Below are 143,178 nucleotides of genomic sequence, written 5' to 3'. Positions count from 1 at the left end.
GTTGGAGGGTGTGTCCACAGCAAAAATCGTCTTGTTTCATCAAGGCAGCACAGAGCTACGAAGGTGCAAAAATTGCGTTTTCTTTCTTCCTGTCAATATACTCACGGGTGTTACGCGCCGGCTTCTTGGGCCGCACGACACACTACCGTGTGTCTTGATAATAATAAAGTAACTCTAATAAAGTATTTTATTATTATTACTGCTAAACTGATGAGATTTGAAACATAACTATCATGAGCCTTTTGACATGCTGAGTTTTTTAATTTCCTTACAAACAGACCACTCTATTTCAGACTGAAATGAACAGGCTTTGTTATACAGACGCTTTTTCTTATTAGACAGATGTCTGATAGATGTGGTAATCCAAGGGTGCTTGATGGAGCTGAAGAGTGATTTAGTTGGTATCAAATTCAAACAGGTTTCACATTGTGTCTTAAAATATTCCATAATTCTTGTATGGGAGTATCGATGATGTGGCTTTGTATGAAAGAGTTAGAAAATTGACATTATCTCATTTATATTTTGAAAATTAGCTCTGTTCCACAGATATACTTTATGAGGTTTAGGTTGTACAACTACAGCAGATAAACAGGATTCTACATTGATGATCTTGTGGTCACTCAACCCAGATGTAATACTTAAACATTCAATTAAAGTAGTTGCAAACAAGTACAAAATATTTTGGCCTCGAGTAGGTGTTGTAACTAATTGGGAAAAGCCACCAATACTGAATATGTGACCAGGTCTGCCAAAACAGGGCATGTGTGCACAAACTACACCCCATCACTCTACAGGTCATATCTCAGTACCGGAAAAGTACATTTCCATTCTGTAACTTGCATCATGATGCCAATGAACCACTTACTACGAGCTGAAAATTGCAATGCCATAGCGTAATGGTACAAACTGTTATGAGTGATGAAAGTGTGAAAAAGTAGGCAAAAATCATGTGCCCACATGCCCTATTATCGCAGGCCCGGTCACATATATCAATTAGCATATTACATATATCCAATGGGTATGCGTTACTAGTTACACTGTTCAGATCCCAATTAATATTGGGTAAATTGAAGTCTCCAGTTATCACATCACATCATCTATACACTTGTTGTGAATTTCCTCAATAAATTGACATAGATTATACATATATCTAATCCAAAACAGCCAAGCTGTAAAAAAACAGTGTGGCCATCAAAAAGGCTATGGTGAAAAAAAAAGTGAAATCCAAAGTGGCGGCCAAGAAATGGATGTGATGGTAGGTTAAGCTTGGCTGTTTTGGATTAGTTTTCATTTCTTTTTGTATTTGTATACCCCAATGCCGGCCTATGGCCGGCTTTGGGGCTTTTTTAACCTGTCTTTTTTTCTTTACCACAGGAAGAAGAAAAGATGAAGCAGATGTACTTTAAATATTTCAGTAAATGTACAAATTATATATATAATACATATCAAGACACACGGTAGTGTGTCGTGCGGCCCAAGAAGCCGGCGCGTAACACCCGTGAGTATATTGACAGGAAGAAAGAAAACGCAATTTTCGCACCTCCGTAGCTCTGTGCTGCCTTGATGAAACAGGACGATTTTTGCTGTGGACACTCCCTCCACCTTCAGCACTTCACATTCCAAATTTGAGCGAAATCGCTTCAGGCGTTCCCGAGATATGCGACTTCAAAAATTGGCTTAGTTTCTTCGTTTTTTTTTTCTTCTTATTTTTCTTCCTCTTTTCGCACACTTACAAAAACTGCTATAAAACACGAACGCCATATCCAATCGCCTTGAAACTTGGCACACAGAAGGGGGGTATAAAGGCGCATTTCTGTACCAACTTTGGCTGGAATACGATACACAGGCAAAGAGTTATGAGCGATTATTCACAAAAAATAACACCAATATGTTGTCACGCCTACAGGGTAAACCGCGTATGGGAAGAAGCTGAAACTCGGTGGGTGAATAGGTTAACTATTGAACCTCAAACCTTTTGTGGTTTGAAAGAAATCACGCTAAAAACCAGGAAGATACAACGAAAAAACCAACAGTGTGTAACAATTACGCAATTGAGATTAGCTAATAAAAAACGACTGCTTGCCACGCCTACCAGGTAAACCGGTTGGGATAATGCTTTGAAAATCGCTGTACAGATGGAGTTATCATCTTAGAAAGGCTCTTCAATGGTGTAGAAGAATCAGACTTAAAGCCACGGAGTGATAACACGAAATCCAACTTGGTGTAGCAAGTGCGAGATCGAGATACTCTAATAGAGCAGTCATCCTAATAGAGCAGTCATCCGAAGAGAGTTCAAGAGATCAGTTAGAAACAAGTAACCTGTATACAGATCAGCTACAAACAAGTCACCCTGTAGAGAGATCAGCCACAAACAATTCACCCTGTAGAGAGATCAGCTAGAAGAAATTACCTTGTAGGGAATTCATGCAACTATAGAAAGAGATAATTCAGCTAGAAGAAATCACCTTGTAGAGTTCAGCTACAAAGAAACCACAATGTAGAGAGTTCAGCTACAAACAAATCGCCCTGTAGAGAGATCAGCTAGAAGAAGTTACCTTGTAGAGAGTTCAGCTACAAAGAAACCATCATGTAGAGAGTTCAGCTGCAAACAAATCACCTGTAGAGAGTTCAGTTACAAAGAAACCACCATGTAGAGAATTCATTTACAAACTAGTGACCCTGTAGAGATATCAGCTAGAAGAAGTTACCTTGTAAAGAGTTCAGCTACATAGAAACCATTCTGTGAAGAGTTCAGCTGCAAACAAATCACCTGTACAGAATTCAGCTACAAACAAATCACCCTGTAGAGAGATCAGCTAGAAGAAGTTACCTTGTAGAGAATTCAGCTACAAAGAAACCATCATGTGGAGAGTTCAGCTGCAAACAAATCACCTGTAGAGAGTTCAGCTACAAACAAATCTCCCTGTAGAGAGATCAGCTAGGAGAAGTTTCCTTGTAGAGAGTTCAGTTACAAAGAAACCACCGTGTAGAGAATTCGTTTACAAACTAGTGACCTTGTAGAGACATCAGCTAGAAGAAGTTACCTTGTAAAGAGTTCAGCTACAAAGAAACCATTCTGTAAAGAGCTCAGCTGCAAACAAATCACCTGTACAGAATTCAGCTACAAACAAATCACCCTGTAGAGAAATCAGCTAGAAGAAGTTACCTTGTTGATAGTTCAGCTACAAACAAATCACCCTGTAGAGAGATCAGCTAGAAGAAGTTACCTTGTAGAGAGTTCAGCTACAAAGAAACCATCATGTGGAGAGTTCAGCTGCAAACAAATCAACTGTAGAGAGTTCAGCTACAAACCAATCTCCCTGTAGAGAGATAAGCTAGAAGAAGTTACCTAGTAGAGAGTTCAGTTACAAAGAAACTACCATGTAGCTACAAACTTGTGACCTTGTGGAGACATCAGCTAGAAAAAGCTACCTTGTAGAGAGTTCAGCTACAAAGAAACCATTCTGTAAAGAGCTCAGCTGCAAACAAATCACCTGTACAGAATTCAGCTACAAACAAATCACCCTATAGAAAGATCAGCTAGAAGAAGTTACCTCGTAGAGAGTTCAGTTACAAAGAAACCACCATGTAGAGAATTCATTTACAAACTAGTGGCCCTGTAGAGACATCAGCTAGAAGAAGTTACCTTGTAAAGAGTTCAGCTACATAGAAACCATTCTGTAAAGAGCTCGGCTGCAAACAAATCACCTGTACAGAATTCAGCTAGAAGAAGTTACCTTGTTGATAGTTCAGCTACAAACAAATCACCCTGTAGAGAAATCAGCTAGAAGAAGTTACCTTGTAGAGAGTTCAGCTACAAACAAATCACCCTGTAGAAAGATCAGCTAGAAGAAGTCACCTTGTAGAGAGTTCAGCTAGTAAGAAACCATCATGAAGAGAGTTCAGCTGCAAACAAATCTCCCTGTAGAGAGTTTAGTTAGAATAAGTTATCTTGTAGAGAGTTCAGCTACAAAGAAACCATTCTGTAAAGAGCTCAGCTGCAAACAAATCACCTGTACAGAATTCAGCTACAAACAAATCACCCTGTAGAGAGATCAGCTGGAAGAAGTTACCTTGTAGAGAGTTCAGCTACAAATTTAAAGAAACCATCATGTGGAGAGTTCAGCTGCAAACAAATCACATGTAGAGAGTTCAGCTACAAAGAAACCACCATGTAGGGAGTTCAGCTAGAAGAAGTTACCTTGTAGAGAGTTCAGCTACAAAGAAACCATCATGAAGAGAGTTCAGCTGCAAACAAATCTCCCTGTAGAGAGTTCAGTTAGAAGAAGTTACCTTGTAGAGAGTTCAGCTACAAAGAAACCATTCTGTAAAGAGCTCAGCTGCAAACAAATCACCTGTACAGAATTCAGCTACAAACAAATCACCCTGTAGAAAGATCAGCTAGAAGAATTCACCTTGTAGAGAGTTCAGCTACAAAGAAACCACCATGTAGGGAGTTCAGCTAGAAGAAGTTACCTTGTAGAGAGTTCAGCTACAAAGAAACCATTATGAAGAGAGTTCAGCTGTAAACAAATCTCCCTGTAGAGAGTTCAGTTAGAAGAAGTTACCTTGTAGAGAGTTCAGCTACAAAGAAACCATTCTGTAAAGAGCTCAGCTGCAAACAAATCACCTGTATAGAATTCAGCTACAAACAAATCACCCTGTAGAGAGATCAGCTAGAAGAAATTACCTTGTAGAGAGTTCAGCTACAGTAAAAAGAAACCACCATGTAGAGAGTTCAGCTGCAAAGAAATCACCCTGTAGAAAATTCTGCCACAAACAAATTGCCCTGAGAAAGATCAGTTAGAAGAAGTTATCTTGTAGAGAGTTCAGCTACAAAGAAACCACCATGTAGAGAGTTCAGCTAGAAGAAATTACCTTGTAGAGAGTTCAGCTACAAAGAAACCATCATCTAGATAGTTCAGCTGCAAACTAATCACTTGTAGAGAGTTCAGCTACAAACAAATCTCCCTGTAGAGAGATCAGTTAGAAGAAGTTACCTTGTAGAGAGTTCAGCTACAAAGAAACCATTCTGTAAAGAGCTCAGCAGCAAAAAAATCACCTGTACAGAATCCAGCTACAAATAAATCACCCTGTAGAGAGAACAGCTAGAAGAAGTTACCTTGTTGATAGTTCAGCTACAAACAAATCACCCTGTAGAGAGATCAGCTAGAAGAAGTTGCCTTGAAGAGTGTTCAGTTATACAGAAACCACCATGGACAGTTCTGTAATAAATATATGTATTATATATATATATAATTTGTACATTTACTGATTAAATCAGAAATATTTAAGGTACATCTGCTTCATCTTTTCTTCTTCCTGTGGTAAAGAAAAAAAGGTAGGTTAAAAAAGTCCCAAAGCAGGCCATAGGCCGGCTTTGGGGTATACAAATACAAAAAGAAGTGAAATCTAATCCAAAACAGCCAAGCTGTAAAAAAAGTGTGCGGCCCTCAAAAAGGCTATGGTGAAAAAAGATGTGAAATCCAAGGTAGCGGCCAAGAAATGGCTGTGATGGTAGGTTAATGGTAAAAAATTTTAATAACGACAATTCAGGTGAATTTTGTGCCAATTGACCAAGCGGTACCAAAATTCACCTGAATTGTTATTATTAAAATTTTTACCATTAACCTACCATCACAGCCATTTCTTGGCCGCCACCTTGGATTTCACATCTTTTTTCACCATAGCCTTTTTGAGGGCCGCACACTTTTTTTACAGCTTGGCTGTTTTGGATTAGATATTTATTACAGAACTCTTCATGGTGGTTTCTTTGTAACTGAACACTCTACAAGGTGACTTCTTCTTGCTGCTCTCTCTACAGGGTGAATTGTTTGTAGCTGATCTCTCTACAGGGTGATTTGTTTGTAGCTAAATTCTGTGCAGGTGATTTGTTTGCAGCTGAGCTCTTTACAGAATGGTTTCTTTGTAGCTGAACTCTCTACAAGGTAACTTCTCCTTACTGATCTTTCTACAGGGCAATTTGTTCGCAGCTGAATTTTCTACAGGGTGATTTCTTTGCAGCTGAACACTCTACATGGTGGTTTCTTTGTAACTGAACTCTCTACAAGGTAATTTCTTCTAGCTGATCACTCTACAGGGAGATTTGTTTGTAGCAGAACTCTCTATAGGTGATTTGTTTGCAGCTCAACTCTCTACATGATAGTTCTTTGTAGCTGAACTCTCTACAAGATGACTTCTTCTAGCTGATCTTTCTACAGGGAGATTTGTTTGTAGCTGAACTCTCTACAGGTGATTTATTTGCAGCTGAACTCTCTACATGATGGTTTCTTTGTAGCTGAACTCTCTACAAGGTAACTGATGTCTCTACAAGGTCACTAGTTTGTAGCTGAACTCTCTACATGGTGGTTTCTTTGTAACTGAACTCTCTACAAGGTGACTTCTTCTAACTGATCTTTCTATAGGGTGATTTGTTTGTAGCTGAACTCTCTACAAGGAAACTTCTTCTAGCTGTTCTCTCTACAGGGAGATTTGTTTGTAGCTGAACTCTCTACAGGTGATTTGTTTGCAGCTGAACTCTCTACATGATGGTTTCTTTGTAACTGAACTCTCTACATGGTGGTTTCTTCTAGCTGATCTCTCTACAGCGTGATTTGTTTGTAGCTGAATTCTGTACAGGTGGTTTGTTTGCAGCTGAGCTCTTTACAAAATGGTTTCTTTCTAGCTGAACTCTCTACAAGGTAACTTCTTCTAACTGATCTTTCTACAGGGTGATTTGTTTGTAGCTGAGCTCTCTACAAGGTAACTTCTTCTAGCTGATCTCTCTACAGGGAGATTTATTTGTAGCTGAACTCTCTACTTGATGGTTTCTTTGTAGCTGAACTCTCCACAAGGTAAGTTCTTCTAGCTGATCTTTCTACAGGGAGATTTGTTTGTAGCTGAACTCTCTACAGATGATTTGTTTGCAGCTGAACTCTCTACATGATGGTTTCTTTGTAGCTGAACTCTCCACAAGGTAAGTTCTTCTAGCTGATCTCTCTACAGGGAGATTTGTTTGTAGCTGAACTCTCTACAGGTGATTTGTTTGCAGCTGAACTCTCTACATGATGGTTTCTTTGTAGCTGAACTCTCCACAAGGTAAGTTCTTCTAGCTGATCTCTCTACAGGGAGATTTGTTTGTAGCTGAACTCTCTACAGGTGATTTGTTTGCAGCTGAACTCTCTACATGATGGTTTCTTTGTAGCTGAACTCTCTACAAGGTAATTTCTTCTAGCTGATCTTTCTACAGGGTGATTTGTTTGTAGCTGAACTCTCTACAAGGAACCTTTTCTAGCTGATCTCTGTACAGAGATTTGTTTGTAGCTGAACTCTTTACAGGTGCAGCTGAACTCTCTACATGATGGTTTCTATGTAGCTGAACTCTCTATAAGGTAACTTCTTTTAGCTGATGTCTCTACAAGGTCACTAGTTTGTAGCTGAACTCTCTACATGATGGTTTCTTTGTAACTGAACTACAAGGTTACTTCTTCTAGCTGATCTCTCTACAGGGTGATTTGTTTGTAGCTGAACTCTCTACAAGGAAACTTCTTCTAGCTGATCTCTCTACAGGGAGATTTGTTTGTAGCTGAACTCTCTACAGGTGACTTGTTTGCAGCTGAACTCTCTACATGATGGTTTCTTTGTAGCTGTACTCTCTATAAAGTAACTGATGTCTCTACAAGGTCACTAGTTTGTAGCTGAACTCTCTACAAGGTGACTTCTTCTAGCTGATCTTTCTAGAGGGTGATTTGTTTGTAGCTGAACTCTCTACAAGGAAATTTCTTCTAGCTGATCTCTCTACAGGGAGATTTGTTTGTAGCTGAACTCTCTACAGGTGATTTGTTTGCAGCTGAACTCTCTACATGATGGTTTCTTTGTAGCTGAACTCTCTACAAGGTAATTTCTTTTAGCTGAGATCTCTACAAGGTCACTAGTTTGTAGCTGAACTCTCTACATGGTGGTTTCTTTGTAACTGAACTCTCTACAAGGTGACTCCTTTTAGCTGATCTTTCTACAGTGTGATTTTTTGTAGCTGAACTCTCTACAAGGAAACTTCTTCTAGCTGATCTCTCTACAGGGAGATTTGTTTGTAGCTGAACTCTCTACAAGGTAACTTCTTCTACTGATCTCTCTACAGGGCGATTTGTTTGTAGTTGAACTCTCTACATGGTGGTTTCTTTGTAGCTGAACTCTACAAGGTAATTTCTTCTAGCTGAACTATCTCTTCCCATAGTTGCATGAACTCCCTACAATGTAACTTCTTATAGCTGATCTCTCTACAGGGTGAATTGTTTGTAGCTGATCTCTCTACAAGGTGACTTGTTTCTAGCTGATCTCTATATAGGTTACTTGTTTCTAGCTGATCTCTTGAATTCTCTTCAGGGTGACTGCTCTATTAGGATGACTGCTCTATTAGAGTATCTCGATCTCGCACTTGCTTCACCAAGTTGGATTTTGTGTTATAACTCCGTGGCTTTAAGTCTGATTCTTCTACACCAATCAAGAGCCTTTCTAAGATGATTACTCCATCTATACAGCGATTTTCAAAGCATTACCCCAAGCGGTTTATCTTGTAGGCGTGGCAAGTAGTTGTTTTTTATTAGCTAATCTCGATTGCATAATTTTACACACTGTTGGTTTTTTCGTTGTATCTTCCTGGTTTTTAGCTCGATTTCTTTCAAACCACAAAAGGTTTGAGGTTCAATAGTTAACCTATTCACCCACCGATTTTCAGCTTCTTCCCATATGCAGTTTACCCTGTAGGCGTGACAACATATTGGTGTTATTTTTTGTGAATAATCAATCATAACTATTTTCCTGTTTATCGTATCGTAGCCAAAGTTGGTACAGAGATGCTCCGTTATACTCCCCTTCAGTGTGCCAAATTTCAAGGCAATCGGATATGGTGTTCGCATTTTATAGCAGTTTTTGTAAGTGTGCGAAAAGAGGAAGAAAAATAATAAGAAAAAAAAAACGAAGAAACTAAGCCAATTTTTGAAGTCGCATATCTCGGGAACGCTTTAAGCGATTTCGCTCCAATTTGGAATGTGGAGTGCTGAAGGTGGGGGAGTGTCCACAGCAAAAATCGTCTTGTTTCATCAAGGCAGCACAGAGCTACGGAGGTACGAAAATTGTGTTTTCTTTCTTCCTGTCAATATACTGACGGGTGTTGCGCGCCGGCTTCTTGGGCCGCACGACACACTACCGTGTGTCTTGATTCTCTATCACTGTTGGGAGGTATATATGCTGTAAGAACAATCAGTTTGCCACTCTTAGAAAGGTCAATCTTACAAGCCAATGCTTCACATGGTGTGGAAACATCAATTTGACTACAATAAAAGTAATTAAGGCAGGAAAAATACACCTCCATATCCATCTAATCTGTCCTTACGAAAAATGTGATAATTATTAGGAAAAACTTCATTAGAAAAAACTGAAGAATTTAACTAGGATTCTGTTCCAGCAATAAAATGGAGGGCTTCTTTATTAATAATACACATGAATGATTCAAGCTTTGATTTAATATCCCTAAAATTGGTTGATAATAATTTAAAATATTTGTGACCTGTTTGATTAGTATAATCACTAGAGGGGATATAATTATTAGTGCAGCTAGAGGGAGTTGATGGGCACCTCTTTGCATTATTATTCATGTATTTTCTATCCTCCTTGTTAAGGTTAGCCAACTCTTCTAGTTTTTCTTTTTTTCAGCTGGTGTCAAGTTGGGGGTAATGAAAATCTTCTTAATTTCTTGGGGGTTATTTTCCTTGTACAAGCGAATTTTACTACGGAGTATAGATTTCTTCTCTTGGATAGTATAGCCAATGTGATTATGAGTAGCCACAGCTTAACCCCTTATAGCTTTTTGCCAAGTCTCAGAGCATTTGTGACAGAATATTTTATAGCTAAGTATTTATATATAATAGAGGCAAACTTTTCAAAATCATCTTGGTTTCTAGCGAGAGATGAGTCAGATGAGGATTCTTCAATGTTATGTATGACAACATTCAATTGATACCTCCTTTCTCTTGCTGGTCAGATATCATGGCAGAAGCCAACTGGGTAAGCAATTCTTTAGTAGCTGGTGCTTTATCATATGACGTTCCCACTTCAACCGATAACTGATCCCCTGGTCAAGTGACTGCAATAATTGGTTAACTTTCTTTTGCAACAGTTACATGTTTTTGACTCCCTGTATTTACAGGCCTAGCCTTCTCACAGGTCCCTAGTAGGATAGCACTTAATATAACTGACTGTTCAAAGATGACACACTACTCATGATCAACTTAGCAGTGAAATCAAGTATCTTACGGCTGGTTTTCTCATGAATTCTATTAATAGTTGTTAGGTTGGTTTTTTGATGGTTGTTGATTTGAGACTCTGTGTGGTTTACAATGTGCAACTGATTATTATATTGTTTTACCGCAATGGACAGAGCTCTCAAGCAGGAGGTGCACAAGAATACAATATTAACACTGGCTATATTTGTTATAGTGTTACACTGCTCAGTAGAGAAACTACTACAACTTGTGTGCTGAATTACTTCACACCACGAGCATTCAAAGACACCACCAGTAGCTTCTTTGGCACAGACTAGACACGTCACCGAGGTCTCCTTTCATATATTTGTCTTCTTTATTGGCAGGAGAACTTGCCGGACATTTAAGGTTAGTTCAGCTCTCCAATTTGGTCTAACTAAATAGTTCAGTTGCAAGTAATATGAATATGTAACTAGTTACTTTTACAAAGTAACTTTCCCAACACTGCGAACGGACATGTAATTCTATATAATTCCCAGTACAAAACAGCTAATTAAGTGCCATGCCTGTATCCACGATGACCACAGTGGAAGGATTAGTGACCATGGAGAAAAGCCACTGGACTACTCACTGTTTGTAGCTAGTGCCTCTTTATTTGCTAAGCTGTTTTCAGGTGGCTCAGGGAGTTCCAAGTCACCATGCCAGGTGCCAGTGGAGTTGCTCCACGTGAAGAACAAGATTACTCTGTGAATGCTATTCTATTAGGGACCTGTGAGAAGGCTTAAAGCCTATGAGATTAAGAGTACATTTTCGCTAAGCTGTTTTCAGGTGGCACAGGGAGTTCCATGTCACCATGCCAGGTGCCAGTGGATGTGCTCCACGTGAAGAACAAGATTATTCTGTGAATGCTATTCCACTAGGGACCTGTGAGAAGACTTAAAGCCCATGAGATTAAGAGTATGTTTCATGTTAAAATGATTGTTTGTTTATTGTGTGCTTGTATTATTATTGTGTGCTTCTGTTCATCCTTTACCTGGCTTGCTATAACTGAATTATTTCCATCTTCAGTGATGCCAAAGGTATTGCCATCTTTCACAGTGATCAGCTACATGCAGCTGTTTGTTCTCCGAAATTTAATTTCAACTTGCAGTGTGTCCACGGCGCCATGTGATTATTTTAGGACATACGGTCCACCTCACATTAAAAATAACTCACATAAAAGTTTCCAGTTACAGAACGTTTATCACTAACGTCTGCTCTTGGAACTCCAGCAGCCATGTCTTAATCCAGTATCCTGATTCATCCTCATTAAACATCATTTTAACATGAGGAGAATCATGTGACAAAAATTTCGTAGAGATACTAAACTTTATGGACTGGTTAATGGATGTTTATGCTTCATTGCTTGCAGTCATGAAATTCAATGCCATAGATGTGAGAGTATGCACTTGTACCTCAACTTGAGAAAATCATGTAGGAGAGGCGACAACGCACGATGTGGTTTTCCACGGTAGGGTTATCAAGACAACGTAATAGTAGCAGGCCCTCCGGAGTGTAATTGCGTATATTATCACTTATGTTTACTGTGTGTGCATCTTTTCCACCCACACACACTGTACTGGTCATGCACTGTTTGTACATGCCGACTGTCCCTTTGGTGGTTGTACTTGGTTGTTTGTGCCCTGGGCCTAGTAATAATAATCCCATTTTTATTGTACATTAATGATATAAGTTCTGGAATTACTTCATCTATCTGTTTATTCACTGATGACTGTGTTTCTATACAGAGTTATCAAGACACTTGAAGATCATGATCATTTACAATTAAGACTTGAACACTTTAAGTGGAACAGTGGCATATTGAACCCTGCCAAACGTGTTACTCTTGATCTTTATCACCATCCTTGGCTTCCTATTCTATCAATAATACACTCTTGCAGTCAGTGGAAAAAACATAAATACCTAGGTGTACTACTACATAACTCCATGTCATGGTCTAAACACATTCAAAAGTAATCAATAAGGCAAGCAAGACATTAAATTTTGTGAAACAAACATTACACTAGTGTGAACTATCCGTTAAAGTTGCTACATACACTACATTAGTGAGTCTGATACTGGAATAATATGCAAAATGTCGTATGGGATCCATACCAACAACACTTAATTGTCAGCACTGAAATGGTACGAGGTGGGTCAAAGACTAACAAATAGTATATCTGAAATGATAAATGATCTCCAGTGGTCTACTCTACATGAACGCAGAAACTTCAGCATTTTTACAATTTTTTTACATCAAGACCCACCTGACATAAGTATCCTAGAGCATTACTCACATCATAGATATTATACGTAACATGGATTAGAAACGCGCATAAATAATTTCGTCTATCCTCGTTACGGTGGGCTAGTTTTAAAGATGTAAACAGCCTGTTCACTGGCCTTTTCTCTTGGTTATGTAGTAGTGTAGACGTTAATTTTACATTGTTGGTATGTTATATTGTGTACTGAACAAGAATACGGGTGTGTTTGCTGATATCAGAGGCAAAGCCTGCAGCTTTAGCTGTTATCGAGTTACGCTTGTCTGATGGTATCAGTCAGTCGGTCCGTCAGTAGTGTTGCACCGATAATCGGTTCAATAATCAGTATCGGACCGATATTAGCTACTAGTTGATTAATTGGTTTTGATGAAATCAAACCCAATATTAACCTCCACTGTGCTGTGTGGTATAATGATGTGGGGGAGGCTAGACATAAGTTATTTGGCATTTTAATTAAGTTATGCTTTGATGGTTTAGCAGTGACTACAAGCCATGTCCATAGTAAACTAGGCCATGCCCAAGGTTTTTTAGTATCAGCCACTTGTCTCAACTGTATAGCAGTAGTAAAATGTACTTAAAACCTGTTTACCATGATAAATGATTCATATTAGTGATATAATATTGATATAAAGCTCATTCTAGGCTACAATGTAAAGTTAGATGTATACCACAAGTAAAAGTTACATAATAACGAGGATGAGTGCTAGTGTTATAGTGTATATGGGATTGGTTATAGGTATCGGTTAATTCTGTTGCTTAATACTGAATATCAGAATAATCGACTAATTTGGATATCGGTGCAACACTATCAGTCAGTCAGTAGAAAATTCTGTTAAATAATTAAAAAAAAAAGTTCTGTAGCAACTTGTTGTAAACCTTACGGGTCGATTTGAAGGCTTGTTTGGGTTTAGTTTTACCTAATCAATACTGCCTCACCGTCATCAAGGAAAAGTGAGGCTGGCTTTTGGGTGATGCTTTTTGATCAGCTATATCCACTTCTTTGTGGTTTCTACTATACAGTACGTACTGTGATACCTACATATTTAGATAATTTGCATCTATCAAGGTAAACACACACGCACGCACATATGCATACATACACATACACAAACTGTTCAAACTGAGGTGTTCAATTTCACCCAAGTAGAGATGTTCTACTATACCCAAACCAGGGTGTTCTAATGCACCGATCGTACTATTTGTGATTCTGTGGATACAACCCTTAGACACACAACGTGCTCAATACAATTAATACACGTGTACCATATATATACTAATCATTAGTACACCATTATTGTACTACATATGCTTATACTACATCCCCTTAATTAAGGGTTTGTTACACACAACTACGTACACATTGCCTACTAACTACAAGTTATCTTACAAGCTACATGTTATAACCATAAAACATCATAACAGAAAAGTTAGTTGTTTTCCGGTCTATAGTGCTGCGGACACCTAGAAGTGCGTCCACTCCTACTGCATACTGCATACCATTCCATCACTTGGTGGTACAGAAAGCAAAGATGGTTGTGAAGACTATTTACTTATAATTGGTTGCTTGCTAGCAGATTCATTAGTAGCAAGAGTTCATATATAATATTATGAATTCTTGCTAGTAGGTATGTCTGGGATCATGTCTAATTCAACTTCAGAAGTTGTTAGCGACACAATAAATTGGCAGTGATTTCATCTGAGTGTTCCTTACAACATTTGTACTGCATAAAATCTTGGATCAACTTCAGAGACAACTTTTCCAGTACATTTGTGACCAGATATCCTCACTATTTAAGTTATGGGCCTTATGTCCAATGTCAAAGTTCACTTTCTGCTTTCACTAGTGATATGCGATATGTGACATATATCACAATATCGTGATAATTTTTTTATATCGTGATATGATAAAGAATCTGTATATCGTGATATAAGCCTAGGTATAGATTTTTAGCTTTAATTAGAGAAAAGTATACCCAAATGTCATTGTACACTGTACCACTTTTTTGATAAAAGAGCTTACAATGTTGTATGCTAGATATTATCGTATCGTGATGTGTTGTGTCCAATAATTGTGATAAGAAAACTTCTTATACTGCACACCACTACTTCTTACGCCTTGTTGTTTCTGTCTCCTTGACCTTAGAGTAGGGCTGGGGGATAGTATGTGCATATCGGAATATTGGGATAGTATCACTATAGGTATCGCCTATATCGCTTGAAAAGTTACTATCGGACAGTAATTAACAAGTAAAATACGGAGAAATATCTGCAAAATATTTAAAATAATGACTTTTTGGAACAAGAATCAGCCTAAAAGGCAGTTTAATATCTTATGCAAAATACATGCGTGGGTATATCCCTCCTTACAACTCTCTTTGAAGGCAACTAATAGGAAATAGGTGAATTATCACTATCGTTTTACTATTGTCTATCGTGAACAGTGCCTTGATATCGTTCGGACAGTGAAAATTTCACTATCGCTCAGCCCTACCTTAGAGTAGTCAGGTAATTTTGATCTCAGTTCATGCTCCGTAGTTGGCAATGTGCTTCTTAATTTACGATTCATTAGTAGTTCAGCTGGACTGGAATCATTGGTAGGTAGAGGGGTGTTCTGTATGATAGAAGGGCAAGATACAAATCATCTTCCCTTTTCAGTAACATCTGCACAGTTTGCACCTCTCTTTCTGACTCACTGTTTGACTATGGAAAGTGGGGACTGCTGATTGTTTGTATAAAAGGAGTTTGGCAAACTGACAAAACTCTTTAGAGGAATACTGTGGTCCACTGTCTGTAATTACTTCTTGGGGGATTCCGTGTCTTGCCAAGATAGACTTCAAATGTGTTGTGATGGCATTGGACGTTTTGTGTCAGTTTGGCAACTTCAATATATCACAAAAATTAGTCAATCACGAGTAGGTAGTTAACATATTTGATAGTACACAAATCACTTGTCACTTTCTGCCTTGGTAGCTTTGGAAACACAATGCGGCTATTATGTATTAACAAGCCTTCTGTATGGTAAGCTCAGCTGCAAAAGGAAGGTAAACTTTAAGTGTGCCCTTAACTTAGTGCTTTGAGGGCCAACTTGATTGGCAAAAATGTTTCACCTGCTGACAGGTTTTATCATCTTGTTGTTGCTCCACCAAATGCTGCTCAATGATGATTTTCCAGGATCAAGTTCACATGCATCTCAGTATCCTGATGGAACTAAAGGTCGGCTGGAGATGCCGAGGAGGTGGGTGCCCTAGAGAGAGTGTCAGCAACTGTTAGTTCCTTCCCTGGGAGGTAGGAAATTGTGAACTTGTACCACATCATATGCATGCAGAAGCATTGCAGTCTGGGAGATAAATCCTCAAGGGTTTTCTCTCCGAGCAAATAAGCCAAGGGCTTATGGTCAATTTCTACTTGAAACTGCATCCCCACTAGATATTCCTTCACAGGCCCATATGATCCCCAACACCTCCTTCTCAACTTGAGCGTACATCTCTTTGGTAGGGGTCAATGCTCTGGAAGCATAGGCTACAGGTTTCCATTGTTGGTCCTCCTGTCGCTGAGCTAGTACTACTCCCCTAAAGCCAAACGGACATGTGTCAGCAGAGACTATGGTATCTCTACTGGGATCATACAAAGCTAATCACTGAGCTATTGTTTAATCTGGAGAAAAGCCGTCTGTTGGGTATCACCCCAAACCCACTGATTCTTTTTGCTTAGTAAATCTCTGAGCGGCTTCACTTTTTGGGAGAAATTTTAAGTAAACTTGCCCAGGTAGGTCACCATACCAAGAAATCTACATAGTTCTGTCACTTAAATAGGTGCCTTTAACCACTGTAAACTTTCTCTGGGCCAGGGTATACACCGGCAGTGTCAATGACCTGCCCCAAAAGTTTGACCTTGTTAATAGAAAATCCACACTTGTTAGCATTCAGGGTATAGCACCAGCTTTCTTAATCCTCTCAAGAACAGCCTTCAACTGTTGGTCATGTTCAGCTGGGTTTGACCAAATACCTAGTGACCAGGGACGGAGGAAGTAGTTGATATGAGGGGGGGGGGGGGGGGGGGGGGGCTGGGGGCTGGGCTGACCCAGACTTGGAAATGAGGATGAAGTACTACATTGTCTCTGGTATGGTGGGACCAAAAAAAAAAAAAAGGTCACAACCAGCTGAAAATAGCTACCCACCCTACCAGCTACATATTCATAAACGATAAACTACATAAAAATCCTTACATAGCTCGCTACACACTGCTCTAATACTGTGACTGCTTTATTAAAGTGACTGCTCTATTAGAGTATCTCGATCTTTATCGCGGTTTTCAGCCCTACTCCAAGAAGGATACTTTTGGAGTGGTATCATTCTGAGGGGGGCTACCAGCCCCTTAGCCCCCCCCCCTTTCTGCCACCTATGCTAGTGACCAACTGTTGATCCACTGTCAGTTGCTTTACTGAGTTTACTCTACTCACTAGTTGCAGGGCTGTTATGGCTGGAGAACCACTGGCATAGACCCTTGACGACCTAACTGTCCTGTTTCACTGAGTTGTTTCCATGTGTAAGGGTTCCCTTGAACTGACATCAGACATTCAAAGCTTCTTTACTTAAACAAACTAGAGATTTGGAACATTACTGTAGCATGGGGTCTTAAGCTACTTGTAAAATTTCTCGGTGATAACTGTTACATCTGCTCCAGTGTCAATGTGGAACTATATCAGTAGAGTGTTAAAGGCACTGTAACTTTCCAGGGATGTGACCCTGCTGTGACAGTTGGTATCTGAAGGGTATCGGAGTCTTTAATAGTTCCAATTAATTGATCATAGGTCTGTCCATCATCTGTTGAATCATTGGTGTCTTGAGCATTATTGGAAACTGACTTTGTACTTTGGCACACTGAATAAAACTATCCATGTTTGTGGCACTTCCGACAGGTAGCAGTCTTTGGTGGACACTGTTCTTAGACAATGTAGTTTGCCTCACCACACCTTGAGCACTTATATTTGTCAGCAGAATTTAATTTCTGTGACCTGTGTGTCTTTGCACCTTTGTGCTTGCTATTGAAGCCAACAGCATCAATGTGTGATGAAGTGTCAGCTTATACAACAGGTTGCTGTTTTCTTATGGCCACTTCGGTGGTGTGGCTTCGTACTATTTGTAACTTGGTGGATACAACCCTTAGACACACAATGTGCTTGATGCAATTATATATAAGAATACACGCATATATCCTAATTATTGGTATAGCATTATTACACTACACATAATAATACTACACCGATAGCGTATGCTGTGAATTTTAGGAGTGCTACAGCACAAATGCCAAAACCACAATCGAAATAGACACCATTAGATTATAAACACAAATTGGTAACTTTTAGTGGTAAAGAAGAACAAAATCATTGATGTAGTGTACTGAGTTTATAATTATTGTGTTACATTTCCATTACAGTTTTTTACTTTGATGATTGTGATACCTCAGAGATGTGATAATGCTTGTACCACTAGTGATGCTGCAAAAAACCTTCACAAAGAAATTTTTTTTTTAAGGTGGCGCTGAACTGATTAAGGGCAGCCGCACAAAGTTAATTGTGCAGCATGTTTGTGGTAATGCGTGAACAAACGCGAAAATTCATAGACCACAGCAATGCATCTCTGTTGACTAACAGAACAAACTCTGTCAGACAGCCCAGCTACTTTTGTTAATACAACTAACGTTATTCACACTTATTAGCTTGTCACAACTCTGGTTAATTCACTGGCGAATGGCACCAGCTGCCATCATGTGATTACTGTTATACCTGATTACTGTTAAACGACCGCGCCCTGATTAGCCAGACTGTCTCTTTTCTCGCTAAATAACTTCAAAATTATGCACCACAGACCATCAAAATTTGGTATAGGCATTGGGTAAGCGATACTCTACAATAGTACGCTTCGAATTTTCGCGATTCGGGTTAGATGGAGTTGTTAGCCAATGTTGTAGCCTAAGGGTGTGCGTTTCCACTATTTTCCATGCTGTTATCAGTGAAAAGGGAAGTGTAGAATTCTTCTACAGGGTAAGAAATGGTTGGGACCGAAGTGGCTTAGCGCTACGTTGTTCATTGGCCAAGTTATTTTAAAAATCAGGTTAAAACTTGAGAGTCTTATAGGTGAAAAATGAAGGCGTGTTATTTCATGAAACTTTGTATGCTAAACCAAAGCATCACAGGCTATCACAACAGCTTTTTAGGCGTTGATTAAGTTGTACACTAGCGAAGTTTTGGGCCACCCTAAAATAGCTCATTAAGCGCGTGGGTTGAAACAAAATTGTTTTGTGTGGCTGGACTTAATCGGTTCAGCGCCACCTTAAGTTGAACACATGTTTAGAATGTTGCTGAACACCATAAGGGAGATTTATTACACCCCTGTGGAGTGTAACTAAACACCCCCCTGGGGAGCACCACAATAACAGCAGTTAGAACACCCCTGAAAGTATTGTAGAAAGAAACACCTACGTTTTAACAGTACACACACACACGCACAAATTACCTTCAGAGCTTCTATCACTTTCACCACCTCTTCTGTTAAAGGACGCTCTACTGGTTCATTCTTCAAACACCTCTCTATTAGTGGCTTCAGTACTGCAGTTCCTCCTGTCATCTTATCAAGATAAACCTGGCGTCGCTGTGATTCAGATAAAGCCACAAGCATTTTAGTCTTAGGGTCCTTTTTCACTGCATTAGCAGGAGATGGCCATTCTTCACTGAAAACATGAAGGGAAATTCCAGCAAAAGAGAAGACATCTACAGAAGTGTCATACACTGGGTTGGTTTCGTCAAGTGTCTCTGGTGGCATAAAATGCAGGTTTCCTGGGGCTGTGGTCAACCTGCTCTTTTTCTGCTTGCTGTCAGTACGTATTATTTTAGCCATCCCCAAATCACTTATCTTCGCCACAAGGTGACTGCTCAGCAAAACATTGTTAGACGAGAGGTCACGATGAATCACCGGCGGTTTACGACCATGGAGATGGTTCAAGCCTAGGGATACGTCGTGTAATATGGAGAATTTTGTTTTCAGGGAGATTTTTGATTTGTTGTTGTCCACAAAGGAGTCAAGGCTGGTATCCATCAATTCCATCACCATGATTGGAAGTTCTGACTGAGCAGAGGGGTAATACACGCCCAAAAACTGCACTATATTCGGGTGGCGGATAGCGTTACATCGTATACATTCTTTTATAAAGCCATCCTTGATCACATTCTTCTCTTGCGGAGAGACGTCGAGAAGGAGAGCGTGAATCTCTTTAGCAGCACAAACCAACCCCAAGTGCTTTACAGTAAACACTTTACCATAGGCGCCTCTTCCCAAAACCTTTCCAACCGGTTCAACCCCTTCAAGAGTGAATTCTTTCAACTGGTCAATTGCGCCTCGGGACGCCATTTTGCACCAACAAAAAAAGGGCTACAAATCCCATGTCATTCACACCCACTATATAATAGCTAAGATAATTCCGGACACTCTAGTAAAATCGCTCTAACACTGCAGTGCACTCTGGTAATCGTTTTAAAGCCTATCTCGTGGTGCATTTGCAGGACAAATTTCGTTTATGCAATCAACTGCTGAGGATTCATGAGCCGAAATTTAACAGCGTGTAAAAATGCAGCATGCGCCTAATTCCGGACACTTCGAATAACAAGCAAGTAACGCTTTCAGGCCCGTAGCCAGGGGGGGTTCGGGGGTTCTGAAGAACCGCCCTCTTGGAGAAAAGGTCCACAATTTCAGTAAAAAGGTCCACAATTTTAGCATAAAGGTCCATAATTTAACCAAAAAGATCCACAATTTTAGTATACAAGTCCAAATTTTCAGGAGCAAAAGTCCATTAGCTACAGTTTACTAGATAGCACTAATAAGAAGCTAAATTAAGTGCTCCAAGTAACTTATTCAGTGCTTGTATTATATGCAATGCAAGATCGAGATACTCTAATAGAGCAGTCAACCACTCTAATAGAACAACCACTCTAATAGAACAGTCACGATTACATTTTCTTTAAAAGCTACTTAATTTACATGTATATTGTCTAAACCGAGCTTTCATTAAAATGTAAGATTTTGGTAGAAAAGCCTCTCCATACAGAGCCCACGAATAGCACCCATACTTCAACTCCGTGCAATGTGTAAATTTCATTGTTTAAGACACCCTTTGTTCTGCTCCACTGCCCCTGTTGATCATGGCAGAGTGCTCAATCTTTCCCATTCTTATTCACTGTGACATTCCAATATATTATATTTAGATACATGCATGTGCAGATGGTATACAGTAGCAGTATAGAGATATTTTTCCAGATATCATCCATACAGCTGATCTTCAGCTTACCTAAAAAATTGTTATTTATTGACTGAAATGCCACTAAATTCAACCTTTTAGTACCTATTTTCAAAAAATTTCCTGGGGAGGCATGCTCCCAGACCCCCTAGTTTCAACATGCTGGGTACGCACACCATAATATAATCTGAAACATTTCATATAAAAAGGTCTACTTTTCTTCTAAAAGAGCCTACCCAGATAAAAGTCTCGCTACGGCCCTGCTATTTATTATTTCTATGAAATTTGAAGTACGTATTGTGGCTATAACTACTCCTTTATGACTATATATTGTAATATAGTTAGCCATATGCAGTATAAGTTATATATAGAAAATAGTCAGAAAATGACACCAGTTTCAATCTCCAGACTCCAATTTTCAAAAATTTTCTGGGGGGGGCATGCCCCCAGACCCCCCTAGATTGGGTGTGCTTCGCACACCCAGTCTCAGTACCTTTATTAATCATCATGCAAGTAAAGGTCCACTTTTGGTCAAAAAAGAACCCCCCTTTCAAAATCCCTGGCTACGGGCCTGCGCTTTCCACAGGTTATTGCAATCCTCAAAGTTGAAGTGTGGAGACTAAAGTAGCTACCACTCATCTACAGCTTATAAATCAAGTAGAAAGTTAATACCCTTTGGGAGAAAGCAGCAGTGCGTATTTTTAAATCGATTCGCGAACACTGATTTTCTTTGTATTTCAACTTAGCAGCTGCTGAAAATTTGACTGCCACTCCGCCTGTGCTGCATGGATTCTTATGATTTTTAGTATGCCATTAGCCTAGAGTATGACCTTCATATAAATCTTTGAAAATCGAAAGTATGACATCAACCCTACCTCATTTTTCACTTTGAGTAATACGGATACCACCAGAGGTCACCACCGTAAACTCTTTAAATTTCGATCTCGGCACTCTCAAAGGCCTGCGGCCTAGCTTGACAGTCTTGTACTGCCAAGCAATTTTTGTCCATTAATAATAATAATAATGAGCTTGCACTGCCTGACATTTTCAAAGTTTTTGACCAAAATTACCCGTGATTGCTCTACAAATACGTGTCAAACTTCAAGGTGGAATAACGGATTCGCTTCAATTTTGGTTTGTAGATAGGCCATAGGACACTGCATTAGTGCACCAAATTATAGGTCCAGGGATTCTACCATTGTTGAGAACGATCTAAGTGCCCGGAATTACCCACACTTACCTTATGCGGTTAACCGCAAGTACAGCAACTGTACCGTGTGCGCATTAATGCCAGCTTATTTCGGCTAAGCAATACCAGCCTTTAGCCTACTTCCGTAATTTCAAAATGGCTTTAAGTTTTCGAGACGTCAGAGAGCAGTTAAAAGAGGTTACACTTGAAGGAGTTGTACCGGTTGGAAAAGACTTGGGAGAAGGCTCTTATGGAAAAGTGTTCGCTGTGAAGCACCTGGGTTTGGTTTGTGCAGCTAAAGAAATTCACTCTATTTTCCTCGACGTCGACGAAGCGGAACAGAAGAATGCTATAAAAGATAACTTTGTACGAGAATGTATTCGTTGCAGCGCCATTCGCCATCCAAACATTGTGCAGTTCTTGGGCGTGTATTTTTCCTCCAAGCATTCAGATCTTCCGATAATGGTAATGGAATTGATGAGCACCAGCCTTACTTCCTTCGTGGAGAAAAACCACCGAAGTATTGCTTTGACAACAAAGTTCTCTATATTGCATGATGTATCCCTTGGCTTGAGTCACCTCCATGGGCGAAATCCGCCTGTGATTCATCGTGATCTGTCGTCAAACAATGTCCTACTAAACAGCCATCTTGTAGCAAAGATCAGTGATTTGGGAATGGCCAAACTGATCCGTGTTGACAGCAAGGGGGCGATGAGTAAGCTGACAACTGCACCAGGAACGCTATATTTTATGCCCCCGGAGACACTCGACACTAATCCAGTGTATGGTACTGCTGTAGACATCTTCTCTTTTGCTGGAATAGCTCTCCACATTTTCAGTGAAGAATGGCCAAGTCCAACTAACCAGGTGAAGACAGACCCCATTACAAAGGCGCTTGTGGCTGTTTCTGAAGCACAGCGACGCCAGGCTTATCTTGATAAGATGACAGGAGGAGCTGCTGTACTAAAGCCACTGATAGAAAAATGTTTGGAGAATGAACCAGAAGAGCGACCTTTAATAAAGGAAGTGGTTGTAGTGATTGAACGTGTGAAGGTATTGGATTATATAAGTGTACATGTTAGTGTGTGTGTATATGTGTGGGCATGAATACAAAGAGGGTAGCTATTTTGCCTAATAAAAGCACACCTTAAACAGCACCCTTTGTCTGAAAGCAGCAAGGATGGATGTGTCTATCACAATAGTGATAAATACGTACATTGCAATTTTAGGTATAGGTATCACTTGCGATAAGTCATTTATGTTACTTACACATGAAGGCCGGCTGAGCAAAAACCGGCCGTTTTTGCACATTCCTCGAATTCCATTTTATTGCATCTCTGTAATCTATAGTAACAAAAGAGTGGATAGCCAAAGTATCAGCTTTTGTGATGAATGGTCTTGGAGTAATAGCACTTGTCCGTTGGAACAGTGATCAACTCGATTTGTACAGCAACAATACGGGAAATATATTACAGGCACTTAGATAATCGATTATAATACATGATTGAAACAAGCTACAAAGATGGGATTTGGCTCAATCTGTGCACCATGAACTGGCAAATCAATCAAAGTATAGTACTTTCCCTGTACTCTTCCATGACAAAGAAGAAGATCATTCCAACTAAGGAATGATGACGGTGAAAGCTGTTTTTACTGCATCGTAAATAAGTGCCCATAGCTCACATATCCTTTGCTATGCGAAAGATTTTCGTACTCTTTATGTACAGGTGAATTAATTGGTGTATAGGTTTTATCGATTTGAGCTTAATTTCAGTGCATACAGATTAATTAACCGTTTATTACCGAATGGCCAATGTATTGCCAAAACAATGCGTGTTACGGGTGCCCTTTATGAATGGGCCCATAACTCCTTCATCCTAAGGGCTACAAAGTTGAAATAACCACCAATTTGTTGAGTACACCCAGGCATTTCTAATAAAGTTTAACGCGAAGTGATAAGAACGAGTATGGGGAACTATCAACACTTATAAGCACACAAAAACGCATCAAAAACAATTGTACTTGTTAAATTTTGATAACTTTTGCTCTGAGCATAATGGTGTGTTCTACTAAGAATAAAAATGTTCCACACGTGATAAGGATTCTAAAAATATACAGTATGATGCAACCTGGGATTATAAAAAGATGGCGGCGCCCATATTTCGCTGCCATGGTGAAGAATAGCAATGCGCCTTTCTTAACTTCAAAGTGCGTGAGTTATGTGTTTTCCTGTAAGGTTTTTAGATGTTTGGGTAGAAGGGAGAGAGGGCTTTCATATGGTATATAGCATTCCATGTTAATTAATGAGTGGGGTCCTCACGTATCATGCAAAGATCACACAAGCCATAAAATATAATTTCCTGAGGTTTTTCTGTGGTTTTACAAAATAACTTTAGTAAGAAAGGGTTAAAACGTACATAAATTTTACATGTAGCACAGGTATTTTTACCCAGTGTATTTCAATATGGTTTATGGCAAAATTGAATTATGTGAAAACAGCTGGTTTTCACTCAACGGGTCACATTTAGGGTACTGATGAAAGCCGGAATGGAACGGAATGGAATGCGCCAAGTGTAAAATCGTTTTAAACAGATTGTGCACTGTTTCCAACGGGGGTTTAGAAAACCCGGACCGGACCGGACCAGGTCAACTTCTTCAAGTAAGCCAATTCACACAATAGCTATAACATACAATTCACACAATAGGTAGCTATAACATACACTCTTCACCTTGTAGCCACTCTGCCAAGAAAATAATTAGCTAGCTACGATTGCTCAGACTGCAACAGCGATCGCGCACGAAACTTCATCCACGATAAAACAACCTAACTAAGCTATTAAAATACTTTCTACTACATATCACTACACAATCGCTACAAGTTCTTTCTGCTGTACTCAACTGTTACACACACTAGTGACTGCCCGAATTTATTAGAATCGTGATATACAAAGTGAAAGGAACTAAGATAACAGCAAACCTTCGAACTTATGTAAAGGAATGGCCATAGATGACTGGCTAAACTAAGAAAGGTAAGCTAGTGCCCATGCAGGGTAGCTTTATAGAGATTTCTGGAGTAGTAAGGTTTTGTTCTATTTAAAGCTTACCTTGACATGTAGCAAATACTCCATTACTCATTTATCACTACCGAAATAAATTCAGAGGTTTGCTGTTATCTTAGTTCCTTTCACTTTGTATATCATGATTCTAATGAATTCGGGCGGTTACTAGTGTGTGTAACAGTTGAGTACAGCAGAAAGAGCTTGTAGCTTTGTAGCGATTGTGTAGTGAAATGTAGTAGAAAGTATTTTAATAGCTTAGTGACGCGTTGTTTTATTGTGGATGAAGTTTCGTGCGCGATCGCTGTTGCAGTCTGAGTCATCGTAGCTAGCTAATTATGTCGGTTCTTGGCAGAGTGGCTACAAGGTGAAGAATGTATGTTATAGCTAGCTATTGCGTGAATTGTATGTTACAGCTATTGTGTGAATTGGCTTATTTGAAGAAGTTGACCTGGTCCGGTCCGGGTTTTCTAAACCCCCGTTTCCAACTGTCACAATAACTAGAATTGTGCTAGAATTAGTTTGTTTCTGTTAATAAACATGCTAGTAATCGTTCGCTCTAAAGTTCTATTAAATGCCCACCACGTGGCAAGGTGTGTAAATAAAATCCATCCAGTTTAGTTTAATCCTGATATAGAAGTACTTCCTTACCATTCCAAAAGGTAAACTACAATGGTATTTTCATGTTGTAGCGGTATTCAAGCCATTTTAGTACAAGTGTCGCTGGTTTTCTGAGGCAGCTATAATTCTACCATTATTGGCAGCGATTTACGACAGCTAGCAAACTGCAGTATGTTATATTAACAGTGCTTACAAAAAATAGTTTAACAGCTTAGCTAAATGATCCTGAGACGATTGTACAACGCATTCTTGCAGTGGGCATTAAATAGAGCCATCGAGCAAATGACTTCTAGCATGTCTATAGCAGAAGCAAACTAATTCTAGCACAATTCTAGTTATTGTGTGAAAGTTGGAAATCTGTTTAAAACAATTTTTAACTAGGCGCGCGTCCCTATAGATTCCATTCTGTTCTGTTCCATTCCGGGTTTCATCACTACCTTCACATTTAATATAATTATGTGACCGGATCTGTGAAAACCCTGCACAATCACGTATTTTCAAATTCCTGTTTATTAAATATTTACAATCTACTTAGCCAAGTGCATGCACTGGCAAAATTTCAGCCTCACAATTATCCCAAGAGTTACAGCCCTACAAAGTAGTAATAACAGAAAGATCGATTTGTACAGCAAGTAAATATAATACAGGCACTTACTAACTTATGAGCAAAATGACACACTGAGTTGAAATTTACATTGTCGTGTTCATCATGAGTACTGGAATTGATTAGTTGGTAATTTTTTCCTTGTATCACTTTTCTTCACTACATACAAAGGTGAAATTAGTGACGAAAGATCAGTCATGTATTATTGGTTTGACATGACATAAATAAATACCCAATACTTCTGTATCCTTGAGTCTACTGCAACAAAACAAAGATTTTCGAACTCCTTTTGAGTAGGCGAGGTATCCAAGTTTTTATTGCTAGACCCTTAGAACAAAGTATTCAATAATAATATTTTAATTGACACATTGTATGTATTCAATACTTTATACTGTAAGTTTAGGCTTGCACAATTATGCCAGGATTTTGCAGATCTGGTCATGTATTGTCTTGAGGTCTTCATTTTCTGCTTAGTACAGTAATGAGAGAAGCACCATCATGAAATAATCCAAAACAGCCAAGCTGTAAAAAAGAGTGCGGCCCTCAAAAAGGCTATGGTGAAAAAAGATGTGAAATCCAAGGTGGTGGCCAAGAAATGGCTGTGATGGTAGGTTAATGGTAAAAATTTTAATAACAACAATTCAGGTGAATTTGGTGCCGCTTGGTCTTAGCACAAAATTTACCTGAATCGTCGTTATTAAAATTTTAACCATTAACCTACCATCACAGCCATTTCTTGGCCACCACTTTGGATTTCACATCTTTTTTCACCATAGCCCTTTTGGGGGCTGCACTCTTTTTTTACAATTTGGCTGTTTTGGATTAGATATCACTTCTTTTTGTATTTGTATAACCCAAACCGGCCATAGGCTGGCTTTGGGGCTTTTTAACTTATCTTTTTTTTCTTTACCACAGGAAGAAGAAAAAGATTTAATCATAATCACAATCAAGATTTATAGCAGATTTTTAATACTTTAACTGATTTTGTAATTAATTATTTACATATACCACACCTGTGGTTGAGATCAAAAGCTCCGCGCTGTGATATATAACTGATATACCCACGCTTTGCAGCTACGCTTACCATGTATGTTGTACCTTCACACATTCCACAAAATCCTTATCTAAACGGTAAACAAGTCTGTAATAACAAGCGCCTAAATCAACCAACAATTATTCACTTGAGCAATTTTCCATGAACTCTTGTCTCCTTCACTAATTCTTGTCTCCTTCACTAAACGCGAGTAGATGGGTGTGGCACTGCTAAAGAATCCAGAAAGGTCTGATCCATCAAGGATGTCTACTCAACAGGTGCTGTCGTACTCCCAGTATACGGACAGTTTATCATTGTAGCTAATCTAATTAGGTCTATTTAATTAGTCGATTTTAAAAAGTGAGAGGGTATATACCTATGTTGAAAACTCTAGGTGCCCTTCTTATAACAATGAAAATAAATAAGCTTCTGTGTTGATAGTGTATTTTACTCGTACGGGGGTAGCAGCTGTTGGGCACTCCTCACGTAAACACACACACACAGAAATAAAGTTGCTACAGTAAAATTCTTCCGCCCACGAAATATTGATTGGAGGAGTTCTTGGAATAAAAAGGCTAAAGTAAGTATAAGTTTAGGACAGACTGTAGTAAATAGCACACACGTTCGCACTGCTGGCATCTATTTTGAGTCCCCAACTTGCTAGATCCTGAGGCTTGCCCTCACGTGATTACACTAGTTGCGAAGGCAACCTTTCGGCCTCCAACCGTTGATAACAGTTATTTAAAATCTACGACCCTCATTGGCTATACAATACACTCACCTAGTTACACTTTAAAACTTGCTGATTTAGTTGCTTCCTCTTCCGCTGCGACCACACAGGACCGACTAACTGCGGTAGTGACTGACTTCCGTATTCTCCGTAAAAGGTACAGTAGACAGTAGTTCTAATATAAAGCTTTCCTCCTCTTTAGTACCATCAAATGTTCTTTCGAGACTAATTGAACTTTTGGAAAACTCCTTGGTTAGTCCCACGAAGTAATACTGAATAATGTATGCACGCCGCCATTTAAGTAGCTACGTATTAAAGGTAAAAAAATGTAAATGAATAAAATTAAATTAACAAAACACTTTTTTTTCTGATAATACACAGTATGTCACCAGTTAAGACAAGAAAAAACTTCACTCCAACATTTGCCCACTGCTCTATGCAATCTGTTTCTTATTTTCCACCCTAAGAACGTTGTCACCTGATGAAGCTATAGAAGCAGAAATGCATTGTGACTGCTATAAAGTTCTTAGTTACCTGACTATTGACATTACCATTGTCAGAGTCTACAGGAATTCTAACTGTCTTTACAGACCTAGAGTTCCTCTTTTGTCTTCAATTTACTCTCTGTACCAATATAATAATTATAATATAAACTAGTTTATTTGCATATAAACTAACTTTTGATATTTTATTTCCATAAGTAGAAACTATGAGGACTTGTATGCCTCCAGTCTCCTGGATGAGTTCACCAATATGATCACAAAGACACCATCTAAACTGAAATCTCGACAGTCATTCCCCAAGGATACTGAATATACCTTGGGTCTGTAACCATTTAATCAGGTAGAGTCGATGCCGCTGAACCATATTATTCTAATACTATAATCGCTTCATCTACTGGGGTGTAGAATATCCACTCAAAAACAGCGAAGCTGTAAAAAAAGAGTGCGGCTCTCTGCTGTACATTATTAAAAATTTTTAGCATTAACATCACTGCAGCCATTTCTTGGCTGCCACCTTTGATTTCACAACTTTTTTCACCCAGGATTTTGAGAGCCGCAATCTTTTTTTGAGTGCATTTCACTTCTTTTTGTATTTTCAAAAACCAAATCCTGCACTTTTTTACTAGGATATGATTTCCAGGTTGTTGTATCACAAGTTTTGCTAGCATAGCATTTATTATGATGATTATGATTGGTACGAGTCGATCATACCATAGATTATATATTCCCTACCCATAATCTATGGTCATACTAGTCTGCTTGCAGACCGCCTGGGAGTGAAACTATGTTAATACTACAAATATACCACTGATTGATACAAAAATGGCTCTGATTTGATGAAATAGCTACTAGATTTAGCCTCAAAGTGTTGCAACAATAGTATGGTGCTAATGCTCTACTAGAGTGCACATTTTTGCTTTCGCTGAAATCATCTAATAGAACACACATAGAATGTTCTAGAACAATCTGGATTTTTTATTGGTAGATCAGTTTTACGTATTAAGCTAGAATTTTAATTTATAAGGTAGAAATTAAGTGAAGTGATCAGCCGGGATAGCAGTGGTTCAGTGGTTAAGGATGCAGGCATTAGGTATGGAGGTCCTTGGTTCGAACTCTGGTCATAAGTAGCTCATTTTTTTGACATTTTATTTGACATTTTTTTTTTGCCCCTCAGTGACTGCTCTATTAAAGTATCTCAATCCCGCGATTTAAACACTTGCTCGGGGTTTTACTTTATAACTTAGTCTGTTGCTGTTCTAGCCATCAAAAGGACCTCCTACAATGTTATGTGAATAAACGCTCATAACTCCTTGGATATTTATCAGATTCATAGCAAACTTGGTATGCGAATGTACCTTTATACGCTCTTTACTTGTGCCAAATATTGATACAATAGAGTTACAAGTTTGTGTTTTATAGTAATTTTTGCAAAGTGTGTGAAAAGAAATCGAAGCCCCCGTAGCCCCCTATGGCAAAAAAACAACAACAAAAAACCGAAGAAATTAAAACGAAACTTTGGCCACTCATATCTCCGAAATGTCTAGGAAGATTTCCTTCAAATTTGGTATGTGACGTGGCCTACCTGGCAGGCACCTCTGTAGTGAAACTAGTTCGAATCGGATAAGGGATCATGGAGCTACAAAGGTGTGAAAATTGAGTTTTCTTTCTTCCTGTAAATATACTCACAGTGTGGCATGCCCGCTTCTTGGGCCGCACGACACACTACCATGTGTCTTGATAACAGATTACTCGGGATATGACAAATATAAGCACTCTTGCCTGTGGCGCTCCTGCATATAATTTTGTCATATCTAAGTACCTCCTTTTGGCCACACAGTCTGGCCACTAATTAGTTCAAAGACTTCAAACGAAACCAAACACCAGACCAACACAGGAAGTCACAATGCAAGGCTAATTATGTCCAGGACTGACAAGGGGGTAAATCGCTCTGGAACAAATGAACACACAACACTGCACTTGTCTGAATGAATGGGAAGCAGTACAACTGCTGGGCTGAGCCGGTAATCTACCACATGCTCATTCGCCAATAAATTAAGCTAACCAAGACTATTATAGCGCTGCACCACTCAACAATGAATATCAGACACTTCAGTTACACCCATCTAAATGATTCAGAAGCTGAACAATGGCTGGAATGATTTGGCATCGATGATGGCATGCGTGCTACCAATGAATAAACTAGCTAACAATGAATTAACTAACCATCAAGACAGTAATTAATGAGTAAAATCGTTCCTTGTACACAGCACTCAGCAGTAGCCAATATTAGCTTTGCGTTCATGCTCCTTCCGCGTTACAAATGGGCGCCTTTGATCTGCACACGCCCCATACCATAAATCAGTTAGAACACACCCATTCGGTTTGTATCTGATTTGTAACCACTCCACTCTCGGGCCTGTGGCCCTCGGGTGTCATGTTTACAAATCAGATACAAACCTCATGGGTATGTTGCAACTATTACATATATATACACACGTATATTTAATACATGCCACGCATTTCCTACAGGATAACTTGTTTGCAGCTGATCTCTATGCTGGGTGACTTGAAATGTACATAGCTGAATACTCTACAGGGTGATTTGCGTGTAGCTGAACTCTACAGGATTCTCTCTACAGGGTGATTTGTTTGTAGCTGGACTCTATACAAGATGATTTGTTTCTAGCTGATCTCTCTACAGGGTAACTTGTTTGTAGCGGAACTCTGATGGTTTCTTTGCAGCTGATCTCTCTACAGGGTGACTTGTTTCTAGCTGAACTCGTTACAGGGTGATCTGTTCATAGCTGAACTCTCTCCTGGGTGATTGAACTCTCTACAGGGTGGTTTCTTTGTAGCTGAACTCTCTACAAGGTGACTTGTTTTAGCTGATCTCTCTACAGGGTGACTTGTTTCTAGCTGAACTCTCTATGGGGTGATCTGTTTGTAGCTGACTTTCTGCAGGGTGATTTTTTTTGCAGCTGAACTCTCTACTGGGTGGTTTCTTTGTAGCTGAACTCTCTACAAAGTAACTTCTTCTAGCTGATCTCTCTACAGGATGGCTTGTTTCTAGCTGATCTCTCTACAGGGTGAATTGTTTTTAGTTGAACTCTCTACACGGTGACTTGTTTGTACTACAGAGTGACTTGTTTGTAACTGAACTCTCTACAGAGTGACTTACTTGTAGCTGAACATTAACTTATTTGTAGCTGAACTCTCTACAGAGTGATTTGCTTGTAGCTGAATTGTCTATAATATTAACTGTTTGTAGCAGAACTCCCTACAGAATAACTTGCAATGTACTATAATGGAGTAAGTTATAAACGTAGCTGAATGCTCTATTAGGGTGACTGTTCTATTAGAGTATCTCGATCTTACTTTTGCTACACGTAGTTGGCTTTTGAATCATAACTCAGTGGTTTGTAATCCGATTCTTCTGTACTACTGCAAGTACTTTCTATGATGATTATTCCAGCTACACAGTCATTTTCAGCTCATTGCTTTAAGCGGTTTGCCAGGTAGGCGTGATAACTAAAGGTTTTTTATTCATAAAAATTGATTGCACAATTCTGACACAGGTTGGGTTTTGTGTCATATCTCGATGGCCTTTATTTCGATTCCTTCAAACCACAAAAAGGTACTCTTACAATATTTACTCAATCTGCATAGCAATTTGCAGCTCATTTCTTCAAGTGGTTTACCCTGTGGGCGTGATAGACCTTCGACCTTATTTTACACAAATAATTGGTCATGACTCCATGAATGTTCATTGGATTCCTACCAAACTTGGTACCGAGATCTGCTGTAATGAGCCCTTTAAGTGTACCACATTTCAGCCCAATTGGAGTACCCATTCGTGTTTTATGGCAGATTTTGCGAAGTGTGCAAAATGAAGAAGAAAAATATGAAGAAATTAGAATGAAATTTTGATTGCTCATATCTTGGAAATGTCTGGAGCGATTTTCTTCAACTTTAGTGTGTGGACTCCCCTACCTGGCCAGCACGTCTGTAGCATATTTGGTTCTAATCGGATAAGGGATCACAGAGCTACATAGGTGTGAAAATCGTGTTTTCTTTCTTCCTGTTAATATACTCACAGTGTGGTGTGTCGGCTTCTTGGGCCACATGACACACTACCGTGTGTCTTGATACAAGTTTGAAGGTATAAGAACTGGCTTGAGTCATCATTAAGTGCTGTGGGAAGAAAATGTTCGAAAAATGCCTATGATACACAAGCTCACCGTAATGGGTGCCTCAAACCGGTACCAGGGATTCAGTCATCTGGTTAAAATAACTGGAGTCAGAGGTCAGCTGCTCTAAGCACCGTGTATAGTAACAGCAACAATAGTCACAATGCATATCATTAAATCACATGACGGTTACAAGATGAATACAATTAGTGTGTGTGTGTGCATGGGTCAGTCATACAGTTCCTATATACAACAAACAAACCGAAAAAAAATTATATGCATGTGAGTCCTTTGGCAGTGTGCAATCACAAACATGACCACATAATCCAAAAGCTGCAGCACAAGTTACTGTCAGACAGGCACGGTTTTCACTGATTTCCCTTTAAAAATAATTGATATACTGTAGTTATTTCACTTCAATGACAACCACAATATCTGCCATGTTTATGAACAACTGCAGTGATAGAGGTTTTAAAAACATGTAGTAGCCTTGTACTTTTAGGTTAATAAGCAAGCTTGTAAGTGTTTAGTTACAAGCAGAATCAATTCCTGGAGTTCTAAAACTGCTGAAAGTCCACAAATTGTCTAAGAAATGTATTGATGGACAGTCCATTTACTGCAGTTCCTCAGGCCATGGACCATGCTCCATGCTTGTACAAACTAGTTAGTAACTCTCCTGCCTAGGCTATAACTTAATTCAGTACTAAGAGGATCTGCTATGATTACCACATTGGAGTATCACCTTTTAATCAGTATTCATCTTTATGTACTACCACAACAAATTCAACTCAGAGTATACAATTGATGGGCATTTTACTCTATGCTCTTCAAGTTGCAAGGATTTGGGAATTAACTTTTCTGTCAGCGTATTTTGGAGGCTACATTACCAGAGCATCACCTCCAAAGCTTATGGAACATTTGGCCTATTACATTGAATTTTCAAAGATTACTGTACTGAAACTAGAAATAGCCTATATATGTGACTTGCTGAGCAAAAACCTGACTTGTTTGCACAATTCTGGTTTTGAGATAAATGCCATTGAAATATACATTGGGTAAAATACGTGACTTACAAAACTATTTTAACCATGCTTTAATCACTCCAGTAAACCATTTAGGAAAAAACATATTAAGGTCTTTAATACACTGCTGGATTCACCTTTTCATGGAGAGTAAGAAGATCATTTATTTTGTTTCTCTATGACAAAGCAAATGTGAGTTATGTGTGTTGGGGTAAAACATGACTTAATCGTTGCCATTTCTCAGCTTGAACAGCCTTCTTGTTAGTGAGCTTAGGCCAAAACTATTCCTTGATAAAAACCCCAGTTCATGGTGAATAGAATGACACAATTTCCAAGTCTGCAGTACACTGCACTCAAGACTTATGATTGAGTAAACAAGCATGTATTGTTTTTTCCTGTATAGGCACTGCACAAATCGATTGTTTTGCTCTTCTTGTTGTCTATTGCTATCACTCCAAAAGCACTCACCAGATAGGGTTGAAACTTTAATTTCTGAATAGCTCAGGGCACGCAGTGCCTGCATGCTATTAGGAATTACATGAGGAAGGTGAAGTTGAAATATCAACATGTAATGAGCATAGTTACACACTACCACAGCAATTTAAAGAATTCACGTGACTACAGACAAAAAAAATGATGTCATCTTCCGGTATCCGGACTATATAAACTGCCACATGTCTCTTCTAACTTGGCTCTTTGTAGACTTCAAGCTGCAACTCTACTGGAAGTATGATCCAGAACATCAGTTATACCTATTATGTAGAACAATTGCACATAGCGTTTCCTATAAGTGTATGGGAGGGGGGTGGGAAATGTTGATATTTCTTCCTCATGTAATTCCTAATAGCATGCAGCACTGCATGCCCTGAGCCATTCAGAAATTACATTTCGGAAGGCTCCGTCTCAATATCAACATGTAAGTTTCAAGCTTGGACAGATGACAAAACTGCTGTCCCAAAAGATGATTTGTCAACTGATTCCTTGGCTTGACGAAAGTAAAACTTTTGGACTGTCGTTGCTGATGACCAATCTGCTGCATTCAAGATGTCTGCTGTTGTTACCCCAGCAGTTGCAGCTGTGGAGCTTGAAGCCCCTCTGACTGAATGAGCTTTAAATATGCTAGTATCAATACCTGCTTCCGCCAAGCATGTTTTTAGCCATCTGGCTATAGTACTGCTAGTGACTGGGTCATGCTTCCCAAGATAAGAACAACAAGGATTTCTTCTTCTCTGATGACCACGCTCTAAACTCCTTTGTTCTGGCTTCATATGCCTGCAGTGTTGTCACTGGGCAAATTGTCTGATTTTCTGGATATCTAGGATAAAAGAAGTCTACCAGAGGCTTTGATGGCCTACTCTGCCTAGACAAACGTTGAGCCTTGAAGGTAACACCTGCCTCTGTGAAGGAGCGAGCACAAATATCCAATTTACTGAAGTCTACAGACCTAGCTGGTCTAGTCAAGGCCAACAGCATAACTGATTTCAGTGTAAGCAGGCAGAGTGACAATGTGTCATTCTTACCCAATCCTTTCAAATAGCTTAGTACCACACCTACTTCCCAAAAGGTTGAATATTTTGCCACAGGCGGTCTCTTATTAAACGCGCCTCTAAGCATCCTAGTAATCAAAGGGTGCTGTCCCACCAAGTAGCCATCAACCTTTGAGTGTAGTGCTGAAATTGCTGATCTGTAGGAATTCAGTGATCGGTAGTGATATCCGTCTTTGAATAGTTCAGCTAGAAAGTTTAATGTGTCTTCTACAGGTCCCACAGTGGGATCTCTATTCCTCTGTGATCACCAGTAAGACCATTTCGAAAACAAGGAGTTGTAGTTTGACTGTGTTTTGGGTCTCCATGATGTGAGGAGGGGGGCTGAAGCCTCTGAAGAAATTCCTCGTGATGCAAAGGATTTCCGGATATGGGCCATGCCACTAACTCCGGAACTCCTGACCCGTTGGGAGTATCACTAGATCTTCCCTTGTTGGTAAAATTCTGGGGTAATCCTCTAGCATTTCCAGAATCATTGGGTACCATGGTTGCGATTCCCACAAGGGGATGATTATCACCACTCTTGCCATCTGTCTCTTTATCTGGCTCAGGCAACGTGCTATCAAGCACCACGGGGGGTTGGCGAATCCCCTCGTCTGAGTCCAATCTTGGTTGAAAGCATCTGTTGCAACCGCTTCCGGATCTGGCCTCCAACTGTAGAAGTTTGGTAGTTGCTTCATCAGTTGGGATGCAAACAAGTCTATCTGCAGGCGTCTTCTGTTGTATTTGATTGAAGATCTGGGGATTTAGCATCCAGTCGCAGCGATCCTTCGTTGATCGCGACTCCAGATCTGCTGTTATATTGTCCTTTCCTGGGAGGTGTTCTTACGTCCCTCTGAATGCACCAGTCCCATATCTTCAGTGCATGCTGACAAAGTATCTGGGAGTGTGTTCCCCCTAATTTGTTGATGTATGTCACCGCTGTGACATTGTCCAACTTCATCTGAATTGTAACCCCACTGCTGTGCTTGGCAAAGCACTGTAGTGCTAGAAACGCAGCTAGTAGTTCTAGATAGTTTATATGGTGAGTGGTTTCCTCTAGGGACCATCTTCCACCTGTCTGGTGGTGGTCTTGTCAGGCCCCCCACCCCATGTTGGAGGCATCTGACTCTATGGTCATGGATGACACTCGGGGCAGGAGGGGAGACTGCAGTTGGACTTTCCTGTCCAGAGCACACCACCACTTCAGATCATTCTGGGCCTCCATGTTTAAAACCAGGATGGCACTGAATTTCATTGCCGTGTCCTCGGTCTCCATGGAGTGATTCTCCCAAGACACCGAGTTGGTTGAAAACTGTGGTGCTCTATAGTGAAGGGGAGCTTGCCATACAGCTTGTGTTGATGCTGAGGCCTTCCCAACAAACCTCGCTATGTCCCTCACTGTAACAGTCTGTTGGTGAAGGAGGTGTTGAGCTAGCTGTTTTATTTTCCTCAGCTTCTTGGGTGGGAAGATTAGCTGTAGTCTGACTGTGTCTACCTGAAAACCCAAAAACTCCAGTTTCTGGTCTGGAGTCAGTATCGACTTCTTCTGACTCACGACCAGCCCCAGAGCCTTGAACAGCTGGCAAATCAGTGGAATCAGCTGAACCAGCTCCTCTTTTGACTGGTGTAGCAGTAGAATATCGTCCAGGTATATGACTAGACGAATACCCATATGTCGGAGTACTCCCATCACCGGTTTCATTACTTTGGAGAAAACCCGTGGGGCTGATGTCTACCCGAATGAGAGGCACTGAAACTGGTAGGTTTTGAGTTCCCATTGGAACTGAAGGAGGTGTTGGTGCTCTACCTGGATTGGTATCTGAAGGTAAGCATCCTTCAGATCCAACTTTATCATCCAATCCTCTGGTTGGATGAGGTTGGGAAGGATATGTAGTCCTTCCATTTTGAAATGTTTGTGTTTCACAAACATTTTGAGTACCTTCAGGTTTATCACTGGCCTCTGTCCACCCTCCTTCTTTGCTACCAGGAAGATCTGTGACACAAAGCCTTCCTGGGAAGGGGTGGTCTCTACCATTGCACCCTTGGCCAATAATTCTCTGATCTCTTTGGAGATCATTTCCCTTTGCTCTGTAGAGCAGTTTATTGCTGGCATGGGCCTCAGTTGCCATGGTGTTTGAACCAGTTCTAGTTGGTATCCCCTTATGGCTTGCAGGACCCATCGGTTTTGCATTACTTTCTCCCAGTTTGTTATGAACTGGGCCAGCCTTCCAGCCAACATGGGGCTGGTGTTGGTTAAGTCCATCTGACTCATCAACACCACCAGGTGATGCTTTGGAGAAGCCACCTGTGCTGACAATGTGGTAGGGTTTACAGTTGTATTTAAAATAGTAACATGTGGTGTTGACACAATCAAAGGTTCTAGTCAGGACTTCCCTTGTGTGGTCTTTGTTCCTGCTTCCTTATTTGGCTTGCTTGCAGGGCCATAGTATTTTGGTTTGCCACCCTGGTGGCCCCAGCTGTTTCGTTGAGGGTGGCTTTTCTGAAAACCCTTATGTTTCCCTTTGTCTCCCAGGGGGTTCACAACTTTCTTTAGAGCAGCCGCTACTTCTATCCTTGCCTTGGCCTTTTCTCCAAAGTCCTCTCCGAACAAAAGGGGCTGAGATTCTTTAAAATCCTCATCTTTCATCAGTGTCTGCAGCTGGGGATTCAGATGTTGTATAATAGCTTTCCTTCTCTGGGAAGAGTGATGTTGGGCAACATCTCCTAGCAATTGAATGGCCAACTGTATCATGGGGATGGCTTCCTTGAGGGTGAAGGATTCATCATCCGCGTTCTCCAAGAGAGCTGTAAGCGGAGCAACAGCCTCCATGTACATCTCTTGGGTTCGGGAGGCCAACTTGTTGTCCTTAATGGAGGTATTGGGGAGGGTTGCCGCCACTACCAGAGATATATTGGGACAGGTCGTCCAATTACAATAAGGCTCGCTGTATTTGGGGATCTGGGCCTTCCTGCCTTTATAGTCCAGGCGGGAGTCAAAGGTGGCCTCCAAGAAGGCCTCACCTCCCTCAGAAAGTGGAAACCGGGTGGTATGGGAGCCATCGCTTCCGACCTCCTCAATGTTTTCCTCATCTGAGAGGTCGCCATCGCGATCTATGGTATTGTCACCATCGTGACCAGTGTTTCCCCCACTGCCACCATCGTGGCGACATTTCTGAGGGTAGGTTCTTCCACCATCCTTTGCCTCGAGTACATTAACGTCCTCCGTCAAGGTATTAACTTTGGCGAGCAGTTCCTGTAGTAGTCTCTCAGTAGAGTTGTTGTCGGTGTTTGACATTGTTCGATCAGTACCAAGTAGAAACGAATCGCTGTCACAGCAAATAAAAAGCCGAGTTAGAGGAGACACATGGCAGTTTATATATACCGGAAGATGACATCATTTTTTTGTCTGTAGTCATGTGAACTCTTTAAATCGCTGTGATAGTGCGTAATTATGCTCATTACATGTTGATATTGAGAGAGAGCCTTCCAAAATGTAATGGTTTTTAAACCAGGCGCACGCCCACAGCCAACCAAAGGCCGGCTGTGGGCATGCGCATGCGCCTAGTTTATTGAATTTGTTTTCGTAAAAATGTGTGTGTGTGTGTACTTTGTCTGTACGCACCCAAGTGAGAAAAATCGTTAAATGGTGCAAGCAACTTTTACATAAGAAATAAAAGCAAACTGAAGGCTGTACTAAACCTCCTCACTGATAAACTTTGCTCTGAGGTAGCTTCTTTTCGGCGGTCTGAAATATGGGTGTGGCGAGTCTCCTCAGACTTTGTGAATTGCCTTCCCTTCAGGTTTTATAGGCATTTAACAATTGAGAAACAACTGTGCTAGCCTCGTAGACTACCAGGAATAACCTATCTTTTCGAGTTGAGAAGGGGGTGTATCCCCTATGTACATGAATGAAAATGAAGAGCAGCTTTGCAGCTTTGTCAAGAGAATTTGTGGGGAAAAAAACGTAATAGTCAAACTATAAAACAGTTTAGAAGATACTTCTGTGCATAATATGTTGTTAAAAGCGGTTTGTTTAAGAAGCGCTTCCTTGGCAGTACGTAGCAATGTAATTGGAGAATTACAAAAATTTCATGAATTACAAAATCCAAGAATTACAATAAATTAATTATGTATTATTGTGCATCAAAAACCTATTGGTTAATTCCAGATGAGTTAGGTAGCTGCATGTGTCGCAGATTGAACTGAACTATTATATTAGAGTTGAATGTTGCATTAGGTTTAGAACTTTAGAGTGTGAGATTTTGTACCATTGTTCATTGTGTGTCACGTGAGTAAGTAAGGTGTGATTCCTCCTCGTGGTCCGAGAAACAAGAACCTGTTCACTTATCGCTAGACTCATCACATTGGTGCTGTGATTACTTGTCTGTTCGTTGATCGCCCGCAAGTTACTTTCTAACCAGAAACGCAGAAGCTGTTGTACCGTGGCATCTGTTTGAGAACGGTACCCTCAAAGGTGAGCGAACTATATTCAGAGTGACTGTTTTTGTTTGTTTATCTGTTTTAGAATGGAGGAATTGCAATGTAAGAAGACTTCACGGAAAGGATACAGGTCCCATTTAACGCGCCTCCTTAAGAAGGTGGATGCCATTATGGACTCCGAGAGTACACCAAGTGAGAAAGACTTCGCGACTCTGACTAGTTCCATTGATCAACTCCATGAACGAGCGAAGTTATTACAAGAAGCAGACCAAGAGATTGCAAACACAATCACAGGTGAAGATGAGCTGGAAGCCGAGATTGTTGAGAGTGCAGCCATACAAGAAATGATTTGTGATAAGATAAGCCAAATCAAAAGTATCATACACAAGCTTACTGCCCCTACAACTACTACCACTACAACTCCACCTGTCACGCTGAATGTGTCTGCTACAGAGTTTGTACCACCTCAGCATCCAACAGTGAGAGAGCCACCTTCCCAGTTACTCACTCCTCCACCCACTGTCAGACACCCGTAAGTCGACTGCCCAAATTGAACTTACCTACCTTCTCTGGGAGTCCCCTAGCATGGCAGAGTTTCTGGGACTCGTTTGATGTAGCTGTCAATTCTAACACTGCACCAGATGGCATACAGAAGTTTAATTATCTTCGAGCTCAGATCCAAGGTGAAGCATCACAGGCAATTGCTGGGCTTTCTTTGACAGGTGCAAACTATGATCATGCTGCAGCACTTTTGAAGGTGCGCTTTGGGCAACCCCACAGAATCATCAAAGCCCACATGCAAGCTCTGGTAAACACCCCCAAACCAGTTAACACCTTACCTAGTTTAAGACTCTTCCACGACACAGTGGAAAGCCACATCAGAGGGTTGACAGCTTTAGACAAGCGTGAGGACTCCTACGGAGCCTTGTTAGTACCAATTATTCTTGGAAAGCTCCCTCCAGAGACAAGGAGAAACCTCGCTCGTGCACACACTGACCCAGGGTGGACACTTACTGACTTTATTGGAGATTCAGATACTGGAATCAGGAGTGTCACTAGACTACACTGAATCATCAGACAATGCCGTGTCAACCATGACAGCTTCACTTCTCACAGGAGCCAGCAGCAACTTCAAACAGCGAACACAATCAGCAAAGTCTGCACGTTGCACCTACTGTAACTCAACAAATCACTTGTCATTCGCCTGCAATGTAGTTGTTGACCCAAAGAAAAGAATGGAGATCGTCTGGAAAGCCAACATGTGTTTCAATTGTTTGGCGCGTCATAGAATCTCCCAGTGCAGATCAAAGGCCAGATGTAGGCACTGCAGAGGAAAACATCACTCTAGCCTCTGTGAGATCACTGCTAGCAAGGATCAGGACAATACAGGAAAGAAAGCAACTGCATCCACAGTCAAACAGAACAATTCTCAAGATGACTCAACCGCTTCACTTACAGTCTCAGTTCCATCCAAGCCACCAGGGACTGACCTACTACCTGGCAGTACAGCCTACCTTCTGAAGACTGTTATAGCTGAAGTACGTTCAGGGCGCAATCGTTGCAAAGCACAAATATTATTTGATGAGAGTGTACAAAGATCCTTTATTACTCAGCAACTGGCAGACAGCTTGAAGGTTGACTCGTGCAAACATCAAAGGATATGTATTTCTGCATTTTGGGGAGAAGCTATACCAAGAGAATTGCAATCAACCTCTATTGCAATACAAACTAATGATGGTGGAGAAGTTCCCGTTTCAGTACTGGTTGTACCCAAGGTAGCAGCACCTTTTCAGAATGCCGTACCTCTATCTGGGAACCAGTACCCTCACCTTTACGGCCTTCAGCTTGCTCACCCAGTGGGAAGTGACAACAAATTCGAGATCACCTTGCTAGTAGGTGCAGATTTTTACTGGAACCTTGTCCAAGACAAGATAATTCGTGGCAACGGCCCCACTGCTGTTGAGTCAAAGATAGGGTACCTTCTCTCAGGTCCTCTTTCCCTTTCAGACACCAAGGCCAGTGTCAGCATGTTTCACGCATCAGTCATGCAGTCTAATGAGCCAAAGTTTTGGGACACAGAACAATTGGGCACATCAGTCGATACCCAATCCTTACTAAGCAGTACACAGCAACCCACCTCCTTTATCAACTGCTCAGTCCGTTGAGATTCCGATGGTTCATACATTGTTGGTTTCCCTTGTAAGACTGATCATCCTCCTTTGCCTTCAAATTGTGACATGTGTGAAAAAAGAGCATGGTCTCTTGCACGCAAACTAGCTCAGACACCAGAACTGCTAAAGACGTACGGTGCCATTATTACAGATCAACTTAGCCGAGGATTCATAGACAAAGTCAAGGAAGCTGATGTACCCCAGAACTGCCATTTTATCCCTCACCATGCTGTCAAGAAGGATTCAGTAACTACCCCAGTGAGGATAGTGTATGACTGCAGTTGCCATCTTTCCCCCAACCACCCCAGTTTGAATGATTGTCTTGTGGTTGGGCCTCCATTTTTGATTGACATGGTTACCTTATTACTGAGATTCTGTACCCACAAGTATGCACTCACTACAGACATCGAAAAGGCCTTTCTCCACGTGCAACTGGCTGAAGAGGACCACAGTTACACTCACTTCCTTTGGTTATCAAAGCTAGATAATCCTAACAGTGACCTTACAATTTTTAGATTCCGGGTCGTACGAGTTGGCTCTGTCAGTTCACCTTTTATGCTACACACTGCCTTGAGACATCATCTCACTACTGAAACATCTACAACTTCCTGCGATTTTTTAACTAATCTTTATGTTGACAACGTTGTGTCTGGCTGTACCAGTGAAACGTCTGCTGTGGACTACTACACTGAAGCTTGAGAATTGATGTCAAAGGCCAACTTTAACCTGAGAAGCTGGGCCTCAAACAGTCCAAACCTAATGACAAAGGCAAACCATGATCAAGTTGCCGATACTAATACTGCTGTCAATGTCTTAGGCCTACTGTGGAATACAGCCAGCGACACGCTGAGTCTGATGCCAAAGTCATTACAAACATCCCAGACGACTCAGCCAACGAAGAGAACTGTGTTACAAGATCTGTCAAAAATCTTTGATCCTCTAGGAACACTCACCCCAGTAACCATATCTGCTAAATTATTTATGCAACAATTGTGGCAGCAGAAACTTCGTTGGAATGAGCCCCTGAACTCCACCATGACATCTGAATGGCACTGCATCACAGATGCCAGCATAAAGGCCTATGGTGCAGTGGCCTACATCTGGGATGACACACATTCATCCTTCGCTATAGCTAAGGCTCAAGTTGCTCCACTGAAGAGCCATACTCTACCACGGTTGGAACTGATGGCAGCTGTTACTGGCTCACGTTTGTGTAAGTTTGTTATATCTTCTCTTGACCGTTTTCAGTTCAAAATCACAATGTGGTCAGATAGTCAAATAACACTTTGTTGGATTTCCAGCAAGAAAAAGTTACCACTCTTTGTTGCCAACAGAGTAAACGAGATACATGACTTAGTGCCTACTGCTACTTGGATGTATTGCCCCACCCAGGATAATCCAGGCGACCTAGTTACTAGGGGGATTTCATTAGATTCTTTAAAGGATTCACGGTTATGGCAATATGGACCAACTTGGCTGACATGCAAATCACAGTGGCCTAAATGGGAACACTCAGAGACACTCCACCTACAAGCTGAGGAGGAACCTGTAGAGGAGCCAAGAAAGGTTGATAGTGTTCCCCCACACCAACACGACCTTTGCTCAATCATGGACATTGACCGCTATAGCACTCTACAGAGATTACTTAGAGTGTCAGCTTATGTACTACGCTTCATTCATAACTGTAGGCAGTCCAACCCAAGTCTCAGACGTACTGGTCAGCTCCTTCCAAATGACATTGATGCAGCGTTTAATGCGTGGATCCATTGTGCTCAACGGGTCTCATTTCCTGAGGAATCTCTTGTTCTTCAAACAACCAACAAGATCAGTCGACCTCCCTTAATTCGCCAACTCAAGTTGTTTCTTGAAAAGACTACATCATTTGTTGTGGCGGGAGGATACATAATGCCAAGATTGACAGTGAGACGAAGTTTCCTTGCCTTCTCCCAAAGAAGCATCCCTTAACTGCCTTAGTAGTACATCACACACACAAGATACATCTCCACACAGGAGTCAATGCCACTGTCACATCACTTAGACAAAAGTTTTGGATTCCATCAGCCAGGCAAGTTGTAAGATCTTTGCTACGGAAATGTGTTACTTGTCATCGAGTCAGTGGAAAGTCATACTCCAGACCAGAACCTCCTCCTCTTCCCAGTGTGCGTGTCAAACAGAGCAGACTAAGGTATATGTGTGTCTATTTACATGGTATATGTGTGTCTATTTACATGTGGTGTAAGCAGAGCAGTGCACCTAGAAATTGTTACTGACTTATCTGTTGAGACATTCTTACAGGCACTTCGAAGGTTTGCTGTCCGCAGGTCCTTACCACGTATTATGCTCTCAGATAATACTTCTATCTATGAGGCTGCAGCAGATGAGTTAGGGTATCTCATTAACTCTGACAGGATGGGGAGTCATTATGTGCACTTGGAATCCAGTGGCGATTCATACCCAAGAGAGCCCCTTGGTATGGAGGATTCTGGGAACGTCTGATAGGCCTTACGAAAACCACCTTGAGGAAAGTGTTGGGGAAAGCCCTTGTAACCCTACCCGTGTTACAGACAGTGATCGTGGAAGTCGAAGCCGTACTCAATGACAGGCCACTGACTTATGTATCTGCAGACTTAAGAGACCCAGAACCCCTCACGCCATCTCACCTTCTTTGTGGTCGACGTATCACCTCCTTACCACACACAATCATGGATGATGAGATAAGTGATCCTACATATGGAGTACCTTCAGTCAGGGAAACAGCGAAGAGACAAAGCCAATTGATTCAGCATTTCCAATCCAGCTGGAGGAAAGAGTATTTAACATCCCTTCATGAGTACCACAAGACATCTGGGAAAACCAAACAGGAAATTGAAGTTGGAGATGTGGTTATTATACACAATGACACTCCGAGAACCTCCTGGAAACTAGCTGTTGTGGAGAAGCGGATCACTGGATTAGATGGGATCACCAGAGCTGCTGAGATAAGAACCGCAAATGGAAGGACCAACCGTCCTATAACCAGATTGTTCCCACTGGAGGTCAAGGAGGATGAATCTTCAAATGAAGTTCAGCAAGTTCAACCACCAGAAGCTGATGTCAACACAGAGAATACAATGTTGCGAGATAGACCTACCAGGGAGGCTACTGTTGCAGCACGCAAGAGATTGAAGCAGTGGACAGACATAATTCGTGCGCCCCCGGAGGATGTCACAGATTGAACTGAAGTATTATATTAGAGTTGAATGTTGTATTAGGTTTAGAACTTTAAATTGTGGGTTTTTGTACCATTGTTCATTATGTGTCATGTGAGTAAGTAAGGTGCGATTCCTCCTCGTTGTCCGAGAAACAAGAACCTGTTCACTTACCGCTAGACTCATCACAGCATGGCACCTGGTTTTTAGAAGTAGCACAACATCAACTTGTTTCTCTAGACAACAAAAAAGTCATAAAATGAAGTTCGAGGTTTTTGCTCACCGGAGTTAGGCTATAGGCATTGGTGAAGTTTTCAGGCAACTGATTGCAAAATTTGTCCTTTGCATGGTAAGAAGTGATGTGCTACAGGCAGCAGGCCCACTGCAGTTGTGTGCAGGCCATACTTCTAGATGTGAAGCACTATTAGGGCTATGTTTTTTCCCTGATGCTGAAACTGTTTTACAAGTTGACGGAACTAATGCTTAACTGCTTAATTGACAAGTGGCTTTAAGAAACATCTATGCCGTTTGCACCTCTTTTGCTCAAGTTCTGATTAATATGTACCTATCAAGTTGATTCTTTGCTTTATATTGATGGTGGTTTTATTCTTCCTCAGGAGGGCACAACCCAGGCAGATCCCTTGGCTATACCAGTGTATTCTCTTGGTGTTGTGCTGAAGCGTAAGTTTCACAAAATCTTTTATGACAATGATACCTCTGCAGGTGGAGACCTTCACGGTCTTTGCTGCTGGTGGGATAAGCTGTGGCTACTTACCCAATCCAACTAAAACTTGTCTTATAGTCAAACCGTCCTATGTTCGTCAAAAACTTTCTTTCATGGAACAGATGTAATTATTTCAAATTCAGGAAAACGTCACTTGGGTTCTGCAGTTGGTTCTGAAAATTTTGTGGCTAGTTATGTTAGAAAGAAAGCTGTTAGTTATTGCTGTTGCCCAGCTTTTGCTGCTTTTACACATGTGTTTTTGCATTGCTGGCTTTATATTTCCTGGACTACTCTTTAGTATTTCGAGCCTTTCCAATCTCTTGATGATGTTCTTAGTGCTCATTTGCCTTCCTGCTTTTACTAGTAAGCCAGCCTTTCATCCGTTAGAAAGAGAGTTGTTATCTTTACCTACTCGCCTGAGTGGCTTGGGTATTGTAGTTCCTTGTACCAATTTTTCCTCATTGTTTTCTACTTCCCAGAATATTTCAAGTCCACTTGTTGAACAGCTGCTGAAGTAATGCTTGTCTTGTTCTCTTGATACTTACAACCAAATGTTTAGGTGCAAGCATAAGGCAAGGCCTTCGTGCTGTGATTTCTTGAGTGCCTTAGCTAAGCCTTTCCCTGACTGATTTTCACCTTTTTTACTTTGAGGCTGCTTCTGAATGTGGCACATTGGATTGGTTAACTACCCTCCCCATTGCTGAACATATGCCCAAGGCTTTGTCTATGTTTTGATTGGCAGGTTCTTAGACTTGTGTGTGTGGCAAATCTTTTACTGTACAACATGCATTTGGTTGTTCTTGTGGTGATTCGCCACAATGAATTACCAGCTGAACTACTTAGTGAGGTATGCACTGATGTTGGCAGTGAGCCTGCCTTCCAGATCATGGATGGCGAGCCTCTTCTGTATGCCACTGTTAATCAGGAGGATGGTGCACGACTTGATGCAACAGCCACAAACAAGTCAAGCTGTATAGAGTTTAGCTACACAAATCACCCTGTAGAAAGTTCAGTCACAAACAAGTCACAGAGTTCAGCTACAAACAAATCACCCTCTGGAAGCTTCACCCACAAGCAAATCACCCTGTAGAATGTTCACCTACAAACAAACGACCCTGTGGAGAATTTAGCCACAAACAACTCACCTATAGATTACAGCTATAAGAAAGCACCCAGTAGATAGTTCAGCTACAAACATATCGCCCTGTGGAGATCAACTACAAACAAATCACTGTGTGAAATGTCCTGTAGAGAGTTCTATAAACAGATCACCCTGTGGGGAGTGCAGCCACAAGCAGGTCACCTTGTAGAGATTTTATTCAGCTATATACAAACAAGTCACTGTTCAGCCACAAACAAGTCACCCTACAGAGAGTTCAGCTACAAGTAAAACATCTTGTGGAGAGATCAAGTCACCCTGTGCAGAGTTCATCCACAAAACAAATCAAATGTAGAAGTTTAACTACAAAAGGCCATTCAGTGGAGTGTTTAGCTACAAACAAGTCTACAAAAATGACCTTTTTGTGAACAGTTCAGCTACAAACAAGTTAGCGTAAGTCGCCATTAACCGAACACAATTCGATTACCATTAATAACTTCTCACCACAACAATGTAGAAACATCCGGTTTGATTTGTTAAATAGAACCGTCCATCGTTAATATGGAAACCAATTTTCATAACTGTGACGCATTTGTGCGTCACGCTATTGTCAAAAGAACCAGCCCTGTTGTTCGTCAATTGTCGAACGGCGGTACGAGTTATCGAACAACTGTACATTGTTGTATGACTAATAATCGAATGGTCTACCTCTTTGGGCCCCTGGAATACAGTTGGTTACCTGGATTTGCTTGGAATTTTTGCAGCGTATAGAGTAACAAAGGACTACAGTTTGAAGAAATTTTTTGGATGTTCATTTTCTTTTCCAGATAATAACCTTGCTTTTAATCTTTTTCCTTTTTCTTTTTCAGCTTTCTTAGCCTTCTCTGCTGCTTTTTGAGCCTTCAGTAGTGCTCTCTGTTGTTTCTCTTCTTCTACTTCTTTTTCTTTTCCTCTCTTTCTTTTTTCCTCCTAAGTTTTTCTTCTGCTTTCTTCTGCTTCATTTGTTTTTCTTTTATTATGTCGAGGCACTCTTTGCTAGTTAACACTCTTGCTGTAGTGATCGCACGAGTCGCAGATTTACCTAGTAGTTTAGGATTGACTTGGGTTATCAATTGTTGCAGAATGTTTGATGTTATAGCACTGTTGTTTTTGTTTGCATGCAAATGGTGTTGCAGAGAGGTAGTTGTCACATCTCCAGGAATGTTGCTAGCTGCTGAAGAAGTGTTAGAAGTTGTGATCTCCACATCTGTAACTGCTACAGGACTCAATACAGGAACATCACTGAAATTGTCAATTACTGAATTGTTGGTAGAAATGGAAGCAGTGGAGTGACTGGACACAAGATTGTTTGCTTCAAGCCATTGTTGATATATGGGATCGTCCATGTTATATCCTTCCTCATACCGTCTCTTAAATTTTATGATCATTTCATCTGTGATTTCGTCGTCAGTATCCTCGTTATTTGATGAGTGATTGTGGGACTCTTGATGATCCAACAAGTGATTGTGAAATGAGGAGTTGTTATTGGACAAGCATGGCTGTTCTTTGTCATTGGATACTTGCAGAACTGCCATGGCAACATCATCATAGAGTACCTCTATTGCCTCACGATTAAAGGGGTAGACTCCACACTTCTTAAAACCAGATATTAAATTATTTGGTGAAAAAGACTGTGACCATGCCTTTGCAAAAAATGGGGAGAAACTGTATTTTGTAATAACTGCCCCAGGGTTATCCTGCTGATAAGTATGGCAAACCTCAGTCCAGGCTTTTTTTAGTGGACCAAACACACAGCTGTCCAGAGGTTGGGACCTGTGTGTAGTGTGGGGAGGCAAACAAAAAATAGTGACGTCCCTCTCTTTAGCCAATTCAATGCTGATCAGTTCAAAATGAGAGGAGTGTCCATCTAGTAATAGTAAAAGTGGACCCCCAGGGTTGGCATACTTTAAAAAGTGCCTTAGCCAGTGAAGAAAAAGCTCCTGGTCAGTCCATCCCTCACCACTCATTCCATACAAGGTCCCAGGAATTACCCCAACTGTCCATTCGTGGTTAAGGTATTTTCCTTCAAAAATTACCATGGGAGGGATGGACTGACCTACAGCATTTCCACAGCCAATGACGGTTATTTGTTCTTTTTTTCCAGATTGTCGGTAGTTGACCTTTTTTTGGCCGTTATGTTAGGTGGCCTGGGATCTAGAGGCATTCCTGTCTCGTCCATGTTGTAAATTTGTCCAGGGCAGTCCTCCAAGCCATTCTCCATAAGTGTAGACTCTAGGAGGTCAAAATAGTGTGAAATAGATTCTTCATTTATTGAATCCATTCGGATGTGGGCAGTAGAATCTGCACGGCGCAGAGAAAGTTCTGGTTGACGCTCAATAAACCTTATCCACCAACCATTTGAAATTTTATCCTTCCTAAGAATCCCCTTGGCTTTTGCTATTGTTTCTACCTTCATATTAACTTGTTTTCGTGTTTTCCCATAGCCTTGTTTTGCAGCTGATACCAAGTGCTCAACCAGCACTTCCTCTTCGTCAGCTCGTAAGTATGGGCTTGGCCCAGGCTTGGTGCCATGTTGCACACGACCACTTATGCGATCATGGAGCGTCGTCTTGGGAACATTAAATTTCTTCGCTATTTTACCAATAGTTAGCTTGCCCTTCTTGAACTCTTCTAAGGCTGATGTCATTTGTGTGTCTGTCCAAAGTTTCTTTTTCCTGGATGGCTGGTGGTTGGGCCTGATGTTAGCCGTGGGCTTTCTCCGAGCTGTTCTAAGCTTCTTTCTTGGCATATCTGTGTAGTGAATTCATAATAGTCATGCATGTGTATCAACGTACATGATGTGTTTGTCGCTATATATGCATACACACCTTATTTTGTATATTGCTGCTTTAATGTTTTGCACTGTACAGATGTTACTATTTTGTAATAAATCTACATGCTGTATATAGTCCAAACTTACTTGGTGATCCCCCTAGGTGGGGTTTCCAATAACTGAAATGTGGTAGTCTGTAATTAAACGGGTTGTGCAAACTGAAGCTCTAAAAACACAACATCTGAATGGCTGTTAGATAAACAGGAAAGTCATAACACTTACCAGCTACAACGGAAGATATCTCGGTAGGAATGGAACGTGTCGTATACACTAGCAGCAGATGGCTCGCTCTAAAGTAAACCAAAATACAAGTGTAAATAGAGCTCTACGGCTATGCAATCACGCATGGCTACCCTTATTGAATGTGTATTTGCGAATATAACACTCACCACGCTTGAAAGATAAGCAATTGTGATCCACAACGTGGCAGAACTGAAAGTGCGCCAAACGTCCAATTTAGCGCGCTTGTATATTTACGCATTGGTTCCGTATATTTTATTAGTACGTTAAGTTCAATATTAGGTACCGTTCGATAATAGGCGACTTACTATACCCTGTAGAGATTTCAGATACAGTCAAATCAACCAGCTAGAAAGAACTCACCATGTAGATAGTTGAGCTACAACAAGTCCCCCTGTACAGAGTCCAGCTACATTGGAAGTTATTCTGTAGAGGATTCAACTATACAAACTGTTTACTTTGTAGAGATTTCTGCTACAAGCCTGCTAACCTGTTGGAGAAGTTTACTACAGTATTACAAAGAAGTCCCCTTGTGAATATATCAGCTGCAACCAATAACAAAGTCTAGCTGCTTTTCTGTAGAGCATTCCGCTACAAACAATTTACCCTGTAGACATTTATGCTACAAGCCAGCCAACCTGTTGGAGAGAGGACATGTTTAATAAATTTCACACAGTATTAAGTTTGGTGAAAAACTGCACCAATCTTTTCTACAGCAAGTAAGTGAAACTCCAAAGCTTGCTACAGGATGGCTTTGGAGTATACAAAAAAAAAGAAGTGATATGTATACTACAATAGCCAAGCAGTGCAGCCCCAGGTCGAAAAAAAAAGTTGTGAAATCAAAATTGGTGTCAAAGAAATGACCATGATGGTAGGTTAATGGCAAAAGTTTTAATAATGACAATTCAGGTGAATTTGTTGCCAAATCCAAGTGAAACTTGAAAAAGGCAACACAAATTCACCTAAATTGTTGTTATTAAAAATTTTGTCATTACCCTATATACCATCACAGCCATTTCTTGGTACCACTTTTTGATTTTGCGTCTTTTTCACCCTATCATTTTTGGAGGTCACACTCTTTTTACAGCTTGGCTGTTTTGTTATATATATATAACACTTTCACACCTCAGATCAAATGAGTCACCTGGGCTACATTTCGTATGTAGCCAACTAGCCAGGCTACATACAAAATGTAGCTGGTCTAAAACACCCTAATAGCTAGTTCATGACTTACTCCATTACAGATTTCTATTACATTACAAGGTATGCTGTAGGTAGTTCAGCATCAACCAGTTAATATTATAGACAGTTCAGTTACAAATAAGTCACCCTGTAGAGAGTTTAGCTACAAATATATCGCTGTATAATTAATACAAGTCACACTGAAGAGAGTTCAGCTATCGACAAGTCATGCACCCTGTAGAGAGTTCAGCTATATTTCAAGTCACCCAGTAGAGAGATCAGCTGCAAAAAAGTTATCCATAGGGAATATATATATATATATGTAATTTGTACATTTACTGATAAAATCAGAATTAGTTAAAGTATATAAAATCTTCTTTTTCTTCTTCCTGTGGTAAAGAAAGAAAAGATAGGTTAATAAAGCCCCAAAGCCGGCCATATGCCGGTTTTAGGGCATACAAATACAAAAAGAAGTGAAATCTAATCCAAAACAGCCAAGCTGTAAAAAAGAGTGCGGCCCTCAAAAAGGCTATGGTGAAAAAAGATGTGAAATCGAAGGTGGCAGCCAAGAAATGGCTGTGATGGTAGGTTAATGGTAAAAATTTTAATAATGACAATTCAGGTGAAGTTTGTGTCGCTTGTTCACATCTTTTTTCACCATAGCCTTTTAGAGGGCTGCACTCTTTTTTACAGCTTGGCTGTTTTGGATTAGATTAGCTGTAACACTGGGCATTCATGCGTTGCCTGATATGTATGCCCTCATGCCTGTGTTACAACTATTATGTATCCACACAGAAACAGCCAAGCTGTATAAAAGGGTGCGGCCTTTAAAAAGCCTGGATGAAAAAAAGTTGTGAAATCAAAGGTGATAGCCATGAAATGGCTACAATAATGTTGATGATGATAAATTTTAACAATGGCCTTTGAATTATTAAACTTTATTAGCATTGACATCATCATTGCAGCCATTTTGAAGGCCCCACCCTTTATACAACTAGGCTGTTTTTGTGTGGATTTCACTTCTTTTTGTATTTAAATCCCAAACCCAACCATAAGCCGGCTTAGAGGTTTGTTTTTATACACAATCATTGCAGATGCAATGAAGACAAACTACGTCTGAACCAATGCAGAAAAATACCTACTGATCCAATACCAAAGCTAATTTATATGTTGATACAATTCTGTGCTTGCTTGCTTGCATAGCTATATAGTTTTGTATTATAGTGCCTGTATTAATGTGTTTACAGTAGTGTTTTATAATAAAGTAAAATCCTAGGTAGGTACACCTAATTGTAAATTGTCTATTAGAATTTTGCAGTGACTGTTCTATTAGAGTGTCATGCAAAATGTGATAAGTTGCAGTTGCTCAAATTTTAACTAGGCAAATCATACACCTTTTATGGTAGAGTACTATTTTCAGCCTGTTGTTACAAGTTTTATTAGCATAGCAACACTTTTTATGATGATTATGATAATGACGATTAGTGCGAATAGGTATTAATAGCAGTGTACTACCCTGCCAATCTGTATGGGGTGCCATTTGTGTCAAACTCCACTTTTTTTGACATTGTGTTTTTCATGGTTATTTACATACATTTCATGGTTAATTACAAATAACTGTAGAATATGCATAGTTATTTATGAAAAGCATGGTTATTTATGACAAACGTGGTTATTTACGAAAAGCATGGTTATTTACAAAAGAATGGTTAGGTTATTTATGAAAAGCATGGTTATTTACAAAGCATGGTTATTTATGACAAACATGGTTATATACGAAAAGCATGGTTATTTACGAAAAGCATGGTTATTTACAAAGGGATGGTTATTTACGAAAAGCATGGTTATTTACTAAAAGCATGGTTAGTTACGAAAAGAATGGTTATTTACAAAAGCATGGTTATTTATGAAAAGAATGGTTATTTACGAAAGCATGTTTATTTACAAAAGCATGGTTATTTACGAAAAGCATGGTTATTTACAAAAGCATGGTTACTTACGAAAAGCATAGTTACTAAGTTTTACGTGTGATATCGATACTACAAACTGGCAGTTATATATCGATAACTTCGATGGTTAATAACGGTGCGCAGGGGCGGTGGAGCAGGCCAAAGAGTGAGATGGCCAGGCCAGCTGTAAGTTGAAGACCAAAATAAAAAAAAGGTCACTGCCTGCTGACAGTAGCTGCTCTCCACCAATTATATCTCCTTACTTATAAATACACATACGTAGCTAAGTAGCTTGCTACACTGCTTCTCTGAATACTGTGACTGTTCTATTAGACTATCTAGGTCCTGACTGTAGTCCACTGGCCATCAGTTTTGGCGTATTCCGATCCATTTAGTGTATTTGCACCAGACTAAAATTAACAATATTACAGACAGCTAGCTAGCCCATGCCGGGGAATGCTGATTATAGACTGCATCCGATGCAAATATACGCACCGTCATGGGCGGTGGAGACGGGGGGGCCATACTCCCCCACACACACACACACTTTTATGGGACACTGTTTGCAAGAAAAGATCGATACTCTAATAGAACAGTCAGGACCTAGAAAGTCTAATAGAACAACAGTCACAGTATTTAGAGAAGCAGTGTAGCAAGCTACTTAGCTACGTATGTGTAGTTATAAGTAAGGAGATATAATTGATGGAGAGCAGCTATTGTCAGCAGGCAGTGACCTTTTTTTTATTTTGGTCTTCAACTTACAGCTGGCCTGGCCATCTCACTCTTTGGCCTGCTCCACCGCCCCTGCGCATCGTTATTAACTAAGTTATCGATATATATATATATATATATATATATACAGCCTGTATATAACTGCCAGTTTGTAGTATCGATATCGCAGGTAAAACTTAGTAACTATGCTTTTCGTAAGTATTATAAATCATGCTTTTGTAAATAACCATGCTTTTCGTAAATAACCATGCTTTTGTAAATAACCATGCTTTTCGTAAATAATCATGATTTTGTAAATAACCATGCTTTTGTAAATAACCATGCTTTTCGTAAATAACCATGCTTTTGTAAACAATCATTCTTTTTCTAAATAACCATGCTTTTGTAAATAACCATGCTTTTCGTAAATAACCATGTTTGTCATAAATAACCATGCTTTTGTAAATAACCATTCTTTTCATAAATAACCATGCTTTTGTTAATAACCATGCATATTCTACAGTTATTTGTAAATAACCATGAAATGTATGTAAATAACCATGAAAAACACAATGTCTAAAAAAATTGGAGTTTTGACACAAATGGCACCCCATAAATCTGTACCAAAATGGCTGTAATATCAGCTTTGATTTGATGGAATACTAGAGAAATTGCAATAATAAAGTTTATTAGATTAATTTTGTATTGCACTAATAGCAGGGGCTAAGTACAGTGTCCATTACCACCCTTTCCTGAACCTGTGATGGAGCCAAACCATACATGTCTGTTGTTGACACCTTTGCTGTTACCAATAATCATCTGGCTGGCTGAAATGTTAACTCTTTCGAGAGAAAAAATCCACCTTTTAATTTTTAGCTGTTTTTCAGGATTCAGCTCAACGTGAACATCAAGACACACGATAGTGTGTCATGCGGCCCGTGAAGCCGGCGAGCCACACCGTGGGTACATTGACAAGAAAAATAAAACGTCATTTTCACACCTTTGTATCTCGGTGATCCCTTATCTGATTGGAACCAAATTTGCTACAGAAGTGCCTGCCAGTCAAGGGAGTGTACATTCCAAATTTGAAGGAGATCGCTCCAGCCATTTCTGAGATACGTGCTGCCAAAGTTTTGATTTCTTTTCTTTGTTTTTTTCTTTCTTCGTGTTTTCGCACACTTTCAAAAATTGCTACGAAACGCAAATGCGTACTCCGATTGCCTTGACATTTTGCACACAGGAAGGGAGTCCAAAGGCAAATTCTAGCATCAAATTTGGTGCAAATCCGATGAATGGTTCAGGAGTTATGACCAATTATTTGCATAAAACAAGATCAATTTGTTTACATGCCTACAGGGTAAATCGCTTCATGGAATGAGTTGAAAATTACTATGTAGATGGAGTAACCATTGTAGGAGTGCCTTTAGGTGGTTTGAAAGGAATCGAGATAAAGACCATGGAGATATGACACAAAACCCAACCTGTGTCACAATTATGCAAATTGATTTTTATGAATAAAAAAGTATAAGTTTTTACACTTACTATGCAAACCGCTTAGAGCAATGAGATGAAAATCAGTGTATAGCTGGAATAATCTTCATAGAAAGTCCTTGCAGTATAGTATGTTCACGTTGAGCTGAATCCTCAAAAACATTTAATAACTCATGGATGCAATTACACACAATCTTGAAATTTGGCTCATTTGTAGTACTGCTTGACCCGCTAAAACTATTTCAAAATCTTTTTGTTCAAATGTTTGACATAATATTTACGGCCAATCAAAATTTTCACAATACATTTCCTATGGGGAAGCCATATAAGCGCAGTGTCTATTACAGCCCTTTCCCAAACTTGTAATGGAGCCAAACTGTACATGTCTGTTGTTGACACCTTTGCTGTTACCAATAATCATCCGGTTGGCTGAAATGTTAACTCTCTTGAGAAAAAATCCACTTTTAATTTTTAGCTATTTTTTCAGGATTCAGCTCAATGTGAACATACTATAGTACAGAAGAATCGGATTACAAACCACTGAGTTATGATTCGAAAGCCAACTCCGAGTAGCAAATGCGAGATCGAGATACTCTAATAGAACAGTCACCCTAATAGAGCAATCAGCTAATTTATTTACTCCATTATAGAATTCTATTACAGTACATTACAAGTTATTCTGTAGGGAGTTCAGCTGCAAACAGTTAATCTTATACACAGTTCATCAAGAAGCAAATCACCCTATAGAGAGTTCAGCTACAAATATATTGCTATAGTGATTCAGAACATTACAAGTTACACTGAAGAGAGTTCAGCTATAAACAAGTCATGCACCCTGTAGAGAGTTCGGCTGCACTCTCTAGAGAATTCAGCTACAAATAAGTCACTGTGGAGAGAGTTCAGCTACAAAGAAATTACCCTGTACAGAGTTCATCTATACAAACAAGTTACCCTATAGAGACTAGCTGCAAACAAGTAACCCTGTAGAGACTTCAGCTACAGACAAGTCACTTTATCATACAGTACAATAGTACTGTATATTAGGAACATCGAAGGTGTGGGGGCGATCCATGATATAATTTAACCCAAAAACCTGCCGCGATTTTTCCTCAAAACGATACGACAGTATTGGTTGGGTAAAACCAAGCCCAAAAGTGTCTTCAGATCGACCCGAAATGTTTCCGTCAAGTTGCTACAGAATTTTTTTTAAATTTAGTCAATGGAATTTTCTACTGCCTGCCTGCCTGACGCCTTCAGTCAAGCGTAGCGGAAAACTGGTTACAGCTACAGCCCTAATTCTTTCGCAGAAACGTTTCTAGATCGCTTAAGAAAAAACCTTTGGTATATTGATAAACATACAATGCTTGCGCTATTGTCTTACCTTTTATCCTTCTTGACCATGGCCATCAGTCAAGGTTCTACCGCTGAGTGTTAATAGACTACAGTACGGCTTCCATACCAGTGTATATTGCATCAAACTATTCGAATACTCGTGGTCGCCAGTTGTACCAAAAACACACGCGTACGTCAGACTCGCTGTTGATATTGGTCAGAGAGAGCAACTCACGGCAAACTATATAGCAAATGTGTAAGTCAATAAATATAGTTAATTAGTAACAATGTTAAACCGAGTCGTGTCATCCAGGTCCTGCTTTACAGATTATTCGGGTCTGACCCTACGTGCTGAATTAAATGTGAATGTGTTACCACACGTCATAGCGTAGCTCTACTTCTTTCGTGAGCCACGCCCACTTACGTAAATTACAGTCTGTAGACATATGGTAGCCACGTCCATTCATCAGTGTGTAGGTATGTACGAATCCACGTCCACTTACGTAAATTACTGTCTGTAGACATATGGTAGCCACGCCCATGTAGATATGCACGAATCCACGTCCATTATTGTCTGCTGGCTTATGTAGAGCCACGCCCACTGATCAGTTGTTATTGTATGAGTCATAATCTAGTATAATAGTGCTGTGAGTAACTCAGCAGATATTTAGTGGTCATGAGCTTGCAAAAAAACTTCACAAACAAGTATAAGAAAAAATTGGGAATTTTAAATTAGATTAGGGACAATGTATAATGCTGCAGAGTGTAGCACAGTAGGGATATTCACTTCTTATTGTTTTACAGTATTTGGACATTACGTACTGCTCTGATCCAGCTTGTTTCAGTACTTTTTATTGCAGCATTATACATTGTCCCTAATCTAATTTAAAATTCCCAATTTTTTCTTATACTTGTAGTTTATACAATGTTCAGCTACAAGGAAGTCACTCTGAAGAGAATTCAGCTACAAGCAAGTCACTCTGTAGAAAAGTTTACTACAAACAAGCCACTGTGTAGAGAGTTCAGCAACCAAAAAAAAACACCCTATATATAAAGAGTTCAGCTATACAAACAAGTTACTGTGTAGAGAGATTAGCTAGAAACAAGAGAGAGCTCAGCTAGAAGAAATCACCCTGTAGAGATCTCAGCTGCAAAGAAACTCTGTAGAGAGATCAACTACAAACAAATCACCCTGTAGAAAGTTCAGGTACAAAAAAGCCATCCTATATTAGAGTTCAGCTACAAAAAATACTTCACTCTGTAGAGAGTTCAGCTACAAAGAAACCATCCTGTAGAGAGTACAGCTACAAACAAGTTACCCTACATTGAGATCAGTGTGATACAAGAGATTTCAGCTACAAACAAATCACCCTGTAAAGAGTTCAGCTATGAACAGATCACCCTGTAGAGAGTTCAGCTATAGAAGTCACTCTGTAGAGAGATCAGCTAGAAGAAGTCACCATCTAGAGAGATTAGATAGAAGCAAGTCACCTTGTAGAGAGTTCAGCTACAAAGAAACCATCCTGTAGAGAGTTCAGCTACAAACAAATCACCCTGCATAGAGTTCAGCTGCAAATAAATTACCCGGTTCAGCTACAAACAAATCACCCTGTAGAGAGTTCAGCTACAAACAAGCTACAAACAAATCACCCTGTAGAGAGTTCAGCTAGATAAAAGCCACCCTACAGAGAGATCAGGTCACCCTATAGAGAGATCAGCTAGAAGAAGTCATGTACCTTGTGGAGAGTTCAGCTACAAAGAACCCACTCTATAGAGAGTTTAGCTAGAAACAAGTAACCCTATATAGTTAGGGTGCTAAGACCTTTTTTGTGCACTTTTGGATAAAAGTATGAAACTTGCCACATAGTTTGTATGTGTCATAAAGGTTATTTTTTGATAGGGAGCCACCTCAGATTTGATCTTTGGTGACCTTTACACCCAATTTAATGCTTTAAAATGGTCAGTTTTTCATCTGTTTCACCTATAAATGGTTCAAACTTCACAAACTTGATGTCAAATTAATGCTCTTGCTCTGTAGAGTACACTAACACTTAAAGAAATTCCATAGCTTTTACTATTGCAAATTTATAAGAGCAGAAAGTACCCCTATTTATCCCCGCCCACACACACAATGCAGTATGGTACTTATACATAGTGCAGATTTGCATTTCCAGCATTATTATTAGATGCTGAGTTAGATATGTGATATCATTTACAATTGTAAGGTGGAACCTGTCATTAGTGACCACCTATGTTAAAAGACCACATTTCTATAAAAGTTAACTTCAAGACATAGAATATACATTGTACAGTAAAACGCACTGCATACTTAAGATAGAACACTTGGCTAAAATGGTGCTAATGCCTATGGAATATAAAATAGCCAGTAGCTACACTTAAGCATGCAGTATATGTTTAGTTGTCACCCTGTAACAATGCCCCATTCTATGTGTATCCTTAAGCTGTATATACAGTATACCAAGCATTATGTTAATTGGTAGTACAAGGAACTAGCATTAAGCAGTGCAGGGATGGATCCAGGGGGGGGGGGGGCTTTGGGGCTGAAGCCCCCCCTTCATATTTAGGATTTACTTGATCAATATGCTGAGTATTATAATGAAATTTTGCTTTGCATAATTATGATCACTAATAATACAAATACTCATAAAACCACCTTATAAATGTCTTTCCATGGTATTATCAGTGGCTTTATGCTAAAGTTTATGCAACAAGGACCCGGATCAGCATTGGAGGTGTACAAGATCAAGATACTCTAATAGAGCAGTCAGCTAACTACTCTAATAGAACATTCACTGGAAACATGTAGTTGGTTCTGTTATGGAATTTTCCAAATCTGCCTGCACCTATACATACAATGACATGCATTGGTCTGTTTAAAGAGCTTCATTCATCTACTTGTGTAGTTAATATGTATGGCAATACTTAATTCAGGTACACAATTTCCATTGAAAATGCTCTCAGATTCAATCTTGTATTGTTCACATTTCAAAATTTTCCACTTTCAACTTTATTATTCTAACATGTGCCTATTCAGTGTTGTGCAATTGTGAGAGGGGTTCATCATGTATTTGGTTGTCTGTACCTACCCAAACTTTTCCAATAGCAAAATACTTCAGAGAGCCATACCTACAATCTAAACGCAGTGTATATAATCTACAGGCAGAAAATGTGACCGAATTTTGGAAAACCGTCGATGTACGCACAATAGTACTTTTGTAATAAAATGCATTTAAAAATTTTGGGTAAAAAACACTCCTGAAAAAATTATGCTAGTTGTTATTGCCTCACTGGTGGGCAAATTAAGCCTCCAATGGATAAATACTGAGCATCATCGCGTTTGCCTGTTCATAGGGAATACAAAAATCTTTGTTTCATCTGCATACACGAAAGGATTTAAAAGTTACAGACGTTTGTTTACGTTGCGGTGACGAAAGAATTTGCTGACGATCATCTTTCAGTGAATTTGTCTTCCTTCTTGAACACAGAAGCATGCCTGGGGAAACAAACTATACCTTGGTGGATGCACAAATTCATGGCGAACACAATGAGTGAAGATCCAATTCTGTACGTCGTTGTATCAGTAAGTTATGATGGCTTATGTAAGCGCCTGCAGATTCTTTTCTCGAAAGCTTCTGTACATATCAATTTATTTGCTCGTCTGGCTGTCTAGTGCTGTATTTCCAACGCTGCTTAGCTTAGGAAGCTGAAACTTAGCTAGTCCATTCCTCTGTCCCTGTAGAAGACATAGAACAAATAAAATTCATTTTGAAAATTGTGCAGATATCGACGGTTTTCTAAAATTAGGTCACAAATATTATGAATTTTATGTGGAAATGTCTCTAAATTGCAGTATTTTAGCATCTATTTTTCAAAAATTTCCTTGTGGGGGGAGGAACTATGCCCCCAGACCCCCCTAGTTCGAAGTGTGCTTTGCACACTTCTACCCAAGAGATTAGTACCTTAAGTTAGACCCCCCCCTTTATAAATCCTAGATTCACCCCTGCAGTGCTTACTAATCTGGTGCAATAAGATAGTAAAGGAATTGGTTGTTTATTTACAATAGCAGTATAAACACCACTAGCCAAACAGCATTATAATATCTGCACATATTGATCACCCCTATTGACATTACACAGTAAACTGTACAAATAAGAATTAAGAAAACTACTAAGGTACTACATTCCAGACAATTTATTTTAAAATGTACAACATAAATAGTCACACTACTGACTACTTAATTTTGGACAAAATTAATGTTATGATTTTAAAATCTGCACCATGACCAGTACCTATATATGGTATGTTTGAGCAATAAATCAATTTTACTTAGTTTAGTTGCCAGTGTAGAATTTTCCTATCATATATCAGTTACTGTATCACCCATTACTTTGCTCAAAATCCTTTGTGGGGATGTTGGATTATCAAGCAATATCAAACAGACAAAGTATTATTTCATTGGTGTAGCAAATGATGTCAGATTACATAGATATTCTGGATTAGATACAGGTGTTGAATTAGAGAGGTTTCACAGTAATAACTTTAAAAAATAATAAGAACAATGCTTATATAGTATGATGTGCACTAATATACTGAGTTGCTATTGTATAGGGTGGTTTCAAAAATTCTTCAGTGATAGATACTAAACATTAGTGATACTATGTATTTGCGAGTTCATATAGAATCTAAATAGTCTGCAACAGAAATTTCTGTAAATGCAAATTTTAGTCTACAAAACACAAGCAAATGTCTTCACTATGACGATTCAATAAAAGTAGAATCCAGAAAGCTTAGTCAAAATGTGTGAATTCATACAAAAACATGCAGCTAAAATTTAGTGGATCAAGGATTTGCAAAATTTACACAAATTGTACCTCGTACATAAACCCGCCATTCAGAATAATGACCTGCATGGGCATGTAACCCATGGCAGTCAATTGATCTATCCCTAAGTATCATGCCTATTTACATGTCAAATTGTTATACAGAATAAAAGCACTTTATGTAACAACTTTAAACAAGGTGTAGGACCAGGTCTTCAGCACTTGTGCTGTTATAAATATACTAATGTCCATTTGGTTCCTGGGATACTTTGAGATAATCAGTCACTCTCTAGAGTTCCTATGGGTACATAATATGATATATATGAAATTGTCAAATTGAACATCCTGGCTGCCTGGCAGACTCTTGTAAGTGTTTGAGCATTAATCGGATGGCTGCAGGTTTGAAGCTGCAGTTTCCAAGGTCATTCCAGTCATGGTTTTTTTTCTCTTTTCTCCAACTTTTCAAACACAACAAATTTCAACAGAATGTAGGACCGGGTGTCCTACATGCAGACCTTCAGCACTTGTGCTGTGAAGCCTTAATAAAAATAATAAAACTATTGAAAAAGTAAACCTTCTTTCTGTAAATTTCAATATTGTGCATGGGCAGAAGACATTAGTGGCATATTTTACCACAAAAACAATTGTAACTTTAGAACAGAATAAGCTATAGACTTTCTGTAAAAACCACCTTATTCTTTAGGGCAAATACTTCAATCTGACACCAAGTTTACAACCAAATCACCCTGTAGGGAGATCAGCTACAAACAAATTACCCTGTAGAGAGTTCATCTACAAAAAAAATCACCCTGTAGAGAGATCAGCTAGAAACAAATTACCGTGTAGAGAGTTCAGCTACAAAAAAATCATCCTGTAGAGAGTTTAGCTACAAACAAATCACCTTGTAGAGAGGTAAGCTACAAACAAATTACCCTGTAGAGAAATCAGTTACAAACAAATCACCTTGTAGAGAGTTCACTTACAAACAAATCTACCTGTAGAGATATTAGTTACAAACAATTCACCCCCTATAGAGAGATAAGATCATCCTGTAGAGAGTTCAGCTACAAACGAATTACCCTTTAGAAAGTCCAGGTATTAAAATATCATCCTGCAGATAGTTTTGATACAAACAAATCACCCTGTAGAGAGTTCAACAAGATAAAAATCACCCTGCAAAGAGATCAGGTCACTCTATAGAGAGATCAGCTAGAAGAGGTCATCTTGTAGACACTTCAGCTACAAAAAACCCATTCTACGCAATATCTGTATATTGCAGTGTGATCAGTGCATTCCAACTTATAATGCACTCATTGCGGTCTGCAAACTGTAATCAGTGTATTATAAGTTACATACAATACACTCACTGTGGCCTGTAGCAGTGCCACATATAAATTATGGCACTGGTGGCATCTTTGAACTGCTCATGCAGACTGCTAAATACATTTAGGCATATACCCCTCAAACCACAGGTAAGTACGTATATATGCATATACCTGGGAGCAGTAGTATGCCAGTACAATCAATCGCCCACTGTAGTACAAGCTAAAAGCCTACATCACAGCAGGTGACCAATTACCACAGCAAATAAGAGTCCTCACAGCTTTAATGATAGGTCTCACAACTTTAATGATGGGTGACAGTTCGTAACATTGCTCCTATGTTTGTTGATGTGAATGGAGAGGTCCTAGGGGATATTGTGTTATGTGACAGGATTCAGCGTGGCATGAAGGGTACACACAAACATCCAAAGTAGCCAAACTCAGTGGTTTACTCTTATTACAGCCACCTTCATGCATGCACACCATGCCGTAACACTCCCCCTACCCCATACACACAACAGAGGTATACACACATACATGTGGGTATAAAAATTAAAGTTGTCTAAAAATTACATAATAAAAGACCTAAATACACCAGTGAGGTAAGGGAACGGTTAATAATCAATTAGTCACTGGTATTGCGATGCTTATGTCAGGGTGGTGACCATGAATAAGACCTCCTTCAAGAGTATCTGTCATCTCATCCTCCTCTGTCATAACAATTCTGGTCATGAGCATGGCAGTCATATCGATCATAACCACGTACGCTATTCTTGTCCTTGTGTACTCTAGACCATTCCACAACTATCCTAGTACCCATGATCTCTCTGCCATTCTCCAAATGTATTGCATCCTCAGCATCTCTTCTGTTTTCAAACCCAACAAAACCATAACCTAGCCGTATTCCTTGTTTCACTTCACAATGTGTCAGTTTTCCATAGGGAAAGAAAATGTCTTCCAAGTCCCTACTGCAAATGTGTTTCATTAACCGCCCTACAAAAATTTGGTTGTCCACCGTTTTCTTTTCTAGCAACCATGTAACTCGCCCGATCTCCTGCTCTCTACTGAGATCCTGCTGTGAATTACTGACCCTATACACCTTTGTTGGGATTTGCTCTGCTGCAACAGTTGGTGACACTGAGTCCTGTGGCACATTGGAAACACATGTCACTTGTCCTCCAGCTAAGTACACCCTGGACTGGTAAGGAAGGTCTCACTCCAACAACTACAGCTCCAGTCACTAGGCCACACTTCAAGTGAACCTTATGAAGTGGAACACGAAATGTTCCCAACTTCGCTCCTTGTAGTAACAGTCATTTCCATGTCTGACTGGGAGCTGATGGGAAGAACACCTTCCAATATTAAAGACTGCGTTGCACCAGTGTCTCTGAGAATGGTGATTGGAGATTCCACTTGTGAGTCAACAAGGGAGACACTACCACATGAAATAAAAGGAGTGTATTCATCTGGCAACTTACCTGTCTTCTTATGGTCTGTCTGAAAACTCAAGGAAACAAGGAGATTAGGTTTTTCAGACCTCTCATTCTTTCTTAGTAAGGCTTGACACTCTGACATTATATAACCCTTCTTCCTGCAATAAACACATGTTAGTCCAGCAGGTAGGTGGTTGTTACTGTAGTTCCCTGATGGGTCTCCACCGGTGAAGCTACTGGTGATAAGAGCACCTAGCTGACCACCTTTAGCTAATTCAAGTGTTGTAACTGCTGGGTTACCATCACAGGGATGGGGCTTTCCAAAGGAAGTGGTATGTGTCAAGGAGTAGTCCTCAGCATAAACAGCTGCTTCATGCAATCTGTCTACCTTCTGTTCATCCAGATAAGTCCGAATATTACTAGGAAGGCAGTTTTTGAGCTCCTCCATCATCATTAGTTGTCTGAGCCAGTTAAAGTCTCAATTGACTCCTTTAGAGGTACACCAGTGGTCAAACAAAGTTTACTTTGCTCATGCAAACTCCACAAAAGTCTGAGTATCTGTCTTCTGGGTGGCTTGAAACCTCTGTCAGTAGGCCTCAGGAACAAGTTCATAGGCCTTGAGAACATAGCATTTCACTGTGTCATCTGTTCTATTGATAGGGCTGAGTAGGCTTCACAGGCTTTACCTAGCAGAGAGCTCTGAAGGAGTAGTGCCCAAACTTGTTTAGGCCACGACAGACTTGACGCAACTTTCTCAAAATGCAGGAAATATTTATCAATCTATGTCTCCTGGAAAACTGTACTTGCTTAGTCACATCAAATTCAAATTCAGCCTGTCGACTGGTAAGTACAGGTGGAGCTTTGGAAGCTGCTGCAATTTCGAGTTCCTTAAGTCTCAACTGCAGAGCAAACTCCTGCTCTTGTAATTCCATCTCTTTCATCTTCAACTGGGGTTCATGCTCCTTCTCCTTATCGTGCGGTTCTAGCCTCTTCAGTTCAATAACGTTCATGGTTGATGGTATTGCATCTTTGGACACAATTTCTTTCTCGACTAAATGCTCAATAATCATTATTCGAATTTCACTTTTTTATAGCTTGAGTGGCTTCCAATTTGTAGTGTTGAGCAAGGGAGAGCAGCTCTACCTTCTTTAAGGGATTTAAGGACAACAGACTGGGCGATTTTACCAGAGTCTACTGAGAATGACATAATTATCCACTCCACAACAATGCAATAGAACGATGAGAGTAACAACGATGAGAATGACTTGTCTATGACTACGAATTTGTAATTCCAACTAATGCACACTGGTGCTGATAACAACAAGTCCTGCCTAGATTAGACATACAAACAACAACGACAACTGTACAAATATTCACGCCTGTTGGAGTACCATTTGACCGGTACTAAGGATTAAAAACTTGTGGTTAGAAATCAGACAGGGTGAACACGAGGGAGCAATAAAAGTAGAAAACAAAATCTGTCTGTGGCCAAAATCTTTAAATGACTAGTCTTCTGGTGCTCCCAGGCAAGCCCCCAGTTTGTTACGTGACAGGATTTGGTGTGGCACAAAGGATACACACGAACATCCAAAGTAGCCAAACTCAGTGGTTTACTCTTATTACAGCCCCCTTCATGCATGCGCACCATTCCATAACAATATACAGTATGTTTATGTTTACTAAGTCCCACAATTGATCATCTGTTGTTAGTTGCTAGAGGGATGAACCAAGTTACATGTGAGTTCATTTATTATGTTAGTTGTGTGTATGGTGTCTTGGTAATTTGTGCAGTGCATATTAATTAAAAGGCTTGCTATGGCATATTAATTTTAAAAAGAAGTAGGAAGTAGTGATCAATAGTGTGTTTTCTGATTGCGTACTTGTGTGACTCCCCAAGGAACTGTGTTAGGCATAATTATTTTATGAAAGACAGAATAAGTACTTGGAGCATTTGCATGAGATTTTCCTTGGTACACATATCCATGCCTAACCTGTAAGGAAAGTGTTGATGCAAAGATTTATTACTCGATAAAGACACAAGGCAGTGTGTTGTGCTGTTCTATGCGCTGGCAATCTTGTTAGTGTTATTAATAGGAGGAATAAACATATGATGTTCACACATAAATAGCTTCATGTTTCTTTATCCCAATAGAAGTTCAGTTTCCCAATGGGTGGAGAAATCCAAAATCCAAATCTCAAAAACATTTTATCATCCATTCTTTCATATGTATACCCATTTCCTTTTGCTTTATTTTTCTTACATACTTAATAGGTGGATTTATGTACGGAGATGATGTTATGATATCTCTGTTCTCTGTAGAATGCTGAAACAGTAGATGTTAAGCCAAGCAAGAAGAGTGTTCCACCTCCTATTTTCTCCCATCCCATATCACATAAGGAATCCATTTTACCTGATCAAGACAACGAACAGATTAAGGTTAGTTAATGTGTGCAAGTATAGCAATTAAACCAACTTTCTAGTAAGCATTGAATCCATAGACAATTGCATAGCAAAATATACTACGTTAGTCCCAAAGTATTTATTGTGGTGAGGTTCCACTGTATAAATTTTATATTAAGTACCAATCCCTGATAAAACCTTTAGTGTGTAGGTCATCAGTTTTGTGATTCACAATCACTATGTGCGGATTATACATTTGTACATATGCTAACGATAGTAAATCACACAGTCAAGAAAGTAAAGAGAGCATGCCAAGTGTGGTAACTTCTGACAGTTATTTTGTTGGATGCACATGCCTAAAGGGTCGTCCACCATTTTCAGCATTTTTGTGAGCATACAAAGAGTACTCTTTTTTCTAACCTCCTTCCCCTAGCTCAAAGGGTACTGTATAAATGCTGACATATATGTATGTATTGTATCTAACCCAAAACAGCCAAGCTGTAAAACAAGAGTGCGGCCCTCAAAAAGGCCAAGGTGAAAAAAGATGTGAAATCCAAGGTGGCGGCCAAGAAATGGCTGTGATGGTAGGTTAATGGTAAAAATTTTAATTATGACAATTCAGGTGAATTTGGTGCCTAATCCGGCTGTTTGGTTTAAATATCACTTCTTTTTGTATTGCAAGCCACAAAGCTGGCCATAAACTGGCTTTGGTGCTTCCTATTAACTTGTTTTCTTCTTCACTGCAGGAATTGTGGAACAAAGGAAGTAATTGTGTGTATATGGCATGTGTCTGATTAAATATTTGTATATTTAACATTGAATGATGATTATCACATACTGTAGTTAATAAGACATAACTGAACTGTAGCTGAAACTCTCATTGTTTGTAGCTGAACTCTTTTCAGGGTGATTTGTTTCTAGCTGAACTCTCTACAGGATGATTTGTTTCTAGTTGAACTCTCTACAGGGTAATTTGTTTGCAGCTGAACTCTCCACATGGTGGTTTCTTTGTAACTGAACTCTCTACAAGGTGACTTGTTCTAGCTGAACTCTCTATAGGGTGGTTTACTTGCAACTGAACTCTCAACAATATGATTTGTTTCTAGCTGATCCCTCTACAGGGTGATTTGTTTGCAGCTGATCTCTGGATGATTTGTTCCTAGCTGATCTCTCTACACGGTGACTTATTTCTAGCTGAACTCTCTATAAGTTATCTGTTTGTAAGTGAACTCTTTACAGGATGGTTTCTTTGTAGCTGATCTCTCTACAGGGTGACTTGTTTCTAGCTGATCTCTCTACAGGGTGAACTTGTTTCTGGCTGAGCTCTCTGCAGATGATTTGTTTGCAGCTGAAATCTCTACATGGTGGTTTGTTTGTAGCTGAATTCTCTACAAGGTGACTTCTTTTAGCTGATCTCTCTACAGGGTGATCTGTTCGCAGTTGAACTCTCTACAGAGTGATTTGTTTGCAGCTGAACTCTTTATATGATGGTTTCTTTGTAGCTGAATTCCCTACAAGGTAACTCCTTCTAGCTGATCTCTCTACGGGGTGATTTGTTTGCAGCTGAACTCTCTGTAAGGTGATCCTTCTAGCTGATCTCTCTACAGGATGACTTTTTCTAGCTGATCTCTCTGCAGGGTGAATTGCTTGCAGCTGAACTATCTGTGGAGTGATTTGTTAGCAGCTGAACTCTCTACATGGTGGTTTCTTTGTAACTGAACTCTCTATAAGGTGATGTCTTCTAGCTGATCTCTCTACTGGATGACTTGTTTCTAGCTGATCTCTCTATAGAGTGATAACTTCTTTGTATAGCTGAACTCTTTACTGGGTGGTTTTTTTGATTGGTTGCTGAACTCTCCAGCTACACGGTGACTTGTTTGTATTACAGAGTGACTTTTTGTAGCTGAACTCTCTACAGAGTGACGTACTTGTAGCTGAACATTGTATAAAGTATCTTGATCTAGATGAACTCTCTACTCAGTAGCTTTTTTGTAGCTGAATTCTCTACACAGTGACTTGTTTGTAGCTAAATTCTCTACGGAGTGACTTGTTGTAGCTGAACTCTCTACAGGGTGTATGATTTGTTTATAGCTGAACTCACTTCAGTGTGACTTATAATGTTCTGAATCTCTATAGCAACATATTTGTAGCTGAACTGTCTATACGGTGACTTGCTTGTAGTTGAATTGTCTATAAGATTAACTGTTTGTAGCTGAACTCCCTACAGAATAACTTGCAATGTAATATAATTCTATAATGGAGTAAATTATAAACGTAGCTGAATGCTCTATTAGGGTGACTGTTCTATTAGATTATCTTGATCTCGCATTTGCTACACGTAGTTGGCTTTGGAATCCGATTCTTCTGTACTACTGTAAGGACTTTCTATGATAATTATTCCAGCTATACACCGATTTTCAGCTCATTGCTCTAAGCGGTTTGCCTGGTAGGCATGAAAACTTATAATATTTTATTCATAAAAATCGATTGTGTAATTGTGACACAGGTTGGGTTTTGTGTCATATCTCGACGGCCTTTAACTGGATTCCTTTTAAATCACAAAAAGGCACTCCTACAATAGTTACTCCATCTACATAGCAATTTTCAGCTCATTCCTTCAAGGGGTTTACCCTTTGGGCGTGACAGACCTTCGATCTTATTTTACGCACATAACCGGTCATAACTCTGTGAATGTTCATCGGATTCCTACCAAACGTGGTACTGAGATTCGTCTTAATGAGCCTTCTACGTGTGCCAAACGTCAGTCCGATTGGAGCGCGCATTCATGTTTTATGGCGGATGTTGCGTAGTATGCGAAAAGAAGTAGAAGAAAAAATGAAGAAAAAAAACCCAAACTTTGGTCACTTGTATCTCAGAAATGGCTAAAGCAATTTTCTTCAAATTTGGAATGTGGACTCCCCTATCTTGCCAGCATTTGTGTAGCAAATTTGGTTTCAATCGGATAAGGGATCACGGAGCTACAAAGGTGTGAAAACACGTTTGCTTACTTCCTGTTACTATACTCACGGTGTGGCGCGCTGGCTTCTTGGGCTGCACGACACATTACCGTGTGTCTTGATATATAACAGAAATAGTACGTACATGGATACTTCTTAATATTGCAAAATAAATGTTACAATGTTTGTTATTTTGTTTTGGTAATCTTATGGCTTTATCATTTCGATGCTTTTGGTACCCTGAAGGAAAGGTTCCTACACAAACCAGGCATTTATATTAACCTTCGCCTTCCTAGGTGCATGTTTGCAAATGTGTTCACATCATGAAAACAACTCATTTTTGGCTATTTTTAATGCGTCTACACACAACCATCCTAGCAGCAACAGTAGTACACTTTGTTGGACATTCACCATAGTCTAAGGTAGACTGGAGTCGGGATAGCTCTGCAGAGACAGGCTTTCCCTATGGGCAACCCACAACTGTCACAGCTATGTAGTGTCAACAAAATAGTACCCACAAAATCTAGCCTCCCATACCCAATAGTAGGGACAAAGTATTCCTAAACCCACAACAACACCTTCTGCAGGTAGAAAAAAAACCAGTGTAGCTACATGTAGTATTCAGTTGTAACGTTTTGTTGACTAAAGAGAAAGAAAGTAAGTAGTATAAAGCTTGTATTGCTGATAACTCTCTTACCTGTAGTTTGAAAAACAATTAAATGGCTTTATCTTTGTCATTCCTTCAACTCGTTTACAAGTCCTCATTTCATTGGTAGCTCTAGATTTTTACTCCAGAGTTCGCTGAAGCACACCATTTCCAATCATAGAAACAAGTCACCTTTAGAAAGATCAGCTTCACCCTGTAGAGAGATCAGTCAGTTAGAAACAAATCACCCTTTAGAGAGACCAGTAAACAAATCACCCTGTAGAGAGATCAGCTAGAAACAGGTAATCCTGTAGACAGGGGCTTAGCCAGAACCCGGGCCACCCAGGCCCAGGCCTGGGCATCAATAATTCGAGATACTCTAATAGAGCAGTCAGATCCAAATTAGTCTCAGTATTCAGAGAAGCAGTGTAGCAAGCTACGTATGTAGTTATAAATAAGGAGATGTAGTTGGTAGAGGGGAGATCAAGGGCATAGCCAGGAAGGGGGGGGGGGAGGGGATTCGGATGAACCCTCCCTTTCAGAGGCAGAATATTTAAATTCACATTAAATCTTACAGCCCTGGAGCTCTCTGGTAGCTACTTGCATACTAGTGCTCCTCTGTACTACTCTTGAGGGTCACATTGCATTAATGCTGAACTATTGTAAATCATCGAGATCTATTGCATCACATGATCAGTTGCGCATGTGATGCATGGTGGAAATGGCAAAAGGGCGTTGATTGGTTGAGGCAGATCTAGACATATTACTAGGCAGTAGCTGCAATAAACTTGAGTGGTCGTGTTATACATGTGTCAGGTAAGCGCAAGCTGTGAATAGTTGATGTCCATTTATCTGATGAATGGTTTGTTTATTTGTCACATGTTGCGAGCACGTAATGTCTCGAATACATTGAAGTACAAGCCAAGTCTAAAGTTACTGACCATCAACAGGAGGGCCGACTGACAAAATGTATACCCGGAAGGAAGTATTGCCAATAAGCTACTCAATCTTGAGTGTCCACGTGTGCTAGAAAATTTGAAGTTGGCTTTCTGGAAGTGAAGATTAAGTTAGTATAGGTTTATAGTTCTATAAGCTGCATAAACAACAGTGTGTAGGTTTAGCTAGCTAGATACACAAACAGTACCTTTTAATGTTACTACCTAAGGGAACATTTTGTGTATGCATCATTTTCGTTCAGATGTGGTGTAGGGGGAAGCACCCAGGCCTTCCCCCAAGGACATTCCACTTGTCTTTAGCTTACAGCTAGGCCCTGGCATCACCAAAAGTCTGGCTACGCCCCTGCCTGTAGAGAGATCACCTAAAAACAAATCGCTGTGTAGAGAGATAAGTTAGAAACAAGTTACCCTGTGAAGAGTTCAGCTAGAAACAAACTGCCCTGTAGAAAGATCAGCTAGAAGCAAATCACTCTGTAGACAGATCAGTTAGAAACAAATCACCCTGTAGAGAGATCAGCTAGAAACAGGTCATCCTGTAGAGAGATCACCTAAAAATGAATCACTGTGTAGAGAGATCAGTTAGAAACAAGTTACCCTGTAAAGAGTTCAGCTAGAAACAAATCGCCCTGTAGAAAGATCAGTTAGAAACAAATCACTCTGTAGACAGATCAGTTAGAAACAAATCACCTTGTAGAGAGATCAGCTAGAAACAGGTCATCCTGTAGAGAGATCACCTAAAAATGAATCACTGTTTAGAGAGATCAGTTAGAAACAAGTTACCCTGTAAAGAGTTCAGCTAGAAACAAATCGCCCTGTAGAAAGATCAGTTAGATGCAAATCACTCTGTAGACAGATCAGTTAGAAACAAATCACCAAGTAGAAAGATCAGCTTGAAAAAAGTTACCCTATAGAGAAATCAGCTAGAAACCAGTCACCTTATAGAAAGATCAGCTGGAAACAAAATTAATCACTCTGATCAGCTAGAAACAAGTCACCCTCTAAAGAGATTAGCTAGAAACAATTCACCATGTAGAAAGATCAGCTAAAAATGAATCACCCTGTAGAGAGTTAGAGAGATCAGCTAGAAACAATTACCCTGTAGAGATATTAGCTAGAAAAGAGAAACAAATCACCCTGTACAGAGATCAGCTAGAAATAAATCACCCTGTAGAGAGACCAGCTAAAAAAAAGAAAAATCACCCTGTACAGAGATCAGCTAGAAACACAGGGGCGTAGGAAGCATGGGTGCCATGGATGCTTAGGCACCCATAAATATTTCCAGTGGCATAACTAACTGGTTTCACCACACTGTACTATATGTAGATTATGGAATGATGAGATATTCTAATAGAGCAGCCAATGACTTTAACCCTTAAACCCGCATACGCCAATATATCAGCATTTTTTTTACAAAGCTCGAAATAGACACAATTATTACTACCAAGAGTATAAACTAGGGGAGCAAAAAATTGTAAATTTAAATAAGTAGAATACGGATCAAAGTTGTGATTGTGAAAAAAAAACTGCATAAACAAGAAGTAATAGGGATGGGGATACACAATACTGCTCAATACATCAATGCAAACCAAGCAGCTTGATTTGTGTACATTGAATTTAAGATTCCTGTTTTGACTTTTCAAGCTGAAATAGGAATCTTAAATTCAATGTACACAAATCAAGCTGCTTGGCTTGTATCGATGCATTAAGTAGTATTGTGAATCACCATCCCTATTACTTCTTGTTTACACAGTTTTTTTTTTTCAGAATCACAACTTTGATCCCTATTCTACTTTTTAAATTTTCAATTTTTTGCCCCCCTAGTTTCAGAAATTTTTTCATGTCCATGCACATGGACAAAACAATTTTATGGCTGGTGTGCACTGCATGTAGTAATATAGTACTGAAGTAATATATAGTACTGCAGTAATATAGTATCTAATCCAAAACAGCCAAGCTGTAAAAAATGTGTGCGGCCCTCAAAAAGGCTATGGTGAAAAAAGATGTGAAATCCAAGGTGGCGGCCAAGAAATGGCTGTGATGGTAGGTTAATGGTAAAAAATTTAATAACGACAATTCAGGTGAATTTTGGTGTTGCTTGGTCTTGGCACAAAATTCACCTGAATTGTCGTTATTAAAATTTTTACCATTAACCTACCATCACAGCCATTTCTTGGCCGCCACCTTGGATTTCACATCTTTTTTCACCATAGCCTTTTTGAGGGCCGCACACTTTTTTTTACAGCTTGGCTGTTTTGGATTAGATTTCACTTCTTTTTGTATTTGTATACCCCAAAGCCGGCCTATGGCCGGCTTTGGGGATTTTTTAGCCTATCTTTTTTTTCTTTACCACAGGAAGAAGAAAAGATGAAGTAGATGTACTTTAAATATTTTATCAGTAAATGTACAAATTACATATATAATACATATATTGATTACAGAAATCTCCATGGTGGTTTCTTTGTAACTGAACAGTCTACAAGGTGACTTCTTCTAGATGCTCTCTCTACAGGTGAATTGTTTGTAGCTGAACGATCTACAAGGTAACTTCTTCTAGCTGATCTCTCTACAGGGTGATTTGTTTGTAGCTGAATTCTGTACAGGTGATTTGTTTGCAGCTGAACTCTTTACAGAATGGTTTCTTTGTAGCTAAACTCTCTATAAGGTAACTTCTTCTAACTGATCTTTCTTCAGGGCAATTTGTTTGTGGCTGAATTTTCTACAGGGTGATTTCTTTGCAGCTGAACTCTCTACATGGTGGTTTCTTTGTACCTGAACTCTCTACAAGGTAACTTTTCTAGCTGATGTCTCTACAAGGTCACAAGTTTGTAGCTGAACTCTCTACATGGTGGTTTCCTTGTAACTGAACTTTCTACAAGGTGACTTCTTCTAGCTGATCTTTCTACAGGGCAATTTGTTTGTAGCTGAACTCTCTACAGGTGATTTGTTTGAAGCTGAACTCTCTAAATTATGGTTTCTTTGTAGCTTAACTCTCTACAAGGTAACTTATTCTAGCTGATCTCTCTACAGGGTGATTTGTTTGTAGCTAAATTCTGTGCAAGTGATTTGTTTGCAGCTGAGCTCTTTACAGAATGGTTTCTTTGTAGCTGGACTCTCTACAAGGTAACTTTTCTAGCTGATGTCTCTACAAGGTCACTAGTTTGTAGCTGAACTCTCTACATGGTGGTTTCTTTGTAACTGAACTTTCTACAAGGTGACTTCTTCTAGCTGATCTTTCTACAGGGCGATTTGTTTGTAGCCGAACTCTCTACAGGTGATTTGTTTGAAGCTGAACTCTCTAAATGATAGTTTCTTTGTAGCTGAACTTTCTACAAGGTAACTTGTTCTAGCTGATCTCTCTACAGGGTGATTTGTTTGTAGCTGAACTATTTACAAGATAACTTCTTCTAGCTGATCTCTCTACAGGGTGATTTGTTTGTAGCTGAATTCTGTATAGGTGATTTGTTTGCAGCTGAGCTCTTTACAGAATGGTTTCTTTGTAGCTGAACTCTCTGCAAGGTAACTTCTTCTAGCTGATGTCTTTACAGGGTCACTAGTTTGTAGCTAAATTCTCTACATCGTGGTTTCTTTGTAACTGAACTCTCTACAAGGTAACTTCTTCTAGCTGATCTTTCTAGAGGGTGATTTGTTTGTAGCTGAATTCTGTACAGGTGATTTGTTTGCAGCTTAGCTCTTTACAGAATGGTTTCTTTGTAGCTGAACTCTCTACAAGGCAACTTCTTCTAGCTGATGTCTCTACAAGGTCACTAGTTTGTAGCTGAGCTCTCTACATGGTGGTTTCTTTGTAACTGAACTCACTACAAGGTGACTTCTTCTAGCTGATCTTTCTAGAGGGTGATTTGTTTGAAGCTGAACTCTCTACAAGTAAACTTCTTCTAGCTGATCTCTCTACAGGGAGATTTGTTTGTAGCTGAACTCTCTACAGGTGATTTGTTTGTAGCTGAACTCTCTACATGATGGTTTCTTTGTAGCTGAACTCTCTACAAGATAACTTCTTCTTGCTGATCTCTCTACAGGGAGATTTGTTTGTAGCTGAACTCTCTACATAATGGTTTCTTAATCTTTCTTTGTAGCTGAACTCTCTGCAAGGTAACTTCTTCTATGGATCTCTCTACAGGGCGATTTGTTTGTAGCTGAACTCTCTACATGGTGGTTTCTTTATAGCTGAACTCTACAATCTACAAGGTGATTTCTTCTAACTGAACTATCTCTTTCCAGAGTTGCATGAACTCCCTATAAGGTAACTTCTTCTAGATGATCTCTCTACAGGGTGAATTGTTTGTAGCTGATCTCTCTGCAGTTTGACTTGTTTCTAGCTGATCTCTATACAGGTTACTTGTTTCTAGCTGATCTCTTGAATTTTCTTCAGGGTGACTGCTCTATTAGGTTGACTGCTCTATTAGAGTATCTCTATCTCGCACTTACTACACCAAGTTGGATTTAGTGTTATAACTCCGTGGCTTTAAGTCTGATTCTTCTACACTATTGATGAGCCTTTCTAAGATGATTACTCCATCTGTACAACGATATTCAAAGCATTACTCCAAGCGGTTTATCTGGTAGGCGTGGCAAGCAGTCGTTTTTTTATTAGCTAATCTCGATTGCATAATTGTTACACACTGTTGGTTTTTTCGTTGTATCTTCCTGGTTTTTAGCTTGATTTCTTTCAAACCACAAAAGGTTTGAGGTTTAATAGTTAACCTATTCACCCACCGATTTTTAGCTTCTTCCCATACGCGGTTTACCCTGTAGGTGTGACAACATATTGGTGTTATTTTTCGTGAATAATTGCTCATAACTCTTTGCCTGTTTATCGTATTCCAGCCATAGTTGGTTCCGAGATGTGCCTTTATATCCCCCTTCTGTGTGCCAATTTTCAAGGCAATCAGATATGGCGTTCGCGTTTTATAGCAGTTTTTGTAAGTGTGCGACAAGAGGAAGAAAAATAAGAAGAAAAAAAACGAAGAAACTAAGCCAATTTTTGAAGTCGCATATCTCGGGAACGCGTGAAGCGCTTTCGCTCAAACTTGGAATGTGGAGTACTGAAGTTGGAGGGAGTGTCCACAGCAAAAATCGTCTTGTTTCGTCAAGGAAGCACAGAGCTACAGAGGTGCAAAAATTGCATTTTCTTTCTTCCTGTCAATATACTCACGGGTGTTGCGCGCCGGCTTCTTGGGCCGCACAACACACTACCGTGTGTCTTGATCTAAACCAAAACAGCCAAGCTATAAAAAAAGATAGCTGCCCCCAAAAAGGCCAGGATGAAGAAAGATGTGAAATCCAAGGTGGCAGCCAAGAAATGGCTGTGATGGTAGGTTAATGGCAAAAATTTTAATTATGACAATTCAAGTAAATTTACATTGCCTCCTTCCCTAGGATTTGGCACCAAATTCACCTGAATTGTCGTAATTAAAATTTTTGCCATTAACCCTTTATTATCGAATGGCTAATATATTGCCATAACGAGTGCCCTTTATAAACGGAGCCATAACTCCTTTTTCCTAGGGGCTACGAAGCTGAAATTGCTACCAAACTGCTCAGAAGGACCGGGCGTTTTTAATGAAGTTTACCGTTCGGCGATAGGAAGAAGCATGGGCAAGTTATGGCACTTGGCAATATAAAATAGCGTATACAAAACAATAATACCTGTTTAAAACTCCATGTTCGCCTTCTCCCTGCTACTAGGAGGCTTTAGTTGGAGTTACTCCATTCCCCACGTGATAAGGATTCTAAAAATAAATAGTGTGATGTCATCGCGTTGATTAGTAAGATGGCGGCGCCCATCTTTCAATGCCATGGCGATACGGAGAAGATACGCTTTCTTCGCTTCATAGCGCGTGAGTTGTGTGTGTGATCTGTAAGTATTCTAGCTGTGTTGGTAGAAGAGAGAGTTGGCTATCAAACGGTATATAGCTTGATGGGTTAATTAATGGGTGGGGTCCACTCGTATCGCCCACATTTCACACAAGCCATAAAAGTTTTCACACTTGCGGTTTTATAAAAAAACTTCGGTAATAAAGGGTTAACCTACCATCACAGCCATTTCTTGGTCACCACCTTGGATTTCACATCTTTTTTCATCCTGGCCTTTTTGGGGGCCGCACTCTTTTTTTTACAGCTTGGCTGTTTTAGTTTAGATATCACTTCTTTTTGTATTGCAAGCCACAAAGCTGGCCATTAACTGGCTTTGGCGCTTCCTTCTAACTTGTTTTTTTCTTTTCTACAGGAGTTGTGGAACAAAAGAAGAAATGTTGTGTACAGTTTTTTGTCTGATTAAAAATATTTGTATATTTAACAATGAAAGATAATCATACTGTAGGTAATAAGGTGACTTCTTAAACATAACTGAACTGTAGCTGAAACTCCCATTGTTTATAACTGAACTCTTTTCACAGTGACGCTGAACTCTCTACATAGTGATACAGGGTGATTTGTTTGTAGCTGATCCCTATAAGGTAACTAGTATCTAGCTGATATCTCTACAGGGTGACTTGTTTGTAGCTGATCTCTCGACAGGGTCATGTGTTTGTAGCTGAACTCTCTACATGATGGTTTCTTTGTAACTGAAGTCTTTACAAGGTAACTTCTTCTAGCTGATCTCTCTACAGGGTGACTTGTTTGTAGCTGAACTTTCAACTTGATAATTTCTTTGTAGCTGAATTCTCTACAAGGTAAAAGCAACACACCATCTTACTCACCATTAAATTTTGGCTTGAATGGTCTCATACTTTGTTGGGTCTGTCCAACCCATAGATACTTTGAAAGAGTTAAGGGTCATTCCATGTCAAATCAACAAGGAATTTAGGGTCACCTCTCAGATTTTGACAAAACTTGGTGTGTTTGTAGTACCTGTGGTGCTTATCACTCATGCAAATTTTTAGCTCCATGCACCACATGGTTTCTGATTTATGACCACAAATATTTTGATTATTTCATGAAAAATTGGTCGATCTCTAGTTACATAATCTACTGTAACTTCACACTGTGTAAATATTTTTAAACACAAGTTTTACTGATGGAAGACTGTTGATCGACCTTTCCAGCGATCTCTAATTTACAGGGCATCTACTTAATTAGTATAGGTAATCACACACATTTGAGTGCAATTTTGGCCGTTACAAGTACAATTATTCCATAATTGCACGAAAATGTGTGTGATTGCCTATTAATCACATAGTGACCACCCTTCATGGTTTGTAGTACACTTCTATGTGGCCATTAACTTCTACCAGGTGATTGCATCATTCTTCTTTGTATTACATCATTTGTTGTTGCACTTAATAGGCTTCTGTTATTCCACTATTTTATTGGCTACTTTACAGTGCAATTACAGAAACAAGGCCATGCGATTTGGGATTAATTGCACTCCTACTATTGAGACTAATGTATGGCAAACTAAATCACTATGTGATTATGGTTCAAAAATACTTTATTGAAAACTTTAAATCTTTATATTTCAAAAAAGGCTGTTTGAAATTCTTCAAATTTTTTTGTGAATAATGATTGGGTCATGGTCTATGTTTGATAACATTTTATGGTGGAACCACAATGGGCTCAAGAGATAAAATGAATTATGTTGTGGTATGCAGTGGAATTTTGTAGTCTATTATTGCTGTATGGGAGTGTAAACCTCCAATAACCACTCACCAAGGCCATGCCAAGTTGTCTTACAGAGTGAAGGTGTCTAGGTACAGTGCAACCTGTATTAGTGACCACCTGTATTGAAAGACCACTTATGTGTTGCAATTGATTTATGCTTAAATTGGACATTAATATATAGCACCATAGCACATCAACCCTTTCTAGCAAATCAAAGATGGTCCTTATTAGACAGGTTGACTTTAAATTACAAATCTGATCATGTGTCCAAAACGTAGGCAGATCCAGACTTTATAACAGGGGGGGGGTTCCACTCTAGAATTACAACTTCAGCCTAGCTGTAAGTCAAATACCAAAACAAAAAAGTCATCACCAACTGACACCAACTGACAATAGCTGCCTTCATCATAGATTCCCTCACCAACTATCTTTCCCTAATTATAACATTCATAGCTTGCTACACTGCTCCTCTTAAGAATACTGTGACTGCTCTGTTAGAGTATCTCGAGTAAGAGAGGCTCTTTCAAAAGGAGGGTTCCATGGAACCCTTTGAACCCCCCCTGGATCCACCCCTGCATAAACATATCATGTGAATGTTGTACCATCTCTTCAGAAATATCTTCTTTATTAAGTTGAATCCCCACTGTAGTGAACTTAACTCTATTTAGGTTGTGTATGTGGCTGCATGGTTATGTACGTATAACAGAACTCCTCAAAAAGGATACCTGCACACCTTGATAACCAGGACGTCTGTTTATACTCCAACTCTAGTAGTGCACATACCTTTGAACCAAGATACAGGGGTACTTCTTGTGGCCTCTGTAATATGAGCACTTTATTATGGTCCTAGGAATGCAGGGTTTTTACCATATATATGCATTATTTGTACCTTAGTATGTGAAATTAATTTATATATTTGTGACCAATTTGAAGATCAAGACAAAAATTCTTTAACACTCACACAATAGGTAAACATGTTGACCACAATTTCATGTGCATTTAACAATTGCTTTTACTGATCTTCAAAGCGTAAATGCGAAATACTTTGAAAAACCATTAGTAATTGCAGTACTATAAATCACACATTGAGGTGTTCATAATATAAAATAACTCTTGGTACAAGTAATGCATCTACTGCATGCAGTGTGACTCTTCTATTCCCTGGACCATTGATAAAGTGTTCATTTTTGAGAAACCACAGACCTCTTGGGTCCAGATGTACGTACTTTAATAAAGTGAGATTATGAATGGCTATCAACAGCCAGGGTATCCTTTTTGAGGAGGTCTGTTGTACTTATGCAACCATGTACATAACTTGAATTGTGTAGGGTGGGACTACATATGTAAGTGCAAGGATTAGACTTAATAAATAAGGTTATTTCTGAAGAGATGGTACCACATTCACATGTTTATGGATACATGGTGATCTCATTTAAAGTCCACCTTCCAATAAGGACCGTTTTTGGTTTGCTAGAAAGGGTTGATGCTTTGGTGTTACACATTGATATCCAATTAGAGAAGTATAAATTAACTGCTTCACATAAATGGTCTTTCAATACAGGTGGTCACTAATACAGGTTGCACTGTACCTAGACACCTTCACTCTGTAAGACAACTTGGCATGGCCTTGTTGTGAGTGGTTATTGGAGGTGTACACTCCCATACAGCAATATTAGACTACAAAATTCCACTGCATACCACAACAATTCATTATATCTTTTGAGCCCATTGTGGTCCCACCACAAAAAATTTAATCAAATGTAGACCATGACCCAATGATTTTTCACAAAAGAATTCGAAGAATTTCAAACTGCCTTTTTTGAAATATAAAGGATAAAAGTTTTCAATTAAGTATTTTTGAACCATAATTAAGCAGATATCCCATAATTTAGGGATCACTAGAAAGGTCGATCAACAGTCTGCCATCAGTGAAACTTGTATTTAAAAATATGTACGCAGTGTGAAGTTACAGTTGACTTTGTAACTTGAGATGGATTAATTCTTCATGAAATATTCAAAGTATTTGTGGTCATAAATCAGAAACTATGTGGTGTATGGAGCTAAAAAGTTGCATGAGTGATAAGCACCACAGGTACTACAAACACTCCAAGTTCCATCAAAATCCGAGAGGTGACCCTAAATTTCTTGTTGATTTGACATGGAATGACCCTTAAAAAACTATCCCTCCATCTTCCTTCTTCACATAACGATGTACAAAAGACCATAACTCAGCTGTACTTTGTTGTATCGCCTTTTGCTTGGTGTCATATTACTTCTCACGTGATGACAATTCAGTTGATATATAGATATCATGTGATATCATCACTGTCAGATGAACACAATGATGATACGAACATGGAAGGACGCAGAATGATTCAGCGTGTCGTAGTGGGTGGGTTTCTTGTATGTATGCTGAAAGTTTATATACAGGCAGATAGCTTACTCTTTGCCAAGTAATAAAATCTGTTTTTCGAAGTGATCAGATAAACAATTCGGGAGATATACTTGTTTGTAACCGCCTATGTAAACTGGCAAAAGTATTCTGCATTTTCAATTCATTTTTTTTAATCAAATCCAGTTTTCTGGATTATGTGGGTTTAAGGGTTAAATGGGCGATAAGACTGGTTTTCCCAGAGACAGTCACAATTACTGTGACATTTTGCATGTCTACTGGCAAACAGAGCCAGTTGCCCAATATAATTAATACATTATTATGTGTGCATGTAAATAAGATCAGCTAAATTAATTCCAACAATTAGTGCAAGGACAAAAACAATGCTAAGTGTATACAAGGATATCTAAATCATAATTAAATAAAAATGATGCCATAAAACATTCCTACCTTAGTTTTTAATCACATTGATTGGAAGAAAAAGATCAGAGGGATAGATCAAGGGGTAATCTTCTGAAAAAAATCATTATGGAGAGAAGGCAGTCATTAATTTGTTGTGAGATAATGATCTGGAGCTACCACTAATTAGTGTATAATAATAAAAGCTACAGTAGGATTTTTCAAGGAGTTGATCAAAAAATAAATGTCATAAAAACAAATTGGTAACATATTGAGGTTAAGAAGACATTCTTTGTATTCAGTTATGTAATTATTAAGAATATTTAGTCACTCTTCTTTGAAGATTTTCAATAGCAATTAAAAATTAGAGGTGTCAAACTTGTGAACAGTAAATTACCGTGGATCTTACAAGTGAAAAAATATTTTCTTGGCATGAATTAGAAGGCTAGGAAAACTTTGAATTGTTTACAAATAAGATAGAAACTTTTTTAAGGTTTACTAAGAATTCATAATGTGCAGATCAGGATAAATTTAACATGACCATGATTTCTAGATCACTGTGAGTTGTTATTGTGGCAAGTTCAGTGTCTCCAAGGTATGTAGTATGAGATGGACAATTTGAGGTAACCAATAAAAAAACTCGGGTATATACGCATGTTTCAAGGATGGATGGGAAGATTCAGCTAAAATTTGAAAAGGAGGTGCCTAGTTTCTGCAGATGCATGAAAATGGCATTTTCTTGATTCTTGTAAATTACACAAGTTCCTGTCACACGGCTGTACTTGGCCATACAACACACAATAGTGTGTCTTGATATTTTTAGCTGTAACATGTACACCCATGGAATTAATTGTGTTTACCCTCAGCTTTGTATGTCCTCCTTTAAGCCCTTTTGCCAGTGACCCTTAATGCTTATGCGGATATATTAAGTATATACATATGTATACATATCAGGTGTATTACTTACTCATGTTACAACAATATTTATCTTAATTACCAGCAGAAAACTCAGTTGGAGACACAAAACTTAGCCAGCCAATTTAAAGGAGCAAAGATAACAACTCCTACAGTGGTGAGGAATAGTAAAGACTGTGTGTAATTAATGGAGAAAATAGTATCTAATCCAAAACAGCCAAGCTATAAAAATAGAGTGCGGCCCACAAAAAGGCTATGGTGAAAAAAGATGTGAAATCCAAGGTGGCGGCCAAGAAATGGCTGTGATGGTAAGTTAATGGTAAATATTTTAATAACAACAATTCAGGTGAATTTTGGTGCCGCTTGGTCTTGGCACAAAATTCACCTGAATTGTCGTTATGAAAAATTTTACCATTAACCTACCATCATAGCCATTTCTTGGCCACCACCTTGGATTTCACATCTTTTTTCACCATAGCCTTTTTGAGGGCCGCACTCTTTTTTTACAGCTTGGCTGTTTTGGATTAGATTTCACTTCTTTTTGTATTTATATACCCCAAAACTGGCCATATGCCAGCTTTGGGGCTTTTTTAACCTATCTTTTTTTCTTTATCACAGGAAGAAGAAAAGATGAAACAGATGAATACTTTAAGTATTTCTGATTTAATCAATAAATGTACAAATTATATATATATATATATAATGCATATATTTATTACAGAACTCTACATGGTGGTTTCTTTGTAACTGAACACTCCACAAGGTGAGTCCTTCTAGCTGATCTCTCTACAGGGTGAATTGTTTGTAACTGAACTATCTACAAGATAACTTCTTCTAGCTGATCTCTCTACAGGATGATTTGTTTGTAACTGAACTCTCTACAAGGTAACTTCTTCTAGCTGATGTCTCTACAGGGTCACTGATTAGTAGCTGAATTCTCTACAAGGTGACTTCTTCTAGCTGACCTTTCTACAGGGTAATTTGTTTGCAGCTGAACTCTCTACATGATGGTTTATTTGTAGCTGAACTCTGTACAGGGTAATTTCTTCTAGCTGATTCCTCTACAGGGCGATTTGTTTGTAGTTGAACTCTCTACATGGTGGTTTCTTTGCAGCTGAACTCTCTACAAGGTGAGTTCTTCTAGCTGAACTACGTAGTTGAACTCCCTACAAGGTAGCTTCTTCTAGATGATCTCTCTACAAGGTGACTTGTTTGTAGCTTATCTCTATACAGGTTACTAGTTTCTAGCTGATCTGTTGAATTCTTTTCAGGGTGACTGCTCTAATAGGGTGACTGCTCTATTGCAGTATCTCGATCTCGCACTTGCTACATCAAGTTTGATTTCGTGTTATAACTCTGTGGCTTCAAGTCTGAATCTTCTACACCATTGAAGATCCTTTCTAAGATGATTACTCCATCTGTACAGCGAATTGCAAAGCATTACCCCAAGCGGTTTACCTGGTGGGCGTGGAAAGTAGTCGTTTTTTTATTAGTTAATCTCGATTGCATAACTGTTACATACTGTTAGTTTTGTCGTTCTATTTTCCTGGTTTTTAGCTCGATTTCTTTCAAACCACAAAAGGTTTGAGGTTCAATAGTTAACCTATTCACCCACCGATTTTCAGCTTCTTCCCATACGTGGTTTACCCTGTAGGCGTGACAACATTTTGGTGTTATTGTTCATGAATAATCGCTAATAACTCTTTGCCTGTTTATCGTATTCCAGCCAAAGTTGGTACAGAGATGCGCCTTTATACCCCCCCCCCCCCCTTCTGTGTGCCAAATTTCAAGCCAATCGGATATTGCGTTCGCGTTTTATAGCGGTTTTTGTAAGTGTGCAAAAAGAGGAAGAAAAATAAGAAGAGAAAAATAACGAAGAAACTAAGCTAATTTTTGAAGTCGCATATCTTGGGGATGCTTAAAGCGATTTCACTCAAATTTGGAATGTGGAGTACTGTAGTTGGAGGGAGTGTCCACAGCAAAAATCGTCTTGTTTCATCAAGGCAGCACAGAGCTACGGAGGTGCAAAATTTGCATTTTCTTTCTTCCTGTCATTATACTCACGGGTGTTACGCGCCGGCTTCTTGGGCCGCACGACACACTACTGTGTGTCTTGATTAAACTCCCATATACGTAGGCTATCAAAAAAATGATCACGTAGAGTCCTTTGGCTTCAATAAACCTGCTAGATAATGCATTAACCAAGCATGATTATGCTGCATAGTGCCAAGTGCAAAGCACCTGACAAAATTTAATTATAATGCAGATATTTCCAGGTGATCAGAACTCTATGGCATGTAGAGAGAAGCCAGGTAAATGGCCTTGTGGAAATCTCAGGACAGAGAATTAACTACCAAAAGAATTAAGCAAACAGCAAAGAACCAAAGGCTCAAGAGTTGGCCATGTAGGAAGGGACTGCCTCAAGTAAAGGAAGATAAAGGTGTAGGCTCTGTAACATCTAAGAAGCGGACACATAAAAATCTCAGCAAGAAAGAGAAGGAAAGCTTACTTAGACAATTGAATGAAGTGGACCCATTGTTTCTACTGACTACAAACTGTGTGAGCAATCTTACTTTTCGGAGACCTTGACAAACTTAGTAGATACTTTCTTTACTGATATTGGTGTTTCTGCTGCTGTTCTTCTCTTTTGATTTTCTAGATTATTTACTAATTCAGGGTTTACAAGAATAGCACAGTGCATCATTGGACTCCCTTTCAACTCTACTTACATTATGGGCAAAAATACAGATTACACCTCTCTGAATCAACTCTTTGAAAAAGAAATCCTGATAGTCTCACACTATTGATGTGGAAGTGAATAAATTCATAGTACAGCATATTCAGTCATGTAGCGGTTCATCTCAGTACCTGGACAAAACTTGTGCTTGGTGTTTTTCTGTTCATGTTGCATAAAACATTGTAACTTTCAACTGTCTCCTTTTCCACACTCAAACCTTGTATCATACATGGAACTAAGCCATATGGATGATGATGACAAAGAGTTGTTTGTGCAATCAGCATAACAGGAATAGCCGTCATACTTGCGCCATACATTGTGCCACTGGACATGGAAGTTCCACATGCAGACCATCACATAGTTCCTTCAGAAATTCTTCTTGGGTTTTGACATCACCAGAAGCAGCACCCATAGATGATTTGACAGACTGCTTTTCCAGATCTTCTTCATGAAACTTTCATCCTATGCACAGTGAATATGTCAACTTGGAGTATCTATTATTCACTTTTTACTTTTCTGTTCTGGATGTGTTAAGTGCTGTCACGTTTTTACCTAACTATATAATGAAGAATTACTGACAAAGCCAGAAAACACAAGTATCAAAGCCAGAATACTGGCCACGGCCATTTTTGATAACCTATACTAGCAGTTCGACACTCTCTTCTCCATTATTTACTCTTGATGATAATAATATACTAGAAAACAACATTGAAATGCACATGGACTTCATTTCACAAGCATACTTATATAATGCAGCAGTATTGTTTAGTAGGAATCTCCAACTCCCCTAAATCACTGCTATAGTCAGGCAATTATGCTGAAATATTTCCTAATATTGTATTATTAGAATTTTCCAAAAATGTTCTTGTGTTTTTATTCCTATTTTGATGATAATGTGTTTATTATTCTAACTTATAATAATGATTAGCTAAATTTAGGGGCAGTAAAATGATCTATTAGAGTGGAAAGCTAGTTATTACAATTGGTTGGCAGGATGCTTATTCACTGTTACTTTGAAACAAGATTATTCTACTGACTGTTGTACTAGAGTAGATGACTGATTTATTAGACTTAATTTGATATGTCATTCCAATTATGTTCATAAATCACTCCAATATGATTAAATAATTGCTAATCCTTTTTAACCTTATCAATATTCTCAAAAGTTCTTCAGGGATATTTCCTAGATCCCTAAGCACTGCTGTTTTGCATTTTCACAAATAATGTTTAATGCCTTTACAGAAGAATCATACAGTAAATGTAACATCAAGTCCTTACAAAATGCCAATATCATTACTGGGTGTAATGTATTATTTGTATAACATACAAGTATGTGGGAATTTTGTTACCTGTATAATACATATAGTTGCGTATTATGTCTGGCACATGGCAGTGTGTTATGCAGAACAAGAAAACCAGCATGCCACACTGCATATATTGACAGAAAGAATAAAACACAATTCCTTACCTGAATAAAGGAAATTTACTGAAGTTGTCTACCTGGTAGGGCAGTCTACATACCAAATTATGAAGGAATTTTCCTAAGCCATTTAAGATTTCTAGTTTTTTCTTCGGTTTTTCCTTTTTGCTCTTTTTCTAAAGGCCTTTTCACACTTAGTGCACATTGAATGTTGATCCAGTTGTGGTCAGACTGAAAGTGGATCGAATGTGCATCAATCCATTTCACACTATGTGTACAGCAATTGAATTCAATTTGCTTTCATAACATGTAATTGATTACGTGATTACATAACGAAAAATTAAATGGCATCAGTCTACTACCTTCTTCGTATTCCACTGGAGTCAGAAAATTATTTGCAGCAAGCAATGTTTATAAGTACAGCGTTGGGTGCCAAGAAGCTTGGGAGCAAATCTGTACCAGGAACGATGATTTGAGAACTGAAGGGTATGCTATTCCTTCGACACTCACTCTCATCGCTTCCACAAGCCAAGTATAACACTAGGTATGCCGTTGATTTAGTCTTGGCGCAACAGCCATGCTTTGCGTGAGATATCTGGAGACTGTACGGTGCCCCCTTGCTAATGGAGCTAATGCACATCAAGTCTGGTCAATTCACCTCTGGAGATGGATTGACATGAAGCCGGATTGAATGTAGATTGCAGTCAATCCAGCTCAGGAGTGAAATTGTTTGATCCAGTTTTGATACCCATTCAACTGTAGTGTGAAAAGGCCTTTAAAAACATGCTATGAAGCACAAATGCAGTATGTAATTGTGCTTAAATTTCCGCACTTGAAAAGGACTGAATGCAAACTTCAGCACCAAATTTTGTGCAAATCCTGTAAACATTCACCATCATTTAGCCAGGTGTGTCTGCTTTACCAACTAGATATTCTGGTTGTTAAAGTTTATTTTTTGAAGCAGACTAATGACTGACCATAATGTGACTGAAATATCACATTAGAAGTTTCAACATAAATGGTTTTAAAGAATGCAAGTTAGCATAACTTGTCATGGATAGCAAGCACGCATTTGAAAGTTACACAAGAGATGTATGTATCAATCTATTGCCTTTTAGATTACTTCCAGTACTTGTAGCTGCTTGTAGAATTTCCTGCCATATAAGATAAAAAATCTGAGCAGTATGATGAGTGAAGTAGGATCATGAGTGCTCACAAAGGGGAGGTTGGGGGGGTGGTAGGGTAGGCAAGAGATAGACTTCAAAATGGATGATTAAAGTCCAAAAATAAGATTACAGAGCTGTGCTGACTTCTTAGTGGCTGATATGCACAAAATCTACAGAAAATTGTTTGGCCAGCAATATCAGGCCATCCACCAGTAAACCACTAATTCTTACCAAGCTAGGCCCTTCACTAGGCCTGAAACCGTCATTCGAGCTCTCCACACCACCCAGAAAAGGTGCCTGTTAAAACCAACCTTGGGTAGTTTCAGTAGTACTGAGGGTCAAAACTAGTAGTACGATAGTGTAGCTGTTCACTAGCAGTGTTGGTTTGATTTTGCTATTTTGATCGATTTTGTAAAATCTGGTCACGAATGGAGTTTGGGAATGTTTTTTGAGACATAAAATATTGCTATCAATGATGGTAGAGCCAGAAGGAGGAAACAAATCAGGAAGAGATCTAAGTCAAGTTCCACAAATCAAACATTAGTGAGTTACGAACAGCAACAAACTGCTAATGTCACAGTCACCAGAAGAGGACAAGTAGTCTGCCCACCAGCACAATACAACCAAGTGGTTTCGCCCAGGGATCAACTAGATAGGAAGGGGGGAGTTGTAGAGTCCAGACGTTCTCCAGTTACAAGAGTATCTGGGAGTGATGATCACGTGGCAGCTAGTCTAGAACTAAGTAGACTCGTGAGAGACAGTTTTTGTTTTTAAAAAATAGATTGTTTTATTGTCAAGTCACTCATTAAACATAGTGACAGTCTAGCATGCATAGCAAGGTGGTAAGTCACAGGGAGTGCCTTACAACTTTGGAGGTCCTACCAAGATAGGGTGAAACAGAGATATCCTAGTTGAAGACTTCGTGGAAGAAGAAGAGACTGAGGATAATGGCGTTACAGTGCTCAAGTTGTAAGGAAGAGGTGAAAGAAGATGATAAGGCCATGTAGTGTGACCTTTGTGAGTCATGGAAGTATATGATATGTCTGAGAGGTCCAGACAAGTTAGACCATATTCTGTATGATTCACTGACTATTAGCCATCATAGGGGCCACTTGGCAGAGACGTTTTTTGCCCAGAAGGTCTAGTGATGGGGTGAACATAGAAACTGTTAATTTCCTTGTAGATCCATGGTTTTGTGATGTGGATGCTTCTACTGGGAAGTGTAAGGTGAGTACAATGGGGCCAACATGCAAGGTAGACATGATAGTTGGAGGTGTGCCAGCTGGAGGATGATTGAACCAGGGAATCCAAGTGACATTGGCAAGAAAGGAAATTTTGTCAATGATTCAAGAGAGACAAGGACGGTCCAAGGAGCAATGGCTCTAGTATTACTGCTAATTGAGGCAGAGGAAACAGGAGCGAGTGAGCTAATTCCTTGCTATGTGCTCAGCTCTGTCGGGATAATATGGCAGGAATAGGCAAGAAACTATAGTGTTACTTTGGGCACAAATTCCTTGACCAGTTTAGGATTCACTGAAACACACATGTGTGGCACACTAGTATCACCAGTAAACAGCAAGGCTGAAACTAAACAGGAATCAATGTTTTGTGTTACTCTACAACAAACATTACAACTTGGCACGAGCTACAATGTTACTGCGAACACAATACAGACTGGTGTGTTGTCTCTTACTAATGACCTTATGAAAAAAGGTTGCATGACTTCCCTGATGAGTTGTGGGTTGGTAAGAAGGTTTTTAAGATGCCCCTGATCATTTGAACTCAAAAACCCATTGTACTAGATAGGGAAACTATTATAGGAAGATTGGAAGAAGCATATCTAGTTGACAAACCATATTCTGTCACCAGTATTACATCTAGATTGTGTAGAGTAGATTCTACTCAAGCAACTAGTAATAGGCAAGTCAGAAGAGAAGAGTTACAGAGACAATCAGATATGGGTAGTTATTGTGCTGAAGAGGAGCATACTATGGGGTATCCCCTCATGGGTGTAAATGCCACAGGTTAACACACAGGGTATTCTTAGCAGGTATTGTGTTACAACATGCTTGGATTATGTTGCTAAAACTTCATGTATAATGTCACTAAAATATGTGTTATTGTATTGCTGGTATGAAGTTGTCCTTGAGCTGTACCATGATTATGTGCTCACATAAATATGCACATATGTACCTTACTTACAGACCACCCAGTTAGAGATGCAAACAAGTACCAGCCAATTTAAAGGAGCAAAAGTGACAATTCCTCAAGTGGTAAGGAATACTGCAGTGTGCTTTATGGTAATGCACTAAAAAGATACAATATAATGTGCATTTATTTTGTATACATATGTACTATTAATTTCATGATTGTGCACTTATGTACTGTTTCATTGCATGGTTAAGAACTATATATGTATCAATTAAAAATCATCAGCATTTGTGACCTGGTCTGACAAAACCGGGCTTATTGCCTATTTACAAGTATTGAAGTACGTCAGTTTTAAGTTTTCAAAGTGTTGTAGCTTGCCAATGGCTTTAGTTACATGTATAAAATTTTCACACCTTTTCCACCAATTCCTTACCTTTAATACCATCCAGTGAACAAGTAGCCAACAATCAAGTTTCCTGCCATTTTAGATACTTTTGTTACTGAGGTTGACTGTGGTTCGGCTGTATCAGGCAAGCATTACAATGGGTGGTGGCGGGGGTGGTAGGAGGGCAAGGGGTTAATGAAAGAAAATGGAAGAGGAAGGCGAAGGGATGAATAAGATTAAGTTATGGGCCATTCAGGGGCTCTAACCTGGTTAAAATGAAAGTAAATGAACAGTACTAGTCTTTCCAACACCATGGAGTTGTACAGCCATACACAGCCATCTAATCAAACCTGCTGTTGTGGGTGATAAGGCCGGTTTTGCCAGACTGAGTCACATTTTGGTCTCCATAAATATTAGAATTATCACACCATATAGTAGAGATCATGAAGATAAATACTTCTGTCATTGTTACTCAAAACGACTATCACCTTTCCTTCACCAAGACTTGAAAGTATTGGTTATACAATAACAAATTTAATCAAAAACAGCCAAGCTGTAAAAAAAGGTACGGCCTCCAAAAAAGCTAGGGTGAAAAAAAAGTGAAATCAAAGGTGGTGGACAAGAAATGGCTGTGATGGTAGGTTAATGGCAAAAATTTTAATAACAGTAATTCAGGTGAATTTGGTGCCAACAAAGGGGGCGAACAAGAAATGGCTGTGATAAAACAGTTGTAACTTACCAACGGATTGAGGTACAGAGCTACAATTTTCACCATCGTGTTCGCCATGAACAGGGGAATCAATTACTGGGTACGTTTTTCCTTTACTCGCTCTTCTTCACTGCATACAAAGGTGAAATTCGTGAAGAAAAATCGACCGCGTACAATCGTTTTGACATGACGTAAACAAACGCTCATAACTTACGTATCCTTGGGGCTACTGCAATGAAGCAAAGATTTTCTAACTCCTCTTGAGCAGGCGGATAACATGATATCCAGGTTTTTATTGTTAGTCCCTTCCTTCACTAAGACAGAGGGATTAAAACAATTTACAGAATTTTTTCAATAATACACAACTATTTCACCCAATGTATTGAATGCTTTATACTGTAAATTTAGGCTTGTGTGATTATGTCCCTTTTTTGCAGATCCAGTCACATATACTGTAAATGCCAAATTTCTGGATAGTGTAGGAAATGTTACTGCATGCCATGTGTCCTCCTTGACTAAGGAAATCTCATGTAAATTTCTGAATGCATGCAGGAAATCTAATAACACGTCAAATTTTTGGCAGAGGAAATGTACAGACACATGAAATTTCCAATGTTTTAGGAAGTGTCGCAACATGTGAAATTTACAGTATCAAGACACACGATAGTGTGTCGTGCGGCCCAAGAAGCCAGCGCGCCACACTGTGGGTATATTGACAGAAAGAAAAAAAAGTCATTTTCACACTTTTGTATCTTAGTGATCCATTATCCGATTGGAACCAGATTTGCTACAGAGTTGCCCGCCAGCCAGAGGAGCCTACATACCACATTTGAAGGAAATCGTTCCAACCATTTCTGAGATACGAGTTGCCAAAGTTTCAGTTTTTTCTTAGTTTTTTTCTTCGTGTTTTCGCACACTTGCAAAAATTGCTGTAAAACGCTAACGCATACTCCGATCGCCTTGACATTTGGCACACAGGAAGGACGTCCAAAGGCAAATTCTAGCATCAAATTTGGTGCAAATCCGATGAATGGTTCGGGAGTTATGACCGATTATTCGCATAAAACAAAATCGATTTGTTGTCACGCCTACAGGGTAAACCGCTTCATGGAATGAGTTGAAAATTGCTATGTAGATGGAGTAACTATCGTAGGAGTGCCTTTTGGTGGTTTGAAAGGAATCGAGATAAAAATCATGGAGATATGACACAAAACACAACCTGTGTCACAATACCGCGATTGATTTTTATGAATAAAAAAGTATTAGTTTTTACGCCTACTAGGCAAACCACTTAGAGCAATGAGCTGAAAATCAGTGTATAGCTGGAATAATCTTCATAGAAAGTCCTTGCAGTAGTACAGAAGAATCGGATTACAAACCACTGAGTTATGACTCGAAATCCAACTCCGTGTAGCAAATGCGAGATCGAGTTACTCTAATAGAACAGTCACCCTAATATAACATTTAGCTAATTTATTTTCTCCATTATAGAATTCTATTACATTACAAGTTATTCTGTAGGGAGTTCAGCTGCAAACAATTAATCTTATAGACAGTTCAGCAACAAGCAAGTCACCCTATAGAGAGTTCAGCTACAAATCAGGAAGTCAAGTCATTAGGTCTAAGTCCCTGAAATTAGGTTAGGTAATCCTAAGGCTGCAGCACATGTTGCTGTCAGACCTTCAGTGCTGGTCACTGTAAAGTGCTAATAATAATAAATATATTGCTGTAGTGATCAGACATTACAAGTCACACTGAAGAGAGTTCAGCTATAAACAAGTCATGCACCCTGTAGAGAGTTTAGCTACAAGCAATTCACTCTGTAGAAGTTCTGCTGCAAACAAGTCTTCATGCAGAGAGTTTAACAACCAAAATTCACCATGTAAAGACTTCAGCTTTACTAACAAGTTACTCTGTAGAGAGATCAGCTAGAAACAAGAGAGAGCTCAGCTAGAAAATGTCACCTTGTAGAGAGTTCAGCTACAAACAAATCACACTGTAGAGAGATCAGATAGAAGAAGCCACCTTGTAGAGGGTTCAGCTGTGAAGTGATCACCCTAGGGAGAGTTCAGCTAGAAAAAAAACTACTCTGTAGAGAGTTCAGCTACAAAGAAACCATCCTGTAGAGAGATCAGCTAGAAACAAGTCACCCGTAGCAACATCAGCTACAAAGAAACCATCCTGTAGAGGGCTCAGCTACAAACAACTTACCCTATAGAGCGATCAGCTAGAAACAAATCATCTTGTACAGAGTTCAGCTACAAACAAATCACCCTGTAGAGAGTTCAGCTACAAACAAATCACCCTGTAGAGAGTTCAGCTATGAAAAGATCACTGTGTAGATAGTTCAACTATAAGAAGTCACCTTGCAGAGAGTTCAGCTACAAAGAAACCACCATGTAGAGAGTTCAGCTGCAAACAAACCACCATGTAGAGAATTCAGCTACAAATAAATCACCCTGTAGAAAGATCAGTTAGAAGAAGTTACCGTGTAGAGAGTTCAGCTACAAAGAAACCATCATGTAGAGAGTTCAGCTTCAAACAAGTCACCCTGTAGAAAGATCAGCTAGAAGAAGTTACCTTGTAGAGAGTTCAGCTACAAAGAAACCACCATGTAGAGAGTTCAACTGTAAACAAATCACCCTGTAGAGAGTTCTGCTGCAAACAAATCACCCTGTAGAGAGTTCAGCTAGAAATAAATCATCCTGTAAAGAGATCAACTAGAAACAAGTCACCCTGTAGAGAGATCAGCTAGAAGAAGTAACCTTGTAGAGAGTTTTGCTATAAAGAAACCACCATGTAGAGAGTTCAGCTGCAATCAAATCATCCTGTAGAGAGTTCAGCCACCCTATAGAGAGTTCAGCTAGAACAAGTCACCTTGTAGAGAGTTCAGCTACAAGGAAACCACCATGTAGAGAGTTCAGCTGCAAAAAAATCACCCTGTAGAGAGTTCAGCTAGAACAAGTCACCTTGTAGAGAGTTCAGCTACAAGGAAACCACCATGTAGAGAGTTCAGCTGCAAACAAATCACCCAGTAGAGAGTTCGGCTAGAAACAGATCATCCTGTAGAGAGTTCAGCTAGAAACAAATCACCCTGAAAAGAGTTCAGCTACAAACAATGAGAGTTTCAGCTACAGTTCGGTTATGTAAGAAGTCCCCTTGTTAACTACAGTATGTGATAATCATTTAGTGTTAAATATACAAATATTTAATCAGACAAAAGCTATACACACAGTCACTTCCTTTGTTCCATAATTCCTGCAGTAAAGAAAAAAACAAGTTAAAAGGAAACACCAAAGCCAGTTTATGGCTGGCTTTGTGGTTTGCAATACAAAAAGAAGTGATATCTAAATCAAAACAGCCAAGCTGTAAAAGAAAAGTGCAACCCAAAAAAAAAACAGCCAGGGTGAAAAAAGACGTGAAATCCAAGGTGGCAGCCAAGAAGTGATGGCAAAAAATTTAATTACGACAATTCATGTGAATTTGATGCCGAATCCTAGTGGAGATGGCAACATAAATTTACCTGAATTGTCGTAATTAAAACTTTTGCCATTAACCTACCATGGGATTTCACATCTTTTTTCACCCTGGTATTTTTTGGAAGCGAACTCTTTTTTTATAGTTTGGCTGTTTTGGTTTAGATATAACTTAGCTCTGTATAAGACAACTAAGTTTTCTACATTTTGGCTTGTTACATAGCTAAACTCCCTACAGGATGATTTGTAATATTACTGAACACTCTGCAGAGTGACTTATAACATATCTCTCTATATATGGTAAGTTTCTTGTAGCTGAATTCTTTACGAGGTGTCTGGTATATAACATAGCTGACCTTTCTATTTGAAATGTTAGACAAAAAGTGCTTGGTAATGCCAAGAGTTTATAATGGTGTAGGGAGAGTGTCAAACTATGCTATACCCTGTGAAAAATGAGCCCGTAAAGTCCTATGGCATTGTTCAAATGACTTGGTGATTTGTGTTGATTGGTGACCAATTATAAGCGCAGTGGGTGCGCGCATACACATTGAGAGAATGAAGCTACAGAGTGAAAGAACAGTGTACTTGAGAAAAGTATGGCACAATGCGCTGAGAAACTTAGTACATAGAGAAAGACAAAGCCAACTAACCTGGAAAGCCATATATATCAACTTTATGCATGACGTCTTAATACGAGATTTCATCATGGTCCCCATTCTTGAAACTGATAGTAAAAGTGACATGAGTTTTAGCGATAGGAATTCACTGCAGACCACCTGACCAAACCAAGAAGGTGTTAAATCTGGGCAATCAACAACGGTCAGATTTATTAGAGGACACAAAGATATGTGGAATATTTTACAAGCTCATTTTTATTGAGTATAGTGAAGTTAGATACTCTCCCTACACGTACCATTATAAACTCTTGGTGATACTAGTACTATAATCAAGAAATGTAATGTTGTAATAATAAATCTGTCTAGTGTTTGTGGTTATAAAGTTATGGGATTTATACAGAGACATGAAATCCCAAACATTGGCTTATAATATAACAAGTACACAAAAAAAAATTGTAATTTTCCACTACAGTAGGGACCATAGCACATTAATAAAAAGTACTGAAACAAATTGGAGTAGTCCATGATATTACATCACAGTAAAGCAATAAGAAGTGTTATATCCCTACTGTGCTCAAGATACCGTAATAAAAATGCACAGTAGGGACATAACACTTCTTGCTGTTATACTGTGATTTAATCGTGGACTACTCCAAGTTGTTTCAGTACTTCTTATCGATGTGCTATGGTCCATACTCTAGTTGAGAATTCCAAATCTTTTCGTGTACTTGTTTATTAACTTTTTTTTGTAGATAATTTGTGACCCAGTCTGAGAAAACTGGTCTTATCGCCCATGTCAGCAGATTCGATTTTTCAATCAGGACATGAAGCTACATAACTAAACTATCTAATTCCACAATAAAAATCAGCTAGACTTGAGTGGTCTGGTTTTGCTGGCTGCTTTTCCCAACCCTGTGGCAATCCGTACGTGTGGTTTGGCATCTTAATGGAGCTCTGGTCAGCCTGGGAATGACTGTATGTGGCTGTACAGCTCTGTGGTGTTGAATATGTACCTCTGCTGTGAATGTCCTTTATTTTTAGCCAGTTTTGAGACCTCAATGGCCCAAAGCTTGGCCTAATTCATCCCTACGCCTTACTTTTCAATTTCTGAACACCATCTAAAATGGTGGGAAACTTAGTTGTTGGCTACTTGCACAGTGGATGTTCTGGAAGGTAAGGAATTGGTGTAAAATGTGTGAAAATTTGGTACACATAGCTTCAACCATTGGCGAGCTACAACACACTAATTACTTAAAACTAGCGTTTCTCAATACTTTTAAATAGGCAATAAGCCCGGTTTTCCCAGACTGGGTCACATTTTATTGTGGCTGGTGAACCCATGCATACCGCATCTGAAATTCCCAGCCCCTTGTTGTCTGAAAAGTGAACTATCCATTACACTTTGTTGCCAGCTATGTTCAACCAGAGATTTTGAGTGGTCCGGCCATCCATGGACTGCAATGAAGATCATAGTCATGCATACTACTCAGTTTTTATTGATCTAATATGATCTCTAAATCAGAGATTATCTGCTTTGGTGTGTTACTTAACTGCATGTGCTATAAATACACACAGCATGTTAAGCTAGATGAGTCAGGTGGCATGCTCCCCCCAGGGAAACTTTTGAAAATAGACACTCTGAAATGGCATCTGGAAGCTATGCGAAGTCTCTTCTTTTTGTAACATCAATGGTAATTTTGTACTAAATTACCAATTAATTAAGTTTCATATCTGACTATTGTAACTAGTTTCTAGTTTTGTTTTCATGATGTGTACAAAAATTTCTCAACGTGAAAGTTTAGTTTTAGATTGTAACTGCATGCTAATACATGACATGCATGATCAATTAGCTCAATGCAGTGTGCCATGCAGATGACTCACTGGGTATTTTAAGACAGTTAACACAGATGTCATAGCTTCGACTATAAGTACTGAATGCTTTATTAAAGTATCACAATGATTGTTCTATTAGAGTATATTTTGCTGACTGCTCTATTAGAGTATCTTGATCTTTTCACTAAAATCAAGTGGCTGAAAAGTGATTGGCCGGACCGTGGGCTCTGGCCCTAACCCATTGCATGTCATTTCGAATCAAGAACTGTTCGTAAAGCACCTCTGCAATCCACGCATACCAATAGAAAGAAATCGTGCCATGCATCCCAATTATCATCTGAAAAGTGAAGTATCCATTCCGCTTCGCTATCGGCTCTGTTCAACCCGTTACACAGCAGTACGAATCAAGATCTGTTTGAAAACCACCTCTACTTTCAAAATAACCACTTTGAAAAATAGGGACGATTTCTGTTATGAAGGGAAGCCATCACGCGCCATCACCAAATTGACACTTTTTGCTGTCAGCAATGATGAATGAAACACAAAAAAGGACACTGGTAAGTCCATGAAGAATGCATTGTACGTACTGTGGTATGCCAAAAGGCACCTGTCGGGCAGAAGCGACATCAAACAGTGAAAAAATCAAGCCCATAGCCTTAGCCATTATCGAGTTACGCTTGTCTGAAGGCATCAGTCAGTTACTCAGTCAGTCAGTAGAAAATTCCATTGAATATAATTTGTAGCTACATGTTGAAAGCATTTCGGGTCAATCTGAAAGTTTGTTTGGGCTTAGTTTTGCCTAACCGATACTGCTTCATCGTCGTCTGGTTGGTTTTTGGGTGATATTATTTTGTCGGCCATGCCTATTCTTTGTGGTCCCTACTTAATGCTTGTGTTCTTTTGTTGCTAAAAGCAAAGTTCAGAGGGTTAAGAGGTAAGAATGACTTTTACAAGCATATATACAGATGTTATTTTGTTGAAGCATTATACTAGTGGTTCATTACTGATACAAACCCAACTATGTATGACACTATTTCTTGTACATTTACGGTACTGCTCAAACGTAACGTCCCACTTGCTCACACCACTCAATTGCAAATGATTTTAAAAACTCGCCAATTAAAGGGTGTGGCACCAGTTTCTTTTGCGCTTTTGCGAGTATTCATCCCGTTCTGTATGGGATGAATACTCGCAAAGGAAACAAGTGCCATGCCCTTTAATTAGCAAGCTTAATCGTTTGCAATCAAGTGAGTGCAAAGTTACGTTTGAGTGGTACCGTATTTATGTACATTACAACTTGAGGGCAACTTGATGCTTACACATTATTGACTCAGCCATAAAATTCTAATGACAATCTCGAATTTTAGTGTGAGTACTCTCTACCAACCAAACATCCTTTAGCCTGTATTGGACATGATATCCACCATCACAGGTTATACTTCTAGCCTTATGTTAGCCTGTTACATGTACGTACTTACAAAGTAAGTAAACATACCTTAGTAGTATGCTAGAACTATGTACAGGATAAGAAGGTAGCTTAAAATAATTCCTACTTGTAATTAGAAAAGTTAATGGTAATGTTTACCAAACACTTACTACTAGCAAAGCATTGAAGCTAGACAGAAATAAAAGCTAAGAAAAGCACCTGGTTGAAATTTCACTCGGGAATATGGAAGATAAAAGATTGGCAAACCATGTCTATTTGTCATGTATGTGCATGTTGACAAAACCACATATAAGAAGGCTTAGTTATTGTATATACATAGACTACCTAATGATCATCATACAAGGTAAGACTACCGGGTACCCCATCATGGATGTAAATACCACAGATTAACAACCCACAGGGTATCCTTATCAGGTATTGTATTGCAACACGCTTGTATTGCGCTGCTAAAAATTCATGTACAATATTACTAAACTATGTATTATTGTGTTACTGGACAGAAGTTGTCCTCGAACTGTACCATAGTTATATACTCACATAAATATTTACGTATGTACATACCTTACCTGCAGACAACTCAGTTAGAGATGCAAAAAGGTGCCAGCCAAATTAAAGGAGCAAAAGTGACAATTCCTCAAGTGGTAAGGAATACTGCAGTGTACATTCATGGTAATGTACTAACAAAATACAATATAATGTGCATTTATTTTGTGTACATGTGTACTATTGATTGTGCACTCATGTACAGTACGTACCTCTCAAAAGCAACCTTACCAGAGTGTGATCAATTAAAATACTCACTAATTAAAAAGGTGTGGCACCCGTTTCGCTTGCAAGTATTCATCCTGTTTTATTTGGGATGAATAATCACTAGTGAAATGGGTGCCGCACCCTTTACTTAGCAAGTTTTTTAATCGCTTGCACTCTCACGAGACAATGTTGCATTTCAGTGGTACCATAACATTCGATAATTTAATTTAAATGTTTTACAACACAGAGATTTACAACAGTTCAGAGCAAGTACATGATTATTTTACAGGTTGCACATTCTAAGGTCCACCAGTATCATGTACTGGTGGCCAAGTTGATTAACTATAGTATTAATTATTGAATTAGCAAAACTTCAAGTAATCAAAATTTGGATCAGTGGGTGATTTGCTACATCTACTACATGGGCACAGAAAAGAGTTGTACACGATTATTAGATTCAAAATTTTGCTCAAAGTGGCCATTAAAAAAAATTCTGAAGTTTTTATTAATTTTGATGTAGCAGGGTATGATTTATAATTGGTAATGCATTCCAAAGGCATGGCAATCTAAAAAATAAAAATTGTAGCTGTGATTATCTGATCAAGACACACAATAGTGTTTCATGCAGCCGAAGAAGCCAGCATGCGACACCGTGAGTATATTGACAGGAAGAAAATGTAATTTTCACACATTCATAGCTTGGTGCTGCCTTTGCGAAACAAGACAGATGTTTGCTGTGGACACGCCCACCAATGTCAGTACTCCACATACCAAATTTCAGCAAAATACCAAGACCATCCTAGTGTTCTGAAGGACTATCCTGGCGTTTTCAAGGAACGGCATACTTCATGTGATGATGGGTTGCATCCGGGTGATGTTTTCCATCCCAACTTCCAACATGGTCGGCCAGCCTATTTTGACATCTCCATACACAGCACTACTCAGTCTACCTTTATATCCTTCTCTGCTTCCTGTACTGGGGTGGCTGCTGCAGCTAAAGAGGTAGTCAAGGATGAGAATCATTTGGCAGCTGTGGAGAAAATGGGATCTGATTTTAATCAGTAATCAAGTGTTTTGGAGTCTGGACTCTTTCAAGACATTGTACATAATTGCTGAGCGTACCACCCCTTGTAGTGGTATTCTACCTAAACTTGCAAGAAGAATCTACTTCAGCAACTTTCTGTTGCATTATGGTTGAACAATGCCAGAATGATTTAGAGGTAATGGGCACTTCAGGGCATTGACATTGATGACCATCCCCTTTTCCCTTAGTTCTATTCCAATACTTGTAATTGTAGTAGTATGTAGAGTAAGTAGATAGTTATGTAGTTTTATTAGTTGTTTTACCTTATGGTCTGTTTGATTTTACTCTGTATATAATTAATATTCCATTGCAACATTCTATTTCAGCAAAATTGCTTCAAGCATTCCTGAGAAATGAGCCTTCAAAAATTGGCTTAGTTTCTCCATTTTTTCTTATAATTATTTTGGCCGGTGATATAGTTCCGGCAGTCACATGCATTAAAAAAGCTCAGACAAAACCTAAGAAAGTGTAGTAACGTTAGACATTAGATTATATTGAACAACTCTACACTAGTTCAATAGCACACGATCATCATTCATAAACAACTTAATTTGCAAAACACATACAATTACAACAGTGAATTAGTACAACTATTATTATATCATGACACTCTTCCTTCCAGTCTACTGATACTTTGTAAGACACTGGATCAGATTATTCAATAACACAAACCTATATTCAAGGATCACCCCGAGAGTAGTTGCAAACCATCACTATCGTCCACAACAATTGTTGATCTTTAGCCTTATTATCATGACAGGTCTATTGTTGTTCTTGGGATTTTGCCACCTGGGTACTAATATCAGGAATCAACTGATCTAAATGGGAATGTAGCTTATGTTTAACCTTTAAACCCGCACTCGGCGTTTCTTATAAAGCTCAAAATACGCACAATTATTATTACTAATGGATGAATGCGTGATGGCTTCTAAACCGGCAGTGTATGAAGCTTGTCTAATTACATTAGTCCAAAAACCACCTATCAATGGAAAGTACATTCATTGGGCTACTTAGACAGCGATGAATAACCATTGTAACAACATTCACTCACTTGTTATGACGAGATGAAGATTGATGTATGGTTTCCCCTACCTTGTAAACGCACGGTCTGGCAGCCATTTTTATGAATGTCTGACTCACGTGATCTTTATATGCCACGATTGTCCAATTTGTGGCGAGTCTACTAGCATTTATTTCAGCTTGATACAATGAACTGGGACGGAGTTATGATCCATTTTCTGGAGGTATGTAATGGCATGCGTGTTTTAATTGCGTACATGTTGTTTCTTGGCGAGTTTTGGCCCCATACATCTTTCGAAGGGTATATCTCTTGGTATCATTTTATTCCTTATTACATCACAAATATAGTGGCATAAATTTCGTAGCCATAGAGTTATTAGTTCAACCAGTGGCGTAGCCAAGGGGGGGCAAGGGGAGGCATTTGCCCCCCCCCCCCCCCGTCACTAAGTGATGGTTTTTTTAAAACTTCCGTCACAAGCTTTCCAGTAACTGACACGCATCCCAAATTACTGTTTGTGTGCTACTACGCGAGTGCACACAACATTCAACTCGTTTGTGAATGGTGATAATAATACGATGATTTCTTGCGCGTTACAAGCAATTAATAAAACAATGCGCTAAAAACAAGGTATGCCTGAATCCCCAGGGGTTCCCCCGTATAAACACTGCCTTCACCGAACGAAAATATTAGACACAATTCTATATTTAGCCTATACTACTCACGTGATAGTGCATTTTTCGAATCTAAAGACAGATGACCTACTCAAAGTGACTTTGCAAGAGTCGCAACTCAGAAGTGACAAGTGATATGCAATGATGCTACAAACTTATGAGGTGATAAAGTGTTAAATGGACCAACTTTATTTTCCCGAGTTAAGGCCACTCCAAATAAATTCTCTGTTTCCCGTCCTGGACTCAGACATATATGCATGTGGGCGGGTGGTCCATTTCCATTATTTCATTATAAGATTGGCTAGCTTTTCAAGCCATTATCTGCCAAAAAGGCTGCATAAAAGCATGCTTAAGCTTGTTCCTTCCTTTGTAAGTTGCAAAAATAACTCAAACATGAAGTTTGTGCTGACTTGATAGCACTGCTGACACGTGAGCTGACACTGTTTCAAGATAGCTTTTACTGAGCCTATCAGTATGCAAGAATAACCGGAAAGTAATGGAAGAATACAGAATATTGGAATATTTAGAGCTGGCAGTAACCAGATGCGGGCGGTGGACGGGAAACAGAGAATTTATTTGGAGTGACCTAATCACACTGGATCTTCGTACAATGTAGTGGCATGCTAGTTTAATTTTTACTTTGTCAGTCAGTCAGATGATCCGTCACAAGCTTACAAATTCTGCTAACAGGAAAGGTATAGAATTGGGATTTCGTGCCATACATGGCGTTTGAATTTCGCCGGCTGAAGTGAGTGAGCTCGTCATACTAAGCCAGTGTGCAAGGACTGCAGCACAGACTATGGCTGACGTAAGTAGCTGTGACACATTGTATTTGTACTAAAATATTCACAATATAGTTCTACTGGATTGTGGGCGAATTGTTGGAGTACAGTTGTGGCACGTGCGATGATGCTCGACGAAAATATTTCCATTGATAAGTGATAACTGGTAGCAATCAGTAATGAAGTAGTTACGTAGCTAGTTACATAAGCTGTAATAATACAACACCGTATGTTGGCTAGCCCATCATTGGGTCATTAACCTTTTGTGCAATGTCGAATGTTTTGTGGGTGGTACCTGCCCCCCCACCACCGTCTGGCTAGCTACGCCCCTGAGTTCAACAGCTACAGCGTTTTGTTTGAGGCCATGCGTAAAAGCCGATATATCGGTGTATGCGTTTTCAGTGCATTGTTACTAAAAATTACGTGCGGGTTTAAGGGTTAATCAATAATTCTACAGGAGAAATTCCAGTGGTGCCTTGGGGTGTAATTCTGTAATTAAATAGAAATCATGATATCCTGGTTTGAATAGATCCAGAGTCCATACGTTTAAATGGCAGCTTTAAAAGTCTGGATGGCACATTCAGCAAGACCATTAGTAACTGGATGGTATGGTGATAATGTTCTGTGGCAGATACCACTGTTCTGCCAAAATTTCTTCATCTCAACACTAATGAAAACGGAAGCATTGTCTGTCACTACAGAAGTAGGAAACCATGAGTAGCAAACAGAATTTGAAGTTTAATCATGGTCACTTCTGAGATTGCTGAAGATACTGGAAATACGTCTAGCCATTTGGAGTGTGCATCTATGACAACTAGGAGCAATTTGTTTTCCAGAGGATCTGCATAATCAAGATGTAATTGTGACCATGGTTTGTCCAGTCATTACCATGGTTGTAGGGGAGCTGAAGGAGAAGCAGGCCTACTAACTTGACATGCATGGCACATAAGATTTCACTTTTTGCTCAATGTCCTTATCAATGTTAGGCCACCACATCAAAGTGCATGCTCTATTCTTCATTCGAGATGTACCTGGATGAGCTTCATGTAGTTCCTCCAACAGTGGCTTCCTCCCTGGGGGTGGAATAACCAATCAGCTTCCCCACAACAAGCATTGATCAGTCGTGGACAATTCATCTCTTTTGACAAAGTAAGGTTGTAGCTCAGCTGGGACACTTGTAGGCCAACCAAACTGAACATAACAGTAGACCTTTGAGAACAATGGGTCTCTGCATGGCCACAAATGAATCTGGGAAACCGTAATTGGTGTAGAGTCTATTTTTTCTAACATCAAAACTACTTCAGCTGGAACTGGTGTGCTCTCAGGACAGTCATGTAGAGGTAAATAGCTTAATGCATCAGCATTACAGTGAGTTTACCTGGATGGTGCTTGACACTATACGTGTACATAGACAATGTCAATACCCATCTTTGAATGCATTGTGAGACCATAGTTGAAATTGACTTGTTGGGATTGGACAATGTTTGTAAAGGTTTGTGATCTGTATACATGGTAAACTGTCTACTGTATAAGTAGGAATGGAACTTTTTAACCTGAAACACTAAAGAGAGTCCTTCTCGCTCTATCTGTGAGTAATTCTGTTCTGGTTTGGATAGCATGTGGGAGGCATATGCAATTGGCTTCTCTTCACCTTTGGGAAAATAGTGAGACAAAACTGCCCCTAATCCATACTGGGATGCATCACATGCCATTGTCAATTCTAAGGTTGGACTGTAGTGAACTAAGACAGATGAGGAGGTTAACATCTCTTTTGATTGCTGAAATACCTTTTCTTGTGTATTAGTCCATAACCAAGCTTTGTTCTTTTGAAGCAGGGAATAAAGGGGTGCCAGTAGTGTTGAAAGGTTAGGTAAAAATTTACCATAATACATTAGGATGCCAAGGTATGCTTTCAATTCTGACACATTTCTGGTGTACGGGCTTCCTTAATGGCTCTAACTTTAGCTTTTGTTGGGTGAATACCATGAGCATCAATTTGATAACCAAGATATTGCACTTATGTCATCATAAAAGTACATTTATCTTTCTTAATCGCCAGTTTTAAGCAATCTAGACAGAACTTCAACTAGGGTACTTCAATGTTCTTCAGGAGTTTTGCCTGCCACCAAGATGTCATCGAGGTAGATCAACACATTGGGAATATCTTGAAGCAAATTCACAATTGTTTGCTGGAAAATGCTGGGGGCCAAAGAAGCCCCAAAATGCAAGTGATTGTAAGCAAACAGACCCTTGTGGGTGCTGATCACCATTAACTTCTTAGATTCATCATCTAATGGCAACTGTTGATACGCCTAGCTCTTATCTAGAGAATTGAAATATTTTCCGCCAGACCCAGATGTTCTCAATTTTTGGAATTGGAAACTGATCCAACTGGACAGTTTGATTGATAGTTAAACGGTAGTCACCACATAAGTGGATGCTTTATTTGTCACGTTTCGTTACTGTCCCACAGGTGCAATCCATTCAGAAACTGGGATTGGTTCTATATTGCCTGCTGTTTGTAAGTTTTTAATTCCTGTTCCACTTTATCTCGCATTGCATAAGGCAAAGATCTGACTTTGTAAAATTTGGGTGGTGCTTGTGGATCTACAGCTAGTTTGATGTTGGGGCCTGTAAAGGTGCCTGCCTAGCTCATAACTACAAATGTCTTGGAACTAAATATGTGAAAGTCAGTTTTGCCCTAATAAGGTAGGCCCTGGTGTATCAACAATGACCAATGGCAGCTGGCATTGTTAGCTTTGATATTCAACATTACATTTGATTATGCCAACTGTCTTCAAAACATCCCCTGAGTAAGTGGTAAGCTTAGTATTGGTAGGTTTCAGGGTAGGGCCATTTCCTTGTGGCCACAGCTGTTCATAAGTGACCACTGACATAACCGGAACAGTTGCCCATGTCAATTTGCATGCCAACTGAATGACCATTAATTGTCATAGTAACAGTGACAATTAATGGTTACTCAGTTGGCATGGTCAAATTCGTTGGTGTTGTTGCAGGTATAAACAGTAAACATTTGATTGTACTCACTTGGTTGCTCTTGTTCATCTATGTATATCATGATCAACAAAATGAGTAAGTTTAGCTTGTTGTTTTTCTGAAGTATGAGCTGATTTCATTGGTAGCTTACTTTGACAGATCTTGGCTATGTGTTCTTCTTTCCGTTATTACAAACAGCTTCTTTATAATACAGTAGCATTCAGTAGCCTTGTGATTGGATTTCCCACAGTGATAACAAGGTTTAATTTACTGGTACCTGTTGATTCAGAAGATCGTGATCGCTGTGGATTGAAAATCGAATTAACTGATTGTGGTGTGCCGTTACCATCTCGTATGACCTTAGCGTTCTTTATGGCTGTCTCATGAGCTAGAGCCATCTCTGTAGCTTTTTTAAAGGTTAAACCATGACTCAGATGATAGCCATCATTGCAGTGCGGCATCATTAATTCCCACCACAAGCCTGTCGCGAAGCATATTGTTCAGCAAAGCACCAAAATTACAATGTTCTGCTATGCCATGTAGCTCTGCTAAGTAAGTTGCCACTTTTTCATCAGACTTTTGTGCTCTTCAATGAAAATGAAACATCTGCATGATTTCTGAAGGTTGTGCATTGTAGTGGTCCTTTAAAACTCCCACGATCTGAGTAAATGATTTCTTGGATGGCTTGCTTGGGGATATGAGGGGGATATGAGGCTTCGAAGTAGTCTGCAAACATTTAAATCCATAATGCTGATCAATACTGCTCGTTTCTTATCAGCTGCCATGATTCCATTGGTGAGGAAGTAGTATTCCAAATGCTCAGCATAATGTGTCCACACTTCACCATTTGTTAGGTTGAAGGCGTCTATTTTTCTAACTGAAGTAGCCTTCCCCGTCACCAAATGTAGTAATGTTAGGTTATATAGAATGACTCTACACTTAGTTGAATAGCACACACTCATCATTCATAAACAACTTAATTTGCAAACTACATACAATTACAATAGTGCATGTGTACAACCATTATTACATTATGACAGAAAGTGAAAAATAATTGACTGAGCTGGGGCACAAACCTGGGCCTTCATACTCATAGTCCATACTCATTATCACTGTTGCAGCTACCCACCTCCTTTAGTTTCTACCTTACAAACGTCCAGCTGAAGTGACTTCTATACCATAATTTGCTCTTTTTTTCGTTGTAAAATAATTTTCATATGCAAAACTGGTACAAAAACTTCTTACATGAAATTTATAACACAAGATGAAATTACTGTAATAGAGCAGTCATTCACGTAAATCATATTTTAAACGGTACAGTAGTACCATTTAAGTAGGGATCATGGTGAAAATTTTGTGTTCCACCAAAAATTCTGCAAAATCATCCTAGAGACATTTTACACAACAAAATTCACCTTTACAGAATAGTACTGGTCCATATACAGCATTAAACATATTAGAATACTAACAAGTGGCCGGATACAAATTTTTGTAAAAACAAATTGCTAAAAATTGAATTTTAAGCTCACTGCCTGACTTCCTGATCACATTCGCAATACTAGAGGCCAAATGAAACAGCGCAAGGCCACCATTTTACACCACAATAACAAACTCACCAGTGGGATGTACCTTTTGGGGTTGCGACAAGTGTAGGCCCTCTGCACCTTGTCTTTTCTTTTACCTTCAATCAGGCTGCTTGTCTCTTCTTCATCCAATGAAACCATGTGCCATGCAGAGCTGTTACAAGGTAAATAAAGTATAATTACTATAAAGTATATAACTATTTGTGCAATCTGCAAAAGATAAATTTAGCCTACTATGTTTTTTCTGCAATTCCATTATTCAGTATTCCGTGTTTTACAAACTCCCTTTTTTCTGGGTGGTGTGGAGGCTCGAATGATGGTTTCTGGCCTTGTGGAGAGCCTGGCTTGGCAAGAATCAGTGGTTTACTGGCCTGATAATGTTGGCAAGACTTTTTTTCTGTTGATTTTGTTACATATCAGCCACTAAGAAGCCAGCACAGCCCTGTAATCTCATGTCTGCATGGATTTGGTCTATATACCTCCATTTGAAGTCATATCTCTTGCCCAATCCACCATCTCCCACTTTCCACCCCTTTGTGGGCACTCGTGATACTACTTTGCTCATCCAACTGCTCAGATTTTCTGTCTTATTTAGGGTGATGTTAATTTGATTTTGCATGATGTGTGGTTTTGTATAATCTGGTCACATATTGTGAAGAAGAAAAAAGAAGAAAAAAGGTGATTTTTGAAGGCTTGTAATTACCCTGGAAATGCTTGGAGAAATTATACTGACACTTGTTATGTGGACTACTAAAGGTGGAAGGCATTTCCATAACAAAAGTCATCTTTTTGTGAAGGAAAAATGGAGTTATGTGATACATGAAAATTGCTTTTTTGTTCTTCCTATCAATAAGATACCAATGTGTCATGCTGGCTTCTTGAGCCACACAACACACCACTGTGTGTCTTGATTTTGCACCAGTACTAAATAGTAGAAGGCTTGCATTTCCCACCAAAATGCCAATTAAATCCATCATGAAGGATAAATAATACATATTAGTACTTATAGTTGCTTTCTTAAGACATTTGTGGAGTAAGTAGTTGATGTAAAAAGGGTGGGACTGACCAGAGTATAGAATCTCTGGCAGCAGGGGGTCTAAGGTTGTTCCCCACAGAAACTGTAGCCATTTTATTCTCACAATGTCTCTAAGTTTACCAGGATTTTAATTTAAAGGTACAGTTTGAAACATTTCAACTAATACACCAACTTTTAAAGTCAAGTGTATCTATTTGCAGCCAACAAAAATCTATTTAGTGTTACTAACATGTATTAATTTAGTATTACTAACTGCAAAGCATACAGCATTTCTAAGCAGTACAAAATAGCCTGTAGACACGTGGAACACTTGGTACAGTTGCAGTATAAATTTAACTCTGAAAGAAAGAGGTCAGTGGTTCAATTTCCACTGTAGGCAAAAGGAATTTTTTTGTTTGTTTGTTTTAGTACTACTTTTAGGAACACATTTTTATGAAGCACTTTGTTTGACTGCAGTATTTGTGCATTCTATTAGAATATATCAATTTTCCATGGTTTTAAGCACCACTCTAAGAAGGATAATTTCAGTGAGATGTCTAAGCCCCCCTTCCCCTAGCAAACTGAGGAGGGCTTCAGTTCACAGCTTCCACCCCCTCCTTTCCACAGCCTGTGTTTTAAGAAATCTTTCTTGGCATGTGACTCAATATTGTGAGTCTCGATAAACTAACAGTAACACAACCATAGACATGTCTCAGTTTATAGTAATTCCAACTATGACAGTAGTTAATATTTGTAGATTATTTTAATAGAATCCATACTTATATATAGTTTCCTCCTTAGGATCCTCCTTTAGTGGTAGATTTAAAGACTAAAAAGCGTCATTTTAAGTGGGATAAGTGTGCTGATCTACCAAAGAGAATGTACTCTGCCTCTGTTGCAGTGGATGGCAACAATGTTTATGCCATCTCTGGTACTGCTCCTGAGGACGAAACAAGAGGAAAGGTGTACTGTTACGACACAACTACTGACCAGTGGAATCTACTTTCTTTACCTGGTCATCTTGATGGCATCCTATGTATGTTGGGTACCAACTTGTCTGTACTTGGAGGTGTTGAGCCAGTCACTTACAAAACACTACAGAAAGTGACAACCTATAACAGAGATACTAATAACTGGTCAGAAATATATCCAAATATGATCCATGGAAGATTTAAACCAGGTGTAGTAGTTCAAGGTGATCATGTGATAGTTATGGGTGGAAAGGGCGGGTCACATGAGGTTGATGATAGCATTGAGGTGATGAACTGGCGACTGAGATCACCTTGGAGAAAAGTGCCTATAAAACTCCCGGTTCCAATGTGGGCCATCAAACCCACAATCTCAGAAGAACACCTACTCATAGTGGGATTCCAGGCTGTGCGTTCTGTTTGTAAGAAGGAGTCATACCAATTGCCGGTAGCAACCATTTTGTCAGGTAGAGGAACTGGTCAATGGAAGAAGCTGTTAAATGCTTTACACTTTAATGCTGCCATTGTACCATATTCCAGCCCTCCTGTGATCCTTGGTGGCAGTGATATTAAAGGCAAACCCACATCAGATATCCGCCTATATGACCCCTCAAGGAATTTATGGGTACACGTGGGCTCACTCAGCAGCGCTAGGTGTTATGTTGGAGTTGCTACTATCAACAGTACAACTATAATGGTGTTTGGAGGAACCAGGTTTGGAGGCGGGGTTGAATCTTGCATGGCAGCTTCTTTTACCAAAGTGGAGATAGGACACGTTGTACGCAAGTATTTTTAGTATAGCTATACTGTGCTGAACTACATGTATGCTGTTTTATTATTGAGTTGCTATATAATATACAAATGTTGTGTTCATTTAATTGACTATCTAATTATTGTTTTAAAATATTTTTTATGACTCCTTATTCACACAGCTTGCATCCAGATGAGGAAACTGACACAAGGAGAAAAAAAGGGAAGGTTGGAAAATTAAGAAAGTGTATTCATGTATATTGGCAGTAATATAGAATTAGCTATCTCATCCGATCGATTCTTTGATTTGTGCACACTAAATGTTGGTCTGGCAGGTTACTCAGTGAACACTAGGTGGGGCTGGTATTGTTTATCACTTGGCTGTAGTATAGTTAATTTATTTAGCATTCTGTTAGTAGTATTTGACTATGAGTATTCTAACACAGGCCAGTACAGTAGAGTTGCTAGTTATTACATACAGTGCAACAAGACATAGCTAACCTTTCAAAAATTTTTAACTATATAGCTTGCCAATGCATGTATACATTTTTCTCTACAAGAATATATATTTGTCCTGAAACAATTATTCAGTTATGTTCACTATTCATTCAGGGGAGTTAGTAAAACGCGGAATACAGAATTGCAAAATAACAAAATGTAACAAAATGTTTGGTCTGGGTGCATAAACGGTCCAGCTGTACTGCATATGTTCGACATAAATGGTCCGGCCGGACCAGCTATGACAACAAAAATTGTCCTACCCGAGCAAAACTGGTCCGGGTTATAAATGTCTTCGAATCACTTTTCATCAACTAAAACAAACTTGTATGCTAATTTATAGTTTGTCCCCATGCACCTCACTTTCTGCCTGTTCACAGTTATGGCAACCATAAGGATATTATGTACTTTGAGCGTATTCAGCATCGAGTGACAAAATACATTTTGAACAACTATGATACCAATTATAAATCCAGGCTACTTGAACTCTAACTCCTACCTCTAATCAGTGGCGGATCTAGATGGGTTTCTGGGGTTTTTACAGAAATCCCCTTTTAAATTTAGCTCAATGGAAGTTTAGATGCATAAACATTGTTGTACTGACAATTTGTCATATCAAACAACTATATACCACTGTATTTCAGTAACATGCATGCATCTGCACTTAACTGACACCATTTATAGCTATTAAACCCTCAGCAACACTTCACTTTTCATCTCCCACTGCATTAAAAATGATCAAGATACTCTAATAGAGCAGTCAAGTAACTACTCTAATAGAGCAACCGAAGCATAAAAGCTACAGCTTATAGTCACCATCTTTGCCCTATAGTTAGCTATAGTATTTGCAGTTAAAGCATTAGATTTATATTGTAATTCCTAATTAAAAGTAGCCTAAAATCTGATCTCAGAGCTTCAAAATTTTCTCAGTAGAGAATGTCACCAGATGCCTTATTAAGCTATACCAACTTTCAGAAACCCCCTTTTAAAAATCCTAGATCCGCCACTGCTAATGTATATCTTGGAACATTTTAACCTTCTTCACATCTTCAATTTTCATGCATGTTTGTGCAAAATTAATGGTGTCACATCATAACTTATACATCTATATCTGCAAGACATAATAAACCATATCTATATACTTATTGCTGATTGCATTTTATCCACTCAACTACATATTTTGGGTGACTTAATGTGAGGCTACTTCAGCAGTTTATTTGAGTAGCTGCTAGCTATATTACTGAATATTTACCAGACTACTGTACAGTGGCTATTGGTAAACACCTTGAACAGGCTCTGCTTTTTGTGTACACCCTCCAGTGCCTAGTAAAGTAGATAACAACAATGACTGTTCTATTAGAGTATCTCGATCTTGGTTTTATTATAACAGTGCAAAGTCTCCTAAGTCTTTTTGGGTCTCATGACACTCTACTTCAGTAGTAGAAATAAGATATCAAATGTTGGAAGTAGATTTGAAGGGAACATACAAGTTGAGCATTAGATTAAAAAGGGAAGACTGATAATAAATGGAGTCAACTCTAAATGCAAATAAATGCAGTTTGGGTCTCAGTAATACAGGCACCAGCCAAAATATCAAAGTTATTTTTACAAAATAACATGCTTTATTGAAACTGTTCATTCTCCTTGATCATTGACTATATGCGAGTTATTAATCAATTGATTATCTAATCTATAGAGTGTCAGTCAATTTTTATATGCCGGTAGGTGTGGATTCAGATTTGTGGAAATGAGGTCAAAATGAACAGAGGCACTATATTGTCTGGTTTGGTAAGGTGAGACCAAACGAAGGTCACAGCCAGATGCACTAACTATGCATTTATCGCCAATGAAGTAGGGATGCGGCGATTATACCGACATAATTTCAGGCATAATAGGTATGTGTGGGAATCAGGAATTATGCTAGCATTTTGAGGTGATAATAAAGCTTTAACAGTAGGAAAATCCACAGATTGCACAATTCCGTTAAAAAAGATCGAGATACTCTAATAGAGCAGTCAGAAACTCTAATAGAACAGTCACTGAATATTATATACTCTAATAAAGTAGTCACATCCGACTCACATTGAAATACTCTAATACAGCAACCAGCTAAAGAATTCAAGACTATTTGAAGCTTAAACATCAATGAAAATGGTCTGATACAGCAATAAACTGGTATTAGCCAGTTATGGTGGCATAATTTTGGGAATAATGGGCAATTCTCAAAAGCATAATAGGTGATTTTTTGAGCACTGCTCAAAAGCATAATGCTCACTTTTTAAAGCATAATAGCCTCATGCCTACAATGAAGCCAGTGCATAAAAATCCTTACATAGCTCACTACACGCTGCTCTAATACTGTGACTGCTTAATTGCATCTGCTCAAAACAGTTTTGGAAGTAGGTTGGGTTACCCAAATCTGACCCGCTTTTATGTGTGAATGTACGTGTCTGACCCAGATTGGATTTTGTGTGCGCATCGAATTAGCGAATTAGTTTGCTCATAGTTAGCCCATGCAGCTTCTTTCGTGATCCACGCCTATTTATTGGGGGTTATGTGCTATTGTCTATAACCATACATGAATCCATGGCCATTTAATATCAGCAGTAAAATTGCAGTCTGTATAGGAATCCATCCTCATTGCTGTGTACATAGAGCCACACCCACAAATCAGTTGATTTTTGTGTGAGTCATTTTAATTCTTCAGGCTATAGACTTGTTCAGGAGTCACACTTAAAGGGAATGTGCAGATACAGTTTGTAGGCATATATGTAGCCACAATAATTATTTATCAATAGGGTGCTTTGAAGTCTATAGGTACAATGCACAAAACCACACCCATACATAAGGAATGTGTTCCGTTGTCTACAAACTCAACAAACTATATTACCTGTCTAGCTAATGTATATAGCTAATAAGGCATAACTTTGGGCACACGCCTCTATTTTAATCAATCTGATCACAACTCAGCAGGGGGTAGAGATGTGCAAACTGAACATGGAAGACATGAATAACGCACAATGGTAGCACCATATCATCTGGTCAGATCCACAAGCTTGTTATAGTTCCTTAATTCATAATTTACAAAATAGTTAGCATTATTTTGCACCATGTTATCAGCCAACACCTGGGGTATAGCACAGAATTATCAATGGTGAACACACACACACACACAGAGCTATGCACCCATACACCTAATATATACATGCAAAGTGCTTGTACGTAGCCACAACTACTACTAAGTTTGACTTTCATCAAGCACTATGGCTTGTCTGTGATCGTTGCAGGATATATCAATTGACAAAAAGTTGTGTACAGTTCACACAATTGAATAATTGTCTCAAAAATGACATCATTATAAAGTGTATAACCTAAATAGAAGTTAAAACCATCAGGGGCAGTGGAGAAGGGGGGCCACAGCCCCTGTGAAAAATAATAAAAGAAGAGCTTAACCCCCCTAAAATTATCTGTAGCTGTGATGGAGAGTTTAACAGCATCATTCGAGATACTCTAATAGAGCAGTCAAGATCGAGATACTCTAATAGAACAGTCAAGATCAAGATATTCTAATAGAGCAGTCACAGTATTCTTTGAGAAGCAGTGTAGCAAGTTACGTATGGAGTTATGAATAACAAGATATAGTCTAGTTGTTGGTAGAGGGCAAGTATTTCCAGCAGGTAATGACCATTTTTTTGGTCTTCAACTTACAACTAGACCATGGCATCACCAAGCTAGACCCCCAGCCCCCCTAAATATAGGTGTCTCAGCCGCCTCTGAAAACCACCACTATTAACAATCCTTTGCCATCATCCAACTCCCATACCAACAGTCTGACTTTTGTCAAACGCAATAGCTTGACTTCGATTGGATCGAGTATACAGGAAATAAAGATAAAGACAATAAAATTGCTAATAGTAGTCCACAGTATGTTAAATAAAAATGACATGAATCACGCAAACGTATTGGATATCATTTATAATTTGTTTAACTGCAGATGGACATTGTTTATAATTGGCGTAACTACAGAAGCCAAAACCACTATATACTATTAACAATCTACCGCCATCATCCAATACCAACAGTCTGACTTTCATCAAACACAATAGCTTGACTTCGATCGGACCAGGAATACAGGAATCTAAGATGAAGACAATAAAATTGTTAAGAGTAGTAGTCCACAATATTTTAAATAAAACCAACATGAATTGTGCAAACGTATTAAATAATTGGCTTAAATGCAGATGGATATCATTTATAATTGGCATAACTACAGAAGCCAAAACCACCAATATTAACAATCTACTGCCACGTGCCAACACCAACAGTCTAACACAATAGCTTGACTTCGATCGGACCGGGAATACAGGAATCTAAAATGAAGACAATAAAATTGCTAAGAGTAGTAGTCCACAATATGTTAAATAAAAACCAACACAAATTGTGCAAACGTATTTATAATTGGCTTAAATGCAGATGGATATTGTTTATAATTGGCATAACTACAGAAGCCAAAACCATCACTATTAGCAATCTACTGCCACTATCCAACACCAACAGTCTGACTTTCATCAAACACAATAGCTTGACTTCGATTGGACGGGGAATACAGGAATCTAAGATGAAGACAATAAAATTGCTAAGAGTAGTAGTCCACAATATGTTAAATAAAAACCAACACGAATTGTGCAAATGTATTTATAATTGGCTTAATTGCAAATGGATATCGTTAATAATTGGCGTAACTACAGAAGCCAAAACCACCACTATTGACAATCTACTGCCATCATCCAACACCAACAGTCTGACTCTCATCAAACACAATAGCTTGACTTCGATCGGACCGGGAATACAGAAATCTAAGATGAAGACAATAAAATTGCTAAAAGTAGTAGTCCACAATAATTAATGTTAAATAAAAACCAACATGAATCATGCAAATGTATTCTTAATTGCAAATGGATATTGTTTATAATTGGCGTAAATACAGAAGCCAAAACCACTACTATTAACAATCTATTGCCATCATCCAACACCAACAGTCTGACTTTCATGAAACACAATGGCTTGACTTCAATCGGACCGGGAATACAGGAATCTAAGATAAAGACAATAAAATTGCTAAGAGTAGTAGTCTACAATATGCTAAATAAAACTGACATGAATTGTGCAAACGTATTGGTTATCATGGCTTAACTGCAGATGGATATCGTTTATAATGTTTAACTACAGAAGAAAAAACCACCACCATTAACAATTTATTGCCAACATTCAACTCCCACACCACAGTCTGACTTTCATCAAACACAATGGCTTGACTTCAATCAGACTGGGAATACAGGAATCAAAATGCAGACAAAAAATGTTAAAGGTGATAATCCACAATACATTTCATAACTGGAATCAGGAATCAAAATTATAACAGAATAAGCAGATTGAGTAACAAATTCTAAGAGCACTATAAATATTATTTAACTATACTGTACTTTGGCATATGCAGAGTGGAAGCCTGCATAATTACCATGACAATTGTATATCCATGACATACACATACAACATAGACATCAAGACACACGGTAGTGTGTCGTGCGGCCCAAGTAGCCGGCGCGCCACACCGTGAGTATATTTACAGGAAGAAAGTAAACGCGATTTTCACACCTTTGTAGCTCCATGATTCCTTATCCTATTAAAACTAAAGTTGCTACAGAAATGCCGGCGAGGTAGGGGAGTCTACATACCAAATTTGAAGAAAATCATTCCAGCCATTTCCGAGATACGAGTGGCCAAAGTTTGGGGTTTTTTTCTTCGTTTTTTTCTTCTACTTCTATTTATTATTATTTATTTATTTATTGCTTTATGGTGTAAACACACCAAAGGTCTGTTGGTAACATGTACCAACAGCCGCGAAAGTACATTACATTACATTACTTATTTACCTACTTACTTACTTACTTATATACACACATACATACAGATTCTACAAGTAGTTCAGGTTTGAGGTGGGTGGACGTGACTGGTGGCATCTTGAGCAAGGACAGAGATAGTGCAATGAGCAATTGTTGTTATCTTCAAAGTTAGTTATAAAATGATCCCAGAGAAAAGTTTTTAGTTTTGATTTTAGCAGAGGAAACGTTAGATCCAAGTTAAGGATAGGCATGGCATTCCAGAGAGTTGGTAATCTATGGAAATAAGAATGTCTAGATACGTTATTTAAATGATGAGGGATGATCAATTTGTTGCTGGTGCAGGATCTAGTATTAGCTGAGCTGAAGTTGATATGATCATGAATATTGAACTATTTAGATTGTACCTTGATTGATTTGATTGCAAATAATATATCTTGTAACTCGAACAGGTACATCAGAGGAAGGATCCTTAGTTTTACTAGACGGGTTTTGTAACTACTGGTGTAATCATTTAATAGATACTTAGTGGCACGGCGCTGGATTTGCTCGAGAGTTAAAATGTCTTTCATCAGGTGTGGACGCCATAGTTGGGTGCAATAGAGCAGCTGAGATCGAACCATTGAAATATATAATGTGACCAATGTAGAAGTAGAATGGGTAGAAGCAATAGTACGACGTATTAGTCCCAATACCTTGTATGCACGAGCAGAGATTGATTTGTAGTGTTTGTCCCAACTTAGATTCTCAGATAATATGAGCCCTAAGTCCTTGTGTGAGTCATTATGTGGTATAGTAATATCCGAAATGGTGTAAGTGGTTTCAAACTTGCATTTAAATGATAAATGTACGAATTTTTTTAGATTAAAATTCAGATCTGTCTCTCTGGACCAAGTAAATAAAGCGATGATATCTTCTTGCAGAGCGACGTAGTCAGATGTAGTACAGATGTGCATGAAATACTTGGTATCATCGGCAAATTTTAGGAGTTGGCTTTGGTGTATATATGATGTGCTTCTTCTTCTTCTTCTACTTCATCTTCTTCTTTTCGCACACTTTGCAAAATCCGCAATAAAACACGAATGCGTGCTTGGATCGGGCTGAAATTTGGCACACTTAAAGGGCTCATTAAGGCGAATCTCAGTACCAAGTTTGGTAGGAATCCGATGAACATTCACTGAGTTATGACCGATTATGTGCGTAAAATAAGGTCGAAGGTCTGTCACGCCCACAGGGTAAACCGCTTGAAGGAATGAGCTGAAAATTGCTATGTAGATGGAGTAACTATCGTAGGAGTGCCTTTTTGTGGTTTGAAAGGAATCCAGTTAAAGGCCATCGAGATATGACACAAAACCCAACCTATGTCACAATTACGCGATCGACTTTTATGAATAAAAAAACTATTAGTTTTCACGCCTACCAGGCAAACCGCTTAGAACAGTGAGCTGAAAATCGGTGTGTAACTGGAATAATTATCATAGAAAGTCCTTGCAGTAGTACAGAAGAATCGGATTACAAACCACTGAGTTATGATTCCAAAGCCAACTACGTGTAGCATATGCGAGATCGAGATACTCCAATAGAACAGTCACCCTAATAAAGCATTCAGCTACGTTTATAACTTACTCCATTATAGAATTTCTTTGACATTGCAAGTTATTCTGTAGGGAGTTCAGCTACAAACAGTTAATCTTATAGACAATTCAGCTACAAGCAAGTCGTCCTGTAGAGAGTTCAGCTACAAATATGTTGCTGTAGAGATTCAGAACATTATAAGTCACACTGAAGAGAATTCAACTATAAACAAGTCACCTTGTAGAGAGTTCAGCTACAACAAGTCACTCTGTAGAGAATTCAGCTACAAACAAGTCACTGCGTAAAGGGTTCAGCTACAAAAAAAGCTACCTAGTAGAGAGTTCATCTAGATCAGCTACAAACAAGTTACTTTATGCAATGTTCAGCTACAAGTAAGTCACTCTGTAGAGAGTTCAGCTACAAACAAGTCACTCTGTAGTACAAACAAGTCACCGTGGAGAGAGAGTTCAGCAACCAATCAAAAAACCACCATGTAAAAGAGTTCAGCTATACAAACAAGATATAACTCTATAGAGAGATCAGGTAGAAACTTAACAGATCACACTGTAGAGAGTTCAGCTAGAAACAAGTCATCCAGACTGAGTAGAGAGATCAACTAGAAAACATCACCTTGTAGAGAGTTCAAATCACCCTGCAGATAGTTCAGCTACAAACAAATCACCCTATAGAGAGATCAGCTAGAAGAAGTCACCTTGTAAAGAGTTTAGCTACAAAGAAACTACCATGTAGAGAATTCAGCTATGAACAGATCATCCTGTCGAGAGTTCAGCTAGAAACAAGTCATCTTGTAGAGAGATCAACTAGAAGAAGTTACCTTGCAGAGAGTTCAGCTACAAAGAAACAACCATGTAGAAAGTTCAACTGCAAACAAATCAAACTGTACAGAGTTCAGCTACAAACAAATCACCCTGTAGAGAGATCAGCTAGAAACAAGTCACCCTGTAGAGAAATCAACTAGAAGAAGTTACCTTGTAGAGAGTTCAGCTGCAAACAAACCATCATGTAGAGACTTCAGCTGCAAACAAATCACCCTGTAGAGAGTTCAGCTACGAAAGGATCACCCTGTAGAGAGTTCAGCTAGAAACAAGTCATCCTGTAGAGAGATCAACTAGAAGAAGCTACCTTGTAGAGAGTTCAGCTACAAAGAAACCACCATGTAGAGAGTTCAACTGCAAACAAATCGAATTGTAGAGAGTTTAGCTACCAACAAATCACCATGTAAAGAGTTCAGCTAGAAACAAGTTATCCTGTAAAGAGATAAGCTAGAAGAGGTTACCTTGTAGAGTGTTCAGTTATGAACAAACCATCATGTAGAAAGTTCAGCTGCAAACGAATCACCCTGCAGAGAGTTCAGCTACGAGAAGATCACCCTATAGAGAGTTCAGCTAGAAGAAGTCACCTTGTAGAGAATTCAGCTGCAAAGAAACCACCATGTAGATAGTTCAGCTGTAAACAAAACATCCTGTAGAGAGTTCAGCTACGAACAGATCACCCGGTAGAGTTCAGCTAGAAACAAGTCACCCTGCAGAGAGATCAGCTAGAAACAAGTCATCCTGTAGAAAGACCAGCTATAACAAGTCACTTTGTATGTAGAAAGTTCAGCTACAAAAAAAAATCACCCTGTAGAGAGGTCAGCTACAAACAAATCTCCCTGTATAGAGATCAGCTAGAAGAAGTTACCTTGTAGAGAGTTCAGCTACAAAGAAACCATCATGTAGAGAGTTCAGCTGCAAACAAATCACCTGTAGAGAGTTCAGCTACAAACAAATCACCCTCTAGAAAGATCAGCTAAAAGAAGTCACCCTGTAGAGAGTTCAGTTACAAAGAAACCATCATGTAGAGAGTTCAGCTGCAAACAAATCACCTGTAGAGAGTTCAGCTACAAACAAATCACCCTCTAGAAAGATCGGCTAAAAGAAGTCACCCTGTAGAGAGTTCAGTTACAAAGAAACCACCATGTAGAGAGTTCAGCTACAAACTAGTGACCTTGTAGAGACATCAGTTACCTTGTAGAGAGTTCAGCTACAAAGAAATCATCATGTAGAGAGTTCAGCTGCAAACAAATCACCTGTAGAGAGTTCAGCTACAAACAAATCTCCCTGTAGAGAGATCAGCTAGAAGAAGTTTCGTTCAGCTACAAACAAATCACCCTGTAGAAAGATCAGCTAGAAGATGTTACCTTGTGGAGAGTTCAGCTACAAAGAAACCATCATGTAGAGAGTTCAGCTTCAAACAAATCACCTGTAGAGAGTTCAGCTACAAACAAATCTCTCTGTAGAGAGATCAACTAGAAGAAATTACCTTGTAGAGAGTTCAGCTACAAAGAAACCATCATGTAGAGAGTTCAGCTGCAAACAAATCACCTGTAGAGAGTTCAGCTACAAACAAATCTCCCTGTAGAAAGGTCAGCTAGAAGAAGTCACCTTGTAGAGAGTTCAGCTACAAAGAACCATCATGTAGAGAGTTCAGCTGCAAACAAATCACCTGTAGAGAGTTCGGCTATAAACAAATCTCCCTGTAGAGAGATCAGCTAGAAGAAGTTACTTGTATATTGTTCAGCTACAAACAATTCACCCTATAGAGAAAGCAGCAAGAAGAAGTAACTTTGTAGAGTGTTCAGTTACAAAGAAACCACCATGGAGAGTTCTGTAATAAATATATGTATAATTTGTACATTTACTGATAAAATCAGAAATATTTAAAGTACATCTGCTTCATCTTTTCTTCTTCCTGTGGAAAAGAAAAAAAGACAGGTTAAAAAAGTCCCAAAGCCGGCCTATGGCCGGATAGGCCGGCTTTGGGGTATACAAATACAAAAAGAAGTGAAATCTAATCAAAAACAGCCAGCTGTAAAAAAAGTGTGCGGCCCTCAAAAAGGCTATGGTGAAAAAAGATGTGAAATCCAAGGTGGCGGCCAAGAAATGGCTGTGATGGTAGGTTAATGGTAAAAATTTTAACAACGGCAATTTAGATGAATTTTTTGCCAAGACCAAGCGGCACAAAAATTCGCCTGAATTGTTGTTATTAAAATTTTTACCATTAACCTACCATCACAGCCATTTCTTGGCCGCCACCTTGGATTTCACATCTTTTTTCACCATAGCCTTTTTGAGGGCCGCACTTTTTTTAACAGCTTGGCTGTTTTGGATTAGATTTCACTTCTTTTTGTATTTGTATCTTTGGGATTTTTTTAACCTATCTTTTTTTCTTTACCACAGGAAGAAGAAAAGATGAAGCAGATGTACTTTAAATATTTCTGATTTTATCAGTAAATGTACAAATTATGTATATAATACATATATTTATTACAGAACTCTACATGGTGGTTTCTCTGTAACTGAACACTCTACAAGGTGACATCTTCTAGCTGCTCTCTCTACAGGGTGAATTGTGACTGGATCTACGAAAACCGTTCTTATCGCCCAAGACAGGAAGTTTGATTTTTTTCACACAAACACAAAGCTTAATGAATGCACTATCAAGTTTCACTGCCACAGTCGACCAGAGTAAAGTGGTCTGCTTTTGCTGGCTGCTTTTCTAGAGCACAGTGGCGAGCCGTACGAGTGGTCTGGGGTCTTGATGGAGCCCTGGCCAACCAGGAGATGGCTGCGTGTGGCTGTACAGCTCTGTGGTGTTGGACAATGACCTGTGCTGTAAATTTCCTTTCATTTTAGCCAGTTCTGAGCCCTGAATGGCCTATAACTTGGCCTAATTCATCCCAGCACGTCTCTTTTCAATTTTTGAACACCATCTTGCCCGCCCTCCAGGGCCCCCGCCTCCCACCTTCTGGAGCTCGCCTTCCAGGGCCCCCGCCTCCCACCCTTCTGGAGCTTGCCTTCCAGGGCCCCCGCCTCCCACCCTTCTGGAGCTCGCCTGATACAGACAACCTCGGTTTATAAACTATCTAAAATGGCGGGAAACTTAGCTGTCGACTACTTCTTCAGTGGATGATCAGGAAGGTAAGAAATTGTTGTGAAACGTGTGAAAATTTGGTATGCGTAGCTACCACCATTGGCCAGCTACAACACACAGAATATTTAAAACCGACGTTTCTCGATACTTTTAAATGGGCGATAAGACCGGTTTTCCCAGAGACAGTCACAATTGTGTGTAGCTGAACTCTCAACAAGGTAATTTCTTCTAGCTGATCTCTCTACAGGGTGATTTGTTTGTAACTAAATTCTGTACAGGTGATTTGTTTGCAGCTGAGCTCTTTACAGAATGGTTTCTTTGTAGCTGAACTCTCTACAAGGTAACTTCTTCTAGCTGAACTCTCTACAGGGTGGTTTGTTTGTAGCTGAACTCTCTACAAGGTGACTTCTTCTAGCTGATCTTTCTACAGGGTGATTTGTTTGTAGCTGAACTATCTACAAGGTAATATCTTCTAGCTGATCTCTCTACAGGGTGATTTGTTTGTAGCTAAACTATCTACAAGATAACTTCTTCTAGCTGATCTCTCTACAGGGAGATTTGTTTGTAGCTGAATTCTGTACAGGTGATTTGTTTGCAGCTGAACTCTTTACAGAATAGTTTCTTTGTATCTGAACTCTCTACAAGGTAATTTCTTCTAGCTGATCTCTCTACAGGGTGATTTGTTTGTAGCTAAATTCTGTACAGGTGATTTGTTTGCAGCTGAGCTCTTTACAGAATGGTTTCTTTGTAGCTGAACTCTTTACAAGGTAACTTTTTCTAGCTGAACTCTCTACATGGTGGTTTGCTTGTAGCTGAACTCTCTACAAGGTGACTTCTTCTAGCTGATGGTGATTTGTTTGTAGCTGAACTATCTACAAGGTAACATCTTCTAGGAGCTCTCTCTACAGGGTGAATTGTTTGTAGCTGAACTCTCTATAGGGTTATCTGTTTGTAATAGAACTCTCTACAGGATGGTGTCTTTGTAGCTGCTCTCTCTATGGGGTGACTTGTTTCTAGCTGATCTCTCTGCAGGATGATCTGTTCGTAGCTGAACTTTCTACAGGATGATTTGTTTGCAGCTGAACTCTTTATATGATGGTTTCTTTGTAGCTGAGCTCTGTACAAGGTAACTTCTTCTAGCTGATCTCTCTATATAGGGTGACTTGTTTGTAGCTGAACTATCTGCAGAGTGATTTGTTTGTAGTTGAACTCTCTACAAGGTGATCCTTCTAGCTGATCTCTCTACAGGATGACTTTTTCTAGCTGAACTCTCTACAGGGTGATCTGTTCATAGCTGCACTCTCTACAGGGTGATATGTACATGTTTGCAGCTGAACTCTCTACATGGTGTTTCCTTTGTAACTAAACTCTCTATAAGGTGATGACTTGTAGCTGATCTCTCTACTGATGACTAATTGTTTCTAACTGATCTCTCTATAGAGTTATAGCTTTCTCTATAGAGTTATAACATGTTTGTATAGCTGAACCCTTTACAGAGTAGTTTTTTTGATTGGTTGCTGAACTCTCCAGCTACACGGTGACTTGTTTGTACTACAGAGTGACTTGTTTGTAGCTGAAGTCTCTACAGAGTGACTTACTTGTTACTGAACATTGCATAAAGTAACTTGTTTGTAGCTGATCTAGATGAACTCTCTGCTGGGTAGCTATTTTGTAGCTGAACCCTTTACGCAGTGACTTGCTTGTAGCTGAATTCTCTACAGAGTGACTTGTTGTCTCTACAAGGTGACTTGTTTATAGCTGAATTCTCTTCAGTGTGACTTATAATGTTCTTAATCTCTACAGCAACATATTTGTAGCTGAACTCTCTACAGGGTGACTTGCTTGTAGCTGAATTGTCTATAAGATTAACTGTTTGTAGCTGAACTCCCTACAGAATAACTTGCAATGTCATATAATTCTGTAATGGAGTAAGTTATATACGTAGCTGAATGCTCTATTAGAGTGACTGTTCTATTAGAGTATCTCGATCTCGCACATGCTACACGTAGTTGGCTTTGGAATCATAACTCAGTGGTTTATATTCCGATTCTTCTGTACTACTGCAAGGAATTTCTATGATAATTATTCCAGCTACACACCGATTTTCAGCTCACTGCTCTAAGCGGTTTGCCTGGTAGGCGTGAAAACTAATAGTTTTTTTTTCATAAAAATCGATCGCGTAATTGTGACACAGTTAGGGTTTTGTGTCATATCTCGATGGCCTTTAACTGGATTCCTTTCAAACCACAAAAAGGCACTCCTACGATAGTTACTCCATCTACATAGCGATTTTCAGCTCATTCCTTCAAGCTGTTTACCCTGTGGGCGTGACAGACCTTCGACCTTATTTTACGCAAATAATTGGTCATAACTCCATGAATGTTCATCGGATTCCTATCAAACTTGGTACTGAGATTCGCTTTAATGAGCCCTTTAAGTGTACCAAATTTCAGCCCGATTAGAGCACGAATTTTCGTTTTATGGCGGATTTTGCAAAGTGTGCGAAAAGAAGAAGAAAAAAACCCAAACTTTGGTCGCTCGTATCTCGGAAATGGCTGGAGCGATTGTCTTCAAATTTGGAATGTGGAGTCCCCGACCTAGCTGGCACTTCTGTAGCAACTTTGGTTTCAATCGGATAAGGAATCACGGAGCTACAAAGGTGTGAAAATCGCGTTTACTTTCTTCCTGTAAATATACTCACGGTGTGGCGCGCCGGCTACTTGGGCCGCACGACACACTACCGTGTGTCTTGATATATAGCCATTAATGTACTGATTATTATTTTGCACACAAATTAAACACCACAAACATGCATACAAATATTGAACCCTTAGGCAAATACATTAAAATAATTATGCAGATTGTTACCTACGGCTAGCTACACACCTATAAACTGCTGTTTATGCAGGTTGCTAACTGAGCTTGATTAAAAGTACATTATTATACTATTGCATAAGCCATAGTATGTACAAGTTGAGCCGAGCCCTGAGAAAACAGCCAAAAATGGATTTTTCCATTCCAGTTAACTATGAAATTATAGTGGTGACAGTATAAAAGTGCCAAGAACGTACATGCATGTGTACATAGTTTGACTCTAATAAAGGTTTGGGAATGGGACCCAACAGATGGTACTAGCTTCCCAATAGAAAATGTATTATAATAGTGAAACTTTTATATAATATAATATATACTATTATTGTGTCAAACATTTGAACGAAAACATTTTGAAATGGGTTTAGTGGTTCAAGCAATACTACAAAGAGTCAAATGTCTATAGAGCTTGTGTATTTCCATCCAGATGTTTCTGAGGTCTCAGCTCACTGCGTACGTACTATATTATAGTGTGTAACAGTATAATATGTATACGTACATAGTATACTGTACCTATGTATTTATGTACTGTATGATAAATCTTTAGCACGTGCAATATATTTCATGACTTTAATAGCTATGTATGTATCATATATTTGAAAATGTTATGAATTGAAGAGAAAGGTTTACAAAAACCTACATTTAGCTTCCTGTAATCATACTTAGTTAAAGTAAACCAATTCTTTGCAGTTATAATTACAGCTCAACAGCACCAGGCTGACAGACTTTAGAAATGTACATACATATACTCTTAAATGAATACACATATGTATATATACACACATGTATTTATATAGCTGCCACAATTATATCTACTTGATTTTACTTCCATTTGCTGTAGCTTTACTTGACAGGTAACATTACTTGAGCTTTTCTTACGGTATGTTGTGAGAGCAGATTTGGTCTCTTCTGATCGTCACTGTTGTGAGAGCAGATTTGGTCTCTTCTGATCGTCACTGTTGTGAGAGCAGATTTGGTCTCTTCTGATCATCACTCTCAGCACAAAACTAACCAAAAACATATAAGCACAACAACTTATAGTTACATGCAATTCTCTCACCATACATTAAGATTGATTGAAAATGTGTCAGACCTTGAAGTAGCTAATGTTCTTTACCTGCAGATTAAAGTGCAGTGGTTAGGTTGTCTTGTACAGTTTTCATAAGGCTCCAAATGTAAGCTATCACAATAGTAGTGAGGTTTAATTATAATCGTTGATCACCAGTTCCTGTCATGCATAGTAATTTAAGTGCTATGCTAGCTAATGTTGCAACACTGGTGAAAGGGAATACCTTCTCCTACTGCATGCCACTGCTACCATAATACTAACGTAGATACACAAGCTGCAAATTAGTTAGTGGATCTGAAGCCGAAAAATATCACCACAAATAACACCACAGGAGAATGTAGGCCCTGAAACGGTACAAAAATCACCCGTAAAATGCTACCATTAAACAAATTACGGTGCATTAATTGGCGAACCCGTTGGCAGTGAAACGGGTTTTTCAAAATTTCCATAGTAGGACTTTTTTGCGAAAGGAAACCCGTAACCTTACCCGCATTCAGATTCATCGTCCCTCGTTATATACCCGGCAATCTAGTAACTAGTAACCCCCTTGCCCTCTACAAACCTTGTACAATGCTCCCAATACGCCTTCCAAGCCTCCCATCGCGTTAAAAGATTGTTTCGAATAAATGTGCACCATTAAATATTCATATGATCACGTGCATAAATTTATTAATAAAATCAATTGTTTTCCAGTTTCTTTACCACCACCACCACCATCACAGTGACTCAACAAGGAGGTCAAAGGGATCAACACTGCAATGGTATTATGACAGATGACAAAACAGTTTCAAAAACACTACTGCTTACTTCTCCAAAAAACTATCCAACTGATTTTTACTCCGTCATCATTTCACTGCTCCTGTCCAGCCTCATTTGTTTCAAACAAAAGTGACTACAGAATTTTAGTCGATTACAAAACAGTTAAGATAAGCATACCAAATGCTTACATTTCCACTTGTTCACTATTCTGCCTGTAGTTACTGCACCATTTGTCAGTTATTTCAAGGGACTACAGAATCACGGCAGATTAAAACAGTTAGATAAGCACACTAATACTTACATTTCCACTTGTTCACAACAGAATCTATTCTACTGGAAGTTTTGTTATTCCACTGCTCTGTTATTTCAACAAAAACGGACTAAAGAAATACGGCAATTAAAACAGTTAAGATAAGCATGCTTATACTTACATTTTCACTTGTTCACTATTGTGCCTGTAGTTACTGCTCCATTCTTCAGTTATTTCACACAAAAAAAAAAGGCACTACAGAATTATGGCAGATTATAAAACAGTTAGATAAGCACACCAATACTTACATTTCCAACAGAATCCATTCTACTGGCAGTTTTGTTATTCCACTGTTCAGTTATTTCAAACAAAAAGAGACTACACATGTACGGCAGATTAAAACAGTTAAGATGAGCACACCCGTATACTTACATTTCACTATTCTGCCTGTAGCTTCAATATTTCACTGTTCCTGTACTTAAACAATAACAGACTAATTCTACAACAGAATTATGGTCGATAACAACACAGTTACATAATCATGCCACCACTTGCATACATTTTACAACTGTAATCATAGTTTTCACTGTTTCACTGCTCTGTTCTCAGTTCCTCCAAATATTCTACAACAGAATTATGGTTGATTACAAAACAGTTACATAGCACGAGAACACTTACAATTCCACTTGTTTACAACCATTTCTATTCTGGCATTATTTCACTGCCCCATCCTCAGTTACTCCAAACAAACAAACTTATAGTCTATAACAAACAGTTAGATAAGCATGATGGCACTTATTCTCGCATGGCCAGACCACTATCTTACTTCTTTGTGATGCCATTAGTTGGTGAGATAGGGTCTGGTGAATTACTGTTGACAAAATGCATTTGTAGGCAAACAGTTACCACAGTTTCTTGCTGTTGTTGCTGGGAAAATGGTATGTAGCAATGGTATCAGCTCTGTTACAAGTTTTGCTGTAGCGTTTATGTCCACCATACTAACATACAGCTAGCCAATGAATCAGTTTCACTGGATATTGGCTGAAAGTCACCACTATACTTCACCAGGCTCTATCTCGCTTACAAACAATGCCACGAAGAAAGAGAGGAGGCGGAAGGCAGACTAGCCACACGAGACTAAGCAACATTTACAATCCACTTTTTCACAGCTGTTGCTATTATTATTATTATTATTGTTAATTAGCAAAGCCCACTAGGGGCAACACGCTAATGAGCATTACAATCACAAATTATATTATATTACTTACAGCGTTCTTAAATGTTTCAAGATCTATTGTGTCGATGTTAGGAATTTGAAGGGCGTTCCATTGATCATGAATAATTGTTTGAGGGTATTTGTACACATCAACTCTTGTTTGCAATTGAGTTAGCTTGAGAGGATGTTGAGCACGGGTGGAGGACACTGGAGTTGGTGACGGTAAGCAATGATCAGGTATTGCTAGTAAGTTCCTGACAATCTTGAATAGGAAGGTGAGTCTAGCAATTGTTCTTCTGTTGTGAAGTGTAGGCCATTCAAGACTGGTTAACATGTCTGTGATGCTATCATAGTTTTGGTTAGATCTGTGCCAGGGTTTGTTCAAAACGAAACGAGCAGCGCGGTGTTGAATCATTTCTAGTTTACTAATACTAGTGTGATGATAGGGGTCCCAGATGGTTGAGCAGTATTCTAATGATGGTAAGAGCAATTGTTTGTAGACGTGTTCTTTAATTTCTGATGGTGCATTGTGAAGATTTCTTTTTAAGAATCCAAGGAGTCGATTTGCCTTGTTACAGATATAATTGATGTGAGGGTCCCATGATAATTTGTGGTGGAGACGGATTCCAAGGTAATTGTGTTCTAATACTGTAGCCAGTGGAATGTCGGACATTTTGTATGTGAAAGTACTCTTGTTATGGTGTGTTGTTATCTGTAAAATTTTACATTTGGAGATGTTGAATTCCATCATCCAGTCAGTTTCCCATCTTGTCAGTGAGTTTAAATCATCTTGAAGTATTTTATGGTGTTGTGGTGTTTTAATGGTTTTGTAAATAAGGATATCATCTGCAAAAAGACGGATCTCACTTTGGATGTTGGCAATGATGTCATTGATATAAATCAAGAATAGAACTGGTCCAAGAACAGACCCTTGGGGAACACCAGATGTTACATCACAAGTGGATGATTTAGAACCTTCTACTATAACTTACTGTGTGCGACCATGAAGAAAGGATTCAAGCCAGTGTAATACATTCCCTCTTATTCCATAGTGCCTTAGTTTGTAGAGGAGTCTTGAGTGAGATACTTTATCAAAAGCTTTAGAAAAATCTAGTATTGCAGCATCAACTTGTAAATTTGTGTCTATTTGTTTGGCAATGTCGTTGATGGTGATAAATAATTGTGACTCACAAGAGTGCTTAGACCTAAATCCGAACTGTCTGTCAGAAAGAATATTTTGATCTTCCAGATGCTTCATTATTTGACTTACTATAATGTGTTCCATTGATTTGCATATTACTGATGTTAATGAGATAGGGCGATAGTTTTTTGGGTCAGATTTTTGGCCTTTCTTGAATATTGGACTGACATAGGCATGTTTCCATTGGGATGGTACAGTTCCAGTTTCTAGCAATTGTTTAAATATGTGAGTAAGCATAGGAGAAATTTCAGCTGCTGTTGTCTTTAGTACAAGTGGATGTATGGAGTCTGGACCAGGAGATTTTGATGGATCACAGTTGGTTAGAATGTTGTAAACTCCTTGTTCAGTGATTTCAAATGCTGGTAGAGATGGATGTAATGAAGGACCTTTGTCAGGAATGGTACTGCTGTCGTCATCAGTTGTGAATACAGATTTGAAATGATCATTTAAAACAGTTGCCTTTTCAATTGGGTGTATTAAAGCATTGCCATTTTCGGGATGTATTAATGTACCAATGCCATTGTTATCTTGCTTACGGGTTTTCAGGTAGTGCCAAAGAGATTTTCTGTTGTGTGATGATGATACAAGATTTGTCACATATGCTTTGTGCTGGTGTTTAAGTTTAAAGTTTACCTCTTTCTGCAGCAATTTGTATTCGGACCAATCAGTGTCACGATGATAGCGCCTGGCTCGATTATACAGTCTTTGCTTCTTTCGGATCAGCCGTTTCAAATGCTATGCCTGTAGTTTATACTGCTCCCATCCTCTGAGATTCCAAACAATGAAGAAGTGATTCTACAACAGAATTACGGTTGATAACAAAACAGATACGATCACATTTTGGAGATACAAATAGGGATTTGACAATATGCCGTGGCTTCCGTTAATGTACGTGCCCTCAGGAATAAATTTATATCCTTTCATAATGCTGAAAATGTCGATTTTTGCTGTGGACACGCCCTCCAACTTCAGTACTCCACATTCCAAATTTGAGCGAAATCGCTTCATGCGTTCCCGAGATATGCGACTTCAAAAATTGGCTTTAAGTTAGTTTCTTCGTTTTTTTCTCCTTCCTCTTTTCGCACACTTACAAAAACTGCTATAAAACGCGAACGCCTTATCCGATTGCCTTGAAATGTGGCACACGGAAGGGGGGTATAAAGGCATATCGCGGTACCAACTTTGGGTGGAATACGATAAACAGGCAAAGAGTTATGAGCGATTATTTATGAAAAATAACACCAATATGTTGTCATGCCTACAGGGTAAACCGCGTATGGGAAGACGCTGATAATCGGTGGGTGAATAGGTTAACTATTGAACCTCAAACCGTTTGTGGTTTGATAGAAATCGAGCTAAAAACCAGGAAGATACAACGAAAAAACCAACAGTGTGTAACAATTATGCAATCGAGATTAGCTAATAAAAAATGACTATTATTATTATTAATTAGCAAAGCCCACCAGGGGCAACACGCTAATGTTCATTACAATTACATACAATACCAATCAGATTGTTCTTAAAAGTGTCAATGTCAATCTTGTCAATATCAGAGATAGATAGTTGGTTCCATTGAATAATTGTTCGTGGTAAGAAAGAGTATTTGTAAACATCGATTCTTGTTGGTAAGTGAAATAGCTTGAGGGGGTGGTTGGAACGAGTGTATGATTCTGGAACTGATAGAGGTATACAACGATCAGGTATGACTATTAACCTTCTCAAAATTTTAAATAGCAAAGTAAGTCGAGTCATTGTCCTTCTGTCTTGGAGACTAGGCCATTCAAGGTATGTCAGCATATCTGTTATGCTGTCGTGTTGTTGCTCACTAGATCTGACCCACGGTTTGTTCAGAACAAAACGAGCAGCCCGATGCTGGATCATTTCAAGTTTGTATATACTTGTATTGTTGTAGGGATCCCAGATGGCTGAACAATACTCAATGGATGGTAGTAGTAGTTGTTTGTATAGGTGGTCTTTAATTTCTATTGGTGCAGTGTGCAAGGTCCTTTTTAGGAAGCCAAGAAGTTGGTTAGCCTTGCTGCAAATATAGTTGGTATGGAGGTTCCAGGATAATCTGTGATGAAGACGGATACCTAGATAGTTATGTTCCAATACTGTATTGAGTGGAATGTTGGACATTTTGTACGTAAAGCTACTTTTGTTGTGATGTAATGTTATTTGTAAAATGTTACATTTAGGAATATTGAACTCCATCAGCCAGTCGCTTGCCCATTTGGTTAAAGAATTTAGATCATTCTGCAGAATGTGATGGTCATTTGGTGTTGCTATAACTTTGTAGAGTAATATATCATCTGCAAACAGTCGTATTTCACTTTTGATGTTCATAGCAATGTCATTGATATAAATTAAGAACAGTACAGGGCCAAGTACAGACCCTTGAGGGACACCAGATGTCACTTCACAAATAGATGATTTGGAGCCTTCCACTACAACTTGTTGTGTTCGACCGTGGAGAAATGATTTCAGCCAATGTAACATGTTCCCTCTAATTCCATAATATTCTAATTTGTATAGGAGTCTTGAATGTGCTACTTTATCGAATGCTTTGGAGAAGTCTAATATTGCAGCATCAACTTGGTGGTTGTTGTCCATGTGTTTAGTAATATCATCAATGGTAATGAATAGTTGAGACTCACAGGAGTGTTTGGATCTGAAACCAAACTGGTTTTCTGATAGGATGTTTTGGTCTTCTAAATGCTTCATAATTTGGCTTACTAAAATATGTTCCATTGTTTTGCAGACTACAGATGTGAGTGAAATAGGACGATAGTTTCTTGGGTCAGATTTTGTGCCTTTTTAAAATATTGGAGTAGGCATGTTTCCATTCCGATGGAACAGTACCAGACTCCAATGATTGTTTAAAGATGTGAGTTAATATAGGAGAGATTTCGGTTGCTGTAGTTTTCAGTACGTATGGATGAATGGAATCTGGTCCAGGAGATTTGGATGACTACTTGCCACACCTACCAGATAAACCGCTTGGGGTAATACCTTGAAAATCGCTGTACAGATGGAGTAATTATATTAGAAAGGTTCTTCAATGGTGTAGAAGAATCAGACTTAAAGCCACGGAGTTATAACACGAAATCCAACTTGGTGTAGCAAGTGCGAGATCGAGATACTCTAATAGAGCAGTCATCCTAATAGAGCAGTCATTCTAATAGAGCAGTCACCCTGAAGAGAATTCAAGAGATCAGTTAGAAAAAAATTACCTGTATAGAGATCAGCTACAAACAAATCATCCTGCAGAGAGTTCAGCTACAAACAATTCACCCTGTAGAGAGATCAGCTAGAAGAAGTTACTTTGTAGGGAGTTCAACTACGGAAAGAGATAGTTCAGCTAGAACAAATCACCTTGTAGAGTTCAGCTACAAAGAAACCACCATGTAGAGAGTTCAGCTATAAACATATCGCCCTGTAGAGAGATCAGCTAGAAGAAGTTACCTTGTAGAGAGTTCAGCTACAAAGAAACCATCATGTAGAGAATTCAGCCGCAAACAAATCACCTGTAGAGAGTTCAGCTACAAACAAATCTCCCTGTAGAGAGATCAGCTACAAGAAGTTTCCTTGTAGAGACTTCAGCTACAAACAAATCACCCTGTAGAAAGATCAGCTAGAAGAAATCACTTTGTAGAGAGTTCAGCTACAAAGAAACCATCATGAGAGAGTTCAGCTACAAACAAATCGCCCTGTAGAGAGATCAGCTAGAAGAAGTTACCTTGTAGAGAGTTCAGCTACAAAGAAACCATCATGTAGAGAGTTCAGCTGCAAACAAATCAGCTGTAGAGAGTTCAGCTACAAACAAATCTCCCTGTAGAGAGATCAGCTAGAAGAAGTCACTTTGTAGAGAGTTCAGTTACAAAGAAACCACCATGTAGAAAGATCAGCTAGAAGAAGCCACCTTGTAGAGAGTTCAGTTACAAAGAAACCACCATGTAGAGAATTCAGCTACAAACTACTGACACTGTAGATACATCAGCGTGAAGAAGTAACCTTGTAGACAGTTCAGCTATAAAGAAACCATATGCATTCTGTAAATAGCTCAGCTGCAAACAAATCACCTATACAGAATTCAGCTACAAACAAATCACCCCTGTAGAGAGATCAGCTAGAAGAAGTTACCTTGTAGGGAGTTCAGTTACAAAGAAACCACCATGCAGAGAGTTCAGCTAAAAACTAGTGACCTTGCAGAGACATCAGCTGGAAGAAGTTACCTTGTAGAGAGTTCAGCTACAAACAAATCACCCTGTAGAAAGATCAGCTAGAAGAAGTCACTTTGTAGATAGTTCAGTTACAAAGAAACCACCATGTAGAGAATTCAGCTACAAACTAGTGACACTGTAGATACATCAGCTAGAAGAAGTTACCTTGTAGAGAGTTCAGCTACAAAGAAAACATTCTGTAAAGAGCTCAGCTGCTAGCAAATCACCCCTACAGAATTCAGCTACAAAAAAATCACCCTGTAGAGAGATCAGCTAGAAGAAGTTACCTTGTAGATAGTTCAGCTACAAAATAAATCACCCTGTAGAGAGATCAGCTAGAAGAAGTTACCTTGTAGATCGTTGAGCTACAAACAATTCTCCCTGTAGAGAGATCAGGTAGAAGAAGTTACCTTATAGATAGTTCAGCTAAAAAAAAATCCCCCTGTAGAGAGATCAGCTAGAAGAAGTTACCTTGTAGATCATTCAGCTACAAACAATTCACCCTGTAGAGAGATCAGTTAGAAGAAGTTACCTTATAGAGTGTTCAGTTACAAAGAAACCACCATGGAGAGTTCTGTAATAAATATATGTATTACATATATAAAAATAATATACATTTACTGATGAAATCAGAAATATTTAAAGTATTCAACATCTGTTTCATCTTTTCTTCTTCCTGGGGTAAAGAAAAAAAGATAGGTTAAAAAAACCTCAAAGCCGGCCTATGTTGGGGTATACAAATACAAAAAGAAATAAAATCTAATCCAAAACAGCCAAGCTGTAAAAAAAAGTGCAGCCCCCAAAAAGGCTATGGTGAAAAAAGATGTGAAATCCAAGGTAGCGGCCAAGAAATGGCTGTGATGGTAGGTTAATGGTAAAAATTTTAATAACAACAATTTAGGTGAATTTTGTGCCAAGACGAAGCAGCACAAAAATTCACCTGAATTGTCGTTATTAAAATTTTTACCATTAACCTACCGTCACAGCCATTTCTTGGCCGCCACCTTGGATTTCACATCTTTTTTCACCATAGCCTTTTTGGGGGCCGCACTTTTTTTACAGCTTGATTAGATTAGAGTATCTTGATCTCACACTTGCTACACCAAGTTGGATTTCGTATTATAACTCTGTGGCTTTAAGTATAATTCTTCTACACCATTGAAGACCCTTTCTAAGATGATTACTCCATGTGTACAGCGAATTTCAAAGCATTACCCCAAGTGGTTTTCCTGGTAGACATGGCAAGTAGTCGTTTTTTTTTAGTTAGCTATTCTCGATTGCATAATTGTTACACACTGTTGGTTTTTTCGTTGTAGCTTCCTGGTTTTTAGCTCGATTTCGTTCAAACCACAAAAGGTTTGAGGTTCAATAGTAAACCTATTCACCCACTGATTTTCAGCTTCTTCCCATAAACGGTTTACCTTGTAGGCGTGACAACATATTGGTGTTATTTTTCGTGAATAATTGCTAATACCTCTTACCTGGTTATTGTATTCCAACCTAAGTTGGTACAGAGATGCGCCTATCTGTGTTCCAAATTTGAAGGCAATCGGTTATGACATTCACATTTTATAGCAGTTTTTGTAAGTGTGCGAAAAGAGGAAGAAAAATAAGAAGACAAAAATGAAGAAACTAAGCCAATTTTTGAAGTCGCATATCTCGGGAACGCTTGAAGCGATTTTGCTCAAATTTGGAATGTGGAGTACTGAAGTTGGAGGGCATGTCCACATCAAAACTCGTCTTGTTTCATCAAGGCAGCACAGAGCTACGGAGGTGCGAAAATTGCATTTTTGTTCTTCCTGTCAATATACTCACAGGTGTTGCGCCGGCTTCTTGGGCCGCACGACACACTACCATGTGTCTCGATACCTATTAGTGCTATTTCATAGTAATAAGTTGCAGTAGTATTCCAAGTCAATAGACAATCTGTGAGACAGCATATCAATCTAGGAGGTCAGACTATTTGAAAGTTGAATTAGAGATTGATTTAAGCAGTATATAAAACTATAAATCTGTACAGTAGGGATGATGAAGGTTTGGGAATGGCCTGTGATAAAATATCACCCAACCTCATGATGAAGTGATAGTATTGGTTACAAGCCCAAAAGTACCTTCAGATCAACCTGAAATGTTTCCATCAAGTAGTAAGTTACAGAATCTTAAAAATATATATTACACAGATTTTCTACTGGATGCATACACTAGTCAAATGTAGCAGCAGAAAAGTAGCTATAGCTATGGCACTACTTCTTTGACAGAAATGCTTTGAGGAAAAACCTTTGGCATATTGATAACCATACAATAAATGGCCCAAGAAGCTGGAGCGCCACACCGTGAGTATATTTACAGGAAGAAAGTAAACGGGATTTTCACACCTTTGTAGCTCCGTGATTTCTTATCCGATTGAAACCAAAGTTGCTACAGAAGTGCTGGCTAGGTAGGGGAGTCTACATTCCAAATTTGAAGAAACTCGCTCTAGCCATTTCCGAGATACGAGCGGCCAAAGTTTGGGGGTTTTTTCTTCGTTTTTTTCTTCTACTTCTTTTCGCACACTTAGCAAAATCCACCATAAAACACGAATACGTTCTCCAATTTGGCACACATAAAGGGCTCATTACGGCGAATCGCAGTACCAAGTTTGGTAGGAATCCGATGAACATTCATGGGGTTATGACCGATTATTTGCGTGAAATTAGGTAGAAGGTCTGTCACGCCCACAGGGTAAACCGCTTGAAGGAATGAGCTGAAAATTGCTATGTAGATGGAGTAACTATCGTAGGAATGCCGTTTGGTGGTTTGAAAGGAATCCAGTTAAAGGCCATCGAGATATGACACAAAACCCAACCTGTGTCACAATTACGCGAATAGATTTTTATGAATAAAAAAACTATTAGTTTTCACGCCTACCAGGCAAACCACTTAGAGCAATGAGCTGAAAATCGGTGTGTAGCTGGAATAATTATCATAGAAAGTCCTTGCAGTAGTATAGAAGAATCGGATTACAAACCACTGAGTTATGATTCCAAAGCCAATGGAATATGCCGCGGTTGTATGGGACCCATACTATCAAACTGATATCCAACAGTTAGAGAAAGTGCAGCGTAGAGCTGCAAGATGGGTTTTAAATGATTTTAGTAGATACAGTTCAATCACAAATATGTTACAACAGCTTTCTTGGCTAAGTCTCCAAGTGCATCGTAAGATATGTAGGCTACAAACACTATTTAAAATCATCCACAATGAGTACCCTTTATCTATCCCATCCTACTATTTAGAAATGGAAAGAGCCACTAGACAATATCATCCTAGACGTTACATTCTTCCTACTTCATCCACCAACATATTTCAACATAGTTTTTATTTCAGATCAATTCGTGATTGGAACGCTTTACCACCCAGATTAATTGATCATGATAACATTGACCAATTTACTAATGAAATCCAGCAAATTTATAGGTCCTAACTTCTGTACGCATGTAATCATTGTAACTATGTTTGTAATTGCTAAATTTTTCCTGAGCTAATCAGCACTGAGTGCTGCCTGCTCAGTAATAATAAATCCCATCCAAAAACAGCTTATAGCTGTAAAAAAAGTGCGCGTCCAAGTAAAGCAGAGTTAACTGCAACAAAAAGTAATGATATCATAATGCGGCCATGTGCGAGGTGTGCAAGTTGTTAAATTAATATTAGCTAATCAGATAATACAATGTTATTGTTAAAGTGTTAATGAGAACTGTGATGCTGCTAGTTTTTAAGTGTGTGAGCATCTTCATAAATGCTACATAAATTTAATTCTCAATAAAGCAATGTGTATAGATTCTCTGATAGTAATAAATAGTTTGAGTTTGGCCACCTTTCCTTTGTTTGTAGCATGCCGTATACAGGAAAGGCGGCCAAACTCAAACTATTTATTACTATCAGAGAATCTATACACATTGCTTTATTGAGAATTAAATTTATGTAGCATTTATGAAGATGCTCACACACTTAAAAACTAGCAGCATCACATAGTTCTCATTAACACTTTAACAATAACATTGTATTATCTGATTAGCTAATATTAATTTAACAACTTGCACACCTCGCACATGGCCGCATTATGATATCATTACTTTTTGTTGCAGTTATCTCTGCTTTACTTGGACGCACACTTTTTTTACAGCTATAAGCTGTTTTTGGATGGGATTTCAATACTTTTTGTTAGAATAAGCAATGCACTGTTGATAACAGTAGGTGAGTTTCCATGGTTTTGACAGAAACCCCAGATTACAGTGACAGAATATTAAAATATAACTGTAATTTTAGTGGCCAGGGCCGCCCACATTGGGGGTAACTGGGGTATTTTGCCCCCTACCACAGCCCGAAAGGGGCCACTTGAATACCTGTTTAAAGAAAGATCGATATACTCTAATAGAGCAGTCAGGATCTAGACCCTTCCTTGCCCCTGGGCCCCTCTTTAACTCTTTTCCCTGGGCCCTCTAATTTCTCTGGACGGCCCTGTTAGTGGCATGCAACTACAGTCAACTAACACCCATTTTAACTAGTACACCCTTAACAACACTTTGCCTTTCATCTTGTACTGCATTGAAACGATCAAGATACTCTATTAGAGCAGTCACAAAACAGCTGTAACACAACAATCAATATTTAGCATAGTTACAACTTCTGCTTAGCATCGGATTGTATAGTTTAAATTACTAGCTACTTACAGACTTTACAATATAAAAATATGGCACTGGTAGAAATGTGACTGTTCTATTAGAGTATCTCGATCTACTTCAAGCATTGACTAATTCAAGTGAAGAAGCTACGTCCCTGCCAAGAGATCTTGTGAAATGAAATGAGAATAGTAAAGAAAAGGCAAGTATGTACAGAGACAATAGAGGGGCGCATAATTATGTCCTGTTGTAAATAAACGCCTTTAAAATTTATATTACTACTAAATAAACGCACCAGAATAGGCTTGTGTGGCTGTTGTCTCCAAGGTTGTCTCATCACTTGTCTTTTCGTGTTGAAGGGATTTAGTCGCAATTGGTGAGTTTAACTATACATGTATTTGTGTTGTAAAACTTAATTGTAAAAAGGCGATTAGCACATATGTGACCTGATCTTGGAAAACCTACCTTTTTGGCACATTGATCAATTTTCTGTTTTATAGCTTAAATAAGGTACTGGGTGCTTATCTATCTTGTGTCAGAATTTCAACTTAATATCTTTAAGCATTCCTGAGATATGGCCAATTTTCTCTCCTGTACATTACAAACTAACTTTTATGGTAATGTATTGAGTTCTGTGAGTGATTAAGGGTGACAAATGGTGACAAACCACTTTGTTTACCAATAATTCCGTTTTTACTATCTAGAATACTTTAAAAGACATTTCTGATAGTTTAATGAAGTATTCTTGGTACATTTATGCAATTAAATGCCATGTATTATTGTCTAAGACTAAGTTCTAGCCATTCCAGCACCTGAACAAATCACCTAATTTGTAAGTTAATTGTTGTCCCACGCATGTGAAATTAATACATGGTCTGATATAATCATCCATATCTCCTAAGATAAAGAAGCTATGGGTGTGAAACTTCACAGCAAGAAGGTTTAATAGTTGCTTTATCCAAATGTGCAAAAAACATTAATATTGAAAAAAATGTTGAAATTTTCAATTGAGTTTTCCCAAAAAGTTTGCTTGTGCCCAAAAGGTAGGTTTTCCAAGATCCGGTCACATATCATGATAAACATGTATTTGTCACAGTACAGTCTCTCACGAAGTCACGATTATTACGAGACATTGGACCAGGGTAAAAAATTTACTGCTATATTTAGAGGTTGTAGCGTTTGTATATCTTAGTATCTTAATAAATAATCCCCCATGATCACTAAGGCCACTCCAAGTCATACCTTAGTTTCTGGTCACTCCCAAGCCTACAAATGGATGCGGGCGGGCGGATGATCAGGACTTCAGGACTATAGACTCTACTGTGACAATATACTGTATGGTATTATTATTTGCTCAATTTAGCAAATTCATGTTGATTTTATACTTAACCAACAACATAAGTAGTTGTGCTTCGGCAAAAAATGCACTAGGAAAGTTGTTGATGGATCATGGCTAGCTATACACTGATGTATAGCATTTAAGTATATATTTATTTATTTATTTAGAATATACTATAGGAAATGTTTTGCTCATGTAGCTACTTATGCTTTCCAAGTGAAATAAATGTCTCATTAGCTATGTCAGGAAAGTATTACTATGACTTATAGCTAAGTTGTTCAAATGATCATGATACACAATGAAATTTAACTTCTATTTTCACATCAGAAATTCTTCATTCAAATGTAAAGTCTTAGCCCACTAGCTATGTGTTTCCAGCTTTCTATTCAGTAACCTTGAGAAAAGTAACTGTCAAAGTTTTGAGTCATTGAGTGCTCCAGACTACTGTTTTTTAGTGATCATCTGGGAATGTTTAAACTATAAGGGTTTCTACTTGCCAATCTAATTTTAGTTATGGAAAAGTTTAAGTTTAAGCTCACCGAATGTTGCCGGCTTTCCATACCCCTGTAGTGTTCAGTGATAAGGAATTTGAAGTTACTAGACTAGTCATTAGAGGACTACATTTGAATTATAAAGTTAAAGCTATGGCCCATCTGCATGGACTAGTAGTTAATGCTACTGAAATTACTTTGGTTACAGAAGCATTAGTAACAGTTATAATCTGAACAGCTATATAATCAAGGACAAAACTAGCTATAGTTAGAAACATTTTATTAGGGTGGCATATATACCTAATATATACCTAATATTAGAGTTAAGAGTAGTGTGACTGCTCTATTGGAATCCCTGAATGCTCTATTAGAGTATATCGATCTTTTGCAGTAAAAATAAGTATCTTGCTGGGTCACGTGCACTTAAGCACCTGTAATATTAATAATAGTCCTCATAAACTAGGGTTTCAGGTTTACCATGCGGGCGGGTGACCAGAAACTAAGGTTTGACTTGGTGTGGCCTAATCACTAATAGTACAGTGAAAGCTGGTCATTATTCAGGCCGTAGGGACAAAATTTTCTGACCTTGCCTTTTAAAGAGGTGGCTGCATTATGCGGCCTTAAAAAAGGTAAGAAGCATGCTGTTCTAACTGGCTATAGACATGGATTTAGTGTATGACAGCGTATGAGACAGTGAGTACTGGCAGCAAGGGGGCAGCCAATCTGTTAGAGCACCAAAAGCACTGCTTCAGACATAGGCAGTTGACTGTCAGCCCCAGGTGTAAAAAGTTTCACTATTGGTCCTTATAAGCTCCTGATGAAGAAAGTGATGAAGTCATTATCCATAGGAAATATTTTTCAGAGTATCCATTTCAGTTCTACAATATAGTAGCCAAGCATAAGATGAACATAACACAGCATTCCAGTAGTTTAGTGGTGACCACAACACTGCCTGAGTTAAACTGTGGTGAGATTTGAGACTACCAGAAGCCCTGGAATGTCTTCAACATATGAAATACCAAATATCTAATACCTGGCTTTCATCCACAGTGGACCTGTCTTGGTGGCCACTTGTACAAAAGGGAAACAGCTGCCACACAGTCTTGCGAGTGAAACAGCTAGTTGCCACACCCCTTAATTATCTATTTGTAAAATCTTTAGCAAAATTGTGTGTGCGAGCAAGTGCGATGTGGCAGTGCCGTGTATATGGTTGCTGCCTAGCAGTGACACATCACGAGTATTGAAGTCACAATGCGTTACTGTATCATCCATCTAAATACAATCTCTGAATGTGTCATTTTGTGTAGAGAGCAATCTTCCACAAGAAGTGACCTGCAGATTTCAGTGTATATTGTTAACCATTAATATTGTTCACAATATTGTGAACTACAATATATGTACAGTGAAACCTCACTTAGTGGCCACCTCTTTAATAAGACCACCTCATTATATTGGCCACCTCTAGTAGGTCCCAAATATAGCTAAGCATTACTTATGACCTCATTAATAAGGCCACCTTGTTATTCAGGCCAAATTTTTTGGTCCCACAGCCTGCCATATTAATGAGGTTTCATTGTACTTATGTGAATTTTTATTTTTCGTAACTTTTCTTCAGGTTTACTGATGGGCACTATGAAGCATTGTTGACTGGTACGTGTATAATGTGGTGACTTGAAATGCTAAAACAGTATGTAGCATGTCTTGTATGTACATGTAATGTGTTGTAATGTGTCCACACATCCACACATCTTAGAAATAAATATAATTGTATTCTCTATAAATAGTCAGTTCCATTGTGCCACTGGGTCATAAGTTGGTTGAGTATGGATCATCCAGGGCACTTGAGTCACATTTTGTCCCGGCCAAGTGGATCTCATCCACTGACAGAATATACAGGATCAGATCACGTGTATAAATTACGGTGGAACTTGTTTATTGCCACCTTCAGGTAACAGTGTATAAATTCTCAATTGGAATTGGCTTTTCAAAAGTGGTTGTCTTTCTATACTAGTGGCCATTAAGACAGGTTGTACTGATGGAGTGTACATACTAGAGATGCAAGAATATCCTCCACTTAGTGTCGTTTGATAGTGATGCAATGGAGACTATGTATTATTGCATTTAAATACTATGCTATTATATTGCAACTCTAGCACGTATTTATAACAGGAATGTTTGTTAACTGTTTAGACATACTGGAGCCACACCCACTCATCTGGATTCTACAAATGGAGTCATACCAACTTGTTGTCATCATACTCACTCATTACTCCCATTGTGTTTGGATGAATATACATGCCGTCATGTGAGACTCGCTACCATGGCGGGCCACTGGAAAACATTTGCATAGCAGTTATATTACAGTCATTATTGTACAATTCTTACATTATTGTTGTGAAAAGTGTTTGGTATTCATGTGTCTCCTCTGTATGTTGTAATTACACGTGTAATTTTGTGTGGGGGTGCTATAAAATGCAATAATGCATGGTGACAATTGTATTAGGCGATTTTGCACACTTCCTTTTAAGCTAGCTACATGTGCTAATTACTCACAGCTTGTGTCAACAACTGGTAACCGCAGTTGTACTCTTGTGTCATTCTTTAAGCCGCGCCCTTAGAGGACAAATTATGTGGGGGCGACTAATTTCAAAACGAAGGATGGTATATGCAGCACCATAGATTATATCTATGGACTATAATCTATGGCAGCACACTTCTTGGTGGCTATATGTACTGATTAACTACATAGAGCGCCAGTTCATCAATACCCAGTGACCGCAGTTGTGCTCTGCGTCATTCTTTAAATTCCGAGTAAAATTCTTAGAGAGCAAATGACGTGGGGGCGACTAAATTCAAATTTCAAACTAGCCATTCTCGAAAACAAATGTTTCAATCTGAACGAAACTTTTAGAACAGTTTAAAGACACATTGTCCTACATGCCAAGCGAGTATTGCGGAAAACAACAATCTGGGATTTGTATTTGGCCTGTAGGTCGACTGAGGACGACTGAAACT

At 38.9% G+C, this 143,178-nt stretch overlaps 2 protein-coding genes and 2 long non-coding RNA genes across 9 annotated transcripts in view; 2 read left to right on the top strand and 2 right to left on the bottom strand.

Annotated features, from left to right (window-relative positions):
• LOC136245649 (uncharacterized) overlaps positions 1 to 20,014 on the bottom strand; it is a 71,882-nt gene extending 51,868 nt beyond the window's left edge. For both annotated transcript variants that reach the window (XM_066037148.1, XM_066037149.1), the window contains exon 1: positions 19,096 to 20,014. In XM_066037148.1, coding sequence (XP_065893220.1) covers positions 19,096 to 19,986 — 891 coding nt within the window. In that variant the 5' untranslated portion in view covers positions 19,987 to 20,014. The remainder of the gene's footprint in view (positions 1 to 19,095) is intronic.
• Positions 20,015 to 22,142: 2,128 nt separating this feature from the next.
• On the top strand, positions 22,143 to 110,344 carry LOC136245648 (uncharacterized). Of its 3 annotated transcripts, none has more exons than XM_066037145.1 (6): positions 22,143 to 23,111; positions 66,656 to 66,772; positions 82,707 to 82,775; positions 90,146 to 90,214; positions 99,132 to 99,200; positions 109,264 to 110,344. In XM_066037145.1, exons 1-6 carry the CDS (start codon positions 22,215 to 22,217, stop codon positions 110,224 to 110,226), a joined length of 2,184 nt encoding a protein of 727 aa, XP_065893217.1. In that variant the 5' UTR covers positions 22,143 to 22,214; the 3' UTR covers positions 110,227 to 110,344. The 3 variants fall into 3 exon arrangements, with proteins under 3 accessions (XP_065893217.1, XP_065893216.1, XP_065893219.1); XM_066037144.1 differs by having other exon boundaries at positions 82,704 to 82,775; XM_066037147.1 differs by lacking the exon at positions 82,707 to 82,775.
• A 16,391-nt stretch (positions 110,345 to 126,735) lies between these two features.
• LOC136245947 (uncharacterized) lies at positions 126,736 to 130,087 on the bottom strand. 3 transcript variants are annotated; one of them, XR_010696184.1, is made up of 10 exons: positions 127,862 to 130,087; positions 127,714 to 127,797; positions 127,595 to 127,658; positions 127,468 to 127,534; positions 127,344 to 127,413; positions 127,217 to 127,290; positions 127,087 to 127,165; positions 126,974 to 127,035; positions 126,834 to 126,918; positions 126,736 to 126,779 (listed from the first exon to the last, which is right to left on the bottom strand). It is a non-coding gene; the product is annotated as an uncharacterized lncRNA (long non-coding RNA). The 3 variants fall into 3 exon arrangements; XR_010696186.1 differs by having other exon boundaries at positions 128,304 to 130,087; XR_010696183.1 differs by having other exon boundaries at positions 127,714 to 130,084.
• A 10,910-nt stretch (positions 130,088 to 140,997) lies between these two features.
• Positions 140,998 to 142,593, top strand: LOC136245650 (uncharacterized). Its single transcript, XR_010696036.1, has 2 exons — positions 140,998 to 141,813; positions 142,354 to 142,593. It is a non-coding gene; the product is annotated as an uncharacterized lncRNA (long non-coding RNA).
• The last annotated feature ends 585 nt before the right edge of the window (positions 142,594 to 143,178 follow it).

The sequence above is a fragment of the Dysidea avara genome, chromosome 15, assembly GCF_963678975.1.
Source record: "Dysidea avara chromosome 15, odDysAvar1.4, whole genome shotgun sequence".
NCBI lineage: Eukaryota > Metazoa > Porifera > Demospongiae > Dictyoceratida > Dysideidae > Dysidea > Dysidea avara.
Note: the sequence above shows the minus strand (reverse complement) of the source record. Positions and strands in the feature narration are given on the sequence as shown.

Coding starts and splice junctions, on each gene's coding strand:
- LOC136245648 (XM_066037144.1), top strand. CDS start 22,215: ATGGCTTTAAGTTTTCGAGACGTCAGAGAGCAGTTAAAAGAGGTTACA. Junction 82,776..90,145: donor AGATAACAACTCCTACAGTG/GTGAGGAATAGT, acceptor CCTTACTTACAG/ACCACCCAGTTAGAGATGCA. Junction 99,201..109,263: donor AAGTGACAATTCCTCAAGTG/GTAAGGAATACT, acceptor TTTCCTCCTTAG/GATCCTCCTTTAGTGGTAGA.